General features: G+C 41.4%; 1 protein-coding gene across 3 annotated transcripts; it reads left to right on the forward strand.

Moving 5' to 3' along the window:
- Positions 1–28,213: 28,213 nt before the first annotated feature.
- Positions 28,214–99,200, forward strand: SLC35F2 (solute carrier family 35 member F2). 3 transcript variants are annotated; one of them, XM_053670369.1, is made up of 8 exons: positions 28,214–28,278; positions 84,460–84,635; positions 86,564–86,691; positions 90,500–90,659; positions 91,674–91,830; positions 92,335–92,387; positions 92,917–93,071; positions 97,853–99,189. In XM_053670369.1, the coding sequence occupies exons 1-8, from the start codon at positions 28,244–28,246 to the stop codon at positions 98,036–98,038; spliced, it is 1,050 nt and encodes a 349-aa protein (XP_053526344.1). In that variant the 5' UTR covers positions 28,214–28,243; the 3' UTR covers positions 98,039–99,189. The 3 variants fall into 3 exon arrangements, with proteins under 3 accessions (XP_053526344.1, XP_037017742.2, XP_037017743.2); XM_037161847.2 differs by lacking the exon at positions 28,214–28,278 and adding an exon at positions 36,312–36,694 and having other exon boundaries at positions 97,853–99,200; XM_037161848.2 differs by lacking the exon at positions 28,214–28,278 and adding an exon at positions 58,934–59,018 and having other exon boundaries at positions 97,853–99,185.
- Positions 99,201–144,179: the final 44,979 nt, after the last annotated feature.

Raw genomic sequence — 144,179 nt, forward strand, 5'->3', positions numbered from 1 at the left:
CAAATCTGGACTTTAGGGGCCTGCATAACATGGCTGATTTGATGTTTTGCCAAAAAACTCTGCACAAGATGTGACACCTGAGTGGGGAGCCTTGAGATGAAGATGCCAATCACCAATTGTCCAAAGCTGTGGCCTTCTGTGTCATCTGAATAGTTGCTGCAGAGCAATGTTCAAGCTTAATGCAAAATTTGATGCTGATTCATTGCTTAGCTCTCTCAGTCATTTTGAATTTGACGACCACACAGTACATGTGCTCACTCAACAGTATCTACTACCCCCCACTGACTAGTACAGTGAAGTCATCATTGTGTACACATGTGTATTCCAGTCCACGCTCCTTGGCTGCCAGGTCACATCAATGTTGCACAAACCATTCTCATTAGATTAACAATTTCTGACTTTTTCCTCATATATTCAATACATTCGGTTTTAATATGACTTTCATTTGGTGTGTGAGTGACTAAGATCCAGCAGAGTGAGGTACTTTGCCCAAAGAGCAAGTGTTAGTCTGTGGCATAGCCAAACTAAAACTTAGTTCTTTTGATTTCAAGTTCAAGGCTATTACCAATTTTTCCTTTCCCCTATCCTTCTACCTCCAGCACATATAACTGTCTGATATGCTTCCTGTTTATTTTATTCATTCATTCATTCACTTCCCCACTCCATCTTTCATGCTATATATATGCAATACAAGAATAGTGCCTGGCTCAGAGTAAGCACTCAGTATTTACTTATTAAATGAATTAGTGAAAAGGTAAGAGAATTGTACTTTTGATTTCCCCACACTTAGGATTAGGCTTTTTTTTTGGAGAGGACAAAGTCTTCTCTAGGCAATGATGGATGAGAGGCATTTAGACATTTTGACTTGGGGTTCTGAAAGATAATACCTAAATTTCTTTACTAAAAGACAGAAAGCAGGGTGATTGAGAGAATAAAATGTAAAGATAGAGGTAGGTTTTTGATGAGAGAAATGCAAATTAAAACCACAGTGAGATATCCTCTCGCACTTGTCAGAATGGCTATTATCAATAAATCAGAGACTGCTTCCAAGATGGAGGCATAGGTGGAAATACCTTGCGTCCGTGCACAAACAAATCTAAAAACAATAAAGTTTTAACAACAATAAGTTTTAACAAAAGCTCAGAGAGTCCCAAAGAAGTTGGACCCAAGAAAGAACACACCAAGGTACATCATCATTACATTAGCCAAAATTAAAATGAAGGAGAGAATCCTAGAAGCAGCAAGAGATAAGGGGACAGTCACCTACAAAGGAGTTCCCATCAGACTGTCAGCTGATTTCTCCAAAGAGACCTTACAGGCAAGAAGGGGCTGGAAAGAAGTATTCCAAGTCATGAAATCCAAAGACCTACATCCAAGACTGATCTATCCAGCAAAGCTTTCACTTAGAATGGAAGGGCAAATAAAGTGCTTCTCAGAGAAGACCAAATTCAAGGAGTTCATCAGCACCAAGCCCTTATTATATGAAATGTTAAAGAGATGTATCTAAGGAAAAGAAGATAAAAAATATGAACAGTGAAAGGACAGCAAACTCACAGTTATCAACAACCATACCTAAAACAAAAGCAAATTAAGAGGACAGCTAGATCAGGAGTGAACCATAGAAATGAAGATCACATGGAGGGTTAGCAACAGGGGAGTGGGAGAAGGAGAAGGGGGGAGAAGGTACAGAAAATAAGTAGCATAGACAGTAGATAGAAAATAGATGGGGGGAGGGTAAGAATAGTAGGGGAAATACAGGATCTAAAGAACTTGAGACACGTGTTCATGAACTAAAGAGGGGGGAATGGTGGGGAAGGGGTGTGCAGGGTGGAAGGGAATGGAAGGGGGAATAGAACAACTGTAATGGCATAATCAATAAAAAATAAATAAATAAGGGAAAAATAAATCAACAAACAAGGGTTGGCAAAGATGTGGGGAAACAGGAATCCTCATGCACTGTTGGTGGGAATGCAGGTTGGTGCAGTCATTGTGGAAAACAGTGTGGAGTTATCTCAAAAAATTACAAATGGAACTGCCTTATGACCCAATTATTCCACTTCTGGAAATATATTCAGAGGAACCTGAAATGTTAATTTGAAAGAATATATGCAGTTCATTGCAGCATTATTTACAATAGCCAAGATTTGGAGGCAACCCACGTGCCCATCAGTGGATGAATGGATAAAAAAGCTATGGTACATTTTTACAATGGAATACTACTTGGCTGTAAAAAAGAAGGGAATCTTACCTTTTGCTGCACAGCATGGATGAACCTGGATAGTATTACGCTAAGTGAAATAAGCCAGTCAGAGAAAGGTAAATACCATATAATTTCACTTATTCATATATGTGGAATCTAATGAATAAAATAAACCAATAAACAAAGTAGAAACAGACTCAAAATAGAGAATAGACTGACAGCTGTCAGAGGGAAGGGAGTGGGGGCTAACTGAAAAAAAGATGAAGGGATTAAGAAAAAAAACACAAAAAAACAAAACTCACAGACAAGAGTATAATGATTACCAGAGGGAAGAGGAGGTGATAAATGATGATGGAAGGAAACTTGACTTGGGTTGGTGAACATGAAATATAATATACATATGATGTATTATAGAACTGTATTCCTGAAACCTATATAATTTTATTAACTAATATCACCTGCCAATAAATTCAATAATAAAAAAAGAACTAGATTTTTGTTCTTGGGTTTAAATCCCATCTATTTTACTTAAAAATCTGCAATTGCTTCTGCTTTTCAAAAGTCTTAGAAGGTAAGAAAGTTTGAGTTTTAAAGCCTCAGATCAGTTCATTCTTTCAAGTTTGCCCTTTTCTCTCCTCATCGTCATTCTTCCTTTTGGAGTTCTGTGGTGTCTATGTTTGAAGAAAGGAGGCATCTCTTCCTCATTCATTATGGATAAGTGTTAACTAACTGTATTGTGTAGAATTGGTGTGTTTACTTCCTAAAGGGTAGAAAGTCATTCTTTATTGTCTTGGTATTTTTCCCCAAATCTTCAGACTATGATGACTATAATGATTAGCAATGCTTTTGTTTTTATTTATTTCTTACTTTATAAAATCATATTTTATTGATTATGCTATTACAGTTATTCCAACTTTTCCTCTCTGTCCCCTGCCACCCAGCATCCCCACTCCCTCAGGAAATTCCCACACCATTCATTGTTCATGTCCATGGGTCATGCCTATAAGTTCTTTAGCTACTCCATTTCTTATACCGTACCTTACATCCCTATGGCTATTCTGTAACTACCATTTGTACTTCTTAATTCCCTCACTTCTTCATCCATTGCTCCAAATCCCTCTCCCAGCTGACAACCATTCTTGTTTGCTTATTTTGTTCTTTTACATCCAATTGTTGATAGGTATGTATATATTGCCATTTTGTTGCTCACAGTTTTGATCTACTTCTTTTTCTTAAACAAGTCCCTTTAACATTTCATATAATAATGGTTTGGCGATGATGAACTTTAGTTTTTTTCTTGTCTGGGAAGCTCTTTATCTGCTGTTCAATTCTAAATAATAGCTTTACTGGGTAGAGCAATCTTGGCTGTAGATCCCTGCTTTTATTGACTTTGAATATTTCTTGCCAATCCCTTCTAAACTGCAAAGTTTATTTTGATAAATTGGCTGACAGTCTCATAGGAACTTCTCTGTAGGTAACCAACTGCTTTCTCTTGCTACTTTTAAGATTCTCTGTTCATCTTTACCTTTGCATTTTAATTATGATGTGTCTTTGTGTGGGCCTCTTTGCATCCATCTTGTTTAGGACTCTCTGTGCTTCTTGGACTTGTATGTCTATTTCTTTCACCAAATTAGGAAAATTTTCTTTCATTATTTTTTTTCAAATAGATTTCTAACTTCTTTTTCTTTCTTTTCTCCTGCTGGCACCCCTATGATGTGACTGTTGGAAAGCTTGAAGTTGTCCCAGAGGCTCCTTACATTATTTCATTTTTTGGGATTCTGTTTTCTTCTTGTTGTTCTGCTTGTTTGTTTTTTCCTTCCTTATGTTTCAAGTCATTGATTTGATTCTCAGCTTCATCCACTTTACTCGTGTTTCCTTGTGAATTGTTCTTTATATCAATTGGTATATCCTTCATTTCTTACTGGATCTTTTTTACGCTGCCAAGATCCTCACAAAGTTTCTTGAGCATCCTTATAACCAGTAAGGTGTTTTGAACTCTGCATCTGATAGATTGCTTTGTTTAGTTCTTTTTCTGGAGTTTTGATCTGTTTTTTCCATTTGAGCCAGGTTTGTGCATCTCCTCATTTTGGTAGCCTCCCTATGTTTGTTTCTATGTATTAGGTAGAGCTGCTTTGACTCCATGTCTTGGTAGTGTTGCCTAATGTAGTAGGTGTCCTGTAGGGTCCAGTGGCACAGCCTCCTCTATCACCCAAGCTTGGTACTTGAGGTGCACCCTTTGTTTGGGGAGAGTACACCCCACTCTTGTAGTTGAGGTTCGATTGTTATTGGCAGATCAATAGGAGGGATTTACCCAGACCAGTCAGCTGCAAGGACTGGCTGTGATCACTGACCATCAGTGTCTGCCCTCCACTGAGGATCAGCTATGCAGGGGCAGGTTGGTGGTGCTCCAACATGGTCTGTAGCTGTCTACTGGGTGCACTGGCCTGGGGTTTCCTGGGTGCTGTGGGCCAAGGTCAGCCCTGACCTGTACTTTTTGGGCCATGCTGCCTGAGCTGTAAAGTAACCTGAGATGGCTGCAACTTGTGCTGGGCTTGGATATTCCCAGGTGAGCCAAACTGTGACTCTAATCTGGCTGCTGCTAGGGTTCAGTGAAACTGGTTGTCTCTTGTTTGATAGGATTTAGGAGCCAAGATGAGTCATTCTTTTGGAAAAGCAGCTTGGGTGGTCATGTAAGTTGGGTGGTATAGAACCTTGGTGGATCTCCAAGGTGAGTCAGTGTTAGTTAGGTTGATGGAGTGTCAGATATGGCACCTACCTACTGGCTTGGGCAGGGGTAGGGCAGGTGCTCAACAAAGGGACAATGGTCTCTGCTTGCCCTGATGCCAGACACTTCAGACTCTCCCTGTATATCACTGGTACTCTTCAAGCTGCCACCATGGTGCTGGAGCTCAGAGGGAGTGAGTCTGAGTAGGTGAGTCTGTGTGTGTGTTTGCCAAAAGGAAGTGCTTAGGGCTCCAGCAGCCTCCTCCATCAACCAAATTCCTGCTGGTTTTCCCAACCAGAAGTTGTGGGGACTTAATGTCCTGGCACTGGAACCCTGGGCTGGTGTGGGTCAGGACTCCTTGCTCTCAGAATATGCCTCTTGAATTTTTATCCACATTAGTGTGGGGCCAGCCTGTTCTGTGTTCATGCCTCTCCTAGCAGTCTGGATGGATATAGTTTCTTCAATTCCATAGTTGTCAGACTTCCATTCGGCTTGATTTCTGATGCTCCTGAGTGATGGCTGTTCTATATTGTAGTTGTAATTTTGATATTGTGTGAAGAGGTGAGCCATGTCTGCCTACATTGCCATCTTGACCAGAGTAATATCACTCTCGATCCCTTTTGTATCCTCTCAGTGCTCTCTCTTGACTCCCTGCATCAGAACCTCTTCATTTCTACTTCCATAGCACCTTCTATCCAACTACATCAGGAGATCTGTGTTTTAGAGCCCAGACGGTGGAGTCAGCAAATCTGCGTTTGAATATATCACTTATTAGCTGTAACATTGTGCAATTTATATAACTTTTCTAGACTTCAGTTTCTTGTTCTAGAAAGTGGGGATAATAATTTACCCATGGTAAGTACTTAGTAATAATGCAAATATAAAGTACTGTTATTATTGCATTTATTTATTTTCAGTGGAGGATATGTTCATTGACTTTAGGGAGAGAAAGGGAGAGAGAGAGAAACATTGACTGGTTGGTTGCCTCCTATATGTGCCCTGATTGGGAATCAAACCCACAACCTAGGTATGTGCTCTGACTGGGGATCAAACCTGCACCCTTTTGGTGCAAAGATGACACTGCAACCAAATGACTGACCTGACCAGTGCTATTTTATTTTATTTTAATTGGTGACTTATGTATCTGGTTTCTTCTGTTGCCCATGAGCATCTGAAGTCAGAACTTCCTTAATTATTCAACAACATTAACTAATCACTTTTTATGTGCATATATTCACTCATATACTTCCAATGAGCTGTCTGGGTCTAAGTCTGCCTGCCTCCCAAATCCATACTATTTTACCGGACAGCATCCTAGTTTTTTTGTGTTTTTTTATAATTTTTATTTATTTATCTTTAGAAGGGAAGGGAAGGAGAAAAGGAGAGAAATATCAATGTATGGTTGCTTCTGGTGCATCACCTGCTGGGAACTGGCCCCTGCTGGGAACTGGCCTGCAACCCAGGCCTGTGCCCTGATGGGAAATCGAACCGTGATTGGTTTTTTAAAAATATATTTATTTTATTGATTATGCTATTACAGTTCTCCCATCCCCCTCCGCCTATCAGTCCCCTCCACCCTGCACACTCTCTTCTACTCACATTCCCCCACTTCAGTTCATGTCAATGCATCTTAAGTTCTTTAGCTTCTATATTTCCCATACTATTCTTGCCCTCCCCTTGTCTATTTTCTACCTACCATCTATGCTACTTATTCTCTGTACCTTTTCCCTCTCTCTCCTCCTCCCACTCCCTTGTTGCTAACCCTCCATTGATCTCCATTTCTGTGGTTCTCTTCCTGTTCTAGTTGTTTCTTAGTTTGTTTTTGTTTTAGGTATGGTTGTTAATAATTGTGAGTTTACTGTCATAGTTTTTATCTTCTTTTTCTTAGATAAGTCCATCTAACATTTCATATAATAAGGGCTTGATGATGATGAACTCCTTGAACTTGACCTTATCTGAGAAGCACTTTATCTGCCCTTCTATTCTAAATGAAAGCTTTGCTGGATAGAGCAATCTTGGATGTAGGTCCTTGCCTTCCATGACTTGGAATATTTCTTTCCAGCCCCTTCTTGCCTGTAAGGTCTCTTTTGAGAAATCAGCTGACAGTCTGATGGGAACTCCTTTGTAAGTAATTGTCTCCTTTTCTCTTGCTACTTCTAGGATTCTCTCCATTTTAATCTTGGCTAATGTAATGATGATGTGCCTTGGTGTGTTCCTTTTTGTGTCCACCTTCTTTGGGATTCTCTGAGCTTCCTGGACTTCCTGAAAGTCTATTTCCTTTGCCAGATTGGGGAAGTTCTCTTTTATTATTTGTTCAAATGAGTTTTCCACTTGTTGCTCTTCCTCTTCCCTTTCTGGTACCCCTATAATTTGGATGTTGGAACGTTTAAAGATGTCCTGGAGGTTCCTAAGCGTCTCCTCGTTTTTTTGAATTCGTTTCTTTATTCTTTTCTGTTTGGTCATTTTTTTTCTTCCTTCTGGTCCACTCCATTGATTTGAGTCCCAGTTTTCTTTTTATCACTACTGGTTACCTGTGCATTTTCCTTCACTTAATGTAACCTTCATTTTTTTCATGTAATTTGCGACCAAATTCAACCAGTTCTATGAGCATCCTGATCACCAGTTCTTCGAACTGTGTGTCTGATAGCTTGGCTATCTCTTCATCGCTTAGTTGTATTTGCTATGGAGCTTTGATCTGTTCTTTCTTTGGGCCATTTTTCTTGGGGGGGGGGTCTTGTCACACCTGTTATATATAACAGGAGCAGAGCCTTAGGTGTTCACCAGAGGGTGCAACCAAGTCACTGGGTTGTGATGCTGTATGTGGGTGCAGGGTCAAACAGGGAACAATAGCACTTGCTCCACTCTCTGCTGTATTTCAGTTCCTTCTGCCGCTTCCCCCAAGCAAACTGGGCCCTTCTGGTGCTGATTTTCATGTGGGTGGGCTTGTGTACATTCTATGACCCTGTGGGTCTCTCCAACAAACTCTCCTGTGAGGCTGGGAGTCTCTCCTGGAAACTCAACCCCCACAGGTGTTTTCAATTGGTGTTTTGAGGCTTTGTTTCCTGGGTTGCTTGGTTTATGGAAATGGGATCAACCCAGTCAGAGTTTAGGGACCCACACAGAATAGGTTTAAGGAATATTTATATAGTGTCAGTGAACAATTAGGATTTAAGCATATATTTGAATATGTTTGTCTTTGTCCATGTGACCATATAATTCTAAACAAGCAATCAAATACATTAATTAAATTAGCCAATTTATTGACAAAAACCTCCCATTAGTGAATTGACTCAGGTAGCTAGCACAGGTGATTTATTTCCCATACATAAATGTCACCATTACAGATAATTGCATCTTACCCTTCCTAGAAGTTTTGTATTCATTCTTTACTCAACTGTTTGTTTCAAGTACTAACCTTCATCTAAGTGAGGAATACAAATTTGATTTCAAAACATTGCGACATTTATCTTTCTCTTAACATGTTACGATTTTATGAAAGTCTTGATGTCATGCTTGTCTTTTTATTATTCTTATGGCCTTGTTGTATGACAAATTTTCAGTATCTTATATTTTCTTGAGTAATATTGAGAAGTAAACTTCTATAATAATAATCATTATTGTCATTTATGTTAAAAATTTTCATTTTCTGAGCTGACATCTATTACATGTTTGACCTTTACAGTAATAGCCTCTCTTCTGTCCTCTTTTCCATCCTCTAAGTGAGGGCTTTGTTAGGTTGGTTCTGTTTTTCTTTGTTTACATTCTCATCCTCAGAAATTTAGTTTCATTGTTTCAGCTACCACTACTAGGCAAAAGAACCCCAGACATCTTTTTCTAGCATTGTCTTTTCCATATAGCTTTATCAGGACCGGATGTGATGAAAGCTTAGCTGCCCGTTGAAGTGCAGAATGTTTGAAAATCAAACATTCTGTTCTTCACAAATCAAATCCTCCTGATTTCTCTTTCTCTGTCAATAGTGCCATCATTCTCTTGGTCATTTTCAAATCACCAAAGTTCTATAGATCCTATAGGTACCTCTTTTGTTTTGATTTTTTTCCTTTGTATTCCTATCACTGCTACTCCAAGTGGACCCTATTACTGAATGTGGTACTACAGTAATTACCTTCTAATGGCTTTCCCTGCCTTCAGAATCCTTTCTTTTAAATTCATTCTACATGAGCAACCTTCTTAGTACAACTCTACTGCTCATGAATGTTCTAAAGATGTTCCACAGAATGAAACTGAAACTAGCGGGCTGAACTTCAAGGCCCTTCACACTTTGGTCCCAATCTACCTACCCTTCTTTCCTTCTCTCTTCCTGTTTCTTATCAAGAAATCTCCTCTTACAGCCAGGCTCTTTTGCTTATTCATTCATAGTCGCATACAATGCTCTACTTTTTGCCTTGCTTCCAAATGCTCTCCAACCTGTCACCTATCCAAGGTCATCACCAAGATTTAAAGCTCAGGAAAAGGGGGTATTTTTTTCCTCAGGGAGTTTTCTCTGAGCCTGGAAACATCTCATCTAATTCTGAATCCCTGTGGAATTTAGGGTGCTTGATATTTAGTGTCTTATTTTGTCAGTTAATTTTTATTATACACTCTCTATTTTGCCAATAAAGTGCTAATTTCTTGATGCCAAGGACACATATGTATATTAATACATATACCAATGTCTTGTGCCTAAGAATTGTATACATTAAACTAAAAATTGGGACAAATGCTCTGTGAAAATGTGTCCTTATGGGAGAGAGAGGACTGCTATTTGAAAATGGGCCACTTGTGACTTGTGGAAATCCACTCCAATGTCAAACTTTGTAACTCCTTTTTGTTGATGTACTGAAGTCTGTTTTCTAACAAGTTTTGCAGGACAGTAAATGTGATGTTGTTTGCCATATATAAGTTAAGAGTTTAAATGTTTCATTAATTTTATTTTATCTGATAATGAGAAAACAAGTAAATCAAAGCATGAAAATCAAATATATTAGACCTCAAAATATTCTAAGCTGATTTATTTTGACAAGTGTTTAAATTATTTAGCTGTTTTGAATTTATTTGATTTTAATTATTTATAACAACACACTGTAGTGCATTAGTAAATGTCTTGAAGAGTGTTTTGTAAAAGTAGGCAGCATTTCAGTAATAATAGCACTATAACTCTGCCATTTAATTTTTGCTGACAAGTGGGTTGAGCTTGTGAGGATAATTGTAAGGCACATTAGGGGACTGTGTCTAGGCAATTGATACAGGATGGCCCTCTAGCTGCCTTTTCAATTCTTTGTGCTACTATAGTTTTTCAATACTTTTCAAAACTGTCAGCAGTTCAATAATACATTTAGTTCATTCTTGAGCTTAAAATATTCTTTTATATGCACTGACTGCTATATGCCCAAATTTCTCAAATGCTTACCTACTTACTTTTCAACAACAGTACTTTAAATGATGTTCCATTTCATCCTAAATGTTTGACTCTCTTCCTTTTTTACTTCTGCTTGGAATTTTTTAAAACACTTCAGTATTTGAACAATAATGCAATAATGTACAAAGTAGATTTTACATGGAATAACTCTACATAATGAACCTGGCTTCCCTATGCATTTTTTCCCTTAATTTCTTTCTTTTTGACATTTTCAATACAGGCAACTGAGTTATTCCCCACTGAGAATAAGTATAAAGAGGGCTACAGTAAGGCATTTCCCAAAGTTGGTTGGCTTTAAGAGCAAAACCAAGAAGAATCAATGCATTAATTATTTATCTCCTGCAGTGGACACCACCTGTATTTACTGTTGATAAACACTGTGCTTAGACTATAATCCTAGTGCTTAAATAACCCAGAAAGTTATAACCTTCAGCACTATCCAAGATAGAGAGTCATTGTATTTAACAGATATAAATATTCCAGTTATTGCCCTGGCTGGTGTAGCTCAGTGGATTGAGCGCGGGCCTATGAACCAGACAATCGCAGTTCAATTCCCAGTCAGGGCACATGCCTGGGTTGCAGGCTGGTTCCCTGCAGGCCAGTTCCTAGCAGGGGATGCACAAAGGCAACCATACATTGATGTTTCTCTCCCTCTCTCCTTCCCTTCTCCTCTAAAGATAAACAAATAAAATCTTAAAAAATATATTCCAGTTACTGGAGAGATGGAATCTCTTTCAGGGCAAAAGTGTCCTCATTTATGTACTGGCTCTTTTGTGTTTCATTTATGTGAACACATCATGGCCTAGCACTTGATCTCCATCCTTCCTTCCTAGCACTTCATTTTCCTATGAGCTTTCCTGGTTAGCAAAGGCTGGAAACATAAAAATTAGATTTTCAGATTATTTTGTGGCTGTGTTTTTAAAAAAAGCTTTAGCATGGACATTTTCAAACATTTACAAAAGTATAAAGACTGGTATTTTGGACCCTGTATATCAGTGCATCATCCAGTTTCAACAGTTATCAACATTTTACCAATCTTGTTCCATCTATCCTCTCCACTTAAAAAAAAATCTAAGACATCATTTCTTTGTACCTATAAGTTTTTCAGAAGGTGTCTCTAACTGATAGGTACCTTGAAAATATGACAACAGCTAATCTCTTGCAAGATGTATATGATCAAGATGTGAAAGGTAGAGGGGAGGTGGAGGTGATGTCTCTGTAACTTTTACTGTTGGGCATGATGGTGAAACACTGAGTTTATTTGCAATAGCAGTCTGGTGTCTAACTGCTACTATTGGCCAATGAAAAGTCACTATACTTTCTGAAATGAATGATCTTTATCATCAAGGAGATATAAGGTTGCTGCTAGCAATACAGGGGAAAAAAGAGTTTTTCTGGAATCTAGGAAGTCTTATGGGTTGCCTCTCATGTGCCATGCCAGTGATGAAATTTAAGGGAAGACTAAGCTACCTAATGCAGGCAGGACTCCTTAGGAAATGAGCAACATCTTGTACTTAGATGACCTTGACTACGTGTCATCTACTGTTCTAAGCATTTCACATACATCAACCCATCTAATTCTCACAATCACCCGTGATGGAGACACTCTCATTATCTGTGTTTTACAGATGAGCATACCAAGGCACAGAAAGATTAAATAACCTGACCAAGGTCACAGAATTAATAAGTGGCCAGAGCTGGGCTTCAAACCCAGAAAACATAACTCCAGAGTCAAGACCTTAACAACTGCATTTTACCTGTTATTAGTTTGGATCATCCTACCAGGTAAGACCCAAACCAGCTGAACTTCTAACAGCAAATGTGGAATGAGTAATGAAGAAGAAAATTATGAATAACGACTACAGTTTTACGACCTGTAACAGAAACAGGACCTGTAGTAGCAACCCAGACTTTTTTCCTTTTGATGTTACATATTGTTTCAGACACCTTTGGTGTTCTCTGATTTCAGCTGCAGTTGTTGTGAAAGTTCCCCTGGTAGACAATTCCTTTGCTTGCTTACATTGTCTCCCTTCAAGTGTTTCTCTGTTTTCCTGCTCAAGGTCTTCTCTGAAGTTTGTGGAGTGTGCCCAGCCCATGCACAGGACAGCTCAGAAAGAGAGAATTAGCACTCTGGGGTGACTCTACCCTGAGGGATTGGAGTTGTGGGATAAATGCCCCCTTCCATCCTTCAGAGAGACAACTTGGAGTTGCATCTGATCTGCTCCTCAGAGGATTCCCAGTAGAACCAGGTCTAGTTGTCCCCAGTAGTAACCAGCTAAATAATGGATACTTTTATTATATTTCCTCTTTTCTTGTCTCACACACCCCACTCTTTCATTCTTCCTTTGTGGGGTCAGTACCCAAATAAATACATAAATGTACGTCCTTGTCTTGGGTATAATATTTATATACCTGAACCAATTTTCATCATTTTTTCTTCTTCCTTTTCCCTTATTTGTGCAGGGTGTGTTGTCAGTGGTTACCTTTGTAATTTAGCCCACTGCTTATAAAACATGATGGTAGGATTGGGATTCAACCAGATGAAGATTGAACATCACCCAGAGATGGATGCAGTGACTCTTGAGAATTTGAAAATACCCTTCTTGTGAGAGATTTTGCATGTCTTTATTAGGAAGGGAAATTGCAACATATTAGATAGAAGCAGGTTGTTTTTGCTCTTTCCATTGCTTAGAAGTTTATGTATAGCTATGCAATAGCCAAAGGGTTAAATACAGGCAACATAATTCATAATTCAGCCTGATTTCCAATGCCTTTCACTTTCCCTTCTTATACTTCAGAGTCTGAAAAGTTACAAACTGCAGGTTTCAGACTTTGTTGCATTTATGATTATTGTTGTAATATAGTTTCCACAAATTAGATGCATTTGTTATGCTTTAAAGGTGGAAGTGAGGCAAAGTCCATCTGTCCATCACTTCTAGAATTTTCTGCTACAAACTATAGTGGGGGTGTTGTTTTTTTCTTCATTTTTCAGCTTTTCTGGTAGCAAGAGGCAAGGTGTTGGGCATCTGACAGGCAGGAAGCGAGCTCACAATCCCCGTGTGTAGCAGCAGGGACTTCGTGATCCATTACCATTTCCACACTGTGTTCCAGAGGCAGCCTTGGATTCTCCACCTTCCTGACTGTGGCCGAGGCTGCAGCTCCCCTGGTGGGCTGGTTCTATGGTGCTGTACTTTCTTGATGTCCTGGAGACCTGACTAGTGTCTGCTTCTCTGGGCACTCCAAATGTTTTCTTTGTAAGCACCTAATCTCCCATTTATATCCTTTTATGTTTAAAATAATTCCTGATTTTTTTTCAACTAAGCCCTGACAGAAAAAATTAGAATGGGACATGTCTCTGTGTGGTATGAGACCTGGCCTGAGATGTTAGCTGGTTCCCTTTATGATTTGTATTCTCTACTAAAATAAAAGCTCTCATTAAGAATGTTTAGGTCTGGCAGCATATAGAGATAACCTTTTTCAGCACTCTCATCTTACTCTATTTTATTGTATGTACTATGTTTTTTTTCTGTCCAGTTTCCTTTTTATCTACTTTTAAAATTATAGTATAACTTAAAGTGCACATAAAAGTGCAGCTCTGTGAATTTTTATATATCTCTACATTTTTAGTAACCCAGAAGGCCTCTTCATTTTCTCTCCCAGTTGCTATCTCCCTATGGTGTTTTAGTTTCTCAGGGCTGAGTGTCTTAAACTACAGAAATTTATTATTTCACAGTTCTGGAAGCTAAGAGTTCAAAATCAAGTTATTGGTAAGGTTGGTTCCTTCTAGAGGTTCTGGGGGAGAAAATGATCTCTCTCTCTCTCTCTCTCTCTCTCTCTCTCTCTCTCAGCTTCTGGCAGCTGCCAGCAATCCTTGGAGCTCCTTATACTGTAGCCGTATCACTCTAATCTCTGCTGTCCTCCTAAGACGTCATTCTCCTTCTATGTCTGTTCTCCTAAGGACATCAGTCATTGGATTAAGGCTCACCCTAATCCAATATGACCTTACCCAACTTGATTACCCCTTCAAAGTCCCTACTTCCAAATAAGGTCACATTCACAGGTCCCTGACTTGGAACTTCAACCTATGTTTTGGAGAGGGCACAATTCAACCCACATCAAAAGTAACCACTATTCTATTCCTATTATAATGGAGTAGTTGTACTTTTTTGAACTTCTTCAAATACATATAAGTGAAAGCACAGAGTAGTTCAGGCATTTTCACTCCATATACATCTGTGAGATTCATCCCATACTGTTTTACATATCAGTACTTTTTCCCCCTCCAATGCAATATAGTATTTCACTGTAGATATTTATATACACTACTGTTGATGGAGATTTACATGTTTTCCAGCTTGGAGGTACTACAATCTGTTTTTATCCATAGAACATTCTAGTACCAAATGGGTAGATTTTCCATACCAATGACCCATTAAGCCACTCTTCATCCACGGGGTGTCCTACAGTTCAATTCAATTCTGATAATACCTGGAGTTAGCACAGATCCCACAGGTTAATGGCTCACAGGACTGCCCCCCGCCCCCGCCTCCAGATGCTAATTGCAAGTCTGGGCCACCTGTACTTCTGACCGCCAGCTATAAAGTCAAGGAGTTCCCGTGATGTCCTCCTTGGGTTTTATAATTTATAAGAAGGGTTCACAAAACTCAGAAAAAGAGTTTACTTACTATTATTAGTTTATTACTCAAGATAAAACTCAGAAACAGCCAAATAGAGGAGCTGCATAGAGCAAGGTATGAGAGGTGGGTGGGCACAGAGCTTCCGTGCTCTCTGGGTGCATCGCCCTCCGAGAACCTCCTTGCAATCACCAAACGGTCACCATTTCCAATAACCAAACGGTCACCGTTTTAGTGTTTTTATGGAGGTTCTATTATGGAGCTACAGTTGATTAAATCGCTACCCATTGGTCATATACTAAATTTCCAGATCCTCTCTCCTCCCTGGAAGTCAGAGGGTGAAGCTGAGAGTTCCAACCCTCTAATCCAGCTGTTGGCCTCTCTAGCAACCGGGCCCCATCTTCCAAGATGTATCACGTTAGCATATACTCAGATATGGTCTAAATAACAAAAGATGTTCCTCTAATCCCATCACTCAGGAAGTCTTAAGAATTTTAGGAGCTCTGTGCTAGGAACTGGGACCAAATATGTATTTCTTATTATATCATCATATTATAGGGATATTATTGATAAAGATGCTATGAACATTCTTGTATATGTCATTGATGCAAATATGTATTCATTGTCCCTTGGGTTTACACTAGAAATGGGGTATGTGCTTGTTCAGCTTTCGTGGATATATGCAGGGAGACCCCCCAAAAACCTAGAATTTACTTATTAAAAATTGTGTATTTATTCTTACATGTTTAAACTTCACTCATCTTCAAAGTGATCTCTATTTGATACAATACACCTGTTGAGATGTTGTTTTCCACTGCTCAAAAACAGTTTTTGAACTTGTCAATTTTGATGCCTTTTAATGCTTCTACTGTTTTTTGTTTCACCTCTTCCATATTGGCAAAACATTTCCCTTGGATGACTTTGCCCCCCGCTCCCCGGGGGAAAACAAACAAAAAAAAGTCGCTCGAGGTGAGACTGGGTGAATAGGGAGGGTGGGGCATGGAGGTCATACAGTTTTGGGTCAAAAACTGCTGAACAGTCAGTGTGATGTGGGCAGGTGCACTTGTAAATCACTCATCATGATACGGGCAAATGTGCTGAGTCTTCAAAAAAAATTCACTGGTGCTGAAAACAGCCTCTCACAACAACATCAGCTGGTACAGATACGGATGGATTCCTAGAACACTCACCTGGCTGGGGTCGCCTGTACTACAAGGGACTTGTCCTCCAGAAGATTATTCCAGTTTTGGGGGGTCTCCCCTCATACAGTTTTCTGAAGTGGTTGTGCTTAATCATATTGCCACCAGCAGTAATGAAAGTTTTAGTAGTTCTACATCCTCATCAATGCTTGTTGTTATTGTTTTAAAAAGTTAGCAGTTCTGTTGGATCTTTAGTGAAATATATTTGCATTTCCTTAATGAGTAATGATGGTATTTCATATTTGTGGGTCATTTGGATATCCTATCTTGTGCAGTGCCTGTAAAAATATTTGCCTGCTCTTTACTTGGGTTGTCTTTTTCTTCTTGATTTGTAGTTATAATTTACTATGGATTTGAGTCTTTTGTCAGATCATATAAGTATTGTAAGTATCTTCTCCCCCAAAATAATGTGTTGCCATTTTTTTCTTAAATTATTCTAATGGTTCAATACGTTCATGTTATAGATTAAGTAAATGCAGTGTTCCATTTCAGGCACTGTTGTCTACTATTGCCCCTAAATGGCCCTACAAATTAAATAAATAAAGCGAAGAATACAAAATCATCTAAAATCTGTTGCTGAGCTGGTAAGAAAGTAACACCTCTGCAGAGGCCTCTGAACAACGTGCACTCAAAGCCCCTGGGAACTAAGGAGTTGCTAAAGCCAGTTTTGCCCTGAAGAGTTTTGCTAAATCTTGAAGAATAGGAGCCTCTGCCCTGAGACCAGTTACCTCTTTCAGTGCAGATGTGAAGGTTCTGGGCATGCCTAAAATGAAGGGCCTAGTGATAAATCTTCTGTGTAAAGCTGGAGGCCCAGAGAACTATACTTGAAAAATGAGAGTGAAAGAAAAATGAATCCGATATCCTGAAGGGATCAGAAAAAGAGTTGCCTGTCTTGAAACTGAGACTTGGTGGAGGTGAGAAATATTCTTTGAAGATTAAGAATGTAAACAAAAGCCCAGAGATAACCTTTCTTTTTTTTTTTAAAAAGAAATTTATAGAGAGTTTATTCAGATAATGATTTTCAAACTGGGAAACATAGTCCCTTGGTATGAACTGAGAGTATGTTTAAAAATGGATGGGATGGGGAACAATTTATAAAGGCAACAGTTGTGAGGAGCCAATGATCAAAGAGATGGGTTTCTAGGGGAAAAAAGACCATAAACTTACATCATTTGTTTTCTGACTGGTAGGGCTAACTGAACTTTCAATGGTTGGCTGATTCCGTGATCAAGCAAGTGGGGTTGTGATGTGAGAACAATGGGTAATATGTGATGAAACACTTATCAAGTCCTGGTTTCAGTCTGGGCTTGTAGAACAAAAAGGCTGTCTTTGATCACCATCATAGCACAGTGAGTATTATTTAACAACAATGCGAGGAGTACAGTTCATCAAATAGTACCATCAGCACAGTGGGGCTGCTGGCTCTGCTGGCAGATTCAGAGCCCAAAAGGGCAAAGTTATGCTTTGCAAGCAGCTTCAGAGCTCAGCCTGTAAAAATCCAACTATTGGGCCACAAATTATGAAATTAAAGTTCTTATAAGTCCTCAATAACACAAACTGGCCCTTATGAGTTTTACAGTTTTAACTGATGCTACTTGTGTGACTCAAAAAATCTCCAGTACGGAATTTAATTTAAAGTGATCCCAGTTTGGTAGCTGCAATCTAGATATAAAAATATTCACAGATACTTCTGGTGAAGATGGAGGTATAGGTAAACACACTTTGCCTCCTTGCACAACTATGGAAAAAATTACAACTAGATTACAAAGCAAATATCGTCCAGAACCATCAGAAAATCAAGCTGTATGCAAGTCAGACAACCAAGGATTTAAAGAAGCCACATTCATTTGGATGAGTAGGAGGGGTGGGTGGAGACAGGGGGTGGAGAGGCATGTGGACACAGAGACATGATGGAACAGGTGGTCCCACATTCATGTGTAGTGGATAAAAATTAGGAGGGATAACTTGGGAATGAGGAATTCTAGTCCCAGGCCAGACCACACAGTCCAGGATTCCATGCCAGCAAAATAAATCCCCCTAAATTCTGGCCGTAAAAACCAGTGGGTGTTGGGGCAGTGGAAGAAACTTCCTGATTTTCAGGAGACTCCTCTTAAAGGGCCCACATGGACTTATGCAGATCCACCCCCTCTAGGATTCAGCACTAGACAACACCTGGAAGGGCACCAGTGGCATACAGGGAGAAAGTGAAGTGGCTGGAAATAGGGTGAGTGCTAAGAGATAGCTTCCTCCAGGGCAAACCTCCAGAAGCCAGGCAGCAGCACTGTCCCCGTTCTGTCCTCCCTCCATACAGAGCCACAAAGTAGTAAAACAGGTTGACTCACGCTGGTGATTACCTAAGGCCTCGCCCCACACAATTTACAGGTGTCTTTTCTATAGTAGGCCATGCTACTAAGACAGGGAGTCAAAGCAGCTCTACTTAATACACAGAAATGAACACAAAAAGGCTGCCAAATAGAAGAGACAAAAAAAAAAAAAAAAGAAAGTCCCAAAGAAAGAAAAGAAGAAAACTCTAGAAAAGAACTAAATGGAATGCAGATAACCAACCTATTTTCAGATGTAGAGTTCAAAACTCTTGTTATCAGGATCCTCAAAGAACTCATTGAGTATGGCAACAGCATAAAATAGACCAAGGCAGAAAAGAATGTTACACTAAGTAAAATAAAGAAAAGTCTATAGGGAACCAACAGTGGAGGAAATGAAGCTCAGATTCAAATCAATAATTTGAAATATAAGGAAAAAAGAAGCATTCAATAAGAATAGCAAGAAGAAAAAATTTTTAAAAATGAGGATAGTCTAAGAAGCCTCTGGGACATCTCCAAACGTACCAACATCTGGATCATGGGAATGCCAGAGGGAGAAGGAAGAGCAAGAAATTAAAAACTTATTTGAGAAAATAATGAAAGAAAATTTCCCTATTTGGTGAAGGAAATAGACACACAAGTCCAGGAAGCACAGACAATCCAAAACAAGTTGGACCCAAAGAGGACCACACCAAGACACATCATGATTAAAATACCAAAAGTTAAAGATCAAGAGCGAATCTTAAAAGAAGCAAGAGAAAGTAGGTAGTTACATACAAAGGCATTTCCATGAGACTTCCAGCTGATTTCTCAAAAGAAACTTTGCAGATTACAAGGTATTGGCAAGAAGTATTCAAAGTCATGAAAAGCAAGGACCTACAACCTGCATTACTCTATCCAGCAAAGCTATCATTTAGAATGGAAGGGCAGATAAAGTGCTTCCCAGGCAAAGTAAAGCTAAATAAATAAATCATCACCAATCCCTTATTATATGAAATGTTAAAGTGATTTATTTAAGAAAAAGAAGATCAAAACTAGGACCATTAAAATGGCAGCAAATTCCAACTATTAACAACTGAATCTAAAAAACAAACTAAGGAGACAGCCAGAACAGGAACAGAATCATAGATATGGAGATTATTTAGAGGGTTATCAGCTGGGAGGGAAAAAGGGACAATGGGGGAAAAGGTGTAGGGATTAAGGTGCATAAATTGGTACGTACAAAATAGGGGGAGGTTAAGAATAGTATAGAAAATGGAGAAGCCAAAGAACTTATATGCACAACCCATGGACATGAACTAAGTTGGGGGGGGTTGCTTGAGGGAAGGGGGTACCAGGTAGAGGGGGAAAAATAGGGAAAAACTGTGACAACTGTAATATCATAATAAAAATATACTTAAAAATATTCACAGATAATATTTCAAAGGAAAGAATAGTTTGAAGAAAAAAGCCATCGTGAGAAAAGATAGAATCAATGAACAGCAGAAGTAGGTCTACAAAAATTTCAGCTTTCAGAATGTTAAGACAGAATATAAAATAACTGCCCTGGCTGGTGTAGCTCAGTGGATTGAGCACGAGCCTGTGAACCAGACAATCGCAGTTCGATTCCCAGTCAGGGCACATGCCTGGGTTGCAGACCGGTTCCCTGCAGGCCAGTTCCCAGCAGGGGATGCATGAAAGGCAACCATACATTGATGTTTCTCTCCCTCTCTCCTTCCCTTCCCCTCTAAAGATAAAGAAATAAAATCTAAAAAAAAAAACCCATTAATTAAAAAAAGAAGAATATAAAATAACTTTGTGTAGTGTTTAAAGAAATAAGAGTGAAACTTGAAAATATAAGGAGGAAACAAAGATAGATTTGCAAAATAACTGCTAAGAAATAATTTAAATGAAAATTTCAAAATTGCTTTAAACCACCATTAAAACACAATTAAAAAGAGAAGATACAGTTGAAGTAATTATCCAGAATAAGTTCAGAGACAAAGATATGGAAAATGTGAAAGAAATGAAGAGATATAGGGAAGAGAATAAGAATGTCTCATCTATGTTTAAAAGGTGGTCTTAAAGGAAATAATAGAGTTCTGGCCAAGACACAGGTGTAGATAGAAACCCTTTGCTTCCTCTCACAACCAGAAGGAGGATAACAACCAATGTAAAATCAATAAACAACTAAAAACACCAGAAAATCAATCTGCATGGAATTCCAACAACCAAGGAATTAAGAAAAAAAATCAACCAGAATAACCAGATCTGTAAGGTGGACCCCTCTGGGCAGGTGACTCAGAAAAACCAAGAGGTGGCAGAGGATCAGGGCTGACTGCTGAGCTTGGCAGAGCTGTGCAGGAAGGAGTGACTTAAGGGGGAAACTGAGACTCAGAGCTGACTGTGGACTATAGCTGGGGTTGCCTGGGAGGGAGATACTTCCATTCTGACTCAAGAGTCTGTTGGAAAGTGCACTAGAGAAGAGTAAAAGCAAGCTACATCACTCCCTCTCTGGCCCCTTCCCCACAGACAGCACAGAAAAGAGGGTTGCCCTGCCTGGCTGAATACCTACGGCCCCACCCCTTATAACTTATCAGGTGAGCCAAGACAAAATATATGGCCCAAATGAAAGAACACAGCAGAACTAAGTGATGAGGACATTGCCAACCTATCTGATGGAGAATTTTAAGCCCTGGTAATCAACATGCTCACAGAACTGATTGAACTTGGTTGAAAAATGAAAGAACAAATGAAAAATACTCAAAATGAAATAAAGCAAAATATTCAGGGAACCAAGAGTAACAAGAAGAAAACCAAGATTCAAAGCAATGATTTGGAACAAAAGAAAGAAATAAACATCTAACTGGATCAGAACAAAGAAACAAGAATCCAAAAAAAAAAAAAAAAAATGAAGAGAGGCTGAGGACTCTCTGGGACAACCTGAAACATTCCACTATCCAAATTATAGGGGCACCAGAAGGAGAAGAACGACAGCAAGAAATTGAAAACTTTTTTAAAACTTTTTAAAAAAATTTTTATTGATTATGCTGTTATAGTTGTTCTATTCCCCCCTTCATTCCCCTCTACCCTACCCCCCGTCCCCACCATTACCCCCCCTTTAGTTTATAACCATGTGTCTCAAGTCCTTTAGATTCTATATTTCCCATACTATTTTTGCCCCCCCATCTATTTTCTATCTACTGTCTATGCTACTTATTTTCTGTACCTTCTCCCCCCTTCTCCCCCCACTCCCCTGTTGCTAACCCTCCTTGAGATCTTCATTTCTATGTTTCCACTCCTGATCTAGCTGTCCTTTTAGTTTGCTTTTGTTTTAGGTGTGGTTGTTAATAACTGTGAGTTTGTTGTCCTTTCACTGTTCATGTTTCTTTAACTTCTTTTTCTTAGGTAAATTCCTTTAACATTTCATATAATAAGGGCTTGGTGATGATGAACTCCTTGAATTTGATCTTATCTGAGAAGCGCTTTATCTGTCCTTCCATTCTAAATGAAAGTTTTGCTGGATAGAGCAATCTTGGTTGTAGGTCTTTGGATTTCATGACTTGGAATACCTCTTTCCAGCCCCTTCTTGCCTGTAAGATCTCTTTTGAGAAATCAGCTGACAGTCTGATGGGGACTCCTTTGTAGGTGACTGTCCCCTTATCTCTTGCTGCTTGTAGGATTCTCTCCTTCATTTTAATTTTGGCTAATGTAATTATGATGTGCCTTGGTGTGTTCCTTCTTGGGTCCAACTTCTTTGGTACTCTCTGAGCTTCCTGGATTTCCTGGAAGTCTATTTCCTTTGCCAGATTGGGGAAATTCTCCTTTATTATTTGTTCAAATAAGTTTTCCACTGGTGGCTGTGCCTTTCCCCCTTCTGATACCCCTATAATTCGGATGTTGGAGCATTTAAAGATGTCCTGGAGGTTCCTAAGACTCTCCTCATTTCTTTGAATTCTTGCTTCTTGACTCTTTTCTGTTTGGCCATTATTTGCTTTCTTCTGGTTCACTCCATTGATTTGAGTCCCAGTTTCCTTTTCATTGCTATTGGTGTCCTGTGCAATTCCATTCATTTCAATTAGTTTCGCCTTCATATATTTGTCTAATTTGTGGGTATAATCAACCAGTTCTGTGAGGATCCTGATCACCAGTGTTTTAAATTGTGCATCTGAGAGTTTTGCTATTTCTTCATCACTTAGATCTACAGGCTCTGGGGCTTTGAGATCTTCCTGTGCCATTTTTGGTCTGTTCGTGCCCTTTAAGTGTGAGTAGTGGCGCCTTGGACTCCCAGGTTGCTGGGTTGTGACGCTGTATGTGGGGGCGTGGTCAGAGCGGGGAAATGGCGACCCCCTCTGCTGTTTCTCACAGCTGGGTGAGGAGCAGAGCCTTAGGTGGTTCACCTGGGCCGGGCCACTCAGAGTCGCTGGGTTATGATGCTGTATGTGGAGGTGGGGTCAGAGGGGGGAAATGGTGGCGCCCTCCCTGCCACTGGACTTGAGGACCGGCTGGGTCCCGGTCTAATCGCCCACTCCCTCGCTTGTCTATCCGCGCACAAATGTGCGACCACAGTCAACCCCCAGCCCTGCTCCCTCACTGTTTCCCCAAGGTTGCTCACTAGGTCCAACCCTGTGCGGGGATTCCTCGAGCCTGAGTCCATCTGACCGAGTTTTCCTATGCTACCCCGCTCCGCCAGCTGCTGGTTTCGCCCCTCTTACTGGTCATGCTGAAGAATTTGTTGTTAACAGACTTCCGAAAAGTTCAATTTTCTGTGTCCTGGCTGTGTTTTCTGTTGCTAATATTTAGTTGTCTCTAAACTTGGTTGTGTGAGAAGGCACGGCACATCCACCTATGCCTCCATCTTGGCGGAAAAAATCGAAAACTTATTTGAACAAATAATAAAGAAGAACTTCCCCAATCTGGCAAAGGAAATAGACTTCCAGGAAGTTCAGGAAGCCCATAGAGTCCCAATGAAGTTGGACCCAAAGAGGAACACACCAAGGCACATCATCATTAAGTTACCCAAGATTAAATATAAAGAGAAAATTCTAAAAGCAGCAAGAGAAAAGGAGACAATTACCTACAAAGGAGTTCCCATCAGACTGTCAGCTGATTTCTCAAAAGAAACCTTATAGACAAGAAGGGGCTGGTAAGAAGTATTTGAAGTCATGAAAGGCAAGGACCTACATCCAAAATTACTCTATCCAGCAAAGCTTTCATTTAGAATAGAAAGGCAGATAAAGTGCTTCCCAGATAAGGTCAAGTTAAAGGAGTTCATCATCACCAAGGCCTTACTATATGAAACATTAAAGGGATTTATATAAGAAAAAGATAAAAATATGAACAATAAAATGACAACAAACTCAGCAAATGAACCTAAAAGAAAAGGAAAACAATGAAAAGAAAAACTAAGCAAACAGAACAGGAACAGAATAAGAGAAATGGACACACAGAGGGAGGTCAGTGGGGAGGGGGAAGGGAGGGATAGGGGAAAAGGTATAGGGCAGAAGAAGCATAATTGGTAGGCATAAAATATATGGGGAATGATAAAAATTGTATAGGAAACAGAGGACTCAAAGAACTTACATGCACAACCCATGGAGGGGGGGGTGATGGAGGGTTGGGGGGTCAGGGTAGAAGGGGGGATGAAGGGGGAAAAATTGGGAAAACTGTGATAGCATAATCCATGAAAAATACTTAAAAAAAGAAAATAATAGAGTGAATAGTAAAAGGGCAGTCTCCAAAAAGATAATGGCTAAATGATGTGGACCCCAGCTCGTGGGATCCATGACACTGTGGATGAGACACGAGAAATTCACAGGGACTACTGAGTCCTGTGGAGGAAAAGGGATGGCGAGGCTTCTCTGTCAAGAGGAGAAAAAGCCTTAGCGTGCCTCAGCCACTCTATCAAGGGGAGAGTGCCTCAACCTTTGCCTTGTCAAGCTTTTATTCCTTTTCTGGGCACATTACATGATGGTCCTCATTTACTATGCACAGGTTAGTTTTAGGTGGTTACCTTTTACAGAAAACAAAGGAGAGGATGCCACTAATCACATCACAGAAGAAGGATATTTGCAAATGCAAAGGGATGACTGAACCGGTTACAGTCATCCTTGGAAGGTTTAGTATAGATTTCAGGAAGTTACTTTAAAGATATGCAGTAAATGTTTGCTGTCCCAATTCAGGATGAGGGAGTTTTAGCAAAAGCAAGTCTCATAGCATTCTAGGTACAATGCAGGCCTGATTCTCCATGGGAGAACCTATCCGTGCACATGGGTCTTGTTTGGGCTGACACCATGCAGAACAGTCTCCTATAGCTAAATATTTTAAAATATACTTTATTGATTATGCCATTACAGTTGTCCCATTCCCCCCCATTCTCCTCCACCCTGCACACCTCTCTCCCCACATTCCCTACCTTTAGTTCATGTCCATGTGTCATAAGTTCTTTAGCTTCTACATTTTCTACACTACTCTTGCCCTCCCTGTCTATTTTTTCCCCATCGTCTATGCTATTTATTCTCTGTACCTTCTCCCCCTCCTCCTCCTCCCACTCCCCTGTTGCTAACCCTCCATGTGATCTCCATTTCTGTGGCTCCACTCCTGTTTTAGGAGTCCAGTTAGTTTGCTTTTATTTTAGATGTGTTTAGTAACTTTGAGTTTGCTCTTCATTCACTGTTCCAATTTTTATCTTCTTTTTCTTAGATAAGTCCTTTTAACATTTCATATAATAAGGGCTTGGTGATGATGAACTCTTTGAACTTGACCTTATCTGAGAAGCACTTTATCTGCCCTTCTATTCTAAATGAAAGCTTTGCTGGATAGAGCAATCTTGGATGTAGGTCCTTGCCTTTCATGACTCGGAATACTTCTTTCCAGCCCCTTCTTGCCTGCAAGGTCTCTTTTGAGAAATCAGCTGACAGTCTGATGGGAACTCCTTTGTAGGTAACTGTCTCCTTATCTCTTGCTGCTTCTAGAATTCTCTCCATCATTTTAATCTCGGCTAATGTAATTATGATGTGCCTTGGTATGTTCTTCCTTGGGTCCACCTTCTTGGGGACTCTCTGAGCTTCCTGGACTTCCTGGAAGTCTATTTCCTTTGCCAAATTGGGGAAGTTCTCCTGTATTTGTTCAAATAAGTTTTCCACTTTTTGCTCTTCCTCTTCTCCTTCTGGTACCTCTACAATTCAGTTGTTGGAGTGTTTAAAGATGTCCTGGAGGTTCCTAAGCCTCTCCTTATTTTTTCGAATTCTTGTTTCTTCATTGTTTTCTGTTTGGTTGTTTCTTTCTTCTGGTCCACTCTATTGATTTGAGTCCCTGTTTTCTTTCCATCACTATTGGATCCCTGTGCATTTTCCTTTATTTCACTTAGTTTAGCCTTAATTTTTTTCATCTAATTTGCAACTAAAATCAACCAGTTCTGTGAGTATCCTGATCACCAGTGTTTTGAACTGTGCATCTGATAGGTTGGCTATCTCTTGGTCGCTTAAAACTATTGGCTCTGGGGCTTTGATTTGTTCTTTTGATTGAGCCATTTTTGGTCAGGTTGCACCTATTATATATGAGGGTTGGAGCCTTAGGTGTTCACTAAGGAGGGGCAAGCCACGTTGCTGGGTGGTGACACTGTATGTGGGGGTTGGGTCAGAGAGGGTACAGTGGTGCTTGCTCCGCTCTGTCTCGAATTTCAGTCCCCTCTGCCGCTTCCCACAAACCAGCACCTTTTCAATTCATGCTTTTAGGCTTTATTTCCCGTCGCTGGGGCCCTGTGTTGTGTGGTCTGTCATGCTGCTCGTTTTTGCTTAGGTGTTCATTAGGGCGGGGCAACTGAGTCACTGGGTTGTGATAATGTATGTGGGGGCAAAGTCAGAGAGGGAGCAGTGGCATTTGTTGTGTGCTCTCTGGGATTTTGGTCCACTCTGCTGTTTCCCACAAGCAAATTGGGCCCTTCTGGTGCTGGTTCCCGGGTGGGCGGGCTTGTGTACGTTGTAGGACCCTGTGGATCTCTCCAAGGAACTCTCTTGTGAGGCTGAGTCTCTCCCGGCACCTCAACCCCTGCAAGTTTTTTCAGTCAGTGCTTTTAGAGTTTATTTCTTGTCGCTGGGGCCCTGGATTGCGTGGTTTGTCTCACTGCCCGTTTTTTTGCCTGGTTTATCTGCGCGTGAATGTGTGTCTGTGGTCAGCCAAACACCTTGCGCACCTTACTGGGTTTGCTGGCTTCCTCCCCACCCCCGAGTCGCCAACCACCGCCTTTTCCTGCTGGGACCCCTCTATGCCAGCCACTGACTCCGCTCCTTTTACCAGTCTGGATGAATGGTTTGTTGTTGTTGGACTTTGGTACAGTTTAATTTTCTGTCTGTTCTGGTTGTGGTTTTGTTTCTTAATCTTTGTTGTCCTTAAATTTGGTTGTGCGAGGAGGTATAGTATTTCCACCTACACCTCCACCTTGGCTGGAAGTCTAAATATTTTTTTAATTATTGAAAGATATCTTTAGACCCAGGAAGCCTAACAGAGCCAAATCAATCCCATGCAAAAAAACCTAGACACATCATAATGAAATGTACACCCCCCCTTTACCCTCTCAAAAAAGAAGGGAAGTTAGGAAGAAGTTGAAGTATGAGAGTCAGATCACCTGCAAAGAAATGGTAATTAGATGGCTGGGTGGCTCTCAATTGCAACAGTGAAGACTAAAAATATATTCAAAGCAGTGAGAAGAAATACTAGTCAATCTAAACTTCCACATCCACCAGAGCTATCTTAAAAACAAAGAGGGTAAAATAAAGGTATTTTCAGAGACAAAAATAGACTTTACCATCAAAAGATATCCTCTATGTAGTTCTAAAAATCTAACCCAAGTAGAAAGAAAATAAATTCCCAGTGGGAGATCTGGCTACATAACTTTTGGATCTCAATGAAAGGCCCCCAAAATTCAGGGGCCCTCATTAAAAAAAAGTATTAAGAATTTCAAGATGACAATCACAGAGCATGATATCAAGCATGGGTCCCTTCTGAGCAGGTGTCCTGTGTCACCCACCCATGAATCTGACCCTAGGTAAGTCTAAACAATCAAATGCATGAAACAATAATAAATTTATCTACGTTGTGGGGGAGAAAAAGCAAGCTAGAATTAAATTCCTAGACAACAGCATATAAGTTGGAGGAGTTATTAGAGTTCAAGTATTCTAAGGTGCTTGTATTATTTGGGAAGAGAAAGAAGAAAAAATTTAACTTTGTTAAGTTTGCATGTTAGAATAGGTAGGACAACCATAAAAGAATAAACATAGTGTACATAGCAAGAAAGTACCACTGAGACAAGTTGAAAACACACACTTTTTAGTATATATTAAATCAAAATATTCCGGGAATTACTCTATAGGTAAATAGACAAAACTGTAATGAAAAGACAAAGATTTTCAAATTGAAAATTAAAACAAAATCCAGCTATATGCTATCTTAAAAGATGTATAAACATCGTTATTATACAGACATATTGAAAGGCAATGAATGGGGGGAAATACCCCAGGTCAATATTAACTACACACAAAAAAGCTAGAGACAATACCGATATAGTAGCACCAGGAAAAAACTGACTCTATCACAAGAAATACTGCCATGGGTAAAGAGCCTCAGTTCATAATAGTAACATATTCAATTCATTAAAAATAAGTAAAAACTTTATTTTTTGTCCTCACTCAAGGACTTTTTCTTTTTTTCTCTCAGAGAGAGATGAAGGGAGAGAGAGAAACATCAACATGAGAGAAACAGTGATTCTCTCATGTGCTGGAACTGGAGATTGAACCCACCAACCAGGTATGTGCCCTGACTGGGAATTGAACCTGCAATCCTTTAGCTACAGAACAATACTCCAACCAACTGAGCCACACCAGCCAGGGCAGTAACAATGTAAAAGTAGTATGTACATAATAAGAAAAAAATTAAAATATACAAAGCAAAAATTGGCAAATCTGCAAGGAGAAACCGGCAAAGCCCCCTTCACGGAGGGAATGTTGAATGCACGGGTTCTCACACTTTAGCATGCATCAGAACCAAAGGAAGGCTTTGCTAAACATAGTTTGTTGGCCCCACCTCCAGAGCTTCTGATTTAATAGGCTGAAGGTGGAGTCTCAAAATTTCCACTTCTAACAAGTTTTCAAGTGCTATTGATGTTTATGGTTCCAAAACAACAATTTTAGAAACACTAGTTTAACAGATGTTTCAATAATTGATAGATTAAACACACAAAAAATCAGTAGGAGATGGAATATTTGAAGAGCACCATTATTAAATTTGATCTAATGGATGTATTAAAACATTACAGCATATGTATTATTTTAAGCACATATGAAACATTTATGAAAATTGACCATGTACTAGGTCTTAAAGCTAGTCTTGGCAAATTTCAAAGTGTTGGCACCATCTAAGCTACATTATTATGCAATTAAGTTAGAAATCAATTGTAGAAAAATAACTAAAAACGTCTTATGTTTAGATATTAAGGGATATCTTAACAACTCATGGGCAAAGAAGTTACAATGGAAAGATGGAAGGTAGAATAAAAGCCTCTTTCATGTCTCCAATACCACTGATCATCTAGAACTGTGGTCTGTACATATGGTTTCATCTAATATTGATTGACTGATTTGCAGTATGACCTATAATAAGACAATGGCAATAATGTGAATTCTTCAAACGAAGTTGCACCTAAACACACGTTATTGATTTAGTTTGCTTAATGACAAATAATTCTGACGTTCTCATTTTTGGTACCTTGCATACTTTTGGTAATTCAAATTGAAGACAGATTGACACCAAGATTCTTAGAACACCCCTGAAACAGCAAATAAGGTTTAGCTGGTACAAGATAGCTATTTGTCTTTGTGAGTCTCAAGTACAATGGCAACAGATGTATTTAATAGATGCTACAAACAGGATCTTTTAAAAGAATGGGTTTTCTCTTAATACCTCACAGTTACCATTTTTGTGGGTATGGTGAGAACATTTGTGATCTACTCTCAGCAAATTTCAAGTTTATAACACAGTGTTGCTAACTGTTGTCATTATGCTATATTCCTTTTACAACCGAAAGTCTGAACTTTGACCAACGTCTCCCCATTTCCCCCAGCACCTGGTAACCACCATGTTACTCGTTCTCCATTGATTTTACCTGTGAGATTTGACAGTATGTCCATTTACAGTATTTTTTACAAACAGGGAGATAAAGCAAGAGAGGCTCAGGAATGCTTGTCAGTTAAATCAGAGAGGCAGCTCAGTGACCCTGATACGAGTCAGTTACTATTCTGAAGATCTGGGGCATGTTACTTAATCTTTCTGAGCTTTAGTTTACTTACCTGAAAAAAACAGTGCTAGTAAGTTAGTAAGTGTTAACAAGCCTAGCATTTTAGGAAGTACGTGTGGCGGACTATATTTTTCAATGACGGCTGCAACAGTATCTTCTATCCCTCATGCTCCCTTCCATGTGACTCTGCCGCATCTCCACTGGGACATGGGGGGGTTGTCTTCATTTACTGGGACTGCTGTAACAAATGACCATAGATGTGTGCCTTAAATAGCAAACATTTAGTTTTTGCAAATCTGGAAGTTGGAAATTTGAAATCTGGGTAATGGCATGGTCAGGTTCTGGTGAGAGCCTTCTCCTGGGTTGTAGACTGCCAACTTCTCCTTGTATCCTCCCTCACGTGGTGGAAAAAAGAGTGACCCAGCTTGCTGGCTTCTCGGAGTGTTCAACTCTCATGCCCTGTAACTTTGCGAAGTTCCCACCTCCAAATACCATCACATTTTGGGAATTAGATTCCAACCTATGAATTTAGAAAGGTCACAAATATTCAGTCCATAACGGGGTCTCCCCTTGAATGTGGAAGGGCTTGTGATTATGGTAACTATGGTGCTATGTGACTTCTGAAGCTAGGTTATGAAGAGAGATACTAAGGGGTGAAAAAGCAGTCTTTAACATTTTGAAGCTGAACTGGCACTTAGGTGCTAGGCCATATTTTTTTTCTTACTGAACATCTTAGATGTACTATCCTCACACAAGATTGCTCTGAGACCATGATGAAATGAGACAAAGCAAGACCACTTCATAATTTTGTCTAAGCTCAAAACAAGGTCACTCGGCCAGCTACGAAATACCAGCTCTCCTCCTCTTGGTCAAAATGAGTGAGGGCTACTTCTTCACCAATTGCAGTTTTATCCTCATCTTACTCTGCTCTCCAAGTAGGGAAGACAATTGAGATACCCATCAGAATTGCATCCAATCTGGAGAATCCGTCCCTCCATCCTCAAACCCTTCCTCAAAATAACTCAGTCAAAGCCCAAATCCTATAGTAGATTCTTTCTAACATCCTCTTACTTAGATAGCCTGTAGTTCTCCCAGGGGACTTGTCCTCCCTCACTGCAAGGAGTAATACATTCAATTTATTTACCTACATGTGTATTCAGGAAAGTCTGGCTAGAAGTCATCAACTACATTTTGTCTTTTTTCTTAGAACACTTGCTTGGGAGTGGAGGTTTAGGAGGGAAACCAGCTTCCGGGTAAGCAGACCAGCTTCCCTAAAGTCGTCAGGTTGTGAGGACTAAGTGGAGAGAGAGATGCTGGTCAGCCCCCAGGTGCTCCCGCCCTAACACCCCTCCCCACTGTCCCCCTGCCCCGGGACTTCTCGCTTCAGCTACGTTCTGACTGCAACTGCGTAAAAGACCTTGAGCCAGATCTCCTAGCCCAGACCTTCCAAATTTGTCACCCACAGACACCACAAGAGATAATAAAATGATTATTATTTGAAGCCACTAAAACTTTGGATGATTTGATACATTCAGTAGATAACTGGAACAGTACTGAAAATATTTATAATATATCCCCCACAGTAGGTGCTTAATAAGTGGTAGCTACCTTCTGGTACTTGTAAAAAGGTTATTATGTGCAAAATCTCCAACATCTAAATAATTTTTTTCCAGTAAATTTCAGTAAATTTGTGGATTGGTGCCTATGGATCCACTCAATTTATTTTAATCCTGATACCAAAATAATGTAGACTGACCAATAATCCTCAGTAAAGGGATGAACTTATTTTGGAGCAATGCTAGAACATTACTACCATTGCTACTTAAAAAAATTAAATCCAAAAAATTATGGTTGCTTACTATGTGCAAAGCATTGATTTAGGCACAGGGAATATATTAGAAACCTTTGTGAAGCTTATATTGTAAGGAGGATACAATAAGCAATGATCAATAAACGAATAATTAAGAATATATGTAATAGGTCAGATGGTGAAATGTTCCGAGGAGAAAAAGCAGGGAAGGAGAGAAGTAGTACTGGTAAGGAACTAGGGGAATAGTATTTGCTCATTTTAATAGGGTGATCAAAATGTATTATTGAAAAAAAAAATGCTTCATTGACAAGGGGATATTTGAGCAGACCTGAAGGAGGTGAAGGAGCAAGTCACGAGGACACTTGAGAGAAGAGCATTCTAGGCAGGGAGAAGAACAATGCAGAGGCCTAAGATAGGAGTGTACCTGGTCTGTTTGATGAGCTGAGTTGAAGGCCAGTGTGGCTGAATTAGAGATCAAGGGGGAAGAAAAGAGATGGGGTCACAGAGGCCACAAGGGACCAGATCACGTATTCTCTTACAGGTCATTGGAAGGACTTTAACTTTTATTCTGAAAGTATTTTAAAAGACAGTATTGAAGAGATGAGTGCCATGATCTGACTTGTATATTAAAAGGTTTACACTAACTGCTGGGCAGAGAACAGACTGCTGAGAGGGAGTTTATCCCAATAGTCCAGTTAAGCAGTGATGGTGGCTTGAACCTGGGCAGTGGGAGCAAAAGTGGTAAGACCTGCCCACTGGTATTTTTTTTGAGGCTTTTCTGTTTAGAAAACATTAGCTATAATTGTGTTCATAACTTTAGAGTCCACATATAGTGGCAGACTATATTTCCTGGCTTCTTTTTCCTGTGTAGGTGATAGGCTGAATCTAACATGTTTTGAATTAGGATTAATGTGATTCAACTACATATTAATGTATCTTAACTGATTATTTTTCAAATTGGACAAGTATAATATGCCCACAGTAAGAACACAAAATGGAGATGAGGCCATTTCTTCTCTGAATTCCTCTCCTCACTATTCCCACCACCACTCCCATGACCCTACTGTAATATCAGTACCCTGCTCTCTATTCTTCCACAGCCTTCTTGCTGCTCATACACACACAGGGAAGCCTAAAGATATGCATATAGATATATGTACATATAAAGATACTTAGTTACTTAGTTGGTGGTTCTTACTGAAATGGAATTATGTTATACAATTGTTCTGCAACTCTGTAACTTTCTTTGCACTTGACAGTATATCATGAGCTCTACACGTTACTGTATGTACATCTGCTTTTGTTTTCTATGCCCACTATAACAAATTACCACTAACATAATGACAAAACAAATTTATTCTCTTACAATTCTGGAGATCGGATGTCTGAAATCAGTTTCACTGGAGTCCAGCTAAGGCTACAGTTCGGAAGGCTACTTCCTTTTCGAGGCTCTGAGCTTCTAGTGGCTGCCTTTATACCTTGGCTTGTGGTGCCTCCTCCATCCTCAAATTGTAACACTCACCTTTAACAGGAACCTGAACAACAAAACGAACAAGCAAGCAAAATATAACCAAAAACAATGAAATAGAGAACAGGCTGACAGCGACCAGAGGGGAGTGGGGAGGGAATTTCAGGGGAAAAGGGGAAGAAGGGTGTACAGGAACAAGTATAAAGGACACACGGACAAAAAAACTAGGGGGGTGGAAATGGGAGGGAGGTGGGAAGCACTGGGGGGTGGGCTGGGATGGGAGTAAAAGGCAGAAAACTGTACTTGAACAATGAAAATAAATTAATTTAAAAAATGGTAACACTCTAATCTTTGCCCCCATCATTGTGTCATCTTCCCACTCTGTTTCCTTCCCTCTTATATTATGGCCAATCACAATTCAGATAGTCTCCCTCAGCTCAAGGCGTACAATGTAATCACATCTGCAAAGCCCCTTTGGCTATATAGTCGTCCCCTTTATCCGTGGAGATATGTTTCAAGAGCCCCACTGATACCTAAAACTGTGGAGGGTACCAAACCCTATACATTCTGTGTTTTTTTTCCTCTATACATACATACTCTTTGACTTAAAGAAAGTACTTTATGGCTTCATCATTACTCTTACACTTTGGGGCTATTAAGTGAACTAAGAGTTACTTGAAAATAAGTCCTGAGATACAGCAAGAGTCCATCTGATAACTGAGAACTAAATGAGGAACAAGGAGTATATACAGCACTGATACTGTGGACACAGGGATGATTCACAATTTAAAATTTATGAATTGTTCATTTCAGGAATTTTCCATTTAAGATATTTGGACCATGGGTAACTATGGGTAACTGGAACTGTGGAAGTGAAACCATGAATAAGGGGAGACTACTGTATAAAGGAACCGTCTCAGGTTCTAGGGATCAGGAACTGCACGTTTTTGGGGTGACATTATTCAGCTTGCCACATCTAAGTCCATTTTTTAATTGCCTGTATTTATACAAAATACACACTTTTACATAAAAGGAACCTATCAGACATGCTGGAGTATTTTAATAGCGTTTTCTTCTTTTTCTTTCTGTATTTCTTTATTTTTTAAAGATTACCTACACTTCTCCTTGCTTACTAACCACATACATATTATGAAATGAAAAACAAACCTGGTTTAGGTAAGGACTTTGTTTGAAAGGATTGCAAGGTGTGTGTGTGGTGGTGGTGGGGGGGGCGTGGGTATTGCAATAGGAAGTTGGAGAATATTCCCTGCCTGTGGGAAGTGGAATGAAAAGGTTGCTAGACTGCATAGTAGATCAGGGAATGTTTTACCCTGAGGCAAACATTCATAGGGGGGCCTGTTAAGGAAGGGTTATATGCTGGCTCAGGCCATACTGGATACAAGTTCCCAGGCCTGGGGGAAGAAGAAGAATTTAACCAGTTTGGTTAAGGAGCATTTTGTTCCTATTAGTCAGGGGAGATAGATAGTTCACGTAATAATTTATGAGGCAAGAGTCCGGCCTTGTCCTAGGTGACAAAGAGAGTACCTCTGGGTTTTATGAGTCACATGGGGAATGGCATTTCTTTGCAGTATGCCACTTACAAGAGACTCGGGCATGAGAGAGAGTGAGAGTGAGCTTCAGGCTGGTTCCTTTGTCTTGAGGGGTTTTATCTGCAGGACTTAGAGGAGGATCTCAATAGAATCTGTATCATCTTTGCAGGTGTGCAGGTGTGTCCCTCATGGTTTTGGTCTCCAGTGACTGGTCTTGATGTTAGCCATGATGTTGCCCCAGCTGGTCTTGCTGTTTTCCCGGGCCTGCAGCTGAAATATGTCTAGATGTTATCTCTTAAGGCTTAATGCTTAAGGGAATAGTCATGCAAGGTCTTGTGTGGGAATCATATGAGGGTATTCTTCAATTCCTTTCGTTCCTCCTCTGAGGAGGTCTACTGCGTGGCTGGTGACATGCCAGGGAAGAAAGGTCATGGGAGGGTCTAAACCATATGACTAGCAATAAGCTAGGGGAAGAAAGGTCACCCTGGATAAGGTCCCACCTTATAATTGTCCGTTGCTAGGCTCCCGGGGCCTTCCACCTTGGTGACCTTCTGTACCTGGCCTGTTGTTCCTGCTCAGCTCCAGCCTGGCTAACTGCCTACTACAGCAGTTTTCTTAACCATCACTATTTTCCAGGTCTACAGTGCTCAGGTAAAAATTCAGCATCAACAGTGTACAAGGTTTAATGGTTTGGAGGCTTTATAAAAATGAGATCATTTAAAATGTACTTACTTTTCTGCATCTTACCTTTTTACTCAAAAATAACTAAAGAAAATTCCTTTCAAGGGCCGGTATAGCTCTTTTGCATTTTTTCCATGTTGTCATAGTGTTTCACAATGAGGTTGTGCCATACATACTATTCAGTTAGCCCTCTATGGATGACCATGTTCTTAATTTTCTGGGTTTTTTTTTCCCCCATATCACTTCAACAATTACAAAAAAATCACTTCACTTAGAATTTAGGGTTCCTGTAGTTGCTGCACTTGGGGTTTCGAAAGCTGCATTTCATTTTTTTCAAAATTTATTTTCTTTCTTAGAATCTCCTCACTGAACTGTCAACCCCTTTGAAGTTACTTTTGTTATGCTTCTTCCTCATCTCCACGTCCTGTCCTTTTGCCCAATGAGGTAGTAGGAGTAAAAATGACCCCAGTACCTTTTCTTTTGTCTTCCTGATCTCTTTTCCGGAAGCAGGAGTCTCCCAGGCCCACAGAAGCCCTGCCAGCGAGAGGAACTTTTGGACCCCTCCGGCTGGTCCCTCCTGGTCCACAAAAGCCCGGGGAGGAAGGCGTGGCCCGGGCCGGGGGGGGGGGGGGGAGCGCCCAGGAGGGTGTCTCCCAGATACACTGAAAAGCAAACTGAACACATGGTGAGGAAGCAGACACACCACAAAGACATGTTTCCAGGATCCTTTCAAGGTTTTACCCATGTTTTTCGAGGAAAAGAAACAGAACTAAAGCATCTTCAGTTCCTTTGGATGGAAAATGTTTTCCAAATTAGTCAGAGGGAGGGAGTCTGGGAGATCGAGGGAGCGGCCAGCCGGTTCTTTCCAGTTAGCAAAGTTCAGGCAGCTGCTAAATCAAGGCTTCTTAAGTTAGGACGCGCGGGCATAACCTTGTATCACCTCATTCGCTCATTTTTAATAAGGGACCATAAAAACCTGAAGTGCAGATTGGGTGTCACCCAACACGGAGGCTCGACAGCTAAGGCGGAAAAAAAGCGCCCTTTCTCCTCCAGCTCCCGCGGAGGTGCCAGGTTGCAAATGTATTCTTGTCTGGCCCCGGGGGCTTGACAGTTAATGATTTGCCGCAGAAGGAGCCCGCAGGAGAAGCCGGAGAGAGGACCCAGCAAGCGGCGCGGGAGCGCGGGCGCAGGGCCCGAGCCGAGTCCCCGGCGGCCCGCAGGCGCCGCCTCCCGTCTTCCGGGCCCCGGCACTTCGGGGGGTTCCGGGCTCCGGAGACCGCACGCGCCCCGATGGAGGTAGTTTCGCCGCCCGCGGGAAGCGGCACCCCGCCGCCGCCGCCGCCGCCGCCGCCGCAGGCACAGGGAGCGAGGGGCGCAGTCACCGGCCTGCTGCGCAGGATAAAAGGCAAAGTCTTCACCTGGTGAGTGGCAGGGGCGGCGGGAGCGCTGCGGAGCTGCGCGCGGGATCCGCTCACACGTGGCTGCGGAGCACACGGCCGGCAGCCGGGGAGAGGCGGCGGTGCGCGGACTTTGGAACTGGCTCCGGCGACTCAACATGTGCGCCAGGGATGGAGCTCTTCACCTGGCTTTGGGAAGCTCTTGCGGCTCCTCCCTCGGCCCCTTCTTACCGATCAGGGGCATGGATAGCAGAAGATTGGGGGAAATTCACCCTGTTGGCGTTGTCAGATCAGTCACCGGTGGCCTACCAGTTGGGAGGGGGCGAAGTCCCCGGGGATGCTGTGAAGGAGGGGTGTTCACCCTTGGGCTTGGCAGATGGGTGAACTACTCCTGGTGGCGCCAGCGCCCCTGGTCCTCCTGCAGCAGAGCACGTCTGACAGGGCCCGGATTCACCCCTAACAGATGAGTTCACCCAAGTGAGAAATCTGGGTTAAGTTCTGTGCTGCCGCCCGGAGGTAGTCTAGAGCCTGCCTCCTTTCCGGGCCTGGGGCCTGAGCGAGGCGACATAGCCACCTCCAGGCTGGGGTCCAGGGGAGCCTTCTTGTAGTGTCTTTGGGCTCCGTGGGAAATAGAATGCGCTTAAGGAATTGATAGCGATTCTGAGACAGACAAAGCATTTCTGGGGCTACTGGAGGACACGAGTTCTGTAAATAGAAATCACTCAGGATCTAAATAATGAAAGCCATCATTTAGTGAGCGTTCGCTGTGTCAAGTCCTGAGCTGAGTTAGCAATGAAAATGGTTAATATCAGCTCATCCTTATTACTTCATGAGACCCCACTGTTCTCACACCCACTTTGCAGATGGGAAAGTAATAAACAAGGCTAAGCTGTTTGCCTAAGGCCATGAGATGACCTGTAAGGAATGGTGTAGCGCAAGCCGTCTAAACTGCAGCTTTAACCACGCCTGCCCACTGTTACTTCTCATTGAGTGGACCAGGCATTTGAAACAGGCATTTGATTTTTTTTTCAGATTAACAAAGAGAAGTTCTCTTTAAAGATTGTGAAAAGTGTGTACTGAAAAGCCACACCATTTTCAAAACTAGATCAATAGTGGTGCATGTATTTTTGTCATATATAAGTAAGTATAGTGTTAAATAGATAGATGTATTTAAAGGGGAAAGCTGACCAAAAATCACCTGTATCATGCAACTGTGTAAGTCCTGAAAAATTTAACCAGAAGTTCTCAGCTGGGAGGCAGTGTAGTGTAAATGGCTAAGGCCACGGATTTTGGATTCCAATCCCGTCTGTGCTGCTTACTACCTGGGTGACCGTGGGCAAGTCACTTAACTTCTCTGCCCCATTTTTTCTTTTTCTTTTTTTAAAAAAAGATGTTATTTGTTTATTTTTAGAGAGGGGGATGGGAGGGACAAAGAGAATGTGAGAAACATCATCATTGTATGGTTGCCTTTCACGTGGCTCCCACTGGGGACCTGGCCTGCAACCCAGGCATGTGCCCTGACTGGGAAGTGAACTGGTGAGGCTTTGTTTCAGAGTCTGCACTCAATCCACTGAGCTATACCAACCAGGGCCACAGTTTTCTTATTTGCTTTTTTTTCCTTTCTCTCTTTTTCAATTGTTGTTCAAGTACAGTTGTCTCCAGTTCCCTCACCACCGCCACTCCCCTCTTATTTGTAAAGTGGAGATAATAACAGTACCTACTTTGGGGATGTTGTGAGGATTAAGTGGCTGACTACGCAGGAGTGGGCAGACAGCCGGCTCGTGCTACTCCACGTTTCATCATCAGCTCTCCATTCCCTGGTGATGGGAAAATGTGGTGTTGCCCCAACAGATGCCAGCAGCCCTTATGTTGGGACAGACAGTATGGCAGATGTCATTTAAGCAAGATGTAACAAGGATTAGCATTGATTTTTTTCTCTTAGTGTTCTAATATTTTATTTATTCATTTAACTTTAAAGATCTTATTTACTTATTTATTTTTAGAGAGGAAAGAAGGGAGAGAGGGAGAGAGACATCAATGCACAAGAGACACATCAATCAGTTGCCTCTCGCATGCCCCCAACAGGGGGCCTGGCCTGCAACTTGGGCATGTGCCCTGACCAGGAATTGAACCTGAGACCCTTTGGTTCACAGGCTGGTGCTCAATTCACTGAGCCACACCAGCCACAACTTAATATTCTAAAAACTTAAAAATCCTGGTATGTTTTGCGATCAGAAGTATCTAATAGCTTCCTAAATATGAGATTTCTTCTGTCTCTGAACATACTTTTACTGTATCTCCCTTGTGGATATTTACTTTCTTCCTTGTGTAATAACTGTAGGTGTCTTACATTTCTGGTAAGGAAAGTGCTTAACAGCAGAATTGTCTTTTTCACTTTTTATTTTCCACAATCCTTAGCACATGAATGAGTGAATGAATGAGGGATGACAGAAGGCCTTGAGGCTTCCTTTCCCTCCTGCCATACATCCTGCACTTTTCTCTTTATCGATGTTTATTTATTCTGAGAGTCTTGGGCTGGACCTTTTTTGTTGCTATTGTTGGCAGAGATCTTCAGGTCGTTCAGGGTGTCAGTCTTACCTCTGGCAACAGTTCAGATGATAGAGAAATTCAAGAGTTAAAGACTTTAGCTTCAATCATAGTCGACAGGTTTAAGAGATTAATGCACATGGAAAGCTGTTATTCCAGCAACTGGAATCCATGACCACATGACTCCAGGGGGTCTGGGTATCTGAGCCATTGTGTTCCAGGGAGGGAATGTCTGTGACACAGGTTAAGAGTTGTTGGTGAACAGATAAAGAAGTACTAGGAAAATTGATGTAGCTCTTATCCAATTAATCTTTTTTTCCAAACTGCTTATCTACCCTTTCTTCATTTTATAAAAAGATCAGCTCCAGATGAGATTTTAAGATGCTTTTTGAGGGTACATAACCCACTGTCTCCTCATATTGCTAGTATCTGAATAAAGCGTTCATAAAGATTCTATCCTTGTCTCTACTTATTGGTTCTGGTAGTGACAGGTAGCACGGACACTGACTTTTCTGGTTTCACAGACATTTGGATTCTGGTTCATATTTTCTTCTGTTTTACCCATCAATCAGAAAAGTGCATTTTACCAGATATCCAGTACTCCTTTTTTTTTTATTATGTTAGCCATGTTCACCTATAATTTTTTAAATATGTTTCATTAAATATGCCATTACAGTTGTCCCATTTCCCCCCCTTCATTCCCCTCCACCCTGCACACCCACTCCCCCCATTCCCCCCCTGTAGTTCATGTCCATGTGTCACAAGTTCTTTAGATTCTGTATTTCCCATACTATTCTTGTCCTCTCCCCTGTCTATTTTCTACCTACCGTTTATACTACTTAGTCTCTAGCCCTTCTCCCCCCCACCCCCCGCCCTGTTACTAACCCTCCATGTGATCTCCATTTCTATGGTTCTGCTCCTGATCTAGTTGTCTGCTTAGTTTGCTTTTGTTTTAGGTGTGGTTGTTAATAACTGAGTTTGTTGTCCTTTCACTGTTCATATTTTTTATCTTCTTTTTCTTAGATAAGTCCTTTAACATTTCATATAATAAGGGCTTGGTGATGATGAACTCTTTGAACTTGACCTTATCTGAGAAGCACTTTATCTGTCCTTCCATTCTAAATGAAAGCCTTGCTAGATAGAGCAATCTTGGTTGTAGGTCTTTAGATTTCATGACTTGGAATACCTCTTTCCAGCCCCTTCTTGCCTGTAAGGTCTCTTTTGAGAAATCTGCTGACAGTCTGATGGGAATTCCTTTGTAGGTGACTGTCCCCTTATCTCTTACTGCTTCTAGGATTCTCTCCTTCATTTTAATCTTGGCTAATGTAATTATGATGTGCCTTGGTGTGTTCCTTCTTGGGTCCAACTTCTTTGGGACTCTCTGAGCTTCCTGGATTTCCTGGAAGTCTATTTCTTTTGCCAGATTGCGAAAGTTTTCCTTTACTATTTGTTCAGATAAGTTTTCCACTTGTTGCTTTCCCCTTCCCCTTCTGGTACCCCTATAATTCGGATGTTGGAATGTTTAAAGGTGTCTTGGAGGTTCCTAAGCCTCTCCTCATTTTTTTTGAATTCTTGTTTCTTTATTGTTTTCTGTTGGTTGTTTTTTTCTTCCTTCTGGTCCACTCAATTGATTTGAGTCCCAGTTTCCTTCCCATCACTATTGGATCCCTGTACATTTGCTTTATTTCACTTAGTTTAGCATTCATTTTTTCATCTAATTTGTGACTAAAATCAACCAGTTCTGTGAGCATCCTGATCACCAGTGTTTTGAACTGTGCATCCAATAGGTTGGCTATCTCTTGGACACTTAGAAGTATTGGCTCTGCGGCTTTGATTTGTTCTTCTGATTGAGCCATTTCTGGTCAGGTTGCACCTATTATATATGAGGGGTGGAGCCTTAGGTGTTCACCAGGGAGGGGCCACCCACGTTTCTGGGTTGTGACACTGTATGTGGGGGTGGGGTTGAGAGGGGCAATGGTGTTTTTTTCTGCTCTCTCTTGGATTTCGGTCCCCTCTGCTGCTTCCCACAAGCAAATTGGGCCCTTCTGGTCCTAGTTCCCAGATGTGTGGGCTTGTGCACCCTCCAGGACCCTGTGGGTCTCTCCAGTTAACTCTCTGTGGGCCCGGGAATCTCTCCCGGTACCTTGACTCCTGAAAGTTTTTCCAATTGGTGCTTTTAGGCTTTATTTCCTGGCACCGGGGCCCTGGGTTGCGCAGTCTGTCTCACTGCTCGCTCCTTTGCCTTGTTTATCTGATTGTGAATGTGTGACTGCAGTCAGCCAGTCGCCTTGCACCCCCACTGGGTCTGCCCCTTGCCAGCCCACGCCTGGGATCTGCCAACCGCGCCAGAGTGCCTGGGTTGGTCTGGCCAGTTTTTCCTGCGGGGACCCAGCTCTGCCAGCCACTGACTCTGCCCCTCTTACTGGTCTGGCTGAATGGTTCATTGTTGTTGGACTTCCATACAGTTCAATTTTCTGTGTTTTGGTTGCATTTTTGTTACTAAAACTTTGTTGTCTTTAAAGTTGGTTATACGAGGAGGAGGCACAGTGTTTCCACCTACACCTCCATCTTGTCTGGAACTCCAGTATTCCTTATACTCAATATTTTAAACTCTCAGTATTATAAGTCATCTCCTAAATTTGAGTTTTGCTCCATGAGTCACCAACCCTGGCGAGGGAACCATGGGGGATGGAGAGATATTGGTGAGTTAGATGTGTTATTATCACATGGATAAGAGATAGAGGGATGGTTTGTGACCACACAATTAATTCTTCTACTCCTTACAGCAAAAGTGGGTAAGAATACCCTTTGGCAACTTGGTCCTTAAGTCAGGAGAAAAATTTGGGGTCTAGAGCTGGTTCTGTTTTCATTATGAGAAGGATATATTCTAGGTAACCCCACTTGTTCATGTACCTGCCTTATTAGCACAGAGATAACTTTTCTCTATGATTAGGAATATCAGGTCATTCATTCAATAAAAGTTTATGAGTAATTAATCACTATGTGCCAAGCATTCATAATAATGAGCTCTATGTGTTTCCAAATGGACTCTGCATATATGTTTTTCTTTTGTCATTTATTCCTGTCAATTCAAATGACAAACGCTGTAGGAGGAGGAGATGTGTTTCCAGGAATACCTGAAGATTTATTTAATTGTATGCCATCTAGCAGTTTACATTGTAATATGTTATTTTAATTCACATTTAAAAATGCATATTTTGTATGATGACTATCAAGTTTATATCTGTAGCAAAAATCTTTAGTTATTATTTTATATATTTATGCTTTCCCAATGAATAGATGGTAAGCTTTTTGAGGGCATAAATTTTATCCTGTCCTTTTTGTAGCACTGTACAGGACATGTGTTCATTCATTCATTTGTTCTTCTGTATGCTAAACCTTGAGTATTTATCATGTTCTAGGTTCTAGACTAGTCCTAGGCTACAAAGATGAATAGGCTTTGGTCCTGTTCCTAAGAGAGCTCATGGTTAAATTATGGTAAGAGTTTATGAGGTTATCGTAAGTGCTTTAGAGGTGAGGCCAAAATACAGGTAGCATGAGGGCAGAGACGGAGTCCCCCAGGGTGAGGTAGGGTTGGGGAGCTCAATAAGGAGATAAGGATTCTGAAGCGTGAATAAGAGTTTTCCAGGTGGACCAGGTGAGGAAAGGGCAGTCAGCCTTGGAGGCGCTAAAGAGTTTTACGGGAGGAACTGCAAGTAGCTTGTTATGAGAGGGCATGGCTTGTGGAGGGAAGAATAGTAGCTAGTCAATCTACATATATACTCCTTGTTCTTGTCTAGCAAAGAGTCTGGCCCTTTGATTCCTCCTTTCTGTTTACTTTCCTGTTTCAAAAATTGAACCCAGAAATTTTTGAAGGAGTCATTTAGTGGTGTTTAACTGTACAGCACTCATCTATTTACTCACCAAACATCTATGGAACTCTCACTGTATGGACAGTACAATCCTAAGCTGGTGTGGAGCCCTGCAAAGGTTACTGTTCTGCAGTGTTATTTAAGCGAAGATGTAAATTGAGGGACTTTTTGTGGCCTGTTCAAGTGGAGAACTGGGAAAATCTAGATCGTACTATTCTCCAAAATATCTCCTCCCATCTCCCTTTTATTTCTGTAATTATTTCCTTAATATCTGCTTCTTCTACTAGACTCCAGGAGACAAAGAATCTTTAGTATTGATCACTGTCATTTTTTAAAAATTTTCTTTGTTTTTTTTAAAAGATTTTTATTTATTTATTTGTTTTTTGAGAGAGGGAAAGGGAGGGAGAAAGAGAGGGAGAGAAATATCAGTGTGTGGTTGCCTCTCACACATCCCCCCACCAGGGACCTGGCCCACATCAGGCATGCGCCCTGACTGGGAATTGAACAGGCGATCCTTTGGTTCACAGGCCTGTGCTCAATCCACTGAGCCACACCAGCCAGGGCTGATCACTCTGGTCTACTCTGCCAAGCACAGCATCTACCTTGCAACAGATACGCAATTAATATCAGATAATTGAATGGATGAATTGAATGAGTGAATGAATAATTGAATTTGGAATGAATGAATTCCAAATAGGAATTTTTATAATAGATCTCATCTTTTATTTATTTATTTATTTATTTATTTATTTAAGCAGCCCTTCCACATTTTACTGAGAGATTTCAAAGCTACCAAATCCTTAGATTATAATTTGCTCAATCAAATCAGTAAATTTTAGTGTCTGACATTATGCTTTGCAGGTAAATACATTGTAACATGTTTTATTACAGCTCTAATTTTAAGTTAATAATATAGATTTGATAATCATTATAAAAGCTTTTACAAGTAATAATTTTATTAGTCTCTAAGAGTGATCATTTCACAATGTATACAAACATTGAATAATTATGTTGTAAACATGAAACTAATATAACTTTATGTTAATTATACTTCAGTTAAAAATAAACTCATTGGTAAATAAAAACAAAGTCTTCCTTGGAAGTGTAGCCATTTTACTCATTAGTGCTCTTATAAATACTTTTGGAAAAAGAGTCACTATTTTAGGCTGAATTTGATCATCTCTTTGTTAAAATGAAGTTTTTTGTTCAGTACCGTGTGACTCAGTCATGTTGTTTTGTTCATCTAGTCCAGTATTTCCGCACTGCAGCTTTACCAACATTTTGGGTTGAATGATTCTTGCTGTGGGAGCTGTCCTGTTCCTTGTAGGGAAATAGCAGCACCCCTGGCCTTTACCCAGGGTAAAGCTGCCAGAGTACCCCTGACCCCTCACCTCTGAGTTATGACAAGCAAAAATCTCTCCAGACATTGTCAAGTGCCTCTTTAGGGGACAAAATCGCCCCAGTCGACTGATTTAGCCCATTGTTTTTCACTAACTGCTGCAGACAATTCTGTGCTTCTTGGTCCTCCAGTGATGGACACCCAGGTGGTTTCCAGCTCCTAGTGTCAACGGGACACGAGTCTAGCCCTGGATGGATTTGCCTGGGGATGGCTGGTGGTGTTGGGTTCTTATCTTTGTACAGGAAAGATTTCACAACATTGATCCGTTCTCAGGATGTGCCCTTGCAGGATCATGGTCCTCACTGATTGGTCAGCGCCAGGGCAAGGGGTCTTAGTCACTGTAGTTCGTTCTGGGGTCACTCACCTGGTTTTGCTGCTTTTCTGGGCCTGGAACTGAAATACAGCTGAGGCCTAGATGTCATCTCTAAGGAGGTGACCCTCTGTATCTGGCTGTCTCCCTCTCAGGTTCCCCATTCTACTTGCCAGGCAGGTTTCCTAGCTTCTTACTGTCCTGCTGCATCAGCCTCCACAAACAACACTGTGATGAGCATTCTCGTGCATGTCCCCTTATGTCCTAGGGGAGAGCCAATGGCCAGGCCCAGTTCTGAGTTCCTTCAGGTGGCCTTAAGGGAGGGGTGAACCCCAGGATGCAGAATCCTTGGGTACCACAGAACCACCGTTGCTTGCATTGTCCATTGCCCCTTCATTAGGCTATGCTACGACCATGGCTTTGTCCTCAGCTGCTCTGGAAGAAGAAGGAGTAGGCATTTTCTCTAGGGTTTAGCCCATTAGTATTCGGAGGTTGGAGTTGGTGGGTGGATTCCTAGCTGGACAGCCCAAAACTTTTTATTAACTTCTCAATATAGCAAGGAGTTGTTAAAGGGACGGTCGGTAATTGTCCCCATGGAATATAGGGGAAAGGAAAGGGCGGGGCTTTAGAAGCTCTTTTCCAACCTACACTCCACTGGACCTTGGGCTGCTCTCTGTCCCAGGCTATAGTCCTCTCTCCTCTACCAACCAGACCAGTTCTAAACAACCTTTGGATTTTTCCTGCTTATCTCTGATCATCTCTTCTGGTTGATTCGGAGAAAGACGAACCGGCTGCCAGTCCTTTCCCCCATCTCTGTGGCACTTCCAGTAAATTTTGGAGTTCACCCCCCTTCCAGTCCCTATTGTCACTGCTGAATTTCAGGCTTTTTTGACTTCTCAGTGGACTCTTGTCATAGCTTCTGTCCATGCCTCCAAATCTTCTCACTAACTGGGAACCAGGGTGATGCCAAACTAAAGTAAAGGGTAGCAATAGCTACCATCAGATGGTAATTCACCCTTATCATTTGGGGCATCCTAAATGATATGGGGCATTTAGGATGTAATGCCCCATATGGAGAATCCTAGTCACATTTCATCAGTCCTTAGACAATCCTATGGAAATAGTTTTCTTAGTTCTTTTGACAGCTGGGTAAGGAACACGCTGTAGGGCACGTGGCTGGCACAAGGCTGAGCTGAGACAGCTCCTCTGATACTAAAGACCAGACCCACTTTACTGTTTCAGAAATCTCACTGCTTCTTGTTCAGCCTAAAACATTTCAGCTTCCTCCCATCACCTGTACCAGTGGCTTGCTAACTGGGGAAGCTCTCTGGGTTTCCTGGAGGTTCCTTAGGGTCCATTATGGAGGCAAGTTGGGAAATAGTTGCTGGTGGGCTTCTGGGGTGGCTTCTGGTTGGTACCCACTGGGCCTTTTGCTTTGCCTGTTTTATAGTTGGGCTTTTATGCAGGATGTTGAAGAAAGGGTTCTGCTGCTAAAACAAGTCTGAGAGCCACTAATTACTGGGTCCAACTTAAGCTGTGGCTGTTGCTACCGCTTCTGGCTGTTGTTTTCCTCCTCCTCTTCACTTTCTCTCCTCCCCTCACCCCTTTCTCCTTTTCTACCTGAACACAATTGTTATAGTTTTAGTGTTTTTTATCATGGTAAAATATATATGACACAAAACTTACCATTTTAATAATTTTATTAAAAAATTTATTTATTGATTTTAGGGGGTGAAGAAGAAAGAGAGAAACATTGCTTTTTTGTTCTACTTATTCATGCATTCATTGGTTCTTGTATGTGCTCTGCGTGACCAAGGATCGAACCCACAACCTTAGTGTATCAGGACTATGCTCTAACCAACTGACGTACCCAGCCAGGGCCATTTTAACCATTTAAAAGGGTATAATTAGTGACATTAAGTATATTTAGAATGTTGTGCAGTCATCACCACTCCCCATTTCCAGAACCTACTCGTCATCCCAACTAGAAACTCTGAACCTGTTAAACACCAATTCTGTATCCCCCTTAGCCCCTGGTAACTAACAGTCTACTTTCTGCTCCTACGAATGTGACTGTTCTAGATCTCTCCTGTAGAGGGAGTCATGCAATGTTTGCCCTTTTGTGAGAGCTCAGGCTTCTCGACATGCACTACAGCTTCCTCTATCACTGGCCTCCTCCCCTCTGTGGGCTCATCTCCCAGCACCTCCATCTCTCACGGGGCTCTCCACCTGCACAAGCCTTGGTTTCCTCGCACACACCGTAGTCTGCCCCATTACACCTGTTTTCTCTCCTCGGATGCTTTTGCTATCAACCTCTTCTCGTAGCTGCTTTAAGACTCTTTGTAGACAGCACCTTGTCAGGCAGTCTTCCCTGACTCCTTTCTGTCACTCTTCTTATATGTCTTGGGTTGTGTGCCGTTCCTCTGTACCCTTCAGGTGTCTGTTCCTAACTCATTACATTTACCATGAAGTAAAAGGTGGTTATCACTAGCCTGGGAAAATGCCTTATGGCCAGAGATGGTAGTTCATCTTGGACGTATCTGTGCTACTTTGTGCCTGGCGTTGAACTGAAGTGGTAGTAATTGATTCCTAGGAACAGTAAAGACCTATTTACAATCAGATTTGATAAATAAGATGTAGGAGTTAGGACTGAAATAAAATTAAGCTATTTCTGAAAAAGAGTTTTCAGAGATGTCTTGAAGGTAGCCACATCTGTGGAAGAAGTGCATTGCCTCCCAAGGTAACTATTTATCTATATAAGTTTTTGTAAGTTTATTTTAAAAGCATAAAAAAACTTTTTTTTGTTATTTATTGAGGATTATCAAAGAAAACAAACCATTTCATCCAGGTGGATTTTATAGGTAACTTTAAACTCACTTTTTTAGATTTTAAAATTGAGTTTTAAATCCAAGTGAATGGGACTATTTATGTAATGGATTACTCACTTCTGTTAATTTATTCAAAATTTTGGGTAACAGTTCTAAAGCACTTAATTGGTTTGTATCAAACAACTTTATATTGTAGGCCAATCTAATCACTTACTCAATGGGTCCATTTGCAACTAATCCTGGAGATTTTACTCCCCAGAAGACCCTCATTATTTAAAAGTCTTCATGGTGCATTTAAAACAAATATGAGACTACTTGCCTTTTAATAAACACATCACCTTTTCTTCACGATTCAGGATTACCACTGAGAAATTTATTCTGCTGAGTGGCAGTAATGCTTTTAGGGGCCATTGAAATGAATTATTTTTTTCTGACTTTTTTCTCACAGTTGTCACTAGTGATTTTTTCTATTACTAAGCATATCCCTGGAAGCCTTCATTCTTTCTAAATTATGACCTTTAACCTGTTAACTGTAGACACCAGTTCCTTAGAATTGCTTGTACTGATGGCATAAATAATCCCTGTATAAAGATTTAAATGACTTTTATTTTAATAAACTATAGAAATTTTTAGTTCACAGATTTTAGGATATATATATATATATATATATGATGGTTACAGGAATCTGTGTTAATTAAAGTCATCAGATGTGTCACAATCACTTGGTTATTTATGTTAATGATGCAGAGATAGATTCCATGAAAAACCACAGATGAGTCCCAAACATCTTTCTAGTCATTCCTTGGAAACCAGAGCATTTAAGGAACAAATCCTTATTGAGAGCTTGAGGCTAGTATTTTGCTGTGATTTAGAGTTTCCCAGAGTAGTACTGGGATTAGCTTGCCCAGAAGTGTTTAGAAGAACACTTCCTAAGCTTTTCGCAGTAGTATCAAGCCAGAGATAAAAATAAGCTGGCCCTGACTGGTGCGGCTCAGTGGGTTGGGGGTTAAATGTAGTCTGTTCGACTCCCAGGCAGGGGCCATGCCTGGGTTGAGTGCCAGGTCCCTAGTTAGGGATGTGCGAGGGACAGCTGGTCAATGTTTCACTTACACATTGATGTTTCTTTCTCCTTTCCTTCCCCCTTTCTAAAAAAAAAAGCCAACTTTCTTGAGTACAGCTTACCTAGTGCTTCAAGCGCAACCCAGTATTCCAAGACCTCAGGGCAGATTAACTCATGTAATCTTTACAATAATATTTTGCAGTGTTATAACACTATCATTGCCAGCCCCATTTGGCATGGAAGCTGAGGCAGGTTAAGTAATTTTGCCTAGCAGGACTAGTCACACAGTAGTAAGAAACACAACCAGGTTTGCTCTTCTCCCCTGTAAGGCAGTCTGGACCCCAGGACCTATATTCCTAACCATCGTGGCACCCTGCCTCTTGTGAGCTGGGCAGTGAGCCTGGGACAATACTGCCTCCTACTGGCTTTTTGCTCTCAGCTGTTTGTATCTTCAGGGATTCCAGAGAGTGTATAAAGTCACAAAGATAAATATAATTCATCTTCCTGAAGCATCATTCATCTGTTTTTTTAGACTCCTATTGCACAGAAGTGGATTAATCATAGTCCCTAGCTCATGATACACTTTCATTGTAGGCCCATGAGTAGCTAAATTAAATTTCTTTTTAATGTAATAAAGTCCTGTAAATCACCACCCGTCCTAAAACCAGAATGTCCATGTACCTACTGGTCATTTCTTCCTCCCTCCCCTTCTTCCCCAACCAAAGATCATCACCATTCTGAGTCCCCTTTCATTATTTCCTTGCTCTTATTTTTGTATGGTTTTTATACCTCTGTATTTTTAATATATTTTATTATCATTTTTCCTTTATTAAAAGGATATTATGCTTTTAATAAGTATGTAACCTATTGGGATTTATTCCACCCCCTTTATCACATTGCTGAGATTCATTTATATTGTTGCCTGATGCTGCAAAACACTCATTTTGGCGCTATATGATATTCCTGTGCAATATACCACACTTTATGCATTCATTCTGTTGATGGGCATCTGGGTTTTTTTCAGATTTTTGTTATATTGAACAGGACTTCCAGAAGCATTCTTTTACATGTCTTCTGTGGACATGTGCAAGAGCTTCCTGTATACACACACATTCGTGTTGCATACATATAGGAGAAAAAGAGCTGAATTGTAGGATATGTGACTGTTCAGCTCCCTAAAATAATGCCAAAGTTTTTCTGAAGTGGTTGTACCAGTTTACATTCCCATCAGCCAAGTACGAAACAAACATCTTTTCTAACACTGGGTATTATCAGTCTTTCACATTTTTGACAAATGAGTGTAAAAGAGTATTTCTGAATTTGCATATTCCTAATGACTAATGAAGTTGGGTCTGTATTATAATTACTGGCCTGTGTGTTTCCACTTCTGTGAAATACCGGTATTACTTGGGAAATAATATGCATTTTAAAGGTAACACCTGAGAGCTGAAAAAGCAGGGGCTGCATTAGGTTACCCACTAATGCTCAGTTATTTCTCACCTAATAGTGGCAGTTCAGTTGAAAAGTTTGAGAGTAGTTGAGAGTTGGCTGGGTTAAATTAGAGCAGCCGAAGCTGACTGAGGAGGGGAGTGAGCTTTCCTGGTCTTTGGCCTGTGGAGTGCTGAATGGCTAACATGACTCCCAGGAAATCTCCCTTACGTGTTTCCCTTGCCCCCTTGCCCGCTGAGTCCCCAGGAACTTTCTCTGTCAGGCTTAGAGTCCTGTTTTCTTCTGGTGTCTGGGGGTATCTAATGAGTAAATTAGTTTGGTTGTTGGCAGAGAAATTCTTTGCACCACTGGCATAGGTGGAAAAGAAGGTTGACTACTTTATAGAATTCAAGGAGGGTTAAAGTGGCAAAACCACAGAGAGCAGAGAAGCAGCTGCAGCCAGGAATCCAAACCACACCAGATTCTCTATGTGCTTTGCTTTCGCTGTTGAGTTCATTCTTCTGACTGCAGACCTGTTGATTATCTTCATCAGAGGATTACATTTATTACAGCTTAAACCACAAAAACCCCACAAAATCCTTAAGGTTTGACACTGTATTTTTGTTTTGATAATCCACAAGGAGATTCATTTAAATATTACAATAGTTTAAAAAATAGCCCTTCAAAACATCCTATTTGGCCTCAATAGGCAGGCTGTATTAGGAATTTAAAATGTTATAGGCATTCTTGAGACTTTCGCCAAGATGGAGGTTTAGGTGGATGTGCCGTGCCTCCTCACACAACCAAGTTTAGGGACAACTAAATATTAGCATCAGAAAACACAACCAGAACATGGAAAACTGAACTTTTCCGAAGTCCGCTAACAACAAATTCTTCAGCCCGACCGGTAAGGGGCGAAACCGGCGTCTGGTGAGGAGTTACAAAGGAGGGCTCGGTCGGACCCGGGGCGCGGAATCCAGACGCGCGAATCCAGACGCACGGGTTCCAAACCCAGGATTGGACCTAGTGAGCGACCGAGCAACCCACCGGGTGAGCTACTGCAGAGGAGACAGTGGGGAGGCGGTGCAGCGAGTTGACTGCGGTTGCCTAATTGCGCGCGAGTGAGGGAGTGGGCGGTTGGACCGGCCGCAGCAGCGATAGAGGGCGCCGCCATTTCCCCGCTCTGACCACGCCCCCACATACAGCGTCACAACCCAGCGACCTGGGAGTCCAAGGCGCAGTTTCTCACATTTAAAGGGCCAGAACAGACCAAAAATGTCGCAGGAAGACCTCAAAGCCCCAGAGATAAATCTAAACGACGAAGAAATAGCAAAACTCTCAGACGCACAGTTTAAAACACTGGTCATCAGCTTCCTCACAGATCTGGTTGATTATAGCCACAAATTAGAGAAACATATGAAGGCTAAATTAAGGGAAATGAATGGAATTCCACAGGAAACCCATAGAGATGAAAAGGAAACTGGGACTCAAATCAATGGAGTGGACCAGAAGAAACCAAATAATGGCCAAACAGAAAAGAGTCAAGGAGCAAGAATTCAAAGAAATGAGGAGAGTCTTAGGAACCTCCAGGACATCTTTAAACGCTCCAATATCCGAATTATAGGGGTACCAGAAGGGGGAAAGACACAACCACCAGTGGAAAAACTATTTGAACAAATAATAAAAGAAAATTTCCCCAATCTGGCAAAGGAAATAGACTTCCAAGAAATCCAAGAAGCCCAGAGAGTACCAAAAAAGTTGGACTCAAGAAGAAACACACCAAGGCATATCATAATTACATTAGCCAAAATTAAAATGAAGGAGAGAATCCTAGAAGCAGCAAGAGCTAAGGGGACAATCACCTACAAAGGAGTCCCCATCAGACTGTCAGCAGATTTCTCAAAAGAGACCTTACAGGCAAGAAGGGGCTGGAAAGAAATATTCCAAGTCATGAAATCTAAAGACCTACAACCAAGATTGCTCTATCCAGCAAAACTTTCATTTAGAATGGAAGGACAGATAAGGTGCTTCTCAGATAAGACCAAATTCAAGGAGTTCATCATCACCAAGCCCTTATTATATGAAATGTTAAAGGGACTTATCTAAGAAAAAGAAGTTAAAGAAACATGAACAGTGAAAGAACAACAAGCTCACAGTTATTAACAACCACACCTAAAACGAAAGCAAACTAAAAGAACAGCTAAATCAGGAGTGGAAATATAGAAATGAAGATCTCAAGGAGGGTTAGCAACAGGGGAGTGGGAGGAGGAGATGGGGGGAGAAGGTACAGAAAATAAGTAGCATAGACAGTAGATAGAAAATAGATGGGGGGGGCAAGAATAGCATGGGAAATATAGAACCTAAAGGACTTGAGACACATGGACATGAACTAAAGGGGGGTAATGGTGGGGTTGGGGGGGCAGGGTGGAGGGGAATGAAGGGGGGAATAGAACAACTGTAACAGCATAATCAATTTAAAAAAATAAATTAATTTTAAAAAAAAAGAAAAAAATGTTATAGGCATGAGCTTCAGCGGGGTAGCTCAGTTGGTTAGAGCACCATCCCAATAAACCAGGGTTTCGGGTTCAGTCCTGTGGTCAGGGTACAAAGGAGAATCAATCAATAAATGCATAAATAAGCAGAACAACAAATCCATGTTTCTCGCTTCCAAATCAATAAAAACATTTTTTAAAGTTTATGGACATGGCTTCTTGTCTGCCTGTTGAGAACAGGGTTCCTGTGCTCATTTTGTCGCTGCGCCAGACTGGGTTGGGTAGAGAGAGGGTTGTGTGTCTGTCACAGGGTCATAAATTCTCATCATCTAGACTCTTGAAGCATCAATGCACTCATTACCTAATGCTAATCCCATCCTTCCCAATCTACTCTTCCCCCATCTCTGCACCCACCTGTCAGCCCTTCTGGAGCTTCCGTTCCTGACTTTTGGAGTGTGTTCACATTGGTGCCCCTCTTCAAATTTTCACAGAAGAGTCTCGTGGGGAGGGAGGATCTAGAGCAAGGGTGTCAAACTCATTTTCACAGGGGCCACATCACCCTCGCAGTTGCCTTCAAAGGGCCCAATGTAGTTTTAGGACTGTATAAATGTAATTATTCCTTAACAGTTAGGCAAGAGCTCGGCACTGCCACAAGATAGAAAAAAAGGTGCCGGGCTGGATAAAACAAGGTGGAGGGCCGGATTCGGCCTGTGAGCCTTGTGTTTGCCTGCTGTGATCTAGACATAGAGGTCAGGTTCTCCATATATTGCTCACAGTTTAGCATAGACCCTCCCTCCATTTAGACCGTAGGACTCAAGTTTCTTTGACCTATATCCAAGGAGAATAGGTGATTTGAAAATGTTTCACCATTTTTCATTAACCGCATCAAAAGTCAGAGAACAAACTAGAAAGAAAAAAACAAAAATAAAAAACAAAAACAAAAAAATAAGGAAACTTCAGAAGATAGAGGGAGAATATCATAAATAGATTTTATGTTCTCTCAATTTCATAAGGACACTCCTGATTAAAATAATTAATTGTAGGACATATAATCAAATGAGTTTTGGTAGTCAGTGCCTATTGGCGATACAGGGTAATTTGTATCAGTTGATTTCCCTGCATGGTATCATAATCCTTAGTGTTTTATATCACACACACACACACACACACACACACACACACACGGCCTGTCTAGAAAGTATACAGCCATATACTGTGAAAAGCAGACATTTATTGAAGAACATACAAGAAACATTGTCCATAGGACAATGATGCCTCAGTCCTCTTCAAAGTAGACACCTTGGGACTGCACACAGTTCTCCCACTCGCCATCAGCTGCCCCATTGCATTTTCCTGAATCTCATCAATGATCTAAATCTCTTCCCTTTCAAAGGTGATTTTAGTTTTGGGAAAAGCCAGAAATCACAGGCCACCAAATTTGGTTCCTGGTTAGTTTGAACCAAGTCATTAGCAAATGCAGCACGATGTTCCTTCTGCTCTGTATGAAGAAGCCAGAACGAATTTTGCCACAACACATTTCGTGCCCAGATCCTGCATCAAAATCTCAGGCACAGTAGTTTTCGAATCCCCAGATCAGCTTCTAGTTCTTGTGCTGTGAGTTGCCAAACTTTGTTGATTGTGGCCCTTACACACTCAACATTCTCAGGTGTTTTGCTTGTTGCAGGCTCTTCAGAATGTGGATCACTTTTAACAGATTCTCTACTATCTTTGAAGCATTTGTGCCGCACTTTTATTTGCTGTGCACTCATTACATCATCCCTGAAAGCCTTCTGAATCATCTGAATAGATTCCACAGAGGAATGTTCAAGCTCAATGCAAAATTTGATGCAGATTCATTGCTGTACTCACTCAGTTATTTTGAATGTGATGGCCACACAGTACACATGCTCACTCAATGGTGTCTACTGCCCCCACTGACTAGTACAGTGAAATTGTCATTATTCACACATTCACATTCTGGTCCACTCTCCTTCACTGTCAGGTCACATCAATGTTGTGCAAACCATTCTTATATTAACATGTCTGGACTTTTCCCTGACAGATCGTGTGTGTGTGTATGTATGTATGTATGTATGTATGTATGTATGTATTTATTTATTTATTTGGGAGGCAATGTGTAGAATGGGAAAAACATACTAATTTTCTGACCTCAGGCAAGTTATTCAACTTCTCTGAATGGCTGAAACTCTGTGACTGGTACAGTTACAATTTCTATCTCAAACACTCAGTAAAGTGGGAATAGAGGGAGCACTCCTCAGCATAATAAAGGCCATATATGAGAGACCTACAGCCAACATCATACTCAATGGGCAAAAACTAAAATCTTTCCCACTAAGATCAGGAACAAGACAAGGTTGTCCACTTTTACCACTTCTATTCAACATAGTATTGGAAGTTTTGGCTACAGTGATCAGACAAGAAAAGGAAATAAAAGACATCCAAATCAGAAAGGAGGAAACAAAACTGTCATTGTTTGCAGATGACATGATAGTGTATATAGAAAATCCTATAGACTCTACCCAAAAACTGCTCAATGTAATAAATGAATTTGGCAAAACAGCGGGATACAAAGTTAATATTCAGAAATGAAAGGCATTTTTGTATACCAACAATAAAACATCAGAAACAGAAATCAGGAAAAAAAATCCAATTTGATAGAGCAACAAAAAAATAAAATACCTAGGAATAAACCTAACCAAGGAGGTAAAAGACCTGTACTCAGAAAACCACACAACACTGATGAAAAAAATTAAGGAAGACAGAAACAAATGCAAGCATGTACCATGTTCATGGACTGGAAGAATTAACATCATCAAAATGTCCATACTGCCCAAAGCAATTTATAAATTCAACACAATCCTTATTAAAGTACCAATGGCATATTTCACAGACATAGAACAAATACTTCAAAACTTTATATGGAACCATAAACAACCATGAACCATAAACAACCATGAATAGCTGCAGCAACTTTGAGAAAGAAGAGCAAAGTAGGAGGGATCACAGTACCTGATATCAAACTGTATTACAAGTCCACTGTAAGCAAAATAGCCTGCTCCCAGCATAAGAACAGACACATGGGCCAATGGAACAGAATAGAGAGCCCAGAAATAAACCCAAGTCTATATGATCAATTAATATTTGATAAAGGGGCAGCAGCATAAAATGGAGCAAAAATAGCTTCTTCAACAAATGGTGTTGGGAGAGCTGGACAGCTACATGCAAAAAAATGAAACTCAAGCACCAGCTTATACCATACACCAAAATAAATTCAAGGTGGATAAAAGGATTAAATATAAGTCATGACACCATTAAAGTCTTAGAGGAAAACACTGGCAGGAAAATCTCAGATATTCCATGTAGCAGTATTTTCACTGATATGTCCCCTACCACAAGGGACATAAAGGAAAGAATCAGCAAATGGGATCTCACCAAAATAAAAAGCTTTTGCACAGCTAAAGAAAACAGCATTAAAATGAAAAAAGAGCCAACTGTATGGGAAAACATAGTTGCCAATGATACCACAAGACAAGGGTGTGATATCTAAAATATATAAAGAACTCACATACTCCACTCTAAGAAGACAAGCAACCCAATTAAAAAATGGACAAAGGACTCGAACAGACACTTCTTCAAGGAGGACATACAGAGGGTCCAGAGACATATGAAAAGATGCTCAGTATTGCTAGCCATTAAAGAGATGCAAATTAAAACCAAAATGAGTTACCACTTCACACTGGTCAGAATGGCCATCATAAACAAAGCAACAAACAACAAGTGTTGGAGAGGTTGTGGGGAAAAGGGGACCCTAGTTCACTGTTGGTGGGATTGCAGACTGGTACAACCACTATGGGAAACAGAAGGGAATTTCCTTAGAAAACTAAAACTGGAGCTGCCTTTTAACCCAGCAATTCTACTGCTAGGATTATATCCTAAGAACACTGAAACACCAATCCAAAAGAACATATGCACCCAATGCTCATAGCAACACAATTTACAATAGCCAAATGCTGGAAGCAACTTAAGTGCTCATCAGTAAATGAATGGATCAAAAAACTATGGAATTCTACAAAGCAGAAAGAAAGAAGGAGCTCCTACCCTTCACAACAGCATGGATGTGATTGGAAAGCATTATGCTGAGCGAAATAAGCCAGGTGGTGAAAGACAAATATCATATGATCTCACCATTAACAGGAACATAGTCAACAAACCAAACAAGCAAGCAAAGCATAACCAAAGATATTGAAATTGAGAACAGGCTAATAGTGACCAGAGGGAGAGGGGAGGGGATAATGGGGAAAAGGGGTGAAGGGTGTACAGGAACAATTATGAAGGACACATGGAGAATAATAACAAGGCAGGGTGGAAACAGGGGAGGAAGGTGGGGAGGGCTGGGGGCGGTGGAGAGGGGTAGGGGGAAAGGCAGAAAACTGAACTTGAACAGTTTTATGACGGGGAAAAAGAACATTTTCTATTTTGTGAGATTTAAGTGAAACAACATACAAGGTGGGGCAAAAGTAGGTTTATAGTTGTAAGTATGTTAAACAGATTTTATTCTTATATTATTATTAATTATATTATTTTTCAATGAACAACTGTAAACCTACTTTTGCCCCACCCTGTATATAAGCGCATAATGTGGCACCTGGCACTGGTATTTTGACTAAGCCACCTCACTTTTGTTAGGATAATAAGAAAGGTGTTCAGAGCCCCTAAGGGTGCAAGTAGAGTACTTCCAATATAACAGTTACTATGGGCCACACTGCTTGAGTTGCTCTCCAGGTTCTATCATTTGCTCTCCGTGTGTGTTATTGGGCAAGTTGTCTGTCATCGCTGTGCTTCAAGTTTCTTTACTTATAAATAGCAGTAATAATAGTGCATCATTAGGATTGTTGGGAGGGTTGAATGAATTAGGACTATAAAATTGTGAAATGGTTAGAACACTGCTTGGTACATAGTGTACATTCGGTAAGTATAGGTATTATTATTCATAATAATAGTGACAGTAATAATATGAATAGTAATAATAATAACAGTAACAACATTAATGATAACAGTACCAGATATTGTGTCAATATGTATGTAAGGGAGGGGGCATAAAAATATCCATGACAGTTTCTGCTTTTTTAATCTACTAAATCAAACATAACAGACATATGAAACACTACAGGCAGCCCTGGCTGGTGTAGCTCAGTGGATTGAGCGCAGGCCTATGAACCAAAGGGTCACTGGTTCAATTCCCAGTCTAGGGCACATGCTTGAGTTTTGGGCTAGGTCCCCAGCAGGGGTTGTGCAAGAGGCAACCACACATTGATGTTTCTGTTCCTTTCTTTCTCCCTCCCTTCCCGTCTCTAAAAAATAAATAAATAAAACTTTTTTTTTTTTTAAAGAAAGAAGTACTACAGGCAAAAAAAGTGGAAGGAAAATGGAGAAAGAGGGTTACAATCCAAATGCCATAGAAACTGAGAGGTCATCCTTCTGGAATTTTGGAACCTTTCCTATTATTTTTCTTTACACAATAGAGTTTTATTTGGATTTTAGTTCAGTGCTGTTATTTATTTACTTTATGAATTTGGTTAAAAGACTTGGACTTTGGCAAAATAATACTTACATTTTAGTGTTGTCTGAAAATCCAATAAATTAATATATTAGGTCTGTCCAGAAAAAGTCCAGCCATTGTTAATATAATGAGAACAGTTTGTGTGACATCGATGTAACCTGGCAGCCAAGGAAAGTGAACTGGAATGCACATGTGTGAACAATGATGACTTCACTGTACTAGTAGTCAGTGGGGACAGTTAGACACCATTGAGTGAGCATGTGTACTGTGTGACCATCACATTAAAAATGACTGAGCGAGTAGAGCAACAAATCTGCATCAAATTTTGCATTAAGCTTGAACATTCCTCTCTGGAAACTATTCGGATGATTCAGAAGGCTGCAGCTATGGGCAACTGGCGATTAGCAGCTTCATCATAGCAATATGCCATCTCATGTATTACATCTTGTGCAAAGTTTTTTGGCAAAATATCAAATCACCGAGGTGACTCAGCACCCCTACAGACCAGTTTTGGTGCGTTGAGGCTTCTGGATTTTCCCAAAACTAAAATCACCTTTGAAAGGGAGGAGATTTCAGACTGTTGATGAGATTCGGGAAAATACAGCAGAGCATCTGATGGCTATTGGGAGAACTGTGTGAGATCCCAAAGTGCCTACTTTGAACAGGACTGAGGCATCATTGTCTTATGTACAATGTTTCTTGTATCTTGTATCTCCTTCAATAAATGTCTCTATTTTTTCATAGTACATGGCTGGATATCTTCTGGACAGAACTTATACATAAGAGCTTAGTTCAGTGACTGGCACTTACCTCTCTTTTATTGTATAGAGGGTGAGTATTAATGTTGCCCCTATATTCTCAACTACCTTAAGAGTCATGGAGGACATAATGTATAAGGAAAAATGACAGGGTTTACAATTTTTACTTATATTGGCTTACCTTAAACTATTTTTATAGTTTCTGGTTTGATGCATGTTTTTTATTTTCCTCCCTGCGAAATGATGCGGGTCTTTTAATTCAAAATAGCTCCCGATCAGCTTTGACTGCAGCTCTTTAATAGATTCTGCTCATTTGATGTGAGTATCTCATTACCAAAGAAACTCATTTAGATGAATGTACCTAGCTGTAGCTTTATGATTCAAGTATTGTTTAAGGTATCATAAGCATTGTTGGTGTAGTTTATTAGTTTCTCTTGCTCACATAACAAACTAACACATGCTGAGGCTTAAAACAGCACAGATTTACTATTTTACAGTTCTGTAGGGCAGAGATCTGACACAGGGCTCACTGGACTAAAATCAAGGCGTCAGCAGGTTGTGTTCTTTCTGGATGTTTGGTGGGTGAGGCTTCCTTGCCTGGCCAGCTCCTAGTCTGCCTGCATCCCCTGGCTTGTGCCCTCCCTCCACCTTCAAAGCCAGTCAATCATCTCACTGACTCTTTTTCTATGGTCACATCTCCCTCTGACAACAGATTGGAAATGTGGTCCTTTAAATTGGGCTTATCTGGGTAATCCGGGACAACCTCCCCATTTCAAGGTACTTAACCACAGTCACATCTGCCAAGTCCCTTTGCCACGTAGAAATTTCCCGTGCTCGATACTTCTGACAAATGTGTGGGTTTTTTCTTACGTCAGGCAATTCCCCAGCTCTCCAGACAAACTGAGTATCTTATGATTCAGTTCTGACACTAATCACCTGGAGTTAGCACAGACTCCACAGGTTAAGGGCTCAGTCCCACAAGATTACCCTCCCACTCCCACAACTCCCATCCGAGACAGCAGTTCCGAGTCCCAGGTGGTCACCTCATACTTCTGATCATCCAGGAGCCAAGACCAAGATATACATTACATATACATACATATATGTATGTATATATATGTCACAATATACATACATCTCTGTGTGTGTGTGTGTCACAATATCATACCAGGTAAGGTGACCTATTCATAAGTTCCAGGGGACTAAGACATGGACACTTTGGGGGAACCATGATTCTGCTTTCTACATTAGGTGATATAATCTAAAAATGGTTCCAATAAAAAAATAGCTTTACAACACAAAGGCCACCTGGATATTGGTGAAAATGTAAGCAGTAATTCATAAAATGTTAAGGAAACCTTTGTCCTCCACCCCACAACCTTTTGCAAATGGTTAGTGTTTAGAATAGTCAACCAGAAAATGCTGCGCTCCTTTCCAGTTGTACCGCAGGTTTGGAAGACACTGGGTGGCTGCTCGTTCCTTTGAATGAGTTGTATCTACCGGCTTCAGTCACGTTGGAGAAATCACAACACCGTCCCTCTGTTGGGACAGCACGGCAATTCCTATTCCCTTTCTCTTGGCCTGAACAACTTGTCTTCATTCTTCAAGCCTCCCATGAAATATCACTTCATGAGTAAAGCCTCCCGTGAAATCTCAGATTAGGTTAGGTCCCGTCCTAATCGTTTCTTTACTGTTTTTCTTTACTGCTGCGTTGTGAATTCCACGGAGGCAGGGACTCCGTTCACTATTTCTCTACATTCCCAGAGCCTGACACAGTGTCAGGAATCTGCCAGGCACTAGATAAGTATTTGCTGACTTGAACTGGGTACCATTAAGAAGATGGTTATAAGGGTTACTGTGGGTTGTTGAAGTTGCCTGTCAGTTTGGACTATTTCCACTAAGCAGGCAAAGAGAATTCCCACACATTCTGGTCCCTAGGTAGAAGTCTTAGACTGGTGTACTACTGCAAAGATTACCCTCTCTCCCGAAAAAAGACAGGTGTAAACTTGATCTGATCATTCCAGAGACAGATCAGCTCCCTTGGATAAGGCTGCAGTTTTCTAGGTGTTTTCTGTCCAGTCCATAGGTGTGGTTACCTTCAAATACCTCAAGTGGCTCTTCTTTTTCTCTCCACACTTTTGTGTGTGTGTGTGTGTGTGTGTGTGTGTCTGTGTGTCTGTGTGTGAGAGAGAGAGAGAGAGAGAGACAGAGAGAGAAGGAGAGAATATGTGTGTTAAGTTTCAGTAGCCAATCAAGGCATTGAGTGCTGGCTCCTCAACTAGCATCCATTTGATTTTCTGTTTAACTCTAATTTTCTAGAGGATAGGTGTGATGTGGTAGGTTTCTCTCTTATAGGCTGTAGGATGATACCGTGATGACTAATGTTGCCAGGTGTTACAGAAGGTTGTATAAATCAATAGTGTGAACAATATTTATTAAACTGCTTTAAGTATTTTAGGATATATTTGCACACAAAATTTCAAGTAATGTAAAATAATTATAACTCTGATAACTGACTTAATTCTATAATAACTGAGTCTGTAGCTATGATGGAACATATTATATATTATAAATATATGTGAAAAAATAATAAAGTCATATTGAATGATCACATAAAAGGTCAGGCATTTATAAAAAGGGGTGCATTAAAAATACAATCAATTGTATTTTTGCACCTTTATCAATTTCATCAAATAGTTCCTTAGAGGGGAAAAAAAGAAAGGATAGATGCTCTAGTTTGCAATTATTTTAACAGAATCTTGTTGGAGGGAGCATAGTGGGCTAGCAAATGCACTCTTCTTAGGGTGGGAGCTTATTCTGCTGCTTTCGAACAATGTCAGTCAGTGACTCATTTCACTTCCCTCAGCCCCATTTTCTTTGTAACCCTGCAGCAATGTCAAATGATCCAAAATCAAATAAGATAGGTATAGAAAACTTTTTCTAAATTGCGAGGTACTATAAAAAACCATAAAGTAAGGTATTCAGATCGGCTCCATTAGCATGACTGTAATAAATAAATAATAAGTGATGATGGATGCCCCATTGGTCAGTCCAGGGAGCTTCATATCAGCAGTTTGGAAACCTTGAATTGTCAACAGAGAATCCTAGGGGTTAAGGAGGTCGGGGGAGAGAAAATAGAGGGAAGGCAAGCTGTGAATCTAAATTAGCACAAGGATTCAAAATGAGGCACCAGGAAGTCTTCTAAAGTTCTTTGGGTTTTCTTCTGGTCATTTCACTCCTGGTTCTTTGAAGAAAGAAAAATAGACTTCTCAATGTTAGAAAACTAGGTATGTACAAAACAGAGAGGAAAGCAAAACACAACAAAATATCCTACAGTCCCACCCAAATTCTTGTTAATTTTAAGACATTCAGTTAGTCAGTTTGATCCATCAGTCAGTCTAGTCATTTTACCCCTTCCACTCATATCCTTTGGCTCTAGGACTTCTCTTGTTCTTGCAAAGTGAGAATAGAACAGAACGGTTCTGGGAGCTAGCAGAGTTGGGAAGGCCCAGAAATTAAAGTTTGTTTTGAATATCCCGATTTACCACGAAAGTGACTGAATGTAATCCTGTAGGTCACTCGCCAGATTTAGACCCACATTAAGCTTGCTCTTTTCTAAACTTTTCTTCTATTGTTAGAGGATACTGTGAAATTTGTTAGCTTTCCCTCCCTTCTAGTCAAGACATTCAAGATGACATATGGTGAAGAAAAGTAGAGAAAAAATATCTTACTAATTTTAGAAGAGTCCTATTCCATTTTTCTGTAATGATAATAAATATAAGAAAATATAATGGGTATTATAATTTATGGGGGCAGTTTTTGGAAAAGCTTGTTCATTACTTCATTAACTACCAGGCCATGGTCTTGGCAGAACTTTATGAATGTGCTTCTAGAATTGTAACTAAGAAGGCTGACAGCTGAACCCCCGATTCCTGTTTGGTAGAATTTTCCAGTTCTGTGTCTGGAATGTCACCTTCAGTCTACCATTTGGGGGTGACCAGGCTCTAGGTAAAGTGGTTCTTGCTGTTTGACCTCACAATTTATACTTGAAAATAAATATATTAATTTATAATGAGAATTTTTGCTGTTAAATTGGACAGCTGATCACAGTAAGACCATCCCAGCCCCCCCCCCCCCAAAAAAAAATCTACTTAGGAAATATAAGAACTGAAGTTGCTTGGGGAATCGAGAACAAGGACAAAAGGAATTCCACGTCCCCATCTCCTTCTTGACTCTCCTACACACTTGGTATCTGCCTCACAAGCAGTTAAGATTGAATTGTCACTGTCACCAGGGACTTTGATTCCTATCTTACACTGGAGAAACTTGGCAGGTGTCCTTTTTCTAAAATTTATATTGCCCAGCAGGACAGACCCCTGTCACTCTGTCCTGTTTCAATATGCATTGCAACTTATTTTGTGTTTTCATTTTAAAATTAAATGCTTTCTGGTGGCATTTGGGTTGACAGTGTTTCTAGGTTACACTGTAGAGTGATTTCTTTTCGTAGTCCTTGGTAGTCCCACCGGCTGCAGACAGACTAATTGGGGCTTCAGAAAGGCCTCCTTCACCATTGGCATTTTTTCACCTTTGCAGCCATTCAGCAGTCCATGTAAAGAATTAATACAGACTCACTGGAGGAACACAGATGAATGTGACATTGATTCTGCCTTTCAGGAGCCTACAACCTACCTGGAGAACCTGAGGCATGTACCAGGTAGAATACAGTGAGGCATTTTATGTTAGATGAGCAACCTTCAAGGTTTTCCTCCACTATAACCCCCTTTTATTATTTTTCTGCCAGGAATTATATATTTAGAAAGATTTTGCAACTCCTTTACATTGCAGTTGTTAAGTAATAATGAATGTATTTTCTCTCTTTTACTGAATCACACACTAAAGCTTCTGAATAGCAAGAGAAAATGAGTGTTACTACACTTGATTTGTGTAATCATATCTGAAAGCAAATAAATGTGATGTTTTGGTTTGTCTATACAGCCTTATCATGGGTAAATGCAGGACTTCTGTTAAGCTTTTGAAATTATTTATTAATTTATTATTTTTTCAGTTTTTAAATCCTCACCTGAGGACATGCTTATTGATTTTAGAAAGAAGGGAATGGAGGGAGGGAGGGAGGAGGGAGGGAGGGAGGGAGGGAGGAAGGGGGGAAGGAGAGAAACAGCCAGGGTTGCCTCTCTTTTGTGCCCTGACTGGGGATCATTGAGTCCACAGCCCAGGCACCTGCCCTGACCAGGCATCAAATCTTCTACCTTTCAGTTTATGGGGTGACACTCCAACCAACTGAGCTACACTGGCCAGCATAGTTAGGCTTTAAAAAAAATTTTTTTTATTATGGGAATGTTAAAATAAAATTAGCAACTATTATGAATTGAGATGTACCTATCACTCAGTTTCAATAATTATCAACTCATCTTATTTCGTTTATACTTCTCTGCTTCACTTCTTCTGGACTGTCTTGAAGTAAATCTCAGGTATCATATAATTTCATGCATAAATATTTCAGTATTAATCTCTCAAATATAAGGTTTTAAAAATAGTAATAATACCATTATTCAACCAAAGAATTAAAAATTATTTCTTAATATCAGATATCTAGTCCACGTTCAAATTTCCTCAATCATCACATAATTTTGTAAATAGCTTATTCAAATTGTGAATGAAAAAGGGGCCGCACAGCAGATCTGACAAGGTCACGGGACTGAAATGTGACGTGATCATAGATTCCGACTGGGCAGGTCATGGTGGGCAGCCACACCCCCCGGCCTGTAGCTTCCCCAGTTTTGAAACTTATTATTATCTTGTTGCCCACATATCAGCTCTATTTACTGTAAATGTTAAATATTAACTATCCTATATCCGCCAATGTAAAAGAAGTATGTATCTCTCTGTCTTACTTTTCATCCAATCTTAGAGATCTCCCTGCTTTGCCTTCTGCCATCTCCTTAATCTACCACCAACAGATTTCACGTAGCCTTTTTTAGCTTTTCTCCTTTGACTCTAAATGTATAAAAATAACTATGGACATACTGTCATTCTCAGAAGCCTTTCCTCAATCTATTGAGATCTTGCTTCCTAAGTTACCGGTGTAAGTAAACTCATAAAATTTTTCTATAGCTTTGGACTTTCTTTCATTGACAAAATCAAGATGTACATGAGGCCCATGTAGTTCAAGGTTCTTAGGTCTATGGTCTCTTTCTTCTGTAGACTTCCCCTTATTCTTACAGTTTATTTTCGAGGAAATAGTCCATTTATCATGTAGATTTTTTCACATGCTGAGCTTTGCTGATTGTATCTTTCTGGTGGGTTTCAAGTATTTCCTTCTCAGAATAATGTTTTTAAAGGCATAAAGTAAAATACATAGGACTGAATAGCAACCGATTACATGTATGAAACTATTAAAAACACATTGTGATATGTTAATATATATGCTTTTTAAAAATCTTCTAAGGGTTTTATAGTTTTAGTCTTACATTTAGGTTTTCCATTTATTTTGAATGCCTTTTTATTTTTTTACTTGATTCTTTTAAATTATTTTGTTGTTCAGTTACAGTTGTCTGCATTTTCTCCCCACCACTCCCCCTCACTATATGTGCTTCTTTTATTTCAAAAACCCCACAAATTACCTAAGATCTGACAATGGGTCTTTACCATGATTTTGGACTACTGATGAATGTAAATGATATTTTGATTACAGCAACAGTTGTTGCATGATACAAAAATACCTGTAAATTCTTTTGTAGCAAACTCATAGGTACTGGAAGTACTTATTATGGTTTGTTGTCTATGTTCACAACTGAAGGGAATATTAAACTTCAGTAAATGTTACTGAAAATAAGGATCTGTTTTTTCCCATCTAAGTTCATCCATTCTCCAGAATATTCTCATGGACCATGGACCTATTAAAAATCCTGTGGTCCTATATTCTTCTTTTTGGCAAGACTGTTTCATTGATACTGTGAACTGCTGTCACAAGGAATGCAATGCTTGCCTGTGTCTCTTTTTGTCACATTAGGATCTAATGGGGGTTTATTACCTACATTCATTATTTTTTTAAAAAAAACTTAAATATTTTATTTATTTATTTTTAGAGAGAGGAGGAAGGGAAGGAGAAAGAGAGAGAGAAACATCAGAGTGCGGTTGCCTCTCACACACCTCATCCACAACCCAGGCGTGTGCCCTGACTGGGAATTGAACTAACTGGTGACACTTTGGTTTGCACGGCGGCACTCAACCCCAGCCAGGGCTAGAGTCATTATTCTATTGGTGGTTGTAAAAGGATATCCTATTTCTGTCATTTTATTTTTATTTATAATCTACATACTTCTACAAAGACAAACTCTTTATCATCAAATTATTACCCTGAAGTATAATTTATATAGGAAGGGCAGGATGAATGTTTGCTTTTTTTCCCTTTATTTGCCAGTTTTCAAAATAATCTGTTGGTTCCCTGACATCCTTCAAAGATGACCAATGAGTTATTTTTTAAAAAATTGAAGTGTTGTTATGACACATGGTCATGAACTAAAAGGGGGAAATGTTGGGGGGGGGTGTACAGGGTGGAGGGGAATGAAGGGGGGAAGTGGGACAACTGTAATAGCATAATCAATAAAATAGATTAAAAAAAAATTTAAGTATTGTGATTGACTTGTGGATTGAAACACATTGGAGGTGTTTCAGCCCATTGCAGTCGCCCTTACGGGTGCTCAGAACGTCTTTCTGTCCTGACCTGGCACCTTCAGGGTGACAGGTGCTCCAGGCCCCGTTTGTCCTTTCCTCGCCCAGGTTTGAAATCACTCTCTTTGAAAAGAACTAACTTCTTTTTAGTGCCAAGTACAATTGAGTGGCCATGTTCTGGACACAGGAGCGTTCGTGATTGTTGTTTGGTCATTGTTTCAGGGCTTTACGGTGAACAAAGATAGGAAAGCCACACTTACAAAAATATAAAATGTCTTCTGAGTTTATTCATTCAATAAAATTCAGAACGATAGGATTTCTTAACTTAATCTCTTTAATCTTACACTTTTTTTCCTGTACCAAAAATTAATATATTAATGTAATTTCTTGCTTTATTCCACAACCTGAAAGCACTGTCAATACCTCCTCCAAACAATTTAAGATATTTTACAATTCTTACACTATATTCTAGTAGGAATGTATTATCAAATTAGTGTGTTTTAAAGTCAGCTGAAATAATTCCTCTTTATTTTATTTTACAGACCGACTTAAAATATACTTAAGTTTACTTTAAAATTTGGGTTTTTTTAGATGTGGGTTTTAAAAAAATTAATTTTTGTTTTATAATTATGTAAAATATTTACATGGCTCCAAAGACGAATCTGTAAAACACGATATATTTAGACATATATGCCTTTTCCTTTGCATTCTTTCATGATCTATAGGTGACTTTTAAAAGTTTTTATTTTATCTTTACATTTAAAAATGCTAACAAAGATAGGTAAATGTTAGTATCTCATACCCATTTTCCCTCCATATTAGCTTCTTTTTAAAGCATATCCTGGCAGTCACTTTATAGCAGCGTATAAAAATATTTGTCTTGCTTTTTATAGCTGCGCAGTACTCCTTTTTGTTCATTCAACCAGTTCCCTACTGGTAAACATTTATTTTTTTCTTCAATTTTTTACTATTATAAATCAGGAAGCAATGCATACCTTTTGTATTTTTGCCAAAGTATCTAAGGAATAGATTCCTAGGAATAACATTTAGAAATTTCGCCCCTCCTCACCACCCCTGTGAGGATGGCATCATTTCGCATTCTTACCAGCAATGGTCAGCAGTACTGCTAAGCTTTTTGAAGTGTCAAAGACAGCTCCAGGGTAGCCAGTGGATTTCTGTCACAGTTCCATGGGTCCCCAGAGTTCAGAGACCTCAGAATTGGAAGCGCGGCTTTGGAGCTGTGCTCCTGCAGGTGTGGTCCCAGCTGTGGCCCATGGACCAGCAGCACAGGCCTCACCTGAGAGCTTATCTGAAATGCAGAAACTCAGGCTTCTCTCCACCTACTGAATCAGAAACACAGTCTAACAAGTTCCTCAGGTGATTCCTGCCACGTTAAGATTTAAAAGCACTGGTCTAGAGCTGTGTAGCCATCAGCCACGTGTGGCTATTTAGGTAAAAATGAATTACAGTGGAGTAAAGGGAAAAATTTAGTTCCTCATTCACACTGCTAGCCACATTTCAAGTGCTCAGGAGCCGCTTCTTAAATGTTTCTGTCACCACAGTAAGAAGACCTGAAGAAATGAATCAACTCCATCATTGTGTCTCATATATTTTATGTAACACTAGTGTTTGCATTAGGCAAAACTCTTTACTATAGCCTTTCTTTCATTTTAGAATCTTTCTGGGAATTGTTCACATCGCTGGTCTGCGATCAAGGGCCTTTAGGTTTCCTGAAAGGAAGCCGTGGGGAAATAAAATGCCTTAATAATACTTCTTTTGTCAATCTTTCAATTTATACAGTATATCCGAATAGTAAAGTAGTCAGAAGTGACCTTACTCAGTTTAGCTCCTGCCTGTTTTCCAAAAAGTGCCCCAAATGATCCACAACTCTCTGCTTTCTCCTGGCCTGGCTCCCACAGCGTGAAGCCACCTTGGGAAATGGGTCTTGGAGTCGAACCATATCCTGCCTTTGAAGTGCACTTCAGTGGTGGTTCCCTTTGAAACAAACAGTGACAGGATACATCCCAAAGCTAAATGCATTGTTCCTGGCAGCTTCCTTTAGAGAGGAACAGGTTTTGTTATGGTATAAAGAACCCCTGGGTTCAGTTCACAATTCACATGAACTAGGACCCTGTGATGAAGTGCAAATGCTGAAATATGAAACCCTAAGTAACAAAAATTGTTCTGAGGCCTCTGCTGTCTCTCTCTACAAGTCTGTTTTTCTCTCCTTTCTCCTTTTGTTCAGCCTCCACCCCCCTCGGCCTTTTCTGCCTCCCTCCCTCCCTCTCTCTCTTGCTCTTCCATTATAGATGGGGTCATTATGCTTTGGAGCCAAGAGAAGTACATTCCTGTAACTTTAAATCTCCATACTCAATTTGTGACTCTCTCTCTCTTATTTTTTTAGAAGATGGTTATACTTTGCAGTTGGAAGACAGCTTGCTTAGTTGTGCTGGGTTAGAATGCACATATGAGCTGAACTGGAGGAATTTTGTCAATTTTCGAACAGGGCTCAGTGCTTCCACACTTCTTGTTCTCACTTAGTTCAAATTTATAATTGCTTCCAAGTCCATTATGGGATGTGAAAAATGTTCTGAATTCGATTAGGTTATCGGCCACTTGATTAGCTTTACAGCAACCTGGAGTCTGGACAGCCAACTCGTCCCCTGCTGCACAGGAAAGCCGTGTTAGTGGTGGGAGAGAAGTCAGGCTAGAATCCTCTCCTGATAGTGAGGGGGGTGGGTTGCAAGGATCCTTTGAAGAAGGGGCTTAATAATATAAGCCCTGTCATAAAATCATAATGGAGAAGTGAAGGAGGGTAAAGAGGGGTGTTTGGAGGAAAGAGAGGAGAAAAAGACACAGAAGGTAAGATGATATCAGCTGCGAGGGGTAACCTCCATTATTATCCCGAGACCATGTGCTCTGGTGGGACAGCAGATGTTTAATGGCATCACCTCTGCGGCTGTGTGAGCTTCAGCAAAGCACTTCCCTCTTCTGGGCCACAGTTCCTTCACCTAAAAAAGTGGACATTAGCACCAAAGTTTTGCAATTCTGAGACTTTCTTCCAGATATAAGCTTTCTTTAAGTTAATTTGAACGCCCTGAGCTAGTCTCTTAACAGCTAAGAGTGCCGTGTTCCTCTGCCTTTGACTAACTGTATGACTGTGGGTGAATTATGAACCCCCTCTGAGTCCCCTGTTCCCCACCCGTGACAGGAGTGTAGTAAGACACTTTCCTCGGGGTTGTTGTGAGGATCATGCTGGAAATGTGTGCTGTGATGGTACCACTTGATCGTGAAATACAGAAAAATTGGAACCATGTACTTGGCCAGGTGCCCTTCACCACGAGTTTCCTGAAGGAAGTGGCTGGCTAGGGACAATGACACTTGTGCCCCTAAAATACACTTTTTCATTCTCTGGCTTTGGCTCTGTAGACTCCTAGTCTACAGGGATATGTGGTGAATTTTTGCCTAGGATAGGGCAGCCTAACATCCAGAATCCGTGCCTTCTTCCAGAAGAAGTGAGCACAGAGGCAGAGGTAGTTAAACTGGGTCCAGGTTGCCCCAGCAGCCTGTGGTGGGTAGAGTGTCCTTAACAACTACTGCCTCTGTGGGAGCCACGTGTTAACCCTCCGCTCACCTGGGCACAAATTTCCTTCCCTAGCCTAATGTCTACATCTGGCCAGTTTGTGATATTTTTCCTCCCCCTTGAAGGATGGAGGTTTTCAGCTCCTTCCTTTTGAGAATAAACTACATAAAGTAATATAACCTTTAAAAAGTTGTCCGGCAAAACGAGTAAAATTAAAGATGCTTATGCCCTAAGACCAACAATTCCATTCTTAGATGTATCTTCAAAGCAAATGATTCCTTTAAACTTCACGTGGTTGAATAGAAAGTCATAACATTTGTAGGTGCTCTTGAGTCCCTGCCTCCAGCAGATGGATGCCTGCTGTGGTCCCCAGCAGGCCATCCTGAGCGCCTAGGATACTGCTTCTTAGCACATCAGTAACCCATCCATACCAGTTTGTTAAAAACCAGAAAAACTCTTAAGATATGTACATCAGGAGACATAAGCCAGAATGCTTGTAGAGGCATTATTTATAAGAACAAAAACTTTTAAAAAATTGGAATACAACCTAAATATCTACAAGGAATGAATAAAATGTGATGTGTCATGTTGTGGAAAGGAATGAAGTAGAACTAAAGTATCACTATAGAAAAATCTCTCAAACAATGTTGATCAGAACAGCCAGTTGCAAAAGTACACATATATTATGATACTATTTCTATAAAATTTAAAATCAAGGAAAGCAATGCTATTTATAGTTTAGAGATACTCATATAAACATTAAATTATATGGAAACCCATGGAATGATAGATGCCAATTTCTGGAAAGTAGTTGCCTCAGGAGGGCTAAGAGATTGGGACAGACACAAGGGGGATATGTTGATGTTGCCAATATTTTATTTCTGTGTTAAATTATATTTTACTGATTGTGCTATTATAGTTGTCCTGATTTTTCTCCCTTTGTCCCCCCCACCCCCAGCACCCAGCACACTCCCTCAGGCAATCCCCACACCACCGTTCATGTCCATCGGTCTTGGATATAAGTTCTCTGGCTTCTCCTATATTGTACTTTACATCCCTGTGGCTATTCTGTAACTACCCATTTGTACTTTTAATCCCCTCACCTCTTCACTCATTCTCCCCTTCCCCGTTCCCATCTGTCTGGTAACACACTTCTGGTAACTAACTTCTCTTGCTGCTTTTAAGATTTTATCTTTAACCTTTGGCATTTTAATTATAGTGTGTCTTGCAGTGGGCCTCTTTGCATCCATCTTGTTTGGGACTCTCTGTGCTTCCTGGACTTGCATGTCTATTTCCTTCAGCAAATTAGGGAAGTTTTCTTTCATTATCTTTTCAAATAGATTTCCAGTTTCTTGCTCTTTCTCTTCTCCTTCCGGTGCCCCTCTGATGCAAATGTTATAAGGCTTGAAGTTGTCCTATGGGCTGCTTACACTGTCTTCATTTGGGGAGGTCTTTTTCTTGTTGTTCCAGTTGGTTGTTTTTTGCTTTCTTATGTTCCAAGTCATTTATTTGATTCTTGGCTTCATGCATTCCACTGTTGTTTGCCTACACATTGTTCTTTATTTCAATTAGTGTATCCTTTGTTTCTGACTGGGTCTTTTTTATGCTGTTGAGGTACTCACTAAGTTCCTTGAGCATCCTTATAACCATTATTTTGAACTCTGCATCTGATAGATTGCTTATTACCTCCCTTGTGTTTAGTTCTTTTTCTGGAGTTTTGATGTGTTCTTTCATTTGGGCCATGTTTCTTTGTCTCCTCATTTTGGCAGCCTCCCTGTGTTTGTTTCTATGTATTAGGAAGAGCTTCTATGGCTCAGTGTCTTGGTAGTGTGGCCTAATGTAGTAGGTGTCCTGTAGGACCAGTGGCACAGCCACTTCTATCACCTAAGCTGGGTACTCAAGGTGCGCCCTTTGTGAAGGCTGAGTACACCCTCCTCTTGTAGTTGAGTCTTGGTTGCTATTGGCAGATCAGTGGGAGGTATTTACTCAGGCCAGTCAGCTTCAAAGTTTGGCTATGACCACTTACCACCCATCTCTGCCCTCCATGGAGGATCACCTGTGCAGGGGCAGGGTTGTGGTGCTCTGACATTCTCTGTAGCTGTCCACTGGGTGCAATGTCCCTGGTTTTTTTCTGGTGGTGTGGGCCAAGGTCAGTCTGTCTGAGCTCTAAAGCAATCTGAGATGGCTGCTACTTGTGCTGGCCTTGGAGATTCCCAGGCAAAGTCGATCTCTGAATCTAGGCTGGCTGCTGCCAGTGCCAGGCCTTGGGCCCACTGAGGCCAGCTGCTGCTTGTTTGAGAGGATTTAGGAAGTTTCCAAGCATGATCCAAGACAAGCCATTCATATGGAAAAGTAGCTTGGACCTGAAAATTGGGTGGGGCAGAGTCTCTGGGGATCTCCAAGGCAGGTCAGATAGTGTTAGCCAGGTTGATTGATGGAGTCTCAGGTATGGCACCAGCTTGCTGGCTCTGTGGAGGGAGGGTTTAGAAAAGGAACAATGACATCCTCTGCTCACCTTGCTTTCTGATACTTCAGTTTCTGCCTGTATGCCACTGGTGCCTTTCAAGCTGCTACCCTGACACTGGAGTGCAGAGGTAGTGAGTCTGAGTAGGTGAGTCCATGTGTGGGCTCTTTAAGAGGAACTGCTTGAGGGCTCCAGAAGTTTCTTCCGCAGACTCAATTCTTGCTGTTTTTTTGCAGACAGAAATTATGGGGACATATCTTCCTGGCACTGGAAGCCTGGGCTGTGGGGCTTGGTATGAGGCTGGGACTCCTTGCTTCTGTGATATCACTCCTGAATTTTTATTCACCACACATGGGTGAGGGACCAGCCCCATTCTGTGTCTGTGCCCCTCCTACCAGTCTGGATGGATGTGGTTTCGTTAATTCTGTAGTTGACAGACTTCTATTCAACTTGATTTCTGATGGTTCCGAGTGATGTTTGTCCTATGTTTTAATTGTAATTTTGATGTGGTTGTGTGAAGAGATGAGCCACGTCTGCCTATGTTGCCATCTTGACCAGAGGTCAATAATATTTTTTATTTCTTAAGCTGCCTGTTTGTGTTGCCATCCTTTAAGGCCAGACAGGTTCATGGTATTTGTGCAGATGGAAAAATATTCACAGAGCCGTTGGGATGTCTGGCATGCCTGTATTCATGGGCGGGCAAGTCACGCATGCTGCAAGCTGCGTGTCTGTCTGCATGTCTCACATCATGGCCCTTGCTCCCCAACGTGGCACCCGTCCCCTTGGATGTCTCTCATCATCATCGCCCCAGCAGGGAGTGCTCGCCTGTTTAAGTACTGGAGGGGAACAAAGCCAGAAAACTGCCAGAACATTACACAATGTAACATAATTCTGCGCATGCAAGCCCACTTCATGTTATGGGAACGGTTTATCAGACCCAGTCTCAAGGCTGTGAGAACACTGGTTATCAGGCCCCTCCAAGGCTGTGGGAACACTGCTTCCCTTAGTTACCCAGACACCTGGGTGAGGAAGCCAGACTGCCTCCACGTACCCTATAATCTGCCCCTTCTGGGGTCCTCACCTTACAGTCTACATGAGGAAATCTTCAACAAGGTCCCTTGGTGAGGAGGGCAGAGCCCTGCACCCATAACCCACAACCGCAGCACAGGCTGCACTCACTACAGCAACAAGCAAGCAAAACACCAGCGTTGCCGCAGTACAAACTTCAACAGCATGCAGCCCAAAGCAGGTAATCAGGCCGCCCCCAGGTACAATGGCCAGTCCAATTCCCATACAAGTAAGGCCACTCATGTGGGCCCCCCACCCAGAGGGTCCCAGTGGGAACAGCAGTCCACACACCACTCTGTGCCTCCCAGCAATGTCCAGGAATATGAGTCTGACACAGACCTGTCAAGAGTCCAGCCTGCCTGGGCTTGTCCTTTGGAGTTTTCAATGCAAAAGGGTGCTGGTCCAGTCAGCTCCACGGCCTCAGCTCTAAGCCATCCGGAGCCATCCCATACAGAGTAGTTGCTTAACAGCCTGGGCTTGTCATACCACTGCTTGGCCCCAGCATAGATGTCAGTCCAGGTAGCATCCACAAGGGATGTTCACTCTTCTACTGGTTCAGAAGCCAAGTCAAATTGGAGACAGAAACAGGAGAGATGCTCCATGGGAGGTCGGCCAACGTGCTCAGGGAGAGTTCAGTGCAGACCCAGTGTGCTGATTGGTCAGCCACTAAGGCATAGGTATGAACCCCGTCCACTAAGGTGTTACCTTGCACTCTCAGGGCAAAAAGACAAGAGCAGTTATAGGCGCCAGTAAAGTCACGACCCTCTGGCAATATACAAGCCAGCTTCTGGTCAGCCGATAAGACAGTGGCTGGCAGAGGGATCTTCCTGCGCATGAACACCTACCTTTTGTGCCTCAACCGGGGCCTCAGCATCTACTTGCAATAACAGGGGAGAACTCATAATGGGCCATGCGGGTATCACAAAGGTGCCACAAAGAAGCATTTTGTGGTCTGCTGGTCCTGGAAATGTCACCTTTAAGACTGGGGGCCAGGTCCCAATCACCCAGGGCACTATTTGTAAGTTTCTCTATATCCCTTGGCCCAAAGGGGCAACAAGAGCCTCCCAGCACATGTGGGGGGCTTTGATTTCCCGAGGCCACGTCCAAGTGGCTGTTTGCCCTCACTCCAGGCCCTCTGGAGCAGGCAGGAGAACATCCCCCTGTTTTCTTGTGCCTGGTTTCAGCAGGGCATCTTTAGTCTGTACTTGTGGCTGAACAGGAGGAGCCAGCACTCCCTCTGACTCCTCTCATTTAGAGTCTAGAGGACAGTCCATTAGCGTTTTGTCCAACCCCTCAGAGCAGGGGTGGCAGCTGCAGCTTGCTGGCCCTGCTTTAAGAAACCCTTGTACCATTCATTCCTTCCAGCCGCTCGGGGGTGATAGCCCACATGGAACGTCCAGTCAGTCTGCATGCCTTGGGCCCACTGTTGTACCAAGGCCCCAGTAAAATGCACAGAAAGTGATCAGGGGTCGCCCATGAGCAGCACATAAGTGCCCCAGTGCAGCAATCACTGCTTTCCGATCTGGGTGCCGTGCAGAATAAGCAGCTAGAAGTCCTGTGGCCGTGTCCACACCTGTGATAGCACACTTGTACCCCTCTGAACTAGGTAGGAGCCCAGTCGCCTCCACCTGCCACCAGGTCGGCGGTACCTGTCCCCACACTACCTGTACAGAAGTTCCCACAGGCCTTTGGAGATGCTCTCACGGGCAGACAACACAGGTCTCACACACTTCTTGTGCCTCTGGGAAGGTGACAGGTGACCCCCAAGTGTTGATAATGGACCACACGCTCATCTGCCCAGCATGTAAGAGGCGACGGTGTGCCCACGGGGCTACTTCCTTCCTGAGGGACTGGCAGGTACCCTTCTAGCCACCACACCTTGGCTGGAGTGTCAGCCTCATCATTCCCAGGGGAGGCAGGAGGTGCATGTCCAGTAATGTGATACACAGTGATTTGTTTCTGGTGTCCTGTCATAAGTCTTTCCCCAAAGCCTATCCTCAGGCTTTGGGGAAATACATAACCATCCATGTATCTGGTCTGCATAACCATCCATGCATTTGTATGCCATGTAGAGATCCATAATGTCAGCCCCTGGTACACCGCCCAGCTATCTGTGTGAACGGTCAGGGTTGGGGCTTCCTTGACGGCCACGAGCCATGTGTTCCATTCACTGGCTGCTCTGTCCCACGCTAGTGTCGGACCAGATCGTCTCTGTCTCCGGATGGACTGCCACAGCTGTCCACATAGCAGGCTGGCCCCCACTGGACCCGTCAGTGTACCATGCATCTGAGGGAATAGGTGCCTCCCTTCCTGGAAGGCGCTATTTTCTACCTCCTCTCTAGGGACAGGAGCAGTAGATTTCTCATCTACCTGAATAACTGGACCTAACACGTTCTGTAGCTCAGCCTACAGAGGGCTAGTGGACAGAGTACTCCTTTGCTGCAGATAATCCCCCTACTTAGCCAGTGTGGGCATCTGAGCCATCCCACTACGAGGCTTGGCCATCCAGTCCTGGACCTACCCTGCAATGGGATGTACGGTCCTAACTGTCACGAGGGCAGTTCCTGTTATGGCCTCAGTGGCCAACAGGGCAGCATATGCAGCAGCCGACTGCTTTTCAGACAAGGACACCATACCTCTGCTCCCTTGCATAGTTGGGACCAGAGACCCAAGGGGTGATGTAGCTATGCCAGTTGCTGCCACAAATCCCATCTAAAGCCTTCCCCTGTCACATGCACATCTAGCTCACAGGGTCCAGCAGGATATTTTCTCCCTCTTCATGGGAGATTGGCACAGCCAAGTGGTCCTTTAGACGCACAGGACAGGCCTTTCTGGTCACACCCCCGGGGTTTGAACAGATAATTTAGGCCTGCACCGGATGCCGTGTACGGGCACCAGAAGCTGCACTTGTGGAGCACCAGTGCCCGCCCCCGCTGGGGGGGGCAGTTGTTGGCACTGATTGTTGGCACCGCTGCTGCATCCCTTCGGGTCACTGGGCCACTGTTTCTGCGACTCCAGTGACAGCCATCTCTGTGGGACCTCTCTGACAGGTGCTGAATTCAACAGTCACTACTGCCACCGCAGCTCTCTGGCCTGCTCCCTCAGTGAGCTTTCTGGGTGCCAGCACCTGCTTCCCTACCTCGTGCCAGCTCCAGCCTGCTTTCTCTCAGCCTCCCAGCTCACTCCTCCAGTTCTAACAACTTCCACCGTTACCCCTCCTCCTGGAACACTGCTGCAAAGCTCAGCTCTGAGCACTCGGCCTTGACCCACGGGCACAGCAGCCCACACTGCTCACCAGCAGGGGTCCCTGCCTCTAATGACCTGCATGCTGGGAGCAGAGCTCTCTGGGTGCTGGCGCCAGAGCACTCAGCCCCAGCCTGCCCTCTGGCCAGTCACTCTTGCAACTGTGTTCCATGTCCGTGTGGGGCAGGGGAGGGAAGGGGATGCCAGACCAAACTTCCCCCAGAAGAGCCTTAGGCTGCTGCCCTCAGGGAACTCAGTTCCTTTCCCCCACCCTTCCCACCTGAATCACTCACTGTGAGTGGGGAGGGGGCTGCAGCAGCTCAGCCGCTCAGAGGCTTTTTTCTTTATTAACCAGGGCACAGAGTCAAGCCTTCAAGGCTTTTTCCCTCTCTGCTTCTGTGTGCTACTTCACAGAGGCGAGAAGTGCAGCCTCCTCCTCTTCAGCCTTCAGGGCTTCTGCTCCCTCTCTCTTAGAACTTCACTGTCTCAACGCGTAGTCTCCGTCTCAGCTTACAAAGATGAAAGAAACACCAAGCCCACAGCCGCCAGGGCTGAAGAGGCACTGGGCTTTTCTAGGGTCTTCCCCTCCACCCATAGGACTTTGCAACTGTGTCTGTGCACCAGTGACATAGAACCAGTCATGGGGTGGGAGGTCAAGCTGTGGGGAGCCTGGCCTCCAAATACTACTTGCCCTGCCTGTGATTGGCCACTCCAAGCCCCCCTCCTGGGGTGCCAGCCCCACACTGTTCTGAAATGAATCCTGATGGCCACGCCAATTGTGTTGCCACCCTTCAAGCCAGGCAGGTCCATTGTATTCGTGCACCTGCAGGGAAAAATTTTCATGGAGCCATTGGGATGTCTGGCATGCCTTTATTCATGGGTGGGCAAGTCACGCATGCTGCAAGCTGTGTGTCTGTCTGCACGTCTCACGTCATGGCCCTTGTTCCCCAGTGTGGCACCCATCATGGCACCTGTACCCTTGTGTGTCTCTCATCATCGTCACCCCTATAGGGAGTCCCTACCGGTCTAAGTACTAGAGGGGAACAAAGCCAGAAAATTGCCAGAACATCACATAGCATGGCATAATTCTGTGCATGCGAGCCCACTTTATGTTATGGGAACACTAGTTATCAGGCCCCTCCAAGGCTATGGGAACACTGCTCCCTAGTTACCCAGACCCCTGGGTGAGGAAGTCATTCTGCCTCCACTTACCCTACACTGGCAGATATATGAATACATGTTGGTTATGTATTACACTTGATTATATTTTAAATATCCTATAAGAAGTTTAAAAAATTTAAAATGCGAGCTGTGAGAGAGTCGTCCGAGATGAGGCTGGAGAGCTAGGCGGGGGCCAAATGGTGGGTTGCCTTACAGGCCATTTTAAAGTTTGGCTTTCCTCTGAGGGCCAAGGGGAACTACTGAAAGGCTTTAGGCATGGGAGTGATCCCATTAGAGGCAGCGATTCAGAGCACTGCCTCTTGCTAAGAGTGGATACTGGGTTTGTGCAGAGGGAGCGTGGAGCCAGCCGGGCAGTGGCGTTTGCTGCCGTCCAAACTGAAGAGCGGCTCCGCCTTACGTCACCATTTTCTTTTGCTTCCAGAGTGTTCTTCCTGCCTCGTTCTCTCTGGCCAGGCCCGGCCGTTTCCATCTATAATTCTTCTCCCTCTTCCAGCTGCTTAAATGTTGCTCTTTCTCAGGGTGTTTTGTTTTTTTAAACCCTCTTTTCTTTTTCATTTTTTATGCGTACATTATAGTGACCTCATTTACACCCCAACCTCAGCTACCGCCTTTGTGCTCGTGATCCCCAAGTCTGTGTCTTCACCTCAGTCCTCTTGCTCAGCCCCAAACTGCCTACTGGACGTGTCTTCTTACCTGTCTGTCTCATAATTTAGCAAAATCCAGCATATTCCAAATAGAGTTATTCTCCCTTCCGAGTGTGCCCTGTCCTTCCGTTTGGGGGATCTTGGTGAGCCATACTGCTGTCTATCCAGTCGTCTGGTCCAGAAAACTGGTGTTATTCTATACCCCTCTGCCTGGCAGCTGTCCTGTGTATGTTGTTTTCGTGTTAGGAGTTGGGTGAGGCTTTGGTGCTCTGTGCGATGACGCAGTGGCATTTCTACAAATGCTCAATTCCCACCTCACTAATCACTTTACTGTTCAGAAGATTTTGATGACTCCACCACCCTTCTTGATCTGGCTTCTGTTCCGAGTGCCTCATCCTCATCTGCTGCTGCTTTTCTCCTACACTCTGTGCTGCAGCTACACCAGCCCACTTGAAGTTCCCGAATGGACCGTATCGTTTTTGCCCTGTGCCTGGGTGGGTGCCATTCCTCCTGCTTTGAATGCCTCTCCTCACTGTGCCTATTTTGTGAACTCTTGAAGTTTTGTTTGTTTTGAACTAGTATGTTTTCACACTGGTCTGGCTGTGCCTTAATTGTTACTTTGCATGCCTGTTTATTTCCAGTCATAGCTGAACCTCCAAGGCACAGAGAGAGCCTGCTCCGTTTGGATCTGCGGAGCCTCCCACGAAGTAGATGTCCTGCGAGTGTTTCAAGGGTTGTCTCACCCAGCAAGCTTCCCCCTTTCTTTTTCTGCCCTTGTGCAAGGATGGTTTGAGGTTGGTTGCTTGTTACTGAAACAGCTACTCCAGGGTAGCTTTGTAAGCTTTTCGAGTAGATGTTCTCTGTCTTCAGTTATTTTGGTGTTTTTTACTTTGTGTAGAAGAGCCCTGGAAGGACATATTTATAGAGAGAACATTGTAAATAGAAATTGCAACATTCTCAATTCCTGTCCCTAAACCTTCCAAGGAACTGTCTGTCAGTCTTCATCATCTCTTAAATTGTTTTGTCAATTTTCAAGGTTTTACTAGTAAGAGTAAACCTGTGTCTGCTCATCTCCCAAACAGCTGTAAGTTTCCTTGATACCTTAACAGGATAGCATTATTCTCCACACTGTTGCCACATTCCTGTTCTTTTCATCATGCAAAAAAGAGCTATTTATGTTTGGTGCTCATCTTTTACTCACCCAGCTAACTGCCAACTAAAATCTGACTTTAGGCTTTACCACTAACAAAAAGCTTTCCTTTAAAGATCTCTAGCAACTTCCAGCTTGCCAGGCCAGCTGTGTCTCCTCAGCTATAATGTCACCTCTTCTCTCTGTAGTTTTGGACACTACGGTATTGATTTCTTCCTTCTTGAAACGTTTTCCACTCTTAGCTTCAGTGTCAAGGCACTCTCATAATCTGTCTTTGACTGTGGCACTTCATTGGAAAAGTGGGGAAGAATATTATATTTGGGGTTACCATATATTTGGGTATATATGGTAATTACTTCATCCATTTATATTCATTCAACAAATATTTACTGAGCGACAGCAAAATACCAGGCATCAGATATGTAGTGGAGAACAAAACAGATACAGTCTAACTTTCTGAAGTCCAGACTTTCAACCTTGTATTTCTTACCTATCTGCTCTGTAACAAATTACCACAAACTTAACACACATTTATTATTTCACGGGTTTTATGGATCAGGCATCTGGGCATGGCTTAGCTCTGCCCGCTGCTTTGGGGTCTCAGACAGGCTGCAGCCAGGGTGTCATCCAGGGCAGGGTCTCACTTGAAGCCTGGACGGGGGAGGGGTCTGCTTCTGAGCACATCTCAGTTTGGCAGGGCGCATTTCCCGGTGGATGGTGGCACTGAGGGCCTCAGCTCCTTGCCGGTGGTTGCCGCCCTCAGTTCCTTGCCATGTGGGCCTCTCTTTGTGGCAGCTTGTCTCATCAGAGCCAGCAAGGTAGAGAATAAATAGAGAGAGTTGCCTAGCAAGATGGAAGTTATAACCGTATGCAGTGTATTTGTGGAAATGACATTCCTTTACTTTTATTGTATTCTAATGGTTAGAAGCAAGTCACAGATCCTACCCACACTTGGGAGGAGGAGATTACAAGGGGCAGTAATACCGGCAAGCAGAGAGTCCCTGGGAGCCATCTCAGCCTGCCTGTCCCACGCCTCTTGTTGTTCTTCCTCTCAGCGTTTCAGCCACCTCAATGTCTTCTGCCCTCAGATTGTGCTCACCACTCTCCCCTTGCCCCAAAGCTGCTCTCATCCTGCGTGCCCTGTCCTGGTCAGTCCTCTGGTCTAGAAACCCAGATACCACTTTCAACACCTTCTCCAGAGATTGCATAGCACACTGGGCTCTGTAGTCTTCCAATCATTCTGCACTTTTCATTTATGCTGATGTGGCTTTTGTTCAGACCTCACTTTGGCCTGGGTCATTATGCCAGCTTTCTTTCTTACTGGCTTCTCTGCCTAATTTCCCGTCTCACTGTTCCTTCTTTTCCTAAACACCAGAGTTACTTTAATAAATCCCTCTGTTCAGAAACCTCCATGGCCCCCACCTGTCTATGGCACAAAGGCCCAAATTCTCGGTGTGCCATTCAAACCTTTTGACCAGCTGGCCTCAACTTACTTTTCCACACGTCCCGCCTACGACCACTCTCTGCTGTGGCCCTTGTGCCCCAGGCACACTGACCCCCCTGGTGTTTCCTGAGCCCACCCCTGCATGTTTATGCCTCTGCATTCGGTCCTACTTACTGCTTTCTGAATTCCCTTCTCCCTACTTCTTCCTCTAGAAATCCTTTATATACTTGAAACCTGCCTGGAATGTCACTGCTTCCAAGAAACCTTTCCCAGTTTGCTCTGCCAAGCTAGTCCCTCACGCGGAATTCATCGGCAGCACCTGTGTGCTCTTCCGGCCCTTTGGTTGCATGACTGTTGCAAGACTGCTGTTTTGTAGTTGCTTCTTAAGGTGCCTCTCTCTCTCTCTTAAAATGCTAAAGGAGGGTGTCTGGGTTTTTTTCTTTTTCCCTCCTTTTTTAAAAGTATTTTTCTTGATTATGCCATTACAATTTTCCCAATATTTCCCCCTTTATCCCCCCTTCACCCTGCCCCCCAACCGTTAGTTCATGTCCATGAGTTGTACATATAAGTTCTTCGAGTCCTCTGTTTCCCATGCTATTTTATCTTTCCCCATATATGTTATGCCTACTAATTATGCTTCTTCTTCCCTGTACCTTTCCTCTCCTTCCCTTCTCCTTCCCCTTCCCCACTGAACTCCCTCTGTGTGATGTCCATTTCCCTGATTCTGTTCCTGTTCTATTTGCTTAGTTTTTGTTTTCATTGTTTTTCTTTTCTTTTAGGTTCATTTGTTGATAGTTATGAGTTTGTTGTCATTTTATTGTTCGTATTTTTTATCTTCTTTTTTCTTAGATAAGTCCCTTTAACATTCCGTGTAATAATGGCTTGGTGATGACGAACTTCTTGAACTTGACCTTGCCTGGGAAGCACTTTATCCGCCCTTCCATTCTAAATGAAATCTTTGCTGGATAGAGTAATCTTGGATGGAGGTCCTTGCCTTTCATGACTTGGAATACTTCTTTTGAGCCCCTTCTTGCCTGAGAGGTTTTTTTTTTTTTTGAGAAATCAGCTGATAGCCTTATGGGAACTCCTTTGTAGGTAACTGTCTCCTATCTGTTGCCACTCTTAGGATTTTCTCTTTGTGTTTAATCTTGGGTAACTTAATGATGATGTGCCTTGGTGTGTTCCTCTTTGTGCGCAACTTCATTGGGACTCTGTGGGCTTCCTGGACTTTCTGGAAGTCTATTTCCTTTGCTAGATTGGGGAAGTTTTCCTTCATTATTTGTTCAAATAAGTTTTCAATTTCTTGCTGTTGTTCTTCTCCTCTAGCAACCCTATAATTTGCAATATTGGAATGTTTCAGGTTGTCCCAGAGAGTCCTCTCCCTCTCTTCATTTTTTTGGATTCTTATTTCTTCGTTCTGATCCAGTTGGAATGTTTAGTTCTTCCTTTTGTTCCAAATTGTTGCTTTGAATCCTGGTTTCCTTCTTGTCACTGTTGGTTCCCTGAATATTTTGCTGTATTTTATTTTGGGTGTCTTTCATTTGTTCTTTTATTTTTCAGCAAAGCTCAATCAGTTCTGTGAGCATTTTGATTACCAGGGCTTAAAATTCTCTATCAGATAGGTTGGCAATGTCCTCATCACTTAGGTCTGCTGTGTTCTTTCATTTGGGCCATATTTCTTTGTCTTGGCTCACCTGATAAGTTGTAAGGGGTGGGCCTTAGGTATTCAGCCAGGCAGGGCAACCCTCTTTTCTGTGCTGTCTGTGGGGAGGGGCCAGAGAGGGAGTGATGTAGCTTGCTTACTCTTCTCTAGTGCACTTTCCAACAGACTCTTGAGTCAGACTGGAAGTATCTCCCTCCCAGGCAACCCCAGCTATAGTCCACAGTCAGCTCTGAGTCTCAGTTTCCCCCTTAAGTCAGTTCCTCCATCTCAGCTTTGAGGAACTCGGGGGTCTGCCTTATGGGTCTGGTTGATTTTTTTCTTTAATTCCTTGGTTGTTGGAGTTCCATGCAGTTTGATTTTCTGGTGCTTCTAGTTGTATACTGATTTTAGATTGCTTGTTACCCTCCTTTTGGTTGTGAGAGGAAGCAAAGGGTTTCTACCTATGCCTCCATCTTGGCCAGAACTCTGGGTTTTATTCTTTTATAAATTCAAGGTGCCAGCCTCTAGAACAGCGATGCACTGTCTCAGCTGCATGTTGGAATCACCTGAGGAGCTTTGACCATCACTGATGCCCGCCCGGGATCCACCCCAGAATGTGAGGACATAATTGGTCTCAGGTCATCAGGCACCGCCTGATACTGGCATAAAGCGCTGTGATTCTAACATGCAGTAACATTGAAAACCATTACCTCTAGTTGAAGAAATCAGGACTGGGAGGATGAAAGGATGAGAATATGTTAAACCTTTAATGAGTAGGAAGACTTTAAAATGAGTTAAAGCTGAGTTTTTAAAAATCATGGACATAAAACACACACACACACACTCACTTCAAATAGTGTATGACATAGCTAAGTAATCAAAATGATTTCTAAATGGATGGTTAATAAAATGGGAGAATATATATTTTTTGGTAATGATGGGGAAAGTAGAAATATAAAAGAATAAAAATGTAGTCTCTCAAAACCAAACAGTTTAGCCCTGGCTGTTGTGGCTCAGTGGACTGAGCACTGGTCTGTGAACCAAAGGGTCGCTGGTTTGATTCCCAGTCAGGGCACATGCCTGGGTTGTGGGCTAGGTCCCCAGTAGGGGGTGCACGAGAGACAACCACATATTAATGTTTCTCTCTGTTTCTTTTTCTGTCACTTCCCCTCTTTCTAAACATAAATAAACTCTTTAAAAAAAAACCAACAGTTTAATTTTTGTGCATATAAAGTAAGCAATAAAATGAAATAATTAACCACCCAAAATAATTAACATTTTCTTTTTTTGCTGATCACTAAAGTGTGCGTTGTGTCCTGTGTGTGTTGTGCATGTTATGTGTTTGTGTCCAAGGTACATAACTTACTTGCAAGTTACTCAAATTTCCTTCTTTATTTTCTAGGAATATTTTGAAAACAATTGCCCTGGGTCAGATGTTGTCCTTGTGTATATGTGGAACAGCCATTACGAGCCAGTATTTGGCAGAGAAATATAAAGTGAACGCCCCCATGCTTCAGAGCTTCATCAACTATTGCTTGCTGTTATTAACTTATACCGTGATGCTGGCATTTCAATCAGGTATGCCAAGTGTGGGAATTAACCTTTTTAACAAATTATCTTCATTAAAAAAGTGGCTTTTAGGCATTCAAAAATAAAACATTAGGTAACACTAAGAGTAGGAAAAACTACTGCTGTTTTTATCAAAGTCATTAGAAACATGGGATACCTTCTCTGTGAGAGTGGTGACTAGAGATTTATGCATACTCTCCGAAATTGTTGGTTAAAGGAAGTAGCACTAAACTGCAATAGAAATTGTCAAAAAGCTTTAAGTGCTCTTACAAGTTAGGTTCTATTTTGTTTCCTGTTGTTGATAAGATTCAGAGACAGTATTTAAAGCACTTAAAGTTAAAAACCTCACTTTCCACAATCTGTATTTCCAGCAAAGTGGAGAAACTGCTAAATGGAGCATCAATTGCACGTAGATCAAGTCTATGTTACGAGAGAAACAAAGACAAGGAATGGACAGGGAGTTAGCATCTTTCTCACTGGCTGGTTAAGTTTTATTAGAATTAGCATAGTTATGATTTCTCACTAGCTACACAAAAATGGGAAAAAACTAGGTTCTGAGAAACATTTTTGTGCCAGGCATCATTTTAATTGCTTAACTTTTTTAGATTTGGTATTAACTCATTGAAGCCTCTCAACAAGTCGAGTGTTATTATCCCCACTTTACAGATGAACAAACTGAGACATGCAATACTCAGATAACTTGCTCGAAGTCATACAGGTAATAACTGGTGGACCAGGATTCCAACCTGGGCAGCCAGCCCCAGAGCCCACACTCTTACCACCACTCCATTAGGAGCTGCTGGTCCTGTTGATAACAATTGTTCCCACAAAAGGAGCTGAATTAGATCAGACTTAGGAATGTGAAGATAATGGGTAACCCATATCAATTGGGAGGGCACAATCCTTCCATTTTTATCATATCTAAGGCACAAAATAAAAGCCTCAATGTAGGATTTGCTAATCCTGTTTTAATATGAACCCTAAAGCATTGACAATATTTCTTTGTGTCATGATAAAAAAATATTTTTGAAAGAAAATAGAAATCAGTTCTAGGAGTGGGGAAACCCTCCAAAGGTGAATGTACCAAATTTGGCAAGAGCTTTAGGAACTGGAAACAGAATTGGTACATGATCGATTGCCCTGGACTCCGCTCTTCCCTGTGAATATCGGCTTTAGTCAGTCAGCGTGACTCGACTAAAGGCGCCTTTCATACCATCTCATGTTGAGGAAGACTAACTGTGTATTTTCAGGACTTTCCTGTTAATTGGGTTTTAATGACAATTATCTGGTTATGATTCTCATTACCTTTATTTCCTTGTAGGTTATCTTATAATAAGCCTTCTCATCTATGTGCCAACTCTCTATTTCCAGTGATGCTAGATTCTCCAGAGAAATGAATCACAGTTAACTTGAATAAATAGAATTTGGTGAATATCAGGTGTTTTCTTCACTGGTGCCACTAAGTCTTTCTTCCAAACTTATCACGGACAGTTTTCTCATGAGAACATATCTCTTCCAAAAGAATGACCACATGCAGAGTTTTCTGTGAAGAAGCCCAGGAATGGAGGTTAAATAGCCAATGACTTCATCAGAAAACATTTCATTTCCCAGGATAATCTGTAGCTTGTCAAGAATGGCAACATCCAGACTCATATCTGGATATTGTGTTTCTATCACAATGGAAAGGGAATTTAACCACTTTTCTCCTTATTTTCTCTCTGATGCCTTCACTGAACACGTGGTCTGTGATGACACCTTAGCTGGGGCCTCGTACTGGAAAAATCTGACTGGCTCTGCAGAACTGTTGTAGGAATTGGGTTTATGAATAATGGAAATTGGGGGGGGGGAGCACACCCAAAATACACAGCAAACACTGAGTCAGCATGCACGGTCTCATTTCCAAGTAACATGTGCTAATCCAGATTTCTTTCAACCAGGCAATGATAACCTTTTATACATCTTGAAGAGAAAATGGTGGAAGTACATCCTGCTGGGACTAGCAGATGTGGAAGCTAATTACTTGATCGTCAGAGCATACCAGTACACGACCCTGACCAGTGTCCAGGTGAGAGGGAGTCTTCCAACCAATGTGGTTTTTAGAGCTTTAAGAGAAGAATCTGAACCCACATGTGTTGCCCTAATTTTATTGAAAACCTGTTCACTTGGAAAACCTACGCACAGGTGGATACTGTTTTCCAGTAACACATATGTGCTAATGAGTATGGTTTCCTGGAACTAGCAAAAATTACAAGTTAATGAGTTCCCAAACTGAAAACACTATAGCAGATTAGAACAGTTTGTACCAAAATAAGCGTAAACATTTCGTTGGCAGTGGATATTGAGAGTTCTGTTTATGTGTTGCTCACACATGGTGTATAGAATGGGTGTATCTTGGTCCTGCAGAAAAAATTGGGGGTCTGCGAGCAAAGTACACATTCAAGACGAAGGAGCGATGGGAAGAAACCTACCAGGCATCTTGGGAAGAGATGGTAGCCAAAGGCAAAACTTACATGCTTATTTATTAGTTTATTCTCACTGCATTGAAAGAAAAGTATTCCTGTATAGCAGTGCTTTTCAACTTGGTGGAGTTGAGGAAGACCGATTTGGTTGTCCTAATGTTTGGAAACTATGGGATGTATTGTGGCACTGACTAACCATTACCAGCAACACAATGTCTTATAAATACAGTTACAAGTGAGATAGACTCCATTGCCGGGTTTAGACTTCACCATTTAATGAATTTGTAACTTAAAATGTTTAAAATTCATTAATTTTAGTGAGAGCATAGAAGGGAGAGGTAGATAGATAAACATGGATTTTTTGTTCCACTTATTTATGCATTCATTGGTTGGTTCTTGTATGTGCCCTGACCATGGATCAAACATGCAACCTTGGCCTATTGGGGTGATGCTGTAACCAACTGAGCTACCTGTCCAGGGCTGAATTTATAATTTTTTTATACACTGCTTTTCTCACTGTGTAAAACAGAGATGTTCACATTTGCTCTCCAGATTTTAAGAATGTGGAAAAATTAAAGTGAGATTAGACTTGGAAAAGATAGGGATTTTTTTCAATGTGATTATACATTAAATGCTATTTAATACTTTTAAATAATACATTTTACTAAATGATTTATTTTCCGTAACATTGTGCTAAGCACTGTACACAGCAAACCTCTTAGCTTTCGACTGGTGTGGGTTTGAAAGCCCAGGTAGGAAATATTTAAGACAGACATTATAGGAGGTACATGAGAAAACCCAGACTTTCATAAAAATTGAAACAAGGAGTTACCTAAAGGATGAAGTTCATCACAAATGATATTAACTGTACTTTAAACAAAGGGCAGTGAGGGTATAAGTATGTAGAAAATAGCATTTTATAGTCACATCTACCCTAATCATTTCACACAGAATTCAATGAGCTGATTATAATTTCCAGAAACTTTGATCTCTGACTATAAATGATTAGAAGTTTTGAATTCGTGCAAGATCTAAACATACTTGCACTTGGGTTTTTTGTGACTGAAGTTCATGTATTTCATTTTGGTCTCTTAGAAAAACCTAAGTATTTGGTTGTCAAAAGTTTTGCATTTATGGCTGTAGCAAGGTGAATATTTTTAAAAAGCCATCTAACAACTAAAGCCCCCTCCAGCAGTGGAGAGTGCCTGTCACTGGAATTCTGACTCTCTGCCTGCGCACATCTCTGGCCTGGGTGATCCGAAGGGTGGAAATTTGGATCTGATGGTCTTTGAACCTCCTTCTTAAGGATTCTGCCAAAGATTCTGTAATTACAAGTAGTAATGCCGTAGTTTACATGAAGGTCACAATGCAGCCAAGGACATCCTGTGTCTCCTCCCACTTCACTGCCACATTGAAACGGTCCCACCCACAGACAGAGGCTTCCCTCTCCTGCCGCTCTTTTCTTTCTAGAATGTAACCCTTTTTGAAGTCCCCTCTTCCATTCTCTAAGGCCTAGTTCAATTTCACCTTCTTCTGTACTCCATTGTATCGCTAAGACAGTCTAACTCATTTTTATACTTGTGCCTTCCCCATCCCCCAGGTCTTACGTGGTACCTTGCTTACTGTGACTACAAGATAATTTTTTTTAAAGATTTTATTTATTTTTAGACAGAGGGGAAGGGTGGGAGAAAGAGAGGGAGAGAAACATTGATGTGTGGTTGCCTCTCATACGCCCCCTACTGGGGACCTGGCCTGCAACCCAGGCATGTGCCCTGACTGGGAATTGAACCAGCAACCCTATGGTTTGCAGGCTGGTGCTCAATCCACTGAGCCACACCAGCCAGGGTTACAAGATAATTTTTAAAGATTAAATTAAATAGGAGAACTCCTGGAACTGAAGGCATCAAAGAGTCACTGAGAGTACATTTCAAAAAGGAGTTTCCGCGTCAAGAGATGAGAAGTCCTAGAGTTTTGGAGTTGGAAGGGACTTCCTTGTGAGGTCGTTTGGTCTGACCTCTTCATGTTTTGGCCCAGGGTGACTGGCTGTCACTGACACAGCTGGTCAGGGGGCCCCGGGGGTCTAGAACTCTTACTCTAGCACAGGCAGCTCCCTTATAGAGTCCCTCATCGCCCATCAAAATTGTTAAAAACAGCAAATTTAAGTTTGATTTTAAGATGCAATTTGAGGACGGGGAGTCTCCTGGGAGAGTTTTTGTAGTTACTTTTTCTACTTCTTTTATGTAAGGAATGTAGTGCAGACTTTGTTAAGTCATTATGGCTAGATTCTGCTGGTGTCTTCCGGGACAGGCTATTATCATTCGTATTGTTTAATGCTTTGTTTTTCAGGGAGGCTCCATAAAGCATTTAAGAGATTAGACTTCTGCAGCCCGAGTAAATAGCCAGGCAAGGCGCCCATGCCTGCACACGGGTGGGGTGCAGACTCCAGTGATGGCATCGTAGTGCAAGACAATTAATAAACAGCTGTGGACAGGATCAGACAGGCTGCTGGATGTTGCCAGGGGCCTGCCTTGTCCAAGATTAAACAGATTCAGAGAGAAGCAGGGACAATGTTAAAAACAACAGGATGAGCAATAAAACAGCAGATTGAGAAACATCAGTAGTGTAAGGACTATCTTTTATCCTTGAAGGCACTTTACGAAATTTGTGAAGAATTGAGTGGATGAAAGCTCTATTTTTCCTTTATCTTACAAATGATTTTGGACTTGCTATAATTTTGTCACCTTTAACTCCCTGCCTTTCAGACTGGCAGTATCAGGGGTGTAGCACCTATTTTCTGGACCCAAGATCAACAGGTAGTGGAGGAACATATGATGACAAGCGCCGAACTTGCTGTGACCAAACGTCTGTCTGACATGGTGGGGTCGGGGAGACTGGGGCCTCCTTGCTTTCTCATGATAACCAGCCCGATTGTAATGAAAATCTGGCTGTCTGTCCAGTCTTCTGAACGCTCCTGAGGGCAGGGCTTGTTTCTTTTTTTCCTCCACATTCCAGCTCCTCTCAGGACCTCCCAAGCTTAAATATTTATTGATTGAGTGAATGGGGACCTGCAGGTAGGAAAGCTTCCCTATCGAATTTAAGGATCAACCCAGGTGGGCATGTAAGAGCTAAATGGCATAGACCTTTAGGCAGAATTCCTGGGTTCAGCAACTGTCTCTGACTCTTAACTGGGTGACTTTGGGCAACTCATTGAACCTCTCTGGCCTTTTGTTTTTCCGAAAGGGATTTGCAGTTTAAATCCCATAGTGTTGGTGTGAGGATTAAATGAGTTAATGCAGGCAAAGCATGTAGTACAAGGCTGGCAATCATCAATGCTCAATAAATGCTAACCTGGTAATTACCTATGTGCTAGCTCATGACAGATGTTGTAAGCTGTTTATTTCTCCTTCCATGCAGCTTTTGGATTGCTTTGGGATTCCTGTGCTGATGGCTCTTTCGTGGTTTGTTCTTTATGCAAGATACAGAGTGATCCATTTCATTGCCGTGGCTGTCTGCCTGCTGGGTGTAGGAACTATGGTTGGTGCAGACATACTAGCAGGGAGGGAAGACAGTTCAGGTAAGACATGTTACTTGTTTCTGGTTCAGTCACAGGGAAAAGTTTTGCTTAGGTTTTTGCTTTTATTTTTCACATACATCATAAAAGGCAGGAAACATGTCCTGGTTAACTAACTGTCTTTTTGAATTTATTTATTTATTTTTAAAATTTTTATTTATTTACTTTTAAAGGGAGGGGGAGAGAGGAGGAAAGGGAAGAGAAATGTTGATGTGTGAGAGATGCATGACCAGTTGCTTCCTGCAGGCCAGCGACCCAGGCAGCCCTTCCTGTTCACAGGCCGGCACTCAATCCACTGAGCCACGCGGGCAAGGGCATATCTTTTCAATTTTATTTTCAGATTTCCTTGCTTCTTCTGGCATTGTAATCTCTTCCGCAAAGCACTCTTTATGTTCCCGCCTGCCCACAGTTCCTGTTCCTTTGTGTCGTACTTGTGTTGTTTCATGAGAAAAGTTTCTTTGTATATTTGCAATCTTTTTTTGGCCCATACATTTGGATTAAGTTACTGGGAAACCTACTGTAGGTTCTTTAAAAAAAAACAAATGGAGTCTTTGTGTCCACTCTATTGATGAAAACACTTTGATACTCTTTATCAAAGTTCAGGCAGTTGATGGTATAAAATCTCAATGAGGTCTCTGAATTTGCTGAATCTACAAGTGACTTCAGTATCTCCTTTCCGAGAAAAATTACCTTGCTTACTTTGCTTCCGTCCCTATGATTTTCAATTAATTCCCTTCAATAAATTCCATTAATTTTTCATGTCATAGAATCATTTCCTGAGACCTTACATTAAGGCATATGCTACCATCTTCTAGTCTGTCTCTTGTGGAGTCAAAATATGAAAAATCACAGCAGAATTGTGCCAAAGTGAGATCAGGAGTCTTTAAACTTCTAGAAATCAGGGTTTCTCCTTCCAAAGATCTTAATTTCAATGAACGCAAGCCAGATAAACTCTTAGAAGCGAGCTGAAGAGATTCCCTGTTGACGTGCTCCTGTCCGTGGCTTGTCTTCCTGCAGGCGGTGACGTGCTGATCGGGGACACCCTGGTCCTCCTCGGGGCTTCCCTCTACGCCATCTCTAACGTGTGTGAAGAATACGTTGTGAAGAAGCTGAGCAGACAGGAGTTTTTAGGAATGGTGGGCTTGTTTGGAACAATTATCAGTGGCATCCAGCTGTAAGTCTAAAGTGTTCCTGAAAAACAAAATAAGCAAGTATGTCAGATGATTACTCTCCAGCTGCTAACATCCATGGTTTATTGGGCCCAGGTTCACTTTTGAAATCAGTTACTTGCTAAGTATATATTAGATTTTTGAAATGCCAAGAACTGTGCCTTGCTTTCTCATACATGTGGTAGAGGCGTTACCAGTAAAGACTTTCTTTTTCGATTATTTCTGGAAAACACGAGCTCCCTGTCCAGAGGGAAGACTGAATGTGCGTTTTCCTCCTGTAGCTGACTGCTATTGAGTAGCGCTTCTCCGGGAGGCCGGCGTGTGTTTATGGGCTCCTACGGTGTTATTCTTTGTCCTCTTTATTTTTAAAAAGATAGTTACTTTTACAGTCTAAGGGAAATTCAAAAGTCAACATAATTCTTCATCTTGTCAGAAGTATAGCAACTAAATGTTTATAAAATAGTGAGAATTAGTATGTGGATCTTTGTGACCTCTTGTTTTGATCTTAGATTGCTTGTGGAATATAAGGACATCGCCAGCATTCATTGGGACTGGAAAATCGGTATGTACATTAAATGATCATTCTTTTCCGTCAGTATCCTCTCTTTGACAAAAAACACACATCAGGAAGTAAATGCCTCATTTTAATAATACTTAGGCATTTTTGTAAAATCACAGAGTACTTCACTACACAGAGAGCTGTAGTGGTTTGCACTGAGTTTTCTCTGAGAACTTGTAAACAAACCTCCATAGACATTACTTTTTAACCTAATAGCCTATACTAGGAATTCTGAAAAGGCTGACCGCGGTCACGTGAGCTTTCAATCAGATCTGTCTCTCGAGTTTCCCAATTTTTTGTGAAGGTCGTCCACTTGGCCATTCACAACTTGTTGGATTTTTGAAGCCCTTCTTCACCTATATCATGTCTTGCTGTTATTTTTTTTTCCCCCGAGAGTTTTGTATGTCTCATTTGCAATGCTGATGATAACTAGGAGCTTTGTAGATAGTATGTTAAAGGATTAGGCAGTTTTACGTGGCAGCCGGACCTCAACTTAAGCACCTTGTCTCCTGATTTCTCCGTGTTTTGCCAGCCCTGCTGTTTGTGGCATTTGCTCTCTGCATGTTCTGCCTGTACAGCTTCATGCCGCTGGTGATTAAAGTTACCAGCGCCACGTCGGTCAACCTGGGCATCCTGACAGCTGACCTCTACAGCCTTTTCTTTGGACTCTTTCTCTTTGGCTATAAGGTAAGCAAATAGAAATCATGTTCAAACAAGAACACTTCCTTAGCCCAAATGAACTAGCAGGTTTCTTCAAGATTTTAGATCGAAAATGAAACCATCTCATCCTCTGTGTGTGAATTTCCCCGAACAGTCCTCACTTATTTTCTTACTGCTTCTGAATTAGAAAATTGGCCCAAATAAGAGTTGTTCTAGCTTTTTTTTTCTAAAGGGCAAAATGCAATGGACTCCTCTTTGGTGTGGCCCGGGACACTGCAGCAAGGAAGTGCTGATGTGTGTTGCCTGGTGACAAACAAGGAATCCAGAGCTACTGTGACTCTGACAGACCATCTAACCTAGGTTGGGGGCCCTGAGCTTCCCCTTTTTTTCTTTTTAGATTTATTGAGATGTAATTGGCCATGTGTAAATTTAAGGTGTACAACGTGTTGATTTGATACATTTATATATTGCAAAGCCCTAGTACACACATAAAAGGTTTGTGGTGCCCAGGGGAAAGGAAGGAGGTAATTGTATGATCATGCACGCAGTGGGCTGGAACGGTTCCATCTTCCATAGTAGTTTTATATTGGAAGGGACCTTAAAGGTAATTCAGTCCAGTGATTTTTCAAACTTTTTCTGTCTCCGCAGCCTCACAGCATTCCTAAGTGTAACCTGCTCCCATCAGTAACAGCTCTTGGTAGATGTAGTAATTCTCGAGGAGAGTGGAGTGGGAGGGAATGGATCGTGGACCCCAGGGAAGCAAGACAGCAAACGGTGTCTCCGAGAGTCTGACATACCTTCCTTGGAAAACTGCGGAATGAATGATCTTAGTTTAGAGATGGGCGAAGGAAGGTCCAGGGAGGTTCATGCAATTAAGTGACTTCTTACCCTTAGTGAGCAGTGGGTTCGTGGCAGGGTCAACACTAAATCTTCATTATCAGTCTTATAGTCTAGTCTTCTTTCCACTGCACCTTCCCCTCTATTTTCATTATTAAGATGAGAATCTCAAGCTTATGAATTTATCAAGTTAGAATTTCATGCGTTAGAGAGAACCGAATAAGTAGATTTTTTTGTACTTTTTGTACAGTTAATTTGAAAATTCTTAGGACAACAGTTCTCATACTGTTTAATCTCAGGATCTTTTTAAAAAATGCTTAAAAATTGAGGATTGCAGGTCACTTATTTCTGTGACTTATATTAGAATTTAAAGCAGATGTTTAAAAATATTAACTCATTAAGAAAATAATAAACTCATGTTAGGATATTTTTGAGAAATACTGTATTTTTCAAATTAACAGAATTTAGTGAAAATGGCATTGATTTACATTTTAAAAAATCTCTTTCGTGTATGGCTTAATGGAAAACAGCTGGATTCTCACATCTGGTTCTTCATTCTGCCTTGTGATACCACATTTCATATAATATCTGGAACATTCGATTCTGCACTTCTAAGTGAATGAAAATGAAAAAGTCAAGTAGCATCTCAGTGTTATCTTAATGAGTTTTGAACTTACAGACCTCCTGAAAAGTTCTTGGGTACCTTCAATAGTCTCTGGACCGCGTTTGAGAACCGCCACCTTAGAAGTCCCACCTTTCATTAGTACCCCCTCAGTAAAAGCTTGTCAACCTGTCTTTTTCCACAGTCGGCTGTGGTTTGATATTTTTGGTTTCAGGAGGTGATAGCAGTGGTAAACTTTGTATCCAGGCAGAAATCTTTGGCACCGATTTGCACTATTCCCAGGAATTGGCTTTGAACTTACGATGCCTTGTTCAGTGGGTTCTCAGAAATTTCTACTTAAGGAATGTAAAAAACCATTTTGATTTGCATGGTTACTTGTGACAGGAACCAGCTGTGATCTTTGCACACTTGCTGGTTAAGGTATTCCTGAACAAAGACTGAACGAATATATTTAGGTTTTTACTAGCATCATTAGAAAGTAAAAAGAAGATGTCAGTGAATCAGAGGATCCTGACAGGCCGGGATGCTTTTCCTGTGGAAGCACGTAGTTCCGCGGTCTCTGCTCGCCTTTCACTCGGCAGCGAGGGAGGGGGTGTTGTTTCCTTCTGTGGTTCAAGGCCACACCCGCAGGAAGCTTGAGAGTCAACAGTGTAACTGCTGGCCCTGCTCCCTGTGTCTTTTTTAACCAAACATACTGATTTAGCTTCAGTAATTTAACTTCGGCTTTCCCTTAATGTCAAAGGAGGAAGTAAGGGTAAAGAAATGAAAGCTTAGAGGTAAAAGTACACCCGTCACTACCAAACTCTTATAAGCTCCCAGATGTAAATACTTGCTCTTTAACTGCTCTAACTTTGCCATGCAAAGCCCTTGTGTGTGGCATTGTTTTGGCCACGTGACTTTAAACCGTTCTCAGAATTGGAGACTATGTCAAATTCTCTACGCTCATTTGTATTAGACTCTGCCTCCTTTGGAATTGACCTTGAGTAAACACCTGTTTAACAGAGTGGCCACAGAAACTTTCTGTATAGATCCTTTAATATTCTCTGAATTTCTTTTAAAAAAGAAGAAAGTTAAGAGTCTCTAATTCTGGAGGCTTACCTCACTTCCTCCCTTGATATAATACAGGTGCCTTGATATAATCACCTGCCTTCTTAAAAGGGATAAGATACTTTTTTTCTCGAAATATTTAAAACCATTAAACCAAGACATTTTTTTGAATAAGTTGTATAGTTTTCCCACAGGTAACAGTGATCAACTTATAAGAGCATAATTAACTTTAATAATAATACCAACTTAAAAAGTGTAGGGTTTCCTTTAGCATTTACAATTTCTCCCCTCAGTAAACATTATTAAACACCAGCTATGTATTGGTCACTGTGCTGAGTATTGGATCGAAGAATTCAAGCCAACAGTAGGAAATTAGTTGCATATCTCAGCTTGACCTAAACACTGGCTTCACATCACCACTGAATCCCAGGGTGGTTTTCTGACTTAGGGAGGGCTGTGGCTATTCCATTCCTTAAGGAGTTCTAGAGGTTTAGGTCACAGGTGGCAAACCCAAGGCCCGCTGGCCAAATCCGACCTCCACCTTGTTTTATCCGCCCAGCACCATGTTTCCACCCGGTGGCAGTGCCGAGCTCTCGCTGAACTGTTAAGGAGTAGTTACATTTATACAGTCCTAAAATCACATTTGGCCCTTTGAAGGCAACTGGGAGTGAAAATGAATTTGACACCCCCGGTTTAGGGGAAGAAGTAATTGAGCACCTGTGAAATATTAACACTTCGAAGCCAGGGGGACCCACACAAGTCCACAGCTGGAGACCACCAGCAGTCTACTTAATACTCATCTCAAAAACCTGTTTAGTTTTTCCTTCTACCTTTGGGCGTGTATTTTGTTTTTTTCTTTCTCTCTCTCTCCCCCTCTCTCTCTCACCTTTCTCTTCTCTTTCCCCAGCCCATCCTGGTTTGTTACTATTTTTCTTTGTTATCCCCTGATTGCAACCCTTTTTATTGGTCATACTATGAAACCCAAGCTAATTTAAAAATATTTAATGGCCCTGGCTGGTGTGGCTCAATGGATTGAGCATGGGCCTGCTAGGCAAAGGGTCGCCAGTTCGGTTCCCAGTCAGGGCACATGCCTGGGTTGCAGGCCAGGTCCCCAGTAGGGGGCACAGAAGGGGCAACCACACACTGATGTTTCTCTCCCTCTCCTTCCCTTCCCCTCTCTCTAAAAAATAAATAAATAAAATATTTTTAAAAGTATTTATTGGCTTGAATACAGTAGCATGCTCCATTCTTAATTTTAAAATCAGTTTAGCAGGACCACTTATAAATTGCGTTTGCTTGTTTGAAGGGGAAAAAAATGATCCCGGGCATTTAATCACACATCAGTATGCTACATAGTTTCCCTAACTTTTACTATGTTATTGTTGGTCAGGCCTTCCCTGTTCTCTGTGTTTTACTTTTCCTGCTGTTAAACACAAATATTAATTTCCTTAACATTTGAGCTTTTATCTGGATCCTCAATTCAAATAAAAGCAAATGTACAGAGTAATCATTATTTATTTCACTTTGCAGTATGTCAAAATGTTATTTTCAGTAAAAGTACACAATGAATTAGCATTTTTTCGTACTGCATTTTGTTCTGAGTGATTGTTTTCACCCTGAGAAAAGGGCAGGTTGGGGCGGGTCCGCGGGAACCCCGTCCATCCCCGTGGTGTGTCTGTCTGTCAGGTCGGACTCTAGCCTATTACCGGTCCTGCGGGCTCCATTCCTTGTGCTTGTCCAACCGGACCTTACACCGGCGGCCTCTCTGGGCTTCAGACTCTCCTGGAAAAAGTGCTGTCTGAGGCCCTTTCCAGCTCTAATAATCCGGATCTGCTCAGTCCACCATAAATTTTACTATGTAATACTTGCCTATGGAAACAAGATAATTTATTACATTTTAACAAATGGATTTTATTGGCATAGCATATGTGAGGGATTGACGACAAGGTGTCCCATCTGTACAGCCACATTTTATTTGAGGTTCTGGGTTCCTGTGTTTCATACCAATATTGTAAGCTGTGTCTTGGGTTCGAATTGGGAACTCCCCTGGTATCCATACTGACGTTTTATTCTCTCAGTTAAGTGCAATTAGTTGTGAGGTCGGGTGGAGCTGGATTGTCACAGAAAAAAGGCAAAAGTTCCATTTGCTAGAGACGCAAGGAGCCAGTCGGCTGACGTGCCAGGTGGTGACGTCAGAAACCAGGCATTCGCCGGTATACACGCGCCGGAGGGTTTTGGCCAGCGGCAGCTGCAAAGCTGTGTATGTGAGGGAGTGTAACCCGCAGCTCTTCTCTCCTCCTAGTTCTCTGGGCTCTACATCCTGTCCTTCACCATCATCATGGTGGGGTTCACCCTGTTCTGCTCCACCCCCACGCGCACGGCAGAGCCGGCCGAAAGCAGCGTGCCCCCGGTCACCAGCATTGGAATCGACAACCTGGGACTGAAGCTTGAGGAGAACCCTCAGGAGACCCACTCTGCGGTCGTGTAGCTGGAGGAGAAGGCGAGCGCCTACACCTGAGCCTTCCTGGGAAGCTGAGCGCTGCCACAGGATAAAGGGGACACTTGGAAAATGATGACTGAAATACTTCATAGCATTGGATTGGATCCAGTGGTTAGATTTTACAGGGGAAAACAGAATAATGCATTAAAAGTAGAAATGCCAAGATTAAGCAGAAGCCAAGGCTAGGATTGCGTTTTCGTGTGTTGGAGGACCAGTGGTTGCCGGTGTCAGGAGACAAGGTGTGGGTCCCCCCCTGGAGTTCTGAGGCACAGGTGGGCAAGCAGGGTGGGGCGGGTGCCCACATGAGCCAGCCACAGGACACGGCTGAAAGCAGGCCATCCGGGCTGGGCTGGGCGGTCAGGAGTGGGGGCAGTCCAGGGTGGTTTTGGAGTAGGTTTCCAAAGCTTTAGTTACAGAAGCTTCAGTTAGAAGCTTCTGGGTTTTGTCCCTCTGAGGACGCAAGCCATTGTCCACAAGCCACAGCTGAGGTCTGGTGACTGGTTGGGTCTGGCAGGGAGGTGGGTGGGGCAGCACTGAGGAATCCTGAAGGACCAGGGTGGGTGTGTGGAAACACTGAAGTGGAGTGCGGTGAACCCAGGAGCCCAGTCCGCCTCGTTAGAGGAGGATACGGCACTACTTCCTACCAAATATTTATGCACCATGAGATTTTTACTTCTTCAATAAAGATGTTCATCATTATTATATCAATGATCAGTATACCACTACAAAAACTCTGTATGCAAACTTCTTTTTGATAAAAATATAACAAAGAAATTGATGGTAAGTGTTCATTTTATTAAAAGATTTTGATTTCATGGAAATACATCCACTGTGTGGTTTCTTTGATTAACCAGGTACCCTTGTTGATTTTACACAACAGTATATTCAACATTTCTTCATATCTAGCTTTTCAGAACTATGTCTTTGGTAAGGTGAAATTAGCCTATCTTTTTGGGGCTACATTATGATAAAAGGAATTTCAGATTCAGATCACAGATTATTTGCCAGAATAAACATTTTTAAATTCTTTTTTCTTTTTTGAAGAAAATAACCTCTCATTCTGTGAAGTGAGTTAAAACGGATGTTTGGTTTTCTACTTCCTACCAATAAAAACTGTCAATCAGTGAAAAAATTTGTGTTAACATGTTTGCCATGTTTGGGGAAGACTTTCAGTTTGACTAATGCACAGATTATTTTTTTTAATACCTGAGAATAAACCTGTATAGATAGGGATAGTGATGATGTAGGGAATTCCAGGTGACACCCTTCCACCTGTCAGTCAAGGCTGAGCTCCAATGCCGTCCGTCCCTCCTATGCAGCCATTCTCGGGCCGGCACGACCAGGTCCCCCTCGGAGGCACCTGGGGCGCTTGTTCCCATCTCCCCTGTGGCTCTTTATTGAAGTGCTTCCCATTGAACTGCTGCTCCTCACTCGGGTTGAGCTCTTCGAGGCCCACAACAGCCTTTCACCATGGTTCTAGTCCTATGGTTGTCTCGTTTGTTTGGTGTTTATTAAATGAACTTTGGTCCCAGTTCAGAACCTAAAATGAGGCCTTTTATGCTGGCACGTGTAGGTGGTAAGTTATCTCACCCTGCCCTGCCCTTTCCACTCATCCCCTTAATCCTAGTGTCTCCCCTGGCCTGCTCCCACGGCAGGGGCAGCGCAGCTCCGACCTGGGCGTCCCAAGTTGAACTTCGGAATTCAGTGTTCCAGAGAAGCAATACTGTGAATCACATCCAGCGACCAAATAGCAGTACAGTAAGTCATCCTGGTTTAAATAAGTTTGTAAAGACTGCGAGTTTCTTAACCAGCCTGAACAATGTGCTTTTAAACATCTGGCCTATAGGCAAGCTTTTGAAACACAACATGTTCTTAAGTTGAGACCCTCCTGTATATTTCTTTTCTGCCCATTAGAATAATATTCATTTTTAAAATATTTTTTTGTAGAAATTTATGCCATTAAAAAACCCCTGCTCAACAGTTTCCTAGTGTTGTATAGAGGTAATGAATTGTGCAGTTGGACTGTGGTAACATTGTAAGAAGAGAGGGTTTGCTGGTGCCATTTTCACTACCTGTGTTTTGAAACTAGGGTCTCATGTGGACAGGAACTGACAATTCTCATCTTTCTGATGCCAGCATCTCACAGACAATTGGTATGTATTATGAGATGTTTCCAGCAGGTGGCGCTTTAACAATTATCACAAAGACCTGTGACAATCTCTTTTTTGTGGAGCCAACATAACGTCCTGTTAAGTCCGAGTGTTTGGTTTTAAAAGAGGGTGTTGTGCCTACTACAGGGTCACAGTGGGCATCGTACTGGTCTGCGACATCACCTTTGACAACCTCCTGAACTGGATTTGAAACAGCGAGCAGCACGCCTCTGCAGATGTTGAGAAGATTCTTGGGAACGAGTGTGACTTGAATAACAAAGAGACTAGTACCCAAGAAACTGGGAGAGAAGCTGGCCCTGAACTGTGAAATCAAGTTCATGGAGACCATGCAAAGGCCAACATCAACTTGGAGAACACATTTTTCATTCTCCCCAGAGACATCATGGACAAAAAGTTGGAAGGCAGCAGCCCCCAAAGAACAACTGGGAAGTCAAAGTCACACCAGACCAGCAGAGGACCAGCTTCTTCTGATATGTTCCTCCTTGAGGAACACCGCCTTCCTCTGAGGCTGGCTCAGCCGAGCTGTCCTTGCCTGTCCTTGGTGAGTCCCACCCTCAGCTGGGCCCTCCCTCTTCTGGTGGCCACTGAGCCCAAGGCCACCAGAATGCATTTGAGAAATGGTTTATTTTAGTAACTGTCTGATCTTTTAAAACTCTGGAGATGGAATAGTTAAGAATTTGCTGGGGTTTTTTTTCTGTGATGTCCATAGAACTGGCCTATGTGTTGTGTACCTGGAGAGAAAGATGGATATGACATGACCGTCAACAGTGACCAGTATGATGAGATTCCATTTTAAGGGTGTGACGTAACTAAAATGCCACCACAAAGCCTGTCTGCATCTCCTCCTGCAGAAATGAGGCCCCAAAGGCCAGTGACAGTTCCAGGAGTGCTGAGTCACCTTGCACCCTCAGCGAGGTGACCCACACCAGGCCCAGGAAGCATCTGATGCCCACTATCACCTTTTTTCCTCAGTTTTGGACAAGTGACAAAAAGTGTGTGTTTCTTTTTCCCTCTCCCTCTTCTTTTTGACTCAAACCAAAGGGAAGCACAAATTAAGGAAATCCCGTGTAAAATATTCAGAAGGAAAGAGGAGTGGAGGGGCTTTTCCAGTTCATAGCCAGGATTTGGTCTGCAGTCCAGCCAGGCCTCAGGCCTGAGCAGCAGGCCTCTCAGCAACCCCTGTTTGATTACCAAGGGGACACCATGCAGCCCACAGTGACCTGCAATTAGGGTGTCTGTCTCTTGACCCCCAAACAGCCCCCACTCTGCTTCAGCCTCTCACACTCTCCAAATCAGACATTCTTTCTAGCTGAGACTTATTTTTCCAGATCTTTAGTGCCATTAAGTGATCTGTCTTTGCATTCCAGTGGGTGGTTCAGGTGGCCAGGGACACGTGTGCACCTGTGGCTGGGTGTGGTGGCCAAGAGCATGGAGCGAGCGTCCCTGGTGACAGAATGACGGCAGAGCTGTCTGGGCTGGTTTTTAACTGCTGTCATTGGTTCTGTTTTGACAGCTCTGCTTTCCCGTACAGAGTGTGCAGTTGAGACCAGGTCCAAGGGGTGTCACCAGGGAGCCTTTGTATTTCTTTTTCTTACTCTTCTCCCAGGTCGCTGTCCACCAAAGCAACTGGCATAATTTCTTTGTTTGAATTAAAAACCAACATATCCACCATAGTCTTCTGTTCCCTGGAATCTGTCAACATGCTCTGTTTACATCAAAAAACTCACTTAAGAAAAAATAAAAACATAGAAGAGTGTCATGATGACTGTCCTTGTCAGGGATTGCCCTTGATTAGCATGTGGAGAATGGGGGTCTTGAAGAAAAGTGAAAACATCCTTCTTTGCAAGTCACGCAGTTGGTGGCTAATGTGAAAACAGAATCCAGGAGTCCTTTCCGCTTACAGTTCGCCACTGCTTCTCTGAGACAGTGAATTTGGAGGGGCTGTGGTTCTTATGAAACTGTTGAGCCAGCAAATGCAAATGCATCTTTAATGAGAGGAATTGGGTAGATTTTTGTGTAAAAACTAGCTAGATAGGGCAGTTTCCTCTGGAGCCTGCCCTTTTAAGAAGCTGTCTATATTCATCTCTGTGAGTTCTTATAATATATGCCTAGTCACAACTCCCTTTTCTATCATTATTATGGTGGTGTGCCATTTTCATCCACATTTAATCACTTAGTATCTGGACATATCCTCAGCCCTCATAAGATGTCAATAAATCAGGGACATTTAGCAGATAGCCACTTAGCTGATTAAAAGGCAAGAGATTTATGAGGAAATTAGGTAATGCTGAACATGCAGTTCTCCCAACAGTCTGATAAAGGGTGTTTTGAGATCCTGGCAATATGTAAGTGGTATATCAAGGGAAATAAAGCCTCTTCGAAACAGCAAAATTTTACCTATAGGATTTAATGCCCCAAAATTTCAAAGAGTAAATACTTTTGGAGAAGGGAATTTAGATTGAAAAGGGGAGAGAAGTGATACCAATAATAAAACATGAGCCATTTGAACAATTATTGACTCCAACTGAGCATAAGAAGCCCTCAGATGAGGTCCTACAATCACCATTCAACTACTGGTATTCAGGGCCTGCCCTGAGGGGAGGCCAGTTCCATACACAGAGTGTGACGTACAGGACTTGTAGTGCTAGTAGCTGGAGTGTCCATGTGGAGTCCCACCTTCCCTGACCTTGGATGTTTCTGCCTGGTGACTGTGTTTTTCCAATTTTGCCTGAGTATTTCACATTCTTTCAAGTTCCTATCCTGACATTGGTCTTATGATCCCATGTGGGACCTTATCCACCTTGGTTTTCATGAAAGACCTGTGCATGCACATTTATATGGGGGACACACACAGACACACTTCACTATCACCATCATCCTGTCTCTTCTGCCCCCAACATCTTATTTCTCCAGAAATTGATGTGGATAAACTGATTGGAGCAGCTTTGTAACTTAATGCAGGTTCAGCTGCCTGCCACTTTGAAAGCCTTATACTCAAAAGGCAGGTGCTGATATAAAGGAAAGTGATTTTATTTGGGTGCTAGCAACCTGGAAGATGGGAGACTCTCATCTCAAAGCTACTGGATAAAACCACTTTCCTTTACATTAGCACCTGCTTCTTGAGTATTGGCTTTCAAGTTGGCAGGCAGCCAGACCTGTGTTCAGTTATAATTTTGGCACCCCAGATAGGACAATGTAGACCCCTGTACGGCCTGGGCAGCTTGGGCTGGGGTCCGAGCTGCTTGTGGCAGGCTGACCCCATGGCAGGGATTGCAGGAATTTCTCAGCAGCTGCCTAGAGCTCTTTATTTTGGACACTTTCCCTGCTCTCCCTCTCAAGGCAGCAACTGCCTTTAAACATTTTGCCAGTGAAAAGAAATGGGTCTCTGGGGAGTCAATGGACTCTAGTTGGGAGAGTCAACAGATTCCAAACTGGGTAAGTCCCTGATGTGCACAGCCAGGAATCCCTGCCCCGCCACTTGGGTACTTCAAACCATCTTAGGTTACGTAGGAGTCAACATGCCTCACACAGAAATGGGCACAGCTCTGTGACTAGGAAAAAACCCAGTTCTCTGGTGTGAGACTCAGAGTGCACTTCTGGTGTTCTCCTTTATGGATTTCTGGGTTTTGAATATTTGCTCTGTTTGAGATCTCTTCCCTGTCTGAAATGAAACTTTGGTTACAGTTGTTCTCTGCTGGCTTCCTTATCTTTTAAGGACTGAGCTTGCTCTTTGCTGTTTTGTTCACACAGGGAATCCTCTGCCTTTATGATCTGGGCATTCTTCCAATTAGACCTTGTGAAGGTCATCCGTGCTAATGTCTCAGTCCTTCCTTTTAGAGGATTTAGTTGGAGAGTACTCATTTGTTTGACGGTTGTCCTTGCTTTAGATGTTGTTTTGTTTCTGTTTTGAAACAGGCAGCTCAGTCTCGATGCCATCAGAGAATCCATTAGGTCGAATTTTAACTGACTAGTCAACTTACAGCTATAAATCAATGGCAAATTAGAATTGTTTTTGCCAAAGGTCTGGTAAATGGGATAAGATCTCTTATATGTGAGCTTTCATATTGTTACATCATAAGGATTCTATTCAGAAAGGATTTAAATTGATAGCTCAAAGAGGGGGAAGAGATCTCACTCCCCTCCCAGACAGACTGTAAACTCAGAAAGAATAAAATAATGAGGAGATAAGTCTTTTAAATACTTTAATTCCTCCTCCTGAAGGTCCAGGAGTGACTGAAGTCCTGATAATATTAGAGCAATTAATGCCACTCCACAAACTGTGCAGGTTGTGGAAACAGCAGGGACAATTACTTCCTCAAGTAAAGGGAAAAAAGGGTCCTTTTAAACTCAAGCTGCTTTCTGCCCAAGCCTGATACTTCCCCCGCCTCTTAAAGTTGGCAAGGACAAATAAAAAAATATTTTAAAATCTTCTATTTGCTATAATTATTAATAATACTGTTTATATGTATGGTAAAAAATTAAAGATAAGTACTATCTAAAATATTTTTTTCAGGATTGTATGGAAAAAGACTTCATATTAAAGCTGATTTTAATAAAATTGCTATCTTTTAAAGTTATTAACATAAATTATATGTATGTTTTCCCTGGGTTTACAGGAGTAAATTTATATTATTGATCTCTGTTGCAGAATTTGTCATTAAAGTGACTTGAATAATAATTGAATCCAAAATCTCATAAAGTTGTTAAGAACTAATAAGTAGATTTAACTAAAATGAAAAGTTTTTGATAAAGCCTTTCAGTAATAATTATACCTAAACATAATTTTCCAAAGTCTATTGTGACTTGGAAATTTGGAATTTTGCTGGGTTAAGTGATGAAAATGATTAAATATGTAGATATTTTGAAATAATAGTGTACTCAAATATTAACTGATCGGAGTTTAGCTATTTTGACTTCTTATCGCAGGGAAGCTAGAAAGTGGATTTGGATCTATTAATGCATATATCTTGTACTTTATTTAATGTATGTCTCTTGAAAATGTGAATGTATTTGCCAGTGGCAGGGGGGAACCCTGCTTCTAAAATTTAATAAACTATATTCATAAAATTATCAAAATAAAAATGCTAATTATTTGCTTTTATTTTTTTTTAAGATTTTATTATTTACTTTTAGAGATGGGGAAGGGAGGAAGAAAGAGAAGGAGAGAAACATCAATGTGTGGTCCTGGTACCTCTCATGTGGCCCCACTGGGGACCTGGCTCACAACCCAGGCATGCGCCCTGACTAGGAATTGAACTGGTTACTCTTTGCTTCACAGCACATACTCAGTCCACTGAGCCACACCAGCCAGGGCTGTTATTTGCTTTTAGTTGCCACTAAAAATCAAGGTTTTTAGGAGTTAGGAATTTTAATTAAATTGGAAAGAAACTGTATGGTTTGGTAATAGAAGGTATAGCGTATGAAAACACCTGTTGAAGAAAGTAATTTGTTCTGAAATTGGTTATTTCTTTTTTTAAAAAAAAGTATTTTATTTATTTATCTTTAGAGGGGAAGGGAAGGAGAGAGGGAGAGAAATATCAATGTATGGTTGCTGCTCATGTGTCCCCTGCTGGGAACTGGTCTGCAACCCAGGCATGTGCCCTGACTGGGAATCAAACCATGATCCTCTGGTTCACAGGCCCGTGCTCAATGCACTGAGCTACACCAGCCAGGCTGAAATTGGTTTTTCTAAATGAGTTAAGAAACAGCAAACTAAAAGGGACTATATAGGTTGCAGAAAGATTATGTAAGTCACAGAGGGTTTATGTACATTGCAGAGAGTCTCTGCAAATTGAAGAAGTCTATAAACAGAGATCTTTAGTGGAAATTATGGGTAAGCTGAATAACAAATTTAATTAGGTAAATGAATCTAATATCGAAGTAAACTAATACAAAATTTGTTTGGTTCTTTTTCAGTCTGTGAAAAGGGAAAAAGTTTTCCTATATCTGCCTAGAAAGCAAAGAATACACACATACACACACACACACTATATATATATATAGTGTTATATTGTGTTAATCACGTACTTAATTACTTAGAAACCCATATTCTTTATCATAAAAACTAAAGTTTTTCTAGCCAATATTTATGTTTGATACCTTTATTGTCACTGGGTAAATAATTTAATATTATTTCATAATGATATATTTGACAACCTTCCCAAAGTTTAAATTTTAAGAGACTTTTTCTTGACCTAAAATTGGTTTGGGGTCATTCCAGTGGGTTCCTGGAATGCATGGTGATGTGTTCTTTCTCCTCATGAAGAAGAGATTTTGAACCAATTAGGCCTATTTGATATATTTAAAGTACATGGGAAGCTTTGTTAAACAAAGAAATAGTAGCTATATTTTATTTTTACACACATATTTTTATTATTAAAATGGATGTTCTAGAGATGATATAAAAATCCCTGAGTCTACAAAGTTCTGATATCCTTTCATTTGTAATTCTAATTGTTATCTTAAAATGTTGTTATAAGAAAGCAAATTCCTTCATCAATTGCATTATAATCAAATCTATAACCATGTCATTTTAAGTTTTTTGTCACTTGGTGACAGTCATTGTTTTACTTTGATGTATTTATAAGTATATTACATCTTCAGAAAGATCTACAGAAAAGACTAACTTATCCTAAATTATATATTAAAGAGAATAAGTTTTCATATTATATTTTTGAATTAGATGAAGACTACTAGAACTGTAGAATAACTGGATTTATGGAAATACTGGCAAATAATTAGGATGAACAAAAATTGATTATGGGACAGAATGAACTAAAGATTATTGTAGTTTTTGTAACTGTTTGTTGGAAATATTGCTAGTTTTTAAATTTCTGTTTTTCAGACATAAGGAAACTTGCTTTTTTTTTTCTCCTAAAGCAATTTGGTAAGTTATACTTTCATAAGCAGTGTTGAGGCATTTATATTTTTCTTTCTACCTGATCCCTCTGGAATTTGGAAACTCTTAATGAAAGAGTAGTATTATTTCCTGGCAATATGTTTGTTTGCATAAATCTAATTAGAATCTGACTTCTTCATAACAGGACACATAAAGCCAGTTTCCAATTATAGTTTTATTTACCAAGACTTTGATGGGAATGTCATGACACGACTAGACTTTGGATGTCAGCAAAAGCTTTAAGGAATGAAGATTGGCTTTGAAGCCACTAAAAGCCCTTTGGAGACATAGCCTGGTACCTTACTTATTCATAAGGTTTATGGCAGTCTTTCCAGGTAAAGAGTGAGGGTTGCTGGGAGATGGCAAGGAAATACCTCAGGACATTTTGGGGACTTTAAGAACTTGAGGAAGTCACCCAGAGTTATAGGTATTGCAGGCAAAGCCTTATGGCAACTGGTTGGCTTGAATTCTCTGCCCTGCAGAACTAATTAAAGCTCAATTTGGAAATTCCTTATGATATTCCAGCACAGCACATTTAAGAAAGCCTAAATAATCAACTACTATTCTTATTGTGTTTATGCAAATTGAAACTCAACTTAATTCAGTAAATGAATTATTCTTGATTTGGCTCTTTGATAAAAATAAGGGTAATTTTAGGGGAGAGAAATTGTGTTTCAATAGACTCTATAATACACATTTGTGGATATTAAACTCTAGTTGGTTGTTTTCAAAGGTTAATTTTTACTTATGGCCGGACAAGATTAGAGCAAGTATGATAGATCAGGTGCAGAAGGTCACCAAAACAAAGCTTGGGGGCCTAGCAGGGGCATAGGAAAAAGAAATTAAAAAAAAGACAAATAGGCAGATGGTGAAATAAAATGATGACTTAGATAATGAATGAGAGGACCCCAGGGTCTCCTTTAGACCTGCTGACCAATCATTATTTCCCCACAGGAGCCTCAGATAAAATTGACAATGGGGAACAAATTGATTAACTTTTAATAGACACAGAAGCCACATACTCAGTCCTGAACAGCAAAGACTGAAAGGGAAAAACCCACAACAATTTCAGTCATAGGGGTAACAAGACAATGCAGGAACAAGCCTCCTCCAGCCTTTAGAACACCAACTCAGGAATCTTAAGTTATCACACAGTGTCCTGTATTTGCCTGAATGTCTCATCCCTCTGCTGGGATGGGATTTGCTCTGTGAATTGCCCACCCAAGTAGCCTTTTCTCCTGAAAGACAGCAGCTCCACCTGCAGGCCCACCTGGAACATACACTTCAACTCCAGATGCTTTTGACCTGTTCAGGGAGACCAAGAGGAGAACTGTGATCTACAAGAAAGTAACTCAAACTCTTTGGGCAGGTGGGACTCCAGGGCAAGTAATCAATGCTTAGCTGAATGGCCTGAGATCTCCCTGAAGAAATCCCAGATGGTGATGAATATTTCTTCAGATGTACTCTATTACCCTGGTGGGGAATAACTGAACCCCATGCACTTCGGAATCTCTCGAAGACTTTAATCACGATAGCCAATAAAACTGCCACCTCACTTGCTAATATTCAGAAATCTCTGGACTCTTAAGCTAAAGTTATCTTAGATAATCAAATGGCCTGAGACTACATACTAGGAGAACAAGGAGGAGTTTACACGAACATCAACTCCTCTAGTTGTACTTACTTTGACATTTCACTGCAGGTGGAAATAGGCATCACCAAAATCAGACAACGGGCTTCAACAAACATTGGACCATTACACCCCTCTCTTTGAAAGGACCTGGAGATTGGTTTATGAGTCTATTTTCATGGATACCACAAGGACTCAGGTACATATTAGGAGAAATTTTTAATTTAGGTTTAGCCATTCTTTTCTTTATAATGCTTGTCTATTGTTACCCAAGCCAGAAAAATTGTATCTGCTCAATAGACACCCATAAGAAATATGTCTGCTTTTAACTCTTTAGAACAGTTTCAGGTAATTCGTTCTCCCAGAAGACTCAGAGGACATCAATAGCTCCATAGATAGGGAAGAAGAATTGATAATGGGGAATTGTAACAGTGATTGAAATGAACATAATGTATTAATCAGGTGGTAAGTATAGAATAAGCTGTACTAACAAAGTCAGGAGATTCATGTATTAAAAGTTCCCTTGTAAAGATTTTGTGGACATCAGCAGTTGTAGCTCCTGCTTAACCAAGGAATGACCCTGATCACAAGATATTGGGCAAGTGTCAGTGACTTCTATCGGAACCAGCAGAACGCTGCCTGCAAGTCCCATTTCCAATATCAGTAAAAACTGCAGATGAGTTATGAAACTACATGTTGATGCACACAGGAGAGAATATTGAAACCTCCCAGGAGCTAAGAAGCAGAGCTGAGATGCTGTACGTTGCCAGAAATTCCTTAGTTCCCCTCTTCCCATGGTTCCCCTGTACAAACTAGCCAGGATGCCTAAGATGTGAAGGTGGGCTTGGAGATGAGAGTCCCCCATCTTTCAGGTTGCCTGCACCTGCATAAAACCACTTTCCTTTACATCAGCCTCTGCCTCTCAATCATTGGCTTTTGAGGTGGAGGGCAGCTGGACCTATGTTTTGTTATAGCTTCAGGGAGTCTGCCTCCACCCCTGACAAACATACAGAGGCATCTCTTGGATTGAGCGTATGTGGTACCTTTAGTTGGACACAACTGGTATATAACATTTGATCCCTGCTGTCAATTTAGAGGATTAGACAGGAGGAGAAGGGCCAAGCCTTGATCCCTAATCTGTTAAAGTGTCAGGCATTCCAAAGCAGGGGCATGTCGCTTGATTGAGAGCCATATTTGGCTTGTCAGCCTGGTGTACTATCTTGAGAATTCTTTGGCCATGATGTAGGAATATGGTTCAACTCCATGTCTCATTGTGGGGAGAAGAGTGGAAGGATTGAAGGACAGGCCAAGCAACACTAGGAGATCTGTTTGTAGAGAGCAGAGCACTCTGTAATTGCCTGGAGTTGGGCAACTTCATGCTAACCTCCCAGAGGAAGGCTGGTGAGGGTATGGGAGGACACACAAATAGATCTCCAAGAGGGAGATGCATGGGGCAGGGAGAAAAAACAGGAAGGTGAGAGTCCTAGGCCTTTGGTTCTAGGATGAGCTCAAGAAAGGTAACTAAGGGTACCAAAGACGGACAGCTTCATTTAGCCCAAACAATAAGCCTGTGCCCTAGAATATTCTTTAACCTTCTACAGTGGACATTTCTCCAATTCACTAGCCACCATTGCCTCAAGTTTAGTAAGTTGAATCAAAGCCCATCATGGTTTCTGTCCCCTTCACATCCTCCATCATCTGCTCTCACCTTTGAGTTTCCACTTCTGATTTTGTGTTTTTATTAACGGCACTGCTCTGGTGCTGCACAGATTCAAACATTTGAGTTTATCCTGGATTTATTTCTCACCCTTAGCATGCAGTTGGTCACACATGTCTGTTAGTTTTTGGTGACATCTCTCATGACTGTGTGTCTGTCTCTCCCTTTCTCTTTGTTCTCACATCATATTAAAGCTTTATTACTATTGTTTGGACCAGTCCTGTAACCATCTATCTTGAGTCTCTCTACAGTTTCTTGTATTCTCTTTATATTGCTAAAATTCTTGCAGTCCTATATATCACTGCCAGAGAAAGCTTTCTAAAATATCCCCCGTTGCCCCAGAAACCTTCAATGGCTCCTGATTACTCTTAGAATGAAGTCCAAGCTGAGCCTAACTGACTGTTTTCACCATCCCAGAATGGTTACCTGTCACTGCCTGTTCACACGAATTCAGCCAAGAAGCCTCCGCCCTGATCTGTGCTCACGGCTCGGTGGATTCTGCCTCCACACGATTTTCAGGCACTGCTCCTTAGGTACAACTCCTTCTTCCACTTCTTCTTTGTAGATCTAGTGCTCACTTCGTTCTCCAAGCTCCAGCTCAAGCCCATCTCCTCCTTCCTGGTGATGGAGTCCACAGGATCCTCTCCGTCTCCAGAGTGCCCACAGCTCAGCCTCTTTTCTCCACCCTGTGGACACACACCGACCATCTGGTAGCAGGAACACACTGCATTCCTCAGAATGTGCATGACAGTTGAATGTGGAGGTCAAACAATACACTTACATCTTAGAAAGGGTGAGAAGGTTCATTCCAAGAAAGCTGAAAACCCCAAAATATACAACTACATCTCACATTTTAGGCACATAAATTGATGATACATTTCCAGCATTTTCTATTTTGTATACGTTTTTTAAAAGTTTTTCCTCTTCATGACTTCATAGACTAGTGATTCTGATTGAGGCTATAGATGCAGCACTTTTGTGATCTCTCTCTCTCTCTCTTTTTTTTTTTAAATAGAGAGTTTCCATTTTTGTTCCAGTACAATTACATTTATTAAAATACACTTATCATTGATATGTTATTCTCACTACTTTTTATAAAATAGGATGAGCAATATGAGGTAAAATAGTCAAACAGTTATGTAAATACCAATTGCCCAGTACAGAAAACGAAACTATTCATTCAAAAATATGTTTATCAAGCAATAGAGTCAGGCACTGTTTTAGGCTGAGCATAGAGTTTTCGAAAGTTGGTTTGTAGTATTAATCTAATATAAGAAAATGGAGATTCTATGAAAATACGCAATTTGAGGTCTACAGCCTTCTATGGCTAACTTACCTAATACACAATCCATGTGAATATATCATCTTCCTGACGTAATTATAAGGTCCTTCTGGACAGGTCTTGTCCTTTGTATTATACTGAAGCCTTAGTGGAAGGATAAAGTTCACAAGCACATACATTTTTAAAAAATTATTTATTTATTTTTTAGAGAGAAGAAAAGAGGGAGAAAGAGAGAGAGAGAGAGAAACACCAATGTATGTGAAAGATACATCTATATAAGTTGCCTCTCTCACACCCCCAACTGGGGACCTGGCCTGCAACCAAGGCATGTGCCCTGATGGGGAATCGAACCCAAGACCCTTTGGTTCACAGGCTGGTCATTCAATCCACCGAGCCACACCAGTTTTAAACATTCAACAGAATGCCAAACATAAAATCTTAAAAAAAATAACATGAACTCAATAATGCTGCATTTGTATTTGTTGATTATATTGTCCTCATGTTCAAGCCAGTCCTAAAGTTGTGATCATTATTTTTGGTTTGGTAAGTAGTAATAATTCTATGATGCAAAAAAGGAAAAGATAATTTACTCTTTAGGATGGTGCACAATGGTGATTTCTATTAACTGCTTGTTAACCTCTCCCAGGAAGTCTCATCCTTGGCATCAGTTAAAATGGAGCAGAACAAAACATTTTAGAAAATACTTGATAAGGAAATGCTACTCCAGTTGGGAGGAGAGAAGACCTAGATTGGTAGGTTTTATTTTCTGTGGTTATACCATACGTCATTGAGAAATGACAATCAAGTTAAATAGAAAAGGAATTAGAGGAAATTATGATCACTGCAGTATTAACATGAACTAATCTGGGAGAATCTGTATATCTGAATAGATAATTAGCATGTTTATAGACTGTCCAGGTGACTGCTTGGAAGAAAAACTGATTCTATCATTAAAAATCTGGATGATCTTGGGCGATTCTTCACCTTTCCACTCATAGCTCATTAATCTAGAAATAATATGTGTTTGGGAGTGCACTAACTTTTTGTTAAACATGCATTATTTATTTATACTCCACTAAATCCTAGATGGCAGATTCGATTTATATCCCCTCCAACAAATGAGGAAATTTGCTGCGACCAGCACGGGGAGGAGGTCTCTGAGGGGGCTCGACGGGAGATTAAGAAAGACATAGACACAGACAGTTCAAGGAAAAGCAGAGGTCAGGTGGGGCTTCAGTCCTCTGATGGATAGACAATGACCCTGAACATGGTCTCTGTGTTTACGTTATAAGGATTAGTTAGATAAAGCTCAGGGACATTGTGCAGACCCAGGGAAAAACTGCAGGCATAATTGCTCCATTCCCAGGCTATCTAAATGATAAATATTTCTCCTGCAAAAGTTACGGTCACATTCAGCTGAACCTTATGGTTATCTAGTGCCTTCTTAAGCCCTGCGGGTCCCTGTCGTATGACGCCAGCCTTCACTGTCCACAGAAACTGAGGCTCCTATCAGTTAGGATGGACTGTTATACTGCTATAACCATACCAAATATATTATTGGATTAAAACAGCAAATATTTGATTTTGGTCATAGCACTTGTCCTCTGTGGGTCTCTTCAAATTTTCCTCACTCCAGGACCCACCCTAATGGAGCAGCCATAGCAGCGGGAAAGAGGAAAACAGAAAATCCTTCCCTGTCTCTTAGAGACTGTCCAGAGCTGACACCTATCACTTTCTCTTTTCTCTTGTTTCATTGGGTGAAGCAAAGTACGTGGCCACCTCCAAATTTGAAGGGTTATACAAAAGCATTTCTACTATGTCCTAGGATGGGGAGGGACCACGGAAGCTGTGTTCAAGCCACTGGGCCCCAGATCGTCCTTCGTTAAAGGGCAATGATGGCAGGCTAGTCTTTTTAATTTTTATTTATTTTTATTTTTTCATTGATTATGCTGTTACAGTTGTTCTATTCCCCCCCTTCATTCCCCTCCACCCTACCCCCCATCCCTACCATTACCCCCCCTTTAGTTTATGACCATGTGTCTCAAGTTCTTTAGATTCTATATTTCCCATACTATTCTTGCCCCCCCCATCTATTTTCTATCTACTGTCTATGCTACTTATTTTATGTACCTTCTCCCCCCTTCTCCTCCCACTCCCCTGTTGCTAACCCTCCTTGAGATCTTCATTTCTATGTTTCCACTCCTGATCTAGCTGTCCTTTTAGTTTGCTTTCGTTTTAGGTGTGGTTGTTAATAACTGTGAGTTTGTTGTCCTTTCACTGTTCATGTTTTTTTAACTTCTTTTTCTTAGACAAGTCCCTTTAACATTTCATATAATAAGGGCTTGGTGATGATGAACTCCTTGAATTTGATCTTATCTGAGAAGCACTTTATCTGTTTTTCCATTCTAAATGAAAGTTTTGCTGGATAGAGCAATCTTGGTTGTAGGTCTTTGGTTTTCATGACTTGGAATAGTTCTTTCCAGCCCCTTCTTGCCTGTAAGGTCTCTTTTGAGAAATCTGCTGACAGTCTGATGAGGACTCCTTTGTAGGTGACTGTCCCCTTAGCTCTTGCTGCTTCTAGGATTCTCTCCTTCATTTTAATCTTGGCTAATATAATGATGATGTGCCTTGGTGTGTTCCTTCTTGGATCCAACTTCTTTGGGACTCTCTGAGCTTCCTGGATTTCCTGGAAGTCTATTTCCTTTGCCAGATTGGGGAAATTCTCCTTTATTATTTGTTCAAATAAGTTTTCCACTGGTGGCTGTGCCTTTCCCCTTCTGGTACCCCTATAATTCGGATGTTGGAGTGTTTAAAGATGTCCTGGAGGTTCCTAAGACTCTCCTCATTTCTTTGAATTCTTGCTTCCTGACTCTTTTCTGTTTGTCCATTATTTGCTTTCTTCTGGTCCACTCCATTGATTTGAGTCCCAGTTTCCTTTTCATCGCTATTGGTTTCCTGTGCAATTCCATTCATTTCAATTAGTTTCGCCTTCATATATTTGTCTAATTTGTGGCTATAATCAACCAGATCTGTGAGGATCCCGATGACCAGTGTTTTAAACTGTGCATCTGAGAGTTTTGCTATTTCTCCATCGCTTAGATCTATGGGCTCTGGGGCTTTGAGAACTTGCGACATTTTTGGTCTGTTTTGGCCCTTTAAGTGTGAGAAGCGGTGCCTTGGACTCCCAGGTCGCTGGGTTGTGATGCTGTATATGGGGGTGTGGTCAGAGCGGGGAAATGGTGGCGCCCTCTACTGCCGCTTGCCACGGAGACCGCCAGACGCCAGGCCCTGGTCCAACTGCTCACTCCCTCGCCTGTCCACTCGTGCACAAATGAGCGACCACAGTCAACACGCAGCACCGCTTCCCCGCTGTCTCCTTCGTGGTCGCTCGCCTGGTGGCTCGCTCGGTCGCTCACTAGGTCCAACCCTGGGCCTGGATTCCTCGCATCTAGATTCCGTGCCTGAGTCCATCTGACTGAGTCCTCCTGTGCAACCCCTCACCAGCCACTGGTTTCGCCCCTTACCACTCAGGCTGAAGAATTTGTTGTTAACAGACTTCCGAAAAGTTCAATTTTCCGTCTTCTGGCTGTGTTTTCTGTTGCTAATATTCAGTTGTCTCTAAACTTGGTTGTGTGAGGAAGCACGGCATCTCCACCTATGACTCCATCTTGGTGGAAGTCTCAGTAACAAGAAAACCCAGTTTCAATCCGGCCTCTTCCATTCACTTGTGGGGAGACCTGAGTGGTCCACTCCCTAGTCCAGTGCTCAGTTTCCATGTCGGTAAAATGGGGCAGGCTGAGGCCCTCCCAGCTCCCTAGTCTTTAACTATTTATTTTAAATATGTGTTGATCCGTATCCTGAGCCCAGGCAAGCATCAGGTGGAAGGAAATCTGGGCTTTGGAGTTAGTCAAGCCTGTGTTCAAAGTTCAGCTTTTTCATTAGCCTAAGTTTTGGGCAAGTTATTTAGCCTCTCTGAACAGTTTCTTCATTTGTAAAATGAGAGAGATAATCATGCCTATTACCTCATGGGATTGTTTGGCAGGTTAAATTGATCATACATGTTAGGTTCTCAGAAAAGGGCTTGGCACATAGCCAATGCTCATGATCTCTCCGTGACCTTAGGTAAAGTTATACAAAGATGGGTTTTTGCTTATTTCTAATGGGATTGCACTCTAAGAAATATCTACTTCATAGAGTTTTACAAAGATTTAAAAAATGGTGCTTGACACTTAGCAAGCATTCAAAAAACTTGACTCCATTTTCTGCTACTTGTACATAAAGTGGGGGAATTTCTTAGAAAGTTGTAGCGTGGTTCAGTGTTTGGGTTTTGCAGAAATGCCTGGGTTTGAATCTCATATAGTGTTGGTGACTTTGGGTGGGTCACTTAATCTCTCTGAGCCTCAGCGTTCCCACCTCAGTAGTTTCACCTCCAGGGCTGTTTTAAGATTCAGAATGAAAAGAGCTCTCAGCACAGTGCCTCACACTTAGTAAACCCTCGTTAAATACTAGCTAGCATAAGGGGAGAAGGACGTTACCTAACTGTGCTGGTGTACTTGAAGATCAAAAGAATACATTGCTCAAAATATTGAATGTTGAATTTAACTGTTGAATATATTGCACTTCATAAAGTAATCTTTTTTTTTTTTTTTGGTAGATTCTCATTTTGGGGCCTCATTTGGTCTTTTTAAAAATAAAATGTGTCTCCTATTTATACGAATGATTGATTATTGTTATGAAAACTGAAGAAGTAGAGATAAGAATAAGGAAGTAACAAAAATTCTCCCAAATACTACCCCCCAGAGATACCATTAACAATTTGGAGAATATTTTTCCAGATTTTTATGCATACACATATAAAGTTTACACACATACATACACACAAGTCTACATGTATAGAACTGTGTAGTACATACCATTTAAAATTTTTCTTTATTTCATTTAACAAAGTTTCATAGGTATTTTTCCCCAAGGCAGAGAATATTGACCTTCCTGTTTAAGAACTCAAGAGGTCTTCCTTGAATGGGTAACCTGAGACCTGGTGAATCCCAGAACTGGACAGTAGATGGCAGTGTTGAAATGAAAATTTTGGAAAATAAATACTACTGTTTACACAGGAACAAGAGTCCCCTGAGACTCTCTTTGTTCAGCAAAGTCTTGTTATTGACATTCTGATAATTAATGAGTGGTGAAAGGACATTTATCTGACTAAAACTATTACTTTGGAGGCTCCATATTCCCCTGGCTTGGGCTGCAAACACCAAGCTTCTAAGACAAAGATTTGTTAGACTGCATTCAGATTTGTTTTATCATCCATCTGTGAAAACGAAAATTTGCTTGCCATCTCTATCACATGCTCTCCCCAGCCTCCGCACCAGACACAGGAGATGGACTGACACTCTTGCTGCCTCCCCACCCCAAGAAGAAAACCTGATTCTTGTATTCTGTCCATTGCAGCAGAAGCCACACTCCTTGGCAGTTAGGCAGGAACTGGTTCCCTGTCTCTGGGTGGTGCCTCACCCTGAGATTTCAAGACCCAGAGAAGTTCTGCTTTCTACAGAAACTGCATCCACAGAAAGAGAGCAGGTCAACCCAGATCTTTGGAATCCCAGCCTTCCTTGGGTTCACATGTTTTTTGTGAATACTTTCCACTTCCGACCCAAAGATATAGCACACACAAGCATGCACACACACGTGCAAGGGTATACACATGAACATATGCACATATACACATATCCCTTGGTATTTGTGCCCTATGCTCTATTGGCAAGAGTGTAAGATGCAAGTCTGGAGTTTTATCTCAGCTACTAACTGACCTTGTGACCTTTGTTAAATCCCTTACCATCTCAGTTTTGTTGAACTTGAGTAACAACAGCAACAACAACTGAGCCCATTCTGGGGTATTATATGTGCAGACTGTACATGTGCTTAGGGCTCTCCCAGCCACACCCATAAAAATGATAAAAAATATTCTGATTTTGATCATTTTTATTTTAAAAATAGCTGTCATTGGAAAAATCAGAACCCTCTGAGTTTTATATTTATTTGATGACATTGTTTTTATCTTGCGCTGCACTGACCTCTCAAGCCACTCCATGGTTAGAGGCTCCTACAAGCTTATACCATCAACATACCCTGTGATTTAGGACACGAGGGTATATTCAGAGCTCAGCCATGTCACCTCTACTGACAGTAACCCCCTGGGTCTATTATAGCCCTGAGTCATGGACACAAATTTCATTTTATGAAATGACTTTGTTCACACAGACTTTATGAAAAGCCACAAGAGACACTTGCTCTGGAAACTGACCCTTCTGGCTTTTACTGGAGAAAATATCTGTCTTAATTCTGGCTTTTACTGGAAAAAAATATCTGTCTTAATTCAAACATCTGTTTTAATTTTTTGAATAGGAAAGCTTGAAGAGATGACTTGGGAAAAGCCATTATTGAAGATTTAAAGGCAGCCCTGGCTGGTGTGGCTCAGTGGATTTAGTGCTAGCCTGTGAACTAATGGGTCATCAGTTTGATTCCCAGTCAGGACACATGCCTGGGTTGCAGGCCAGGTCCCCAGTAGGGGGTGCACAAGAGGCAATCACACATTGATGTTTCCTTTCCCTCTCTTTCTCCCTCCCTTCCCCCTCTCTAAAAATAATAAAAATAAATAAAATCTTAAAAGAAAAGATTTAAAGTCAATCTAGCTCTCCTTCTTGTCACAAGAAACTCACCTCTAAACAAACCCAAACCCCCAGCCTTCCTTGTTCACATTGTGAATACTTTCCACTTCCGACCCAAATAAGAGGTAACCAAAATAAGAGGTAACTAGTGACCCAATGACACATTGTCAATTTGACAACACTTGATTCAACTTAAATATGTTTCACTTCAATCTGCAGCTTCTGAGTGCTTGCTGTGACTAGAACATGTGAAAAATGGAGTGAGTGTGACTTCATCCTTGCTTTCAGGAAGTATAATCTAGAAGAGACAAGCTTATACTCAAATCTCTTCTTTACTGCAGTCCAGTAAGCCCATGGACTTTGAATGCCTTACCCATTGCCCTTTATTTATCACTTGCTTTGAACATAGAAGAAGCTCATTATTGTCTTTTGGATGAATATGTATAGGACTATGTATGAATATACTAAGTCTGTCTGGAAAAATGTCCAACTATTATTAATATATTATGAGAATGGTTTGTGCAACATTGATGTAACATGACAGCCAAGGAGAGTGGACTGGAATGCACATGTGTGAACAATGATGACTTCACTGTACTAGTCAGTGGGGGCAGTAGATGCCATTGAGTGAGCATGTGTACTGTGTGGCCATTGCATTCAAAATGACTGAGAGAGCTGAGCAATGAATCAGCATCAAATTTTGCATTAAGCTTGAACATTGCTCTGCAGAAACTGTTGGGATGATTCAGAAGGCTGCAGCCATGGGCAACTGGTGATTGGCAGCTTCATCACAACAATACTCCCACTTGCGCTTGTCATCTTGTGCAGATTTTTTTGGCAAAACATCAAATCACCCAGGTGACTCAACCCACCTACAGCCCAGATTTGGTGCCCTGTGACTTCTGGCTTTTCCCAAAACTAGAATCACTTTTGAAAGGGAAAAGATTTCAGACAGTCAATCAGATTCAGGAAAATATGATGGGAGAGCTGAAGTTAATTGGAAAAATTGTGTGAGGTTCAAAGGTGCCTACTTTGAAGAAGACTGAGGCATCATTGTTCTATGTACAGTGTTTCTTGTATCTTGTATCTTATTCAATAAATGTTTCCACTTTTCATATTACATGGCTGGATGCTTTCTAAACAGGCCTTGTATATTATTCATGCAAGGCAGAATGTGATCACTGCTATCAAGGAGATAAAGAGTGATGTTAGAGTGCCAATTAAAATAGAAAAGGCAGAGGTCCTGGCCAGGTAGCTCAGTTGGTTAGAGTGTTGTCCCAATATGCAAAGGTTTTGGGTTTGATCCTGGTCAAGGCATGTCCATTTTCTCTCTGTAACTATTCTGTTGCCAATAAATGCATAAATAAGTGGAATAACAAAATCTCCCCCATCTCTCTCTCTCCAAAACATCAAGAAAGAAAGAAAGAAAGGAAGGAAGGAAGGAAGGAAGGAAGGAAGGAAGGAAGAAAGAAAGAAAGGAAGGAAGGAAGAAAGAAAGAAAGAAAGAAAGAAAGAAAGAAAGAAAGAAAGAAAGGAAGGAAGGAAGAAGGGAAGGAAGGAAAGAAAAGAGAAGGGAAGGGAAGGGAATGGAAGGGAAGAATAGGAAAGGAAAGGGAAAAGGAAATGTGGTGAGGGAAAGAAGCATTTGAGCAGAGCCTTGAGGGATGGGAAGAAGTTTGATGGGAGGAGGGAGGGTGATAGAGATTGATCTCTAGCTCCAGGAGGGAATATGATGAGCCCAGTCAAGGTAATAGAGAGAGACAAGGGGAAGATAAAACAAAACAAAGCACATGTAGGCTTTTTGTGATGGGCACTGCTTTAAGCACTTTATAAGCATTAACTCATTTAATCTCACAACTCAGTGAGATATGTATTATGATTATCTCTATCAAACAGGTAAGGAAATTGAGACACAGAAAGGTTGAGTAATGTCCAAGGTCACACAACCATTAGTGACACAGCCGGCATTCAAACCTAGGCAATTAGTGTCCAGAGACCGTGTTCTTAGTCACTTGTGGTGGATTGCAAATGTAGGTGCAGACTGTTTTTCTCTCTGTATCTGAGGCCTTGGATTGTGACTGTACTTCCTTCCATCAAGAAGGGAAGTCTTGTTCTGGCTGGTGTGGCTCAGTTGGTTGTAGTGTTGTCCTGTAGACCGAAAAGTCACGGGTTTGATCCTTGGTTGGGGTGTGTATCAGAAGGTGAGAATTAAAAAAAAAAAGAAGGTGAGAATTGATTGAGCGCGGGCCTGCGAACCAGAGGAACGCGAGGTTTGATTCCCAGTCAGGGCACATGCCTGGGTTGTGGGCCTGTTCCCAGCAGGGGACACACAACAGGCAACCATGCATTGTTATTTCTCTCCCTCTCTCCTTCCCTTCCCCTCTAAAGATAAATAAATAATAATATTAAAAAAAAAGAAGGTGAGAAATCGATGTTTCTCACGTCAGTGCTTCTCTTTTTTTTTCTTTCCCTCTCTCTCTCTGAAAGCAATGAAAAAAAATGTCCTTGGGTGAGGATAAAAAAAAAGAACTGAAGTCTTGATAAAGCCGCTGTAAGAAAATGCCAAATACATAACCTCTTCCTTTCACACTGAGCTCCCAGGAGACAAAGTCTTTAAAGATCCTTGGTTTTAAAGATACTATTATTGGCTTTAAAGAGCCAATAATATTTATACTTGTTTTTTGAGTTTTTCTATAAAATCCAACTGCTTATGTTTACTGAAAATATATGTGTTCATACTCTTTTGTGGTTTATGTAAATGTTTTACTAGATGCAAAATACAGAAAAATGAGATGAGTGGCAGAACTTGGATTATGGTAATTCGCAGGATAGAAATGATCTGGATTGCTTTTCCCAATGAATGTCATAAAGCCCTACTGCCTTCCTTTTACCTGTCCTTTTTCTTTTGGGGGAAATTTTGCCTCAACTGGCATCCTGTGGCTATGATATTGCCCCATTCCCAATGGTCTACCATTGAACCAAGATGACATTTATTATGAGAATTCCTGGGAATCAGCCTTCCTATTTCTCTAAGACCACACTATCTAACCAAAACATTGGTCATCAATTCAGCCATCAGATTGACTTATGATCAAAAGGGGGAAATTGTACATGAAAAAAGAATTCTATGGGAAGTAATTATGGGGTGATTTGATCATAAATTCCTAATTGAGTAGATCACAGCGGTAGTTATATGTTGGGCATAGGACATTTTTAGTAAAAGGGTTATCTTTGCCTTAAGCAAGCCCTGTCATTATTCTAGTGCTTCTAGGTTAACACACCTTTGAAATGAAGAGTAATTCTCTTCTTCAGACCCTCAGGGTATAACCACCCTCAAGGGATTGAATAATCTTGTTAACCATTTTGTAATTTAATCCCCCCTTGCTTTCTCCTATCTTCTTTTAAGCTACCCCAATTCCCTCCTTAATGGTAAATGCATAAAAGGAACTGCAAATTACTTTTGGCCAAGATGGGGGTGTAGGTAGATACACTTTACCTCCTTGCACAATCAAAACAAGGACAGTAACAAATTTAAAAACAAAAAATAACCAGAACTGCCAGAAAATGGAATTGTATAGAAGCCTGACAACCAAGGAGTTAAAGAAGAAACATTCATTCAGACTGGTAGGAGGGGCAGAGATGAGCAGCTGGGTGGAGAGGACTTGCAGTGAGGTGGCAGCTGGAGGACAGGGATGGGCAAGGCGGAGGCTGGCAGAGCGAGTGGTCCCACATGTGTGTGTGGATAACTGGAAAGCAAGACAGATCTTGCAACCTAGGGTTCCAGCACAGGGAAATAAAGCCTATAAACCTCTGGTGGTAAAAACCTGCAGGGGTTGTGGCAGTGGCATAAACTCCCAGCCTTAGAGGAGAGTTTGTTGGAGAGACCTACCGGGTACTAGAACATACACAAACCCACCCACCTGGGAATCTGTTGTGGACCTCTCTCCCTGGTTCTAGGAATTGTAACTCTACCCCCCGTGGCTAAGGATGAATGAGTGACCTCTGAAATTCGAACTGCAGGAGACAAAGCTTGTCTCTGGTAGCAAATGCTGCCTCAGTTTCCTCCCTGCCCCCCAAAGCATGGTCAGAAGTCAATGATGGGTAAGACCCCTCACAGTGGGGGGCAACCTAGGCCAGACATGACCACTTGGGAGGCCATCATGAAAGGACTCGGGGGCTGCAACAAAGAGCAATGGACTCTCACCACCCCCTGGCTTTGAGATAGTCCGAGTCCCCATGTTCTCTGGGAGAAGCGCTTCCTGGCTCTAATCCCCTTAAGCCTGAATACCTGATGGGGAGAGGTGCAACTCCTTGCCTTGCTAGAGCATGTCTAGGAGAAAAATCTGGCATCACAAAAACTTCCTGATAAACCTGTGAAATCTGCTCTGCTAAGAGTGCTTTCATTCATATGATAAGGGTCCAAGAGGAAATGAGTATGTCTCCCCAAAGTTCTGCAAGACCCTTTCCTGACAGACACTGACTCACACTAAGCCCTTCGATTTCTTTGAAATGTTATCTACTGTTTGATCCTTGCTGCCCTGTATTCCTCTGTATTACAACCCAATGAAAGTCTTTAGAGGAAGGGGCTCAACACCTTTTTCCCCTGAGAAACTGGCCACTGCTCAAGGCCTTTTTCCTCTGGGAAACTGGCTACCTCTCCTCCCAAAGCAGATCACATCATGTCTCAGTCATGTTTACTCTCATCTTTGGCACACGGGGGGACTTGTGAGGAAAGTCACCCCAACAAGAATCAGCACCAGAAGGGCCCAATTTGCTTGTGGGTAGTAGGGGAAGTGACTGAAAGCCAGCTGAGAGCCGAGCTGAGCAAGCAGCATTGTTTCCTCTGTGACTCCTCCCCAACTTACAGGAGCATAACACAGTGACAGGGGTTGCTCCATCCTGACAAATACCTAAGGCTCTTCCCCTTACAACAAAAAGCTGCACTGAGATGAAAAAATATGGCCCTAATGAAGGAACAGATCAAAGCTCCAAAAATAGAACTAAGTGATGAAGAGATGGCCAACCTATCAGATGCACAATTGAAAACACTAGTAGTCAGGATGCTCACAGAAATGGCTGAGTATGGTTGCAAAATGGAGGAAAAATCGAAGGCTATTCAAAGTGAAATGAAGAGAAATGCACAGGGAACCAACTGTGAAGGGAAGGAAACCAGGACTCAGATCAATGGTTTGGAGCAGAAGAAAGAAATAAACAGTATGGGGGATCCTCAAAAAATTAAAAATGGAACTGCCTTGCCCTGGATGGGTGGCTCAGTTGGTTGGAGCATTGTTCTGTACACTGGTTTGAATCCTGGTCAGGGCACATGTCCAGGTTTTGGTTCAAACCCCAGGCCTGGCGTGTACAGGAGGCAACTGATCAATGTTTTGTTCCTGGGGAGATCCAAGTTAGGTGCTCCCCCTCCTCAGTTCTTGCTTTGCAGAAGAGAACAATGCAAGTGAGAGACAGCATGCATAGTGGAAATTAGATAGCAAGTTAGATATAAAATACACTTGAGCGTGAAACTACAAGCAAGCATCTAGCTAGTCTGAATGCCCCATGGATAGAGGAAATTACGTTGTTAGTAAGTTTGTTGGTTTGCTCTACATACTTGAGCAGCTGGCTAAAAGTGGGCACTCAGCTGATCTGAGTGTGCTATTGGGGTTCAGGGGTTATATGGTTTAGTCAGTTTCTAGGTTCCCCTCCTCCTCCCACCCAGACATGGGGATCAATACACAGTTTTAAAAGTTTTCTTTCCCAGCTAGTGGAGATGATACATACAGAATTTCGAGAGCTTCCCGCCTCCTGCATTATCATTTTTGGCTATTGTAGTTTTATTTATGATGTTCAAAGCATCTGGCAACCTTATCAAAGCAGGCTCAGGACTGCTGAGTTAATTGGTGAGACATGTCTCCCTTCTTTGGTTTCTAGCCTCCTATTTTAGGTTCTATGTTAGATAGTACGACAGGAACCCAGATTTAATCCCCCTCCGGCCACCAATTCCTAGCTGCTACCTAACAGTTTCTCTTTCGCACCAATAATTCTTTCTCTTTCTCCCTCAAATCAATAAAAATATCTTCAGGTGGGGATTAAAGAAAACCTGAAAACTAGAACTGTAAAAAAACCCAAATACCTCCCCTCCCAGTGTTGTGGGCTTGATTCCCAGTCAGGGCACATGCCTACCTTTTGGGTTTGATCCACAGTTGGGGCCTGTGCAGGAGGCGGCTGATAGATATTTTTCTCTCACATCAATGTTTCTCTCTCTCTCTCTGCCATCTTCTCTCTCTGAAATCAATGAAAGTGTCCTTGGGTGGGGATTTAAAGAAAAAGGAACTGCCTTATGACCCTGTGATTCTACTTCCGGATAGATACCTGAACAAACCCAAACACTAATACAAAAGAGTATATGCACCTGTGGGACAGGCAAGCTTTGAGAGCAAAACAAGTGCCTGTCGATAGATGAGTGGATAAAAAAGGAGTGGCATACATAAGCAATGGAATAACACTCAGCCATAAAAAGAATAAAATCTTTTCATTTGTAACAACATGAATGGACCTGGAAGGTATTACACTAAAGTAAGTCAGACAGAGAAAGACAAATACCACATGATTTCACTTAAATGTAGAATCTAAAGAACAATATAAACAAACAAAACAGAAATAGACTCATAGATGCAGAGAACAGATTGATTGTTGTCAGAGAGAAGGAGATTGGGGAACTGGGTGAAAAAGGTGAAGGGATCAAGAAGTACACACTGGTAGTACAAAATAGTCCCAGGGATGTAAAGTACAGCATCGGGATTATAGTCAATAATATTGTAATAACTGTCTATGGTGTCAGGTGGGTACTGGAAATAGGGAAACACTTTGTAAAGTATATGATTATCTAACTGCTAAGCTGTACACCTGAAACTAATGCAAAATAATATTGAATGTAACTGTAATTAAAAAATAACATTGAAACGTGTTCCTGGGAAAGGCTGACAGCAGTTAAGTCAGGTATTAAATCTGGGTTTAGTGTCATGGGCTATAATTAGCACAAGTGACACTACCTGAGGCTTGTGATTTTTTCTTTAGCAAGTGTAAAACAGGAACTAACGCTTTAAAATAAAATAAGCTTACTAAATGTCCTCAAAGAAATAGTTATGTGAAGCAGGGACAAAAAACAACCAAGAAGAACCAAACAGATATCCTGAGTATAAAAATTTATGATTGAAAACTGGATTCAATAGATATGTCGTGAAGCAGAACAAACACAGGCAATAGTTACTGAGTGAGACTGTCAGGTCAAGATTTACTCCTACAAGCATGAAGAGTAAAGGCCCTGACTTTACTCTAGTTTGAATCAAAGCCTGGAGAGTTTTTTAAAATTATATTTTATTAATTGTGCTACTACAATGGTCCCGATTTTTCTGCTTTTGCCCCGCTCTACCCAGCATGCCCCATACCCTCAGACAACCCCACACCATTGTTCATGTCCCTGGGTCCTGCATAGCCAGGCCAGCCACTGCAAGGATTGGCTATCACCACTGACCACCAACTTCTGCCATCCTTGGAGATCAGCTGTGCAGGGGCAGGGTGGTTGTGCTCTGATGTGGTCTATAGCTCTCCACTGGGTGTGCATGCTCTGGGGTTTCCTGGGTGGTACAGGCCAAGGTCAGCTCCCACCTGTGTTCTGCCCAGGGCCACCCTGCATGGGCTATAAATACTCTGGGATGGCTGCTTCTTGTGCTGGGCTTGGAGATTTGTAAGTGAAGCCAAGCTGTGAATCTAGGTTGGCTGCTGCTAGTGCTGGGCCTGAGGCCAATTAGCAAGAGGTATGGGAGTTGGGGATTCACTGAGGCTGGCTGTTGCTTGTTTGGTGGCATTTAGGAAGCTGTGAAGTATGAGCTAAGACCAGCCATTCATATGGAATAGTTGTGGTTAATGGTTTGGGTGGGTCCATAATATGGGTAGGATGAAGTCTCAGGGGATCTTCAGGGTGGGGCAAACCATGTTAATCAGGTAAATGGAGTCTCAGATAGAATATCCTCCTGCAGATTCTGTGGCACTGTGGGGAAAAAGCTCAGAAAAGGGACAGTGGCCTCTTCCCACCTTTCTGTCTGGGAGAAAGCTGTCCCCTACCCTTGCTTTGATGCCAGATACTTCAGTTTTTCTCTGTATGCCACTGGTGCCTTTCAAGCTGCTACCCTGCTGCTGGAGCTCAGAGGGAGAACATCTGAGTAAGTCTGCATGTGGGTTCTTTAGGAGGAACTGCTTGGGACTCTGGCAGTGTCTTTTACTGATTCAGTTCTTGCCAGCTTTTGCAGCCAGAAGTTTTGGGTATTTATCTTCCTGGCACTGGAACCGTGGGCTGGCATTCCTGGTGTGAGTGTGCCACTCCTTGCCCCAAAGATCTCCCTCCCAAATTTCTATCCACCACATGTGGGTGAATGACCAGCCTGTTTCTTACCTCCACTCCTCCTACCAGTCTGTCTGGATGTGGTTTCTTTAATTCTGAGGTTGTAAGACTTCCATTCAACTTGATTTCTGTTTCTGAGTGATGTTTGTTCTATATTTTAGCTGTAATTTGATATGGTTGTGTGAGGAGGCAAGCTGTATTTATCTGTGCTGCCATCTTGACTGGAAGTCTGTAGAATTTTGTTGAATTAAATTTCTAGGCTAAGATGCAGCTGCTTCTGCCTGGGGTGTCACATTACCAAACTGAATCTCAGGTAACTTTCATGCCTTATAAATGCTCTGCTTAACCAGAAAATGTTTGTATTCAGCCAGCCAATTCCCATATACCATGTCAACTCTGGGCTCTATACTTCCTTGTTTCTTGTTCTTTATGCCATAAAAGCTTTCTGCCTTCTGCCTCATGTTGCAGATCTCTGGACCCTTGGCAATAAAAACTGCCTGCTTGATGTTAGTTTGTTTTTAATCATTTTTAACAGTTTGTGGAGGCAAATCTTTCTCCTTCCTTCATTTGTATCTCTTCTTTCTTAGGTAAGAGGAAGCACACTATACACTCTGTTCTGAACCTTGTTTTTTCATTCAGCAATATATCCCTGCAATTATTCTATAGCAAAATAAGGATCTTCCTCATTTCCTTTTATAGTTCATTAGTACTCTATAAAATCATGTGGATGTATTATAGTTTATTTAATAGTTCCTTATTGATGGATATTTGGATTCTTTCCAGTCTTTCACTGCAATAAATAGCTTTATTCACCAGTACTTTTTAATGATGTGAAAAGTACTGGACAGTTCTAGAGCAAGAAAAAGACATAAAAGATACCAGGACCAGAAAGAAAGATAAAAACAATCTATTCAAGAGAGTTCAGGTCAAGATGGAGGTATAGATAGAAACCTTTCACTTCCTCCCACAGCCAAAAGGAGGATAATGACCAACCTAAAATCAATAAACAACCAGAAGTGCCAGAAAATCAAACTGCATGGAACTTGAACACCCAAGGAATTAAAGAAACAGTCAGCCATACCAGCCAGACCAGTAAGATGGGCAAATGGAGAGAATCTGAGGCGAGGCAGCAGACCGTGTGGGTGGGGCTGACTGAACAGGAAACCGAGACTCAGAGCTGACTGTGGACTATGACGCCTACTGAGGTGGGAGAAACTCCCAGTCTCATATGAGAATTCATTGGAAAGTGCACTAGAGACAAGTAAACGAGCTGGGTTGTTCCCTCTCTGGCCCCTCCCCCACAGGCAGCAAAGAGGGTTGCCCTGCCCTGATGAATACCTAGCCCTCCCCCACTTACAACACAACAGGTGCCCTGAACAAAGAAATAGGGCCAAAAATGAAAGAGCAGAGCAAAACTCCAGAAACAGAGCTAAGTGATGAGAACATAGGCAACATATCTGATAGAGAGTTTAAAGCCCTGGTAATCAGGACTTCTCCGCCAAGATGGAGGTGTAGGTGAAAACACTTTGCTTCCTCGCACAACCAAATCTAAAAACAATAAAGTTTTAATAACAATAAACATAATCAAACCGCAGAAAATCGAACAATAAGAAGTCTGAAAACAATAAACCGCTCAGCTAAACCGGTGAGAGGGGCAAAGCCAGCAGCAGAGCGGGTCAGGCAAAAAAGATTCCCTGACCAGGGCGGTGCACAGGCAGCCGAGGGCACGGATCCCAGGTGTGGGGTAGCTACAGGCAGACCCAGGCAAGGTGCTGCGTGGTTGGCTGTCCGTGGTCATGCATTTGTGCTTAGATAAACCAGAAGAGGCGAGCATTGAGACAGACCACGCAGGCCCCAGCACAGGGCGGCGTGCTGGAATATTTGTGCTCAGATAAACAGGCGGGGCGAGCAGTGTGGTGGACCAGGTGAGCATAGAGGACTGCCTTTGCTCCCTCTCTGACCCTGCCCCCACATACAGTGTCACAAACCAGCGACATGGGTGGCCCCGCCCTGGTGAACATCTAAGGTGCCTCTCCTCATACATAACAGGCACAAACAGATCAAAACATGGTTCAAGAACAACTCAGAGCCCCAGAGCCAATAAACCTAAGCGATGAAGAAATAGCCCAACTTTCAGATGCACAGTTCAAAACACTGGTGATCAGGATGCTCACAGAACTGGTTGATTTTAGTTGCAAATTAGAGGAACATATGAAGGCTAAACTAATTGAAATGAAGGGAAATGCACAGGAAACGAATAGTAATGGAAAGGAAACTGGGACTCAAATCAAGGGAGCAGACCAGAAGAAAGAAAAAATGACCAAACAGAAAAATATGAAGAAACAAGAATTCAAAAAAATGAGGAGAGGCTTAGGAACCTCCAGGACATCTTTAAACACTACAACATCCGAATTATAGGAGTACCAGAAGGGGAAGAGAAACAGTCACAAGTGGAAACCTTATTTGAACAAATAATAAAAGAGAACTTCCCCATTTTGGCAAAGGAAATAGACTTCCAGGAGTCCAGGAAGCTCAGAGAGTCCCAAAGAAGTTGGATCCAAGAAGGAACACACCAAGGCACATCATCATTATATTAGCCAAGATTAAAATGAAGGAGAGAATCCTAGAAGCAGCAAGAGATAAGGGGACAGTCACCTACAAAGGAGTTCCCATCAAACTGTCAGTAGATTTCTCAAAAGAGACCTTACAGGCAAGAAGGGGCTGTAAAGAAGTATTCCAAGTCATGAAATCCAAAGACCTACAACCAAGATTGCTCTATCCAGCAAAGCTTTCATTTAGAATGGAAGGACAGATAAAGTGCTTCTCAGATAAGACCAAATTCAAGAAGTTCATTATCACCAAGCCCTTATTATATGAAATGTTAAAGGGACTTACCTAAGAAAAAGAAGATAAAAAAGATGAACAGTGAAAGGACAGCAAACTCACAGTTATTAACAACCACACCTAAAACAAAAGCAAATCAAGAGGACAGCTAGATCAGGAGTGAACCATAGAAATGAAAATCACATGGAGGATTAGCAACAGGGGAGTGGGAGAAGGAGAAGGGGGGAGAAGGTACAGAAAATAAGTAGCATAGACAGTAGATAGAAAATAGATAGGGGAGAGGGTAAGAATAGTATGGGAAATATAGAATCTAAAGAACTTGAGACATGTGTTCATGAACTAAAGGGGGGATAGTGGGGGAGGGGTGTGCAGGGTGGAGAGGAATGAAGGGGGGAATAGAACAAATGTAATGGCACAATCAATAAAATAAAAAAAATTAAAAAAATAAATAAAGACCTGGTAATCAAAATGCTCACAGAACTGATTGAGTTTGGTCAAAAAATGAAAGAACAAATGAAAGATACCACAAGTGAAATAAAGCAAAATATTCAGGGAACCAACAGTGACAGGAAGGAAACCAGGACTCAAATCAATAATTTAGAACAAAAGGAAGAAATAAACATCCATCTGGAACAGAATGAAGAAAGAAGAATTCAAAAAAATGAAGAGAAGCTTAGGAACCTCTGGGACGACTTGAAATGTTCCAATATCCGAATTATAGGGGTGCCCGAAAGAGAAGAACAAGAGCAAGAAATTGAAAACTTATTTGAACACATAGCAATGAAAAACTTTCCCAATCTGATGAAGGAAATAGACTTCTAGGAAGTCCAAAAAGTCCCAAAGACTCTCTTCTCCAGGAAGTTGGACCCAAAGTGGAACACACCAAGGCACATTATAATTATGTCACCCAAGATTAAAGACAAAGAGAAAATTCTAAAAGCAGCAAGAGATAAGGAGACAGTTACCTACAAAGGAGTTCCCATTAGACTATCAGCTGATTTCTAAAAAAAAAAAATAATAAAACCCCAAAAACCTTACAGGCAAGAAGAGGCTGGGAAGGAGTATTTGAAGTCATGAAAGTCAAGAACCTGCATCTAAGATTACTCTATCCAGCAAGGCTCTCATTTAGAATGGAAGGGCAGATAAAGTGCTTCCCAGATAAGGTCAAGTTAAAGGAGTTTGGCACCAACAAGCCCTTATTCTATGAAATGGTAAAGGGACTTATCTAAGGAAACAGAAGAAAAGAAAAAAATGTGAACAGTAAAATGACAACAAACTGACAACCATCAATAACCAAACCTAAAAAAAACAAAAACAAAAGCAGAAAAAAACTAAGAAAACTGCTAGAGACTTCCCGCCAAGATGGAGGCATAGGTGGAAACACTGTGCCTCCTTGCACAACCAAGTTTAATACAACGAAGTTTTAGTAACAAAAACAGACAGAAAATTGAACTGTATGGAAGTCCAACAACAACGAACCATTCAGCCAGACCAGTAGGAGGGGCGGAGTCCCTTCGGCTGGTGGAGTGCGGTTGGGCAGGAAAGGGTGGCCAGACTGACCCAGGCACAGGCGGCAGTTGGAAGATCCCAGGCATGGGTTGGCAATGGGTGGACCCAGTGGGGGCACAGGGAAGCTGGCTGACCGAGGTCACACATTTGCACGCAGATAAAACAGGCAAAGGAGCAAGCAGTGAGACAGACTGCACAGGCTAGGGCCCTGGTGACAGGAATTAAAGCCTAAAAGCATCAACTGGAAAAACTTTGGGGGTTGAGGTGCTGGGAGAAGCTCCCAGGCTCACAGAGTTCATTGGAGAGACTCACAGGGTCCTGGAGGATGCACAGGCCGACACACCTAGGAGCTGGTAGCAGGGGGGCCCAATTTGCTTGCAGGAAGCAGCAGAGGGGACCCAAATCTGAGAGAGAGAGGAACAAATGCCATTGCCCCTCTCTGACCCCGCCCCCACATACAGCATCGCAACCCAGGAACCTGGGTTGCCCCGCCCTGGTGAACATCTAAGACTCCGCCCCTCATTCATAATAGGTACGAAAAGACCAAAACATTGTGGCTCAGGAAGAACAGCTCAAAGCTCCAGAGCCAATACTTCTAAGTGTCCAAGAGATAGCCAACCTATCAGATGCACAGTTCAAAACACTGGTGATCAGGATGCTCACAAAACTGGTTGATTGTAGTCACAAATTAGAGGAACAAATGAAGGCTAAACTAAGTGAAGTGATGAAAAATTCACAGGAAACCAATAGTAATGAGAAGGAAACTGGGACTCAAATCAATGGAGTGGACCAAAACAAAGAAAACAATGAAGAAACAAGAATTCAAAAAAATGAGGAGAGGCTTAGGAACCTCCAAGACATCTTTAAACATTCCAATATTCAAATTACAGAGATACCTATAATTTGGTACCCCTAATTAATATAGGGGTACCTATAACTTGGTATGAAGGGGAAGAGGAACAGCCGCAAGTGGAAAACTTATTTGAACAAATAATAAAGGAGAACTTTCCCAATCTGGCAAAGGAAATAGACTTCCAGGAGTCCAGGAAGCTCAGAGAGTCCCAAAGAAGTTGGATCCAAGAAGAAACACACCAAGGCACATCATCATTACATTAGCCAAGATTAAAATGAAGGAGAGAATCCTAGAAGCAGCAAGAGCTAAGGGGACAGTTACCTACAAAGGAGTTCCCATCAGACTGTCAACTGATTTCTCAAAAGAGACCTTACAGGCAAGAAGGGGCTGTAAAGAAGTATTCCAAGTCCTGAAATGCAAGGATCTACCTCCAAGATTGCTCTATCCAGCAAAGCTTTCATGAAGGATGGAAGGGCAGATAAAGTGCTTCTCAGATAAGGTCAAGTTCAAGGAGTTCATCATCACCAAGCCCTTATTATATGAAATGTTAAAGGGACTTATTTAAGAAAAAGAAGATAAAAATATGAGCAGTGAAAGGAGAGCAAACTCACAGTCATTAACAACCACACCTAAAACAAAACTAATCTAAGAAGACAGCTAGATCAGGAGCAGAACCATAGAAATGAAGATCACATGGAGGGTTAGCAACAGGGGAGTGGGAGAAGGAGAAGGGGGGAGAAGGTACAGAGAGTAAGTAGTGTAGACAGTAGGTAGAAAATAGACAGGGGGGCAAGAATATTATGGGAAATATACAATCTAAAGAACTTGTGACACATGGACATAAACTAAAGGGAGGGAGAATGGTGGGGAGGGGGTGTACAGGGTGGAGGGGAATGAAGGGAGGGAAATAGGACAACTGTAATGGCATAATTAATAAAATATATATTAAAAAGAAAACTGCTAGAACAGGAACAGAATCACATAAATGGAGATCACATGGAGGGTTATCAGCTGGGAGGTGGGAGAATGGGGGAAAAGGTACAGGGAAGAAGAAGCATAATTGGTAGGCATAAAATAGACAGGGAGAGGTAAAAGGTGGTATAGGAAATAGAGAATTCAAAGAACTTATATGTACAACCCATGGATGTGAACTAAGGGTGGGGGGAATGGTGGAGGGTTGGGGGTACAGGGTGGAGGTGGGGATAAAAGGGGAAAAACTGGGAAAACTGTAATAGTATAATCACTAAAATATACTTAAAAAACAATCTATTCAACATGCAAATATATGAGAACTAATGCAAATATTTGGCAAAATTGTTCGATATAGGTTATATTATAAAAAAAATCAACACCACTTCTCTAAGCCAGTAATAACAAAGTTGAAAATAATATAAAAAATAAGATTCTGTTAAAATAGCAATAATATTTGCACAAGAGGATGGATAATAAAAATGTAGTGGATAAAGACTAAAATAAAAGCTTTTAACTAGGTGTTCATGCAGGAATAAATGCATCTTAAGAATAGTGTTGAAGTGCCTTGGCTAGTGTGGCTCAGTGGATTGAGGGCTGGCCTGGGAACCAAAGGGTTGCTGGTTCTATTCCCAGTCAGGGCACATGCCTAGGTTGCAGGCCAGATCCCCAGTAGGGGGTGTGCACAAAGCAACCACTCACTGATGTTTCTCCCCCTCTCTATCTCCCTCCCTTCCCCTACAAATTAAAGAATAATATCTTAAAAAAAAAGATTGGTGTTGAAGTGAGAGAAGTAAGAAACAGATTGAAATTATATTAAAATCACATAAACATGGAGTTGGGGCTGGGAGGTTGTATGGAGCAGGTGGAAGGAGTGAGGGGGGGAAAAGGAAGAAAAGAAAAAAATTCATGGACATTGACAACAGTGAGGAGATTGCTGGGGAGAGGAGGGTGGGTATAGGGGCAAGAATGGTGATGGATGGAGACTTGACTTGCAGTGGTGCACACACAACATGGTGCACAGATGATGTGTTGCAGAACTGTGCACCTAAAACCTGTGTAATTTTCTTAACCAGTGTCACCCCAATAAATTCAATAAAAAGGAAAAAATGGAACACCACAAATTTCATAAGGATATATGCCCAGTTGAGAACATTATATAAAATATAGTGACTTTGAGTACCAGGAATGAAGAGAAAGAGTAAAGAGATACACCAAAAGACATGTTTTACATGGAATGATGACGATAATGTGTTAAGAATTAGGGTTGTGCTTAATTTAATTTTTCACCTAAAGTAAAACAAAACCAAAACAAACCAAACCTCGTAAACAGACATCCCTGCAAATCCACAGGGACAAGGCTCATGTTACCCTGGGCAAGTGAAGGTTACATAAATGGGTCATTAGAGATCGTGCGGCATGCTGAGAAGCTGTAGGACAGATTTCCTAAGCATGTGAGTACTCTGTTGAAATAAATTCAACGATTTGTTAAATCAAGGTCTCTGTGCCTTAACTGAAATGGCAGGTGTAGTGCTATAACATCTTGCTTCCCCTGAGACCCGATCATAAGAAATAGGTCTCACATGAGACCTGGTTAGATAAATGTGGGGGTTCCCACTGTTGCGTGGTGACTGTCACACCACAGGATTTAAAGTGGAAAGCAACTGTGAGTGAGTGACCTTGAGTCACAAAGCTTCATGGTTAGAATATTTCTTCCTGGTGGAATATTCCACATAAACACCACCACTTGTTGCTGGAATTCACATCAGAGCCCCTCTAGGTTGATGGTATTTAAAATGTGCATAGTCCTATAGAGGGTTCAGTTTCAACTGGCTTAATCCATTTGACTAAAATATGAGCTCCAGCCACTGTGGTCAAAACAAAGTATCCACGGGAACTGTGTTCCTTTGACTCATAAATGTTATTTTTAGAAGGTCCATATTAAGTGGCCATCCTGTCCAGTTCTCCATCTGATGCTTCACACTGCTTAGCAAGATTCCATTAATTAGTCATTTAATTATGACTGAACACCATTGTCTGAAACACTCATTAAGCCAGCAACAGAATTGTAGTACCTTTTTCATACAACAATATATTCATTAACTCAACAAATATTTACTGAACACCAGCTATGTGCTAAGCACCACATGTACAAGGTTGAACAAAACATGGCTTTCCTACTCCATGTGTCTTACTCTCTGGGTAGAGAGAGGAATTGCATACAGATGAAGAAAAATATATTACTGAATAATAAATAGAAAATAAATATAAAACAGGGTGATGTAATAAAGAATGATGGGGCAGGCAGTGGAAAGACTGTGTTAAGTGGAGTGGGATAGAAAGACCTCCTTGAAGAGAGAACATTTAAACTGAAATCAGAATAGCAAGGAGTGGGTCACAGGGAATTTTAGAGAAAACAAACATTCAAGACTGAGGCAATGGCTGGTGCAGAAACTCAATGACCAGAACAAGAAAATCAGATGTGTCGGAGGAAAAGAAAGATTGTGAGTTGAGGGACATACATTTGCCAGTCATTTGTCTTTTGTATTTTGTGAATTTTATTACTTACTCCTATTATTTACTTATTCATATTATTTATCTTTAAATTTTATATGTCTCCTTTTTATTTGTTTTCAGGTGTTCCTTTAAATTAATTTCTTGTTGCTTTTACAGTAGCTACTTCTTATCTGAGAGGGACATGTTTCAAGACCTTAAGTGGATGTCCGAAACGGTGGATAGTACGAAACCCTATATATATTATGCTTTTTTGTATACATAAATATGTATAATAAAGTGTAATTTATAAGTTAGGCACAGTAGGAGGTTACAGGCATACTTTGTTTTATTGTACTTTGCTTTATTGTACATCACTGGTATATTTTTTGCAGATTGAAGGCTAGACTTTTCACCAGCAAAGAGATTATGATTCATTTTATTGGTATACTCTCTTTATTATGGCACTATCTGGAATCAAAGCTGAAATATATATGAGGTATGTCTGTATTCACTTTGCTTATTTAGTGGTCTAGATCAAGCCCACAATATCTCTGAGGTGTGCTTTTAATACAAGTAACCTAATATAAAAGAATATAAAACATTATATCAATATACTGTCATACAAGTTAATGACATAACTCTCGAAATATCGTATTGTACTGTACTCTCCTTTCTTGTGATGATGTAAGATGATACAATGCCTATGTGAGTACATGAGGTGAGGTAAATGATACAGGCATCGTGACTTCGAGTTAGGCTTCTATTTGCCATCTGACAGTAGATGATAAACACTTTGTGGCTTCTCTGGCATATCCGAACTGCCAGCATCACTATTCTTGAGCTTTGGGGCCATCAAGTAACATAAAGGCTACTTGGGTTACTGACAGTGGACCTGATAACCAAGACAGTTAGTAGTGACTGACCAGCACAGCAAGGGAGCCCTGGATGAAGGGGTGAATCACATTCCCACAGGTGGAGCAGGACTCATGAGATTTCATCACGCTGTCAGAACCACACAATTTGAAGACTTAGGAATTGTTTATTTCTGCAAATTTTCACATAATGTTCTTGGACCTTGTACACTGTACGTTACTGAAACCTCAGAAAGTGAAGCTGCAGGTAACGGGGGACTAATGTATGTGTTGCGAACATTTTCTAATCTGACATCATACCACTTGGTGCCTAATTGACACAGAAATCCTTAATTCTGATGTAGTCAAATCTTACAAACTTTTCTCTGTATGTTTTTTGCTTTCTGATCTTATTTTTAAAAAAATCCTTTACTAAGAGCATAAGATGATTTCTTATAAGTGCATATAAGTGCATAAAGTGATTCACTTTATAAATTTACTTTTTACAAAGTTATTTACCTTGAATTAATAGTGTGGATTTACCTTGATTAATAGTGTGCAGCCTAGATCCATGTTAAAATTTTTTTCCCTTGGGCTCTGGCTGGCTCAGCTCAGTGGATTGAGTGTGGGTCTGCAAACCAAAGTGTCACCAGTTCGATTCCCAGTCAGGGCACATGCTTGGGTCGCACGCCAGTTCCCAGTAGGGGGTGTGCTAGAGGCAACCACATACTGATGTTTCACTCCCCTTCTTTCTCCTTCCCTTCCCCTCTCTCTAAAAATAAATAAATAAAACCTTTAAACATTTTTACCCATTAAAAAGCCAAAAATGGTGTTGAAACCCTCCTCCTCCTTACTTCAACACCATTGCCCTCTCTAATTTGGTGATGCTACTTACATAAACCAAGATCTGGGCACTAAAAATGCTCATTGCTGCCGGTATGCTTTAGTTATCATGAGTTCATATGTATACCTCCAGTGCCAGTTCGGCATCATAAGCAGCTTCCTTTCTTTTGCCCATTTCATAGTTGTATCTCCTTTCTTCCACCGTGAGAACTCTAGCTTCCTCAAGTATAATTACATTTACTCAGTCCTATAGTGAATACAAAGTAGAGTCAAAACTGTTGTATCCATACCACTTCAGGTTTCTCTCTCTCTCTCTCTCATTTGAAATACAATTGATTTCATTGGTTTCTGTTTATTCTCAGTTTCAGTCTCCTCTATTCTGGTGGGTTTAATTTTATTATTTGAATATGTAGAGCGCTAACATGCTTCCAAAAATAAATACTACACTTGAGAGAGGCATTACTGCTCTTTCTATCCACTTCTCCTAGCATCTCCCCACCCCTTGTGTGTGGTCCATTTCATTTTCTGGTTACTTTTTATTTGAAAATACAAATAGATGCATGTGTATTTCTTGTTTCCCTCTTTTAACATGAAAGCTAGCGTACTACACCCTATCTTTAGTTTTTTGCTTTTTTACTTAATATATCCTGGAAGTCACTCCTGAACTTCACAATTTTTATAATGCTATGATTAGTGTATGTGTTTATTTACTATTTTAAAACATTTCCTTTGGTATCCAGGAACGTTTGTATTACTAGTTGTCATAGTTGTCTTTAAATTAAGATATAATTGACGGACGTATGATATTATATCAGCATCAGGTGTACAACATAATGATTTGACGTTTCCATATGATGTGAAAAGACCAACTATCACAGCAGGTCTAGTCAACACCCATGACCATACATAGTTACAATTTCTTTTTGTGATGAGAATTTTTATAATCTACTCTTTTAAAACTTTCTACCCTTAAAAAAATGTTCAAACACACAATACAGTGTCATTAACTATAGTCACATGCTATGTACATTATATCCTCATGACTCATTTATTTTACAGCTGAATGTTTGTATTTTTGACAGTTTTCACTCATTTCTCCAACCCTCTACCCTTCCCCTGTGGAAACCACCAGTCTGTTCTCTGTATCTATGAGTTTGGTTATTTTTGTGAGATCATAGGGTGTTTGTTTTTCTCTGTGTGCCTTATTTCACTTAACATAATGCTCTCATGGTCTATCCATGTTGTCACAAAAAAGATTTCCATCTTTTTTATGGCTGAATATATATGTAATATATATATTACACACACACACACACACACACATATATATATATATATATATTACATACATATATACCTCACATTTTTTCTTCATTTATCAGCTGATGGAAACAGGTTGCTTTCCTATTTTGGTTATCATGAATGTACTGCAAGAAACATGGGGCTACATATAATAAGTTTCTATGTCTTAAAGTCTTTTCTAGTTTTCCTAGTTCTTTTTAAAACTAATAATATTCTATAAGTTTAAAATGGTATTTTTTCCATCAGAATGAATCATCTTTTGAGGGAGGTTTCTTCTTTATTTCTTCTCTTCCCATTATTTTAGTTGCATCATTTATATTTTGTTTACATACCACTCTTCCACCTATTTTAACCCTTTTTTATTCTTATTCTACAATTAAATATATTAAATGCTCATCATCAGTTCTTTCGCTGAAGTTTTCTTAGTTCTCTCTTTGTTGAATGAAACTTATCTCTAATAGATTTCTCCAGAAGATTTTGTGTGCACTTGAAGGACTGCTTGAATATTTATGAAATCCTTGGTCCTTCCAGTCTTTCCATGTAACCTATTAGCTGGTTTTCTTTTCAGCTTTTCCTAAGACTGAAGATATGCTGGGACCATCCTGATTACAAATATTTTATCCTATTGTCAGACCTGTTTCAGATCAAAAGTTCTACTTTAAGGCCTGGCTGCTGTGGCTTCGGTGGATTGAATGCTGGCCTGAGAACCATAGGGTCACTGGTTCCATTCCCAGTCAGGGCACATGCCTGGGTTGCAGGCCAGGACCCCAGTAGGGGAGGCGTGCAAGAAGCAACCACACGTGGTTGTTTCTCTCCCTCTCTTCCTTCCTTTCCTTCTCTAAAAATACAGAAATAAAATCTTAAAAAAAACCCCAACCTTACAAAAAGTTGTCTAACCAAAAACAAGAAAATGGGAAGTTCCAAATAAAAGTTCTACTTTAGGGGTATATGGTCACCAAATTTCTAAGCCTAATGTTTTATAGAAGAATTAGTGATAATGAAGTTTCATGTCAAAGTTTATGGCTTGGGGTGAGGGGAGACAAATGGTATCGGGAAAGTCCAGAACCCCTACCTTGCAAACCTTGTGTGAAAGCTTAATTTAGATAGGGTTCTCAGAATATAAATAGATAAGCCACTAACTGAGGAATGCCTCTGGGGTGAGGCTACTGTGAAAAGAAGCAGCTTTCATAGTTTAAAAAAATGTTCCAGGGCTTCCTTCCCTTGTAACAGCTGACAGTGTATTCCTAGCCCCTTTCCAGACCTCGTTCGAACAAAAGGTCACTCATCAGCAATCCCTTCAGCCTTTAAGATTTCATAGGAGGATAGAGAGTCAAGGCAGAAAGGAATCTCAGAAGTGATCTAATGGACCATTTTGTCCTTTGACAGAGGGGGAAACAGAGGTTAAGTCTGGGATAGAAGAGAAAGTATTTGAAACTTACATGTGAAATGTAAGGCTTATTAAAATGTCTTAAAAATAACTTTGGTGCAGAAGTAAAGAATTATATCTCTTTAGAATTATAATATCTGTAGAATTTTAGATACACATTTTAAAATGTTTTTAGAGAAAAAATGTCCGACAAAGTTAAAGGTCTTATGTTCCCTTCTCTTAATCTTACTTCTCTCCTTTCCTAGAGGAAGCCGTTATCATGAGCTTGGCGTGTATTTAGTCCCTGCTTTCACACTGTTGTCCATTTTATGTATTGAACATCATATGATTATTCTCAGTTATAGAAATGGTAATATAGCATATAGCATTCTGAGATTTGCTTTTAAAACATTTTGGTGGCAAACACTGCTTTACCAAACCTCCTTCTACATACCTGTGTGTGTGTGTGATCACCTAGCTGTCTGACTGTCTGTCTGTCTATCTACGTGTCTAGAAATGGAACTAGTTGCTGGGTCATAGAGCATTTGCAGTTCAACTGTACACTGTCTGATTCCCTCCCAAACCGGAGTTCTTTGTTGTCCCATCTTCAAGTTTATCTTACTGTGTTCCTCTGCATCTCTTGATTTACAGTGAACATTTTTCATGTGTTTGGTGGCCATTAAGTCTCCTCATTTTTAAATAAGCTGCCTATTCATATCATTTGTCCATTTCACTATTGGGTTATAAGTCTTTCCTATAGACTGGCAAGAATTCCTTGAGTTATGGATGCTATTTCTTTGCTTTTATATGCGATTAATATTTTCCCCAGTTTGTGGCTTATCTTTTAATTTGTTTATAGAGTCTCACTTTTATAGACATTTATATCATCAAAATTAGCAATTTTTAAATGTGTAACAAGGCTGATCTATTATATCCTGACACCAAGTAAAGGCAAGACCAAGTAAACCCCAATTATTTCAGCTTCCCCCAGGCTACTGGCCAAGTCATTCAGTGTTCTTGTAATTGGGACACAGTGTGATAATTAGCAGTTCAATCTGTATCAGGTGTCAGGACGCTCTGCCTTCTGGAAGGCGTTGTCTGCTGCTGGCTCTTTTCCCAATGGTGTGACTTTGGTAGAGGAGCTGAGGCGTGGCACGCTGAGCCCTGAATGTGACACCAGAAGATCTGGCTTCCAGCTCTGCACTAATTTCATTTGAGCCTCAGTTTCCTGACATGTAAAAAAAAAAATGAGACTGCTTCACAGGGCTTTTGGGCTCAAACTGGATAGGAGTGGAAATGCTTTGCAAGATGAGTGATAAAAGCAAAATATTATTACTAAGTTCTGTGGGGCTTAGTTTTTGTATTTGTAAAATAGGAGGGACAGGACTAGGTGTGATGGTCCCTTTGAGCTCTGTAACAGCCCAAGCTTTTGTGACTGGGGTAAACACAGATTCTCCAGATAAAATGGGGTAGCTGGCAATTTTAGGACTCTCGGTAACATCACCTGATGAAGTACTATAAGGCAAATAGGATATTACAGTGTTCCTTCCTTCTTCCCTTCATCACATCTCCCATCCCTTCCTTCCTCCCTCTCATCCTTTTCTCCTTTCTTGTTTCTCCATCCCTTTTTCATTTCTTCCATTCCCCAAATCAGCTCTACTCCCTGTAGCACTCATTCTCGCCCTTTCTGGCTAACTTCTATATATTCCTCAGATAGTCTTTGGTTTTATAGGAAGCCTGCTTGTGGAGGCTCTTCTTGATTCCTTAAATTTTGAATGTGATGCCCTTCCCTTGGGCTTCCATAATGCGCTCACAACCTCTGTCATTTCACTTACCACACTAACTGTAATTGCCCGCAACCCTTAATAGAACATGAAAAGCACATGTCTTGTTCACTGTTGTATCCACAGACACATTCTAGTGCCTGGAACACAGCTATCACACTAGCACAGCAGGTACTCAAATCCTGCTGAATGAATAAATAAATATGCAGGCACTATGTAAGGTAGCAAGGATGCAGAGATAAATGAGGCAAAGCCTTAGACCTCCAGAAACTAAAAGTTTTGTAGGGAGGACAGACATGTAACCAAGTAACTGCAATACTATGTTATAAGAACCAGCAACAGAAACCTGTTCAATTACAGCTATACAGAGAGGAGAGTGAGTGTGTCAAAAAAAGTGTATAAGAGATAGGTAAACTGGATCTTGGAGGATGAGCAGGAAAGTGTTAATCTGAGAAAAGTAAAGGCATGCCAGATGGAGCATCAGTGTATTTACTTGATAATTTACTCAACAAATATTTATTGAACCCCTACTATGTGCCAATCACTGTTGTGGATGCTGAGGTTCTCCTTCTGTCTGACCCACGTCATCCTGTGTCTCTGCAGGTCTTCTGGGAACGTGAGTGTTTCCTGCATATGAGGACCTGTGGGAAAGTTGGCATGGCTTTCCTTGATCCAAGAGAACAGGAGGATCCTGGCTGTTTTTGTGCAGAGGAGGACGTGAGGGTTTGTGTGTCTCAGTATTTTGATCAAAGGCACACAGCTGTTATATGAGAACGCCTTGGAAATGTAATCTGAGTTCCCTAAGGCACCGACTGGGCCTCACCATCTGTTTCAGGCCACTGACTGAACACCAAGGACTTTCTTTGGCGGAACACCTTTCTCATGGGTCAAATACTAACACAGGGATCTGTCAAGGGAAATAACAAGATAAACAAATATAAATGGAGTAAAGGCTGGAAGGAGTCTCACATATCAACACATACCATTACGTAGAGCTTTTATGGAGAAGATCAGCAGAAATAAATACAGGGTTACCCAGGGGTAAAAAAGAAATTGTCAAAGGCATTGTTTCATGAGAAAACTAGATTACCATTTTCAGCAAGCTTTGGACCCATTTATGTAGAGTGCTGGGAAGGCGATCATCTTCTTTATTGTCTAATTGATTTCTACTGATATACCAGAGTAAGTCAACTTCTGTGTTTAAAACAAGCCCAATTTCCTCTCCAGGTGATTGGCTGAAGGGGCTGGCATAGATTTATAATGAGAGAGAGAGAGAGAGGGAGAGAGAACATATTTTACCACTAGAACATTTATCTACCCTAAAATTCTTCTTGTTGGTTTCAATTTTTAAATTTATATGTGCAGTAGCGTGAAGTGGTTAACAGCTTTACAAGACACCAAGCAGTCCTGGACTCACTCCAGTTCTCCTCCCCCTGGAAGCCTTTTTGCTCATTCATTTCACACATACTTACAGGTTTTTAAATAATATCCTTGTATAATTCTTTGAATTTTCAGTTTTAAGCATTATAGCGACCTCTCACTATAGTAGAAATAAACCATTTTTATTTTAACCAGCCTTTCCTTGGTGTCCCAATTGAGTTACATTTTATTTTATTAGCTAATATTTATTGTTTACATTAGAGTTATGAAAATGCTATGTCTAGTCAAGCCATGCATTAAACTGTGACTACTTTTCATTTTCTGACTCAAATTAATTTTTTTCCAGGGGCTAGAAATTGTCATCTTTTGTTGGCTTGCTTACTTGATTTTCTGATACTTGTCACTTATTCAACCCCAAATTTTGCTGATTCTTGAAAACTCCTCCCAGTGGTTTGCCTTTTCTGAAAGGCACTTTCCATGGCCATCTGGTCCACTCCAGTGTGGACAGACTGTGCTTTTATTCCAGGCATACATACGGGACTTGGAGATGATAGCCCTTTTACAATTATTTTGATATTTTCTTGGACTCTACTGTTTCCTGAACCCCATGTCTTCTTTCATGGGGGTACCCCCTCATTTTGTAGAGCACAAATGACATCTGGGGATGAATTACAGGAGGTGAATTGCTTGAAACAAGCCCTGTCTGAAAATAGCTTTATTTTACTCTTTCGCTTGATTGATAGTTGACCAGGCATAGAATTCTCCATTGGACATAGTTTTTCTTCAGAATTTTGAAGTATTTTCTCCATTGCCTTCTAGCTTCCAATGTTGCTGATAAGTTGGAAACCATCTAATCTCATCTTCTTTGCATCTTTTCTTTTCCCTGTATAGTATGTTTCCTTCAAGTGCTTTTCTTCCGTTTATGTTAGACTCTGACTTCCATGTTTTTGTTAATACTTAGGTACATAGGACTAAAAACTGCTAAGACTCTCTGAGAACATGAGTGAGGCTTGCTGATTGTGCACTTCTCTGTAAGATGAGCTCTTGGAGGCGTTTCACTGGGGAACTTCCAGTGTCAGTGTTCTTTTCTTTTGGGCTGGGCAGAGTCCTCAAGAAGGATCTTCCAGTTTTCTGCCTGGAGCTTCAGGTGGAGCTTAGCTTCCAC

Source organism: Artibeus jamaicensis, unplaced genomic scaffold (assembly GCF_021234435.1).
Source record: "Artibeus jamaicensis isolate MK-2021 breed Jamaican fruit bat unplaced genomic scaffold, CSHL_Jam_final contig_585, whole genome shotgun sequence".
In the NCBI taxonomy this organism is placed as follows: domain Eukaryota; kingdom Metazoa; phylum Chordata; class Mammalia; order Chiroptera; family Phyllostomidae; genus Artibeus; species Artibeus jamaicensis.

Coding starts and splice junctions, on each gene's coding strand:
- SLC35F2 (XM_037161847.2), top strand. CDS start 36,564: ATGGAGGTAGTTTCGCCGCCCGCGGGAAGCGGCACCCCGCCGCCGCCG. Junction 92,388..92,916: donor TCATTGGGACTGGAAAATCG/GTATGTACATTA, acceptor GTGTTTTGCCAG/CCCTGCTGTTTGTGGCATTT. Junction 93,072..97,852: donor TCTTTCTCTTTGGCTATAAG/GTAAGCAAATAG, acceptor CTCTCCTCCTAG/TTCTCTGGGCTCTACATCCT.